The following is a 144,179-nucleotide window of genomic DNA, read 5'->3' on the forward strand; positions in this document are numbered from 1 at the left end:
GAAAAGCGGATTCATACCAGTTTTCCTATTGTCAACTTCCCATTCTTGTGAAGTGACATACCCCCTGTCACACAGTATGGATTGGTGTGTGTGTGTGTGTGTGTGTCTCAAATTTATGAAACTTCTATTATTACGATTTCCGTTTTCTCACAGAATTTCGGGAATATATGATTGCTGCTGATAGGGAAGCCACTAAACCAAAGGTTATCATTTCAAAAGAAATCCCTTGTACTTTCCCTTTTCATTTATTCTTGTCACTGAATACTTCCAAACATCTGGTTCTAACTTGTTATGAGCACAGGCTGGACGCCACTAGTGGAACAGGAACACCCTTCCAAGACTTGTCTGTTTTTTTCGTGTTGCTCAATCTTTATTCGTCATTATTGTCTATACAACTTTTAGTTTGTCTTTTCGTCTTATGTAAACATAAGATGTGTGAGTGCCAATGAGACAACTCTCCATCCAAGTAACAATTTGTAAAAGTAAACCATTATAGGTCAAAGTACGGTCTTCAACACGGGAGCCTTGGTTCAGACCGATCAGCAAGCTATAAAGGGCCCCAATTAAAGACTAGTGTAAAACAATTCAAACGGGAAAACCAACGGCCTATAAAAAAGAAGATGTGGTATGATTGCCAATGAGACAGCTATCCACAAAAGACCAAAATGACACAAACATTAACAACTATAGGTCACCGTACGGCCTTCAACAATGAGCAAAGCCCATACCACATAGTCAGCTATAAAAGGCACCGATAAGACAAAGTAAAACAATTCAAACGAGAAAACTAACGGCCATATTTATGTAACAAAAAATGAAAGAAAAACAAATATGTAACACATAAACAAACGACAACCACTGAATTACAGGCTCCTGATTCATACAAGAAAAGAGAAAAGAGAAACAATGTTCTCTAAGTACAACTTGATTGTTTTTCTAGGACTTTTTTTTATTGTCCCCCAAGTATCTTCTTTTCCGTAGTTCTATATATCTCCAGCACACTGTTTAAACAGTTTGATTTGGTTAAAAACCATGAATGATTCTGGTAAAAATAGAAAATTTATGGACAATCTTTTCCCTAGAAAGAGTTTAAACACAGCCGAATATGTATTGTTTCCAGTTTTCAAATCTTGTCGGTGAAGTTTGACTTTCATATTACTTTTAAATTATATTTTTATGATATATTTTTAGAAAATAACTGGCATTAAAATCAAGGATTATACTGTGAAAATCACTTAAGGATATAGATAATCTCATCATACTGATAAAAATAAATGATAATGAAAAAAATCATCCTGAAACATGATTGTATAAAAATCTTCGTTTAGAATATGATTGAGAATGGAAATGTGGAATGTGTCAAAGAGACAACAAACCGACCATATATAGAGCAGACAACAGCCGAAGGCCACCAATGGGTCTTCAATGCAGCTAGAAACTCCCGCACCCGGAGGAGTCCTTCAGATGGCCCCTTAACAATTATGTATATATACTAGTTCAGTATAATGACCGTCATACTAAAGTCCAAATTATACACAAAAAAACTTAAATTAAAAAGTATACAAGACTAACAAAGGCCTGGGGAACCTGACTTGGGACAGGCGCAAAAATGCAGCAGGGTTAAACATGTTTTTGATATCTCAACCCTCCCCCTATACCTCTAGCCAATTAATGTATTTAAAAAAAGTTCATGACCGTCTCAGCCATAGTTGATCGATTTATAGAAACGAACTATTTGATAAAAACTGCAATATTCCTGAATTGGTATAGACTGTTTTAAGAAAAAAAAAATTGGGTTCAACCAGGTATTATGGCTAACCAAAACTCCCGCTTATCATGCGGGTGATGTCACAGTCACGTTAAAAAAAATACAAAAAGTGAGACCAGTTACACTAAGTTTTATAATAAAAAAAAACCAACAACAGCCCAACATACTCCAACTGGTACAGAAATTTCGTCGTATTTCAAAGATGTGAATTTCGGAAAATATTGATAGTTTTAATTTTCGGCAAAGCCACAATAAACTAGTACTGAAATTTCTTTACAATGTGTCTTTCGAAATTAAACAATAGGATAACAGATTGCGTTTGGTAAATTATTTCTTGATATTTCAAAATTATATACTGAAATATTGAATAATTAATATTCCAAAGTGAAAATTTAACTCCCAAATGTGGAGAAATTACGTAGTATATCAAAGTATGAAAAAAAAATTAACACTCGGATCACAAAGGCTACTTGAGCCAGTTCTAGAAAATTATTCTCTCATCATATTGTAGTTTTTATTGACAAATCGTTATTATTGACGTAAATCTCCAGATTTAATCTTTAACGAAAGTGTATTTGTTTAGATTTTCTAAAGTTTTTAATAATCGATCAACAAAGGAAAATCGAATAGGTCGGTTCCGCATCTGGCCAATAGCACGCCCCGACCTCTTTTCCCAGTCGCCTTTGCAAGCTCCTCATTTACTGATTAATACATTTACATATGTACATATTTGAATTATCTTAAGCAAAGCAATATAGATGAAGGATTATATGGTTAAAATATTATTTAATATTCGAGGGAATATATGTGTTAATAAAATGTAGGCCAAAAAGAATGGAGTACCAGTAAGGAAGGATAAAAATTCATTACACACTTGGTGTAAAATCGATCTTCGGGATAGATCGCACAGTTTTGTGATCTATATTTTTGTAAAAATGGCCGACTTGGAGGCTGTGTTGGCTGATGTCAGCTATCTCATGGCGATGGAGAAGTCTAAATCAACTCCAGCCGCCAGAGCAAGCAAGAAAATCATCCTTCCTGATCCAAGGTACGTAGCGGAGCAAACGGGCACCTGCTCGGGTTCTGTTAAAACCCAGTTTGACACCATGTAATTTATCGTCTGCTTTATTGATGATAAAATGATATGATAATATTTATTGTCTTAATATTTTTCAGTGTGAAGAGTGTTATGAATAAACATTTGACGAAAATGGGTGAAATAAAGTTTGACAAAATATTTGGACAAAAATTAGGTGAGTTACAAGTGTGTTTGCGGAAGTGATGCGGCGGCTGCGCGCAACATCAGATACATCTACATAATCTTTCTCCTGATTATCCATCAATACACTGATAATGTGTACACAAGTCCAGATAAATATAATTGTCAGTGTAATAGGATTATAACTGAATGCTTCACTAATTAACAATCAATTATGAATTAACAAGAGTGCAATAAACAAAAATTCTGATATAAATTGTTTCAACAAATATTTATACATGTATAATAAAATTTTAATTTGAAAATTAAGAGTTTCCATATTGATCTGCCTAAATATTTCCATCTGAGAGTAAACACCTGTAAAAATACAAAATGAAAGTAATATATTTACTCTGAAACAATGGATGTTTGATGCAATTAACAGAATATAATCACAAGTTATTTATTAAATTATCATAAGATATTCTAATAACTTTTTTATAATCTCATAATATTTAGGCCTATACATGTATGATCATGTATTTATGATCAAGGAACATACAATTTCTTGTTATAATGTACATGTGCAAATGTAAACAATCTCACTATAATGAAATCACATTAAGTTATTAATTTTTCAGGTAATTTGATATTAAAATATGAATTAGTTATCAATGGTAGAACTCGCTAGTTCTTGTTTTATTTTTAATTTTATTTAGAAGCTTTGTTATGAATTCAGAATCAAATTGAAAAAAACAATACACTGTTCAATTTTATTTTATAATCCTAAGAAAATTTTGTTGTTAAATCAAATTCAATCTAAATAATTCTTAAGGCTAGTCTAATCTATCTTGTTAATATACATGTACATGTAAATCATATGGGACTGCTAATTTTTATTTCTATGAGGAACATTTATACTTTCCTAGACGAGCGTGAAAAGCTTTTACAGGATGTCAGGACTTGTCCTTTTATATGCTTGAGTTCAGGATTTACACTTATCAGTCCTTTATTTTTAAGGGAATTCAGTTTACAGCCATCAGCGTTAATTTTTCTGGAAAAAGGGGACGATACACCTCTGACCCCATGCCCCTCTCTTTCTATCCACACATTTTATGAATATTTTCTGTAAAATTACTTTATGTATTTTTAGTACATACATAAATGTACAATAACTACATGGAAGGCTCATAGTACATATACATATTGATTCTTTCATCCCAAAATTTGAAAAAAGAAATCCTGGATCCTGAATTGGTCAATCCCCAGCTTATAAACACCTGATCCTGACGTCCCGAAATAGGTCCTGCCCTCCCTCTATATACATGTACATGTAGGATAGCTTTAATTTGTACATATCAACTTTCATTTAAATTAAAGACACTAGCCACTAGGTGCAGGACACGTACAAATGTACTTGGTCTTTTAAGCCAAATTAAAAAAAAAAAATGAAAAATACTGAAAAAGTGATTTTTTTAATCATTCTTTACTAACTAGTTCAATAATTTCTAAATAAATGTCAAAAGTAGGCTTACATTGTTTTTTTTCTTGTTTTTTTGCAAAGTCACTGTCAGTTTGGTTTCAATTACAATGAATTAATTATGTGTTAAAATATCCCTTTGGTATCTTTATAATGTATATAAAAAGTTACATTAAATTTTCTAAATAATTAAAATAATTTAATCTACATGTACATGTACATGTATTGTATATTTGCCTTTATATTACATGTAACATGATGAAAAATGATGAAATTGAAGAAGTATTCTCTACAGTTGTTACTTGTATTGTAGTCTTTATATGTAGTTTATATATATATTTTTTTACATGTTTAAGATTTTTATATATATATTTTTTTACATGTTTAAGATAAATTAAGATAAATGATAAATGGTGTACATATTCCCTACATGTATATCATATAGAATTGAGAACGGAAATAGGTAATATATGTCAAAGAGACAACAACCCAACCAACGAGAAAACGTTTATTCATATACATTTTGTATATGTGCTTGACTCTAGTTAACTAATTTGGCATTTAAAACTCCAAAGTAAAATTGATGCATGATGAAATTTAATTATCCAATGATTTCTATATATATGACTTAAGAAAACTATTTATGGACAATATTAAAAGCTGTTCACAGAATTTTATTGTTAGTTGTCATGGAGATAGATATGTCAAAGATTTATTGGAAATATTTTCAGAACTTTATGGAACTTTTATGTATAGTTAGTTTCCTCATACATTGTATACATAGTAAAATAGTACTAAAATTAAGTAAACCATCATTGCCATTAGCAAACTAAAATAGTGTCTGGTTATATGTACAATGTAAGTAAATACCTGACTACCAGAAATCTATGCATGCACACAGTATTTGGAAAACTAGAGAACTGAAATGGGGAATGTTTCAAAGAGACAACAACCTGACCCAAGAGCAGAAAAAAACTGTTTATATTTATTCTATATACATAGCACTAAGTTAAATGCCTAATGCACTGTATAGACTGAACAAAGTAGCATACTTAGTGCACAACACCAACAAAATAACATGCTCAATGCACAACACAACACATACAAAGTATCATGCTCAATGCACATCAGTCTAACAAAATAACATGCCCAATGCACAATATAACACATTCAAAATAACATGCTCAATGCACAACACAACACATACAAAGTATCATGCTCAATGCACATCAGTCTAAAAAAATAACATGCCCAATGCACAACATAACACATACAGAATAACATGCTCAATGCACAACACAACACATACAAAGTATCATGCTCAATGCACATCAGTCTAACAAAATAACATGCCCAATGCACAACATAACACGTACAGAATAACATGCTCAATGCACAACACAACACATACAAAGTATCATGCTCAATGCACATCAGTCTAACAAAATAACATGCCCAATGCACAACATAACACATACAGAATAACATGCTCACTGCACAACACAACACATACAAAGTATCATGCTCAATGCACATCAGTCTAACAAAATAACATGCCCAATGCACAACATAACACATACAGAATAAAATGCGCAATGCACAACACAACACATATAAAGTATCATGCTTAATGCACATCAGTCTAACAAAATAATATTCCCAATGCACAACATAACACATACAGAATAACATGCTCAATGCACATTACAACACATACAAAGTATCATGCTCAATGCACATCAGTCTAACAAAATAACATGCCCAATGCACAACATAACACATACAGAATAAAATGCTCAATGCACAACACAACACATACAAAGTTTCATGCTTAATGCACATCAGTCTAACAAAATAACATTCCCAATGCACAACATAACACATACAGAATAACATGCTCAATGGCAACACAGCAGAAACAAAGAAACATCTTCAATGCAAAAGATAACACATACAGAAAAAAAATGCTAAATGCTCAATAAACACAATCAAAGTAACATGTTCAATACACAATATAACATATACAGAAGAACATGCCCAAAGCACAACATAACACTATCAACATAACATGTTCAATACACAACATAGCACATACAGAAGAACATGCTGAAAGCGGAACATAACACAATCAACGTAACATGTTCAATACACAACATAACACAATCAAAGTTTCATGTTCAATGCACAACATGACACATACAGAAGAACATGCTCAAAGCACAACATAACATACAGAAGAACATACTCAAAGCACAACACAACACAATCAAAGTAACATGTTCAATACACAACATAACACATACAGAAGAACATGCCCAAAGCACAACATAACACAATCAAAGTAATGTGTTCAATGCACAATATACCACATCAGAAGAACATCCTCAAAGCACAACACAACACTATCAAAATAATATGTTCAATACACAACATAACACATGCAGAAAAACATGTTCAAAGCACAACATAACACAAACAAAGTAATATGTTCAATACACAACATAACACAATCAAAGTAACATGTTCAAAGCACAACATACCACACTAGAAGAACATCCTCAAAGCACAACACAATACAATCAAAGTAATATGTTCAATATATACAACATAACACATACAGAAAAACATGTTCAAAGCACAACATAACACGAACAAAGTAATATGTTCAATACATTACATAACACATACAGAAGAACATGCTCAAGGCACAACATAACACTAGCAAAGTAACGTGTTCAATGCACAACGTAACTTCAAAGTCACACATACAGAAGAAATGCTAAAATCAAAACATAACACAATCAAAGTAAGTGTTCAATGCACAACATTACACTTACAGAAGAGCATATTCAAAGCACAACATAACACAATGAAAGTAATGTGTTCAATGCACAAAGAAACATATACAGAAGAACATGCTCAAAGCACAACATAACAAAATTTAAGTATTAAATGTGTTTTTTGCACAACATAACACACACAGAAGAACATAATGCAAAGCACAAAATAACACACACAGAAGAACATATGCAAAGCACAAAATAACACATGCAGAATAACATACTTAATGCACTACACAACACAAACAAAATACAATGCTAAATGCTAAACATAGCACATACAGAATAAACTGCTCAATACACAACACAACACAATCAAAGAAACATGCTCAATGTGAAACATTACACATACACAATAAAATGCTGAATGCACAACATTACACAATCAACATGCTGAATGCACTCATCAAACAAATTCACATACTCAATGCACAACTCAAGCAAAGTAAAATACTCAATGCACACAAAGGACAAGGTAACATGCTCAATGCACATCATAACACAAATATACTACAATGCTCAATACAAAGCATAACACAAACACACTACAATGCTCAATACAAAGCATAACAAAAACACACTACAATGCTCAATACAAAGCATAACACAAACACACTACAATGCTCAATACAAAGCATAACAAAAACACACTACAATGCTCAATACAAAGCATAACACAAACACACTACAATGCTCAATACAAATCATAACACAACCACACTACAATGCTCAATACAAAGCATAACGTAGCATGCACACAGTTATATATTCAATGCACAGCAGACAAAGTTACATGCTCAATCCATAACATGAAGAAATTTCACAGAATATTTGTTAAAGTCATTATATTATATCATATAATTCTAAGTTTGTTTTAAACTCTAATGATGCATTTAAACATGCTGATCATAAACAAAGTTCAGATCGATGGCCTGATAATAATATTTTAATCTTTTATGTACATAGGGGCCAGCTAAAGCACGCCTCTGGGTGTGGGATTTTTTCACTGTAATGAAGACCCATTGGTGGGCTCCGGCTCTTTGGTTGGGTTACCAGGCTCTCTTTGACACATTCTCCATTTCTATTCACAAATGTTTACTGTAATGACAACTAGCATTGAATCTGTATTAAACTAAACAATCTCTAAGTTATTAATCTGTATCTTTTTCAGGATTTTTATTATTTAAGGAATATTGTGAACAAATCTGTGATGAATCTGTCCCTCAGTTAAAGTTTTATGAAGAGGTAAGTACATGATTGAAGACGCTACACTAAAAAATATGTCTATATATCATCCAGGTTGAAATCCTTATACATAACTATGGGCAATTAGTAATGAAGTCTTTAATGCTGTGTGTCTATAAGAATTTGCTTGCACCAATTTTGAAAATCCAGAGTTTTCTTTCAAACAAACTGGAAACATGGTTATTGGTATTGAGGACAGTCTTTAAACATGTGCTGTTGAAAAAAGTAGTCTCTTATCTATGCTGTTGAAGAAATAGTCTCTAATCTATGCTGTTGAAGAAATAGTCTCTAATCTAGGCAGTTGAAGAAATAAACATTTGTAATGTTGGTCAAATAAAAAATTTAGGACGAACAGTAAATCCAAATTTATTTCCATCTCTTTGAGTTCTTATCCTATCAGTAAATGTCATCAAAAGAACTTGTTTCTTTATATAAGGTACCTGTATGTATTTTATTTTGACTTTTGTAATCTGTTTTCTGTTTTAAATTGTACATTAATTATTAAAATCCGACCTGTAATCCAGTTAAGCATCACTTTGTGCTGAAGTCCCACTCAGATGGAACAGAGATAGGGTGATTGAGATGGTTAGATAATACACCCACAACCATTATAAATACCATGTAAATGTCATATAACTCTAGGGGACAGGTTGAAATGGTTTTCATATTTTTTTAACCCAGTATATGATACATGTATAAATTCCATTTGCTCTATACATGTCTCTGTAATATGATCGAGACAGAATGTTTGGAAAGCTAAAAAAATAAGATGTTAGACTACAGGGTGTAAGGGTGATATTTAACAACCTAAATACACTCATGGGTAGTCTATATAATATATATATATACGAGTCTAAATTGAAAACTACATTCAAACCTATGATTGCGTTGGATAAAAACCACAATTTTTATATGTGTGCATGTAAAACAAATTTTGTTGTAGAAGGGTCTAAAAACAGCACAAACAACATTTTCCAAAAGACCAAAAAAGTGAAAAAGTATATTTTAAAAAAACGCATTTGACTAACAGGTTGAACAACTGATGTTCTTTAACCCTGCTGACTGCCATTGTATATATATATATATATATATAGCTAGGTTGTTAAACATCCTAGTGGTAAATTTAAGAAAGCTACATGTAAATAAATAGTGAAATGACTCAAACAGAACAGTCAAAACATTTGAAGTACATGTACAACTTTGCCTGAAGGGAGTCTAGAGCGATTACATAATTTTATTGGACTAGAAACTTATAGACGTTGATCTATAATTCTTTGGGTGCAAGAGTTGGTACCTTTGTTTTCCCAATATTCTCCTTCATTCAAATTTGATGGGTCTTAATAAAATTCAAGTATTTTTGAGTCAAATTATAAGATTAAAGGATCTGGTAGATGCTTTGGTTATTTGGTTATTTTCTGCTATTCATCCCACATCTCATTTGATATACATTAAAATATGCTGAAGATTTCTTTAAAATGCTTTTAAAACTTTAAATTTTCTTTAGTAAATTTAAGCATTTCCATCATTTGCTCATTTTAGTCTTAATGGTCTTTTTCTACATTTGCATGAAAACATTAATTTTAATCAGATATATTTTCAAAGGGAAAAATAGCCATTTAAATGATGAGACATTAGATTGAAGTTGTAACTGCATTCTTTTGGTCAAATTATAAAGAAGGACACAATACAAAAACACATCTTTTTGGCAATTTGAGAATCTTCTTTTTCTAAATATCCACAAACAAAACATATTTGATAAGGACTGCTAGAGTACAAAAACCTATATTGTATTAAGGCCACTATCTGAGGCCATTATTAGCTTATTTTTGAGCTATACATATGCTTTAACAATTGGGTAAAAAAAAAGTAGAGAATAGGGGCTGATTTCGTTATTTTTCATAATGTGAAAAACTTCTAGTGTAATATACAAGAAAGTAGCTAGAAAATATTTTTTTGGTTCTGAAGTTGACATGATGTAGACCTTCAGAAACATATTTACAGCACTTGTAATAAAAGTTTTATATTGTAAGCTAAGTGCAACTGTGTTTAAAGCTTGTATACAAGGCAGTGGCTATTCCACTTTGTAACTTTCGGGCTTGGCATACATGTAGATGTATATGGAGTTAGGCTCAATTTCTCTTCCATTCTCAAAAAATTTATCCCCCACCCTCTTTTTGTGTGAATAATTTAGAGTGGCATCCAATTTTGAACATGTTTGAAACTACAGCAATAATGGAACTTTGTTTTAATGACCCAGGAGCCTGCAACTTATTAATCATCAAATGGCTCATGAAATAGTAGGTTTTATACCACTCAACCTGAACAATCTCTACTTATTGTAATGTTGGGCAGGTGAAAATAATTCTACTTTCATCTTGATAATCTCTCTAATCACTGGAATTCTGTTACATTCTTATGTGTTGTTTTGTAGGAGTATTGAATTTTATATTATTAGTAGTGCAAATTAACATGATTAAGCTTGTTTAAGTGGAAAACAGGAAAAAATTATAAAAGCTACATGGAGGTTTTCTTTTTATGCAGAAATTTGTAATTGAGCATTATCAATTGGGTTTGTTCCATTATTAAAGAGAAACAAAAACAAACATATTTATATGAGGGGGGATAGGACCTTTATTGGGACTCCGGGATCGGACGTTTTTAAGCTCAGGATTTCGGAATTGACCCTTTCTTGATCCGGGAATTATTTTTTTCAAATTTCGTGACGTTGGGATTTACTTTATTTAAATTCGGGACCTCAGGATTTCTTGTTTTTAAGCCCGGGATTTCGGAATCAGGACCCCCTCCTATCCCCCCTCATATATGTTCTGTCTTGTTAATGTATTTTTTTGTACTTTGAAGTTTATGTGGGTCTCAGGCTTGTTTTAATTACTTCTTTTCCCTTAGGTCATCTATTTAAAGGGATCAAAATTTCATTATTTATTAGACTCTCAATTTGTGCTGCTAACTGATCATCCAAACCCCCTTCTCAAGTATTTCTTAGAGGGATATACATGAATGCTGTTCAATATTATATATTCACTATTTTAGGAATTTTTAGGTACTATTAACTTAATTTTCTTAAATCAACTTCCCTTTGAAACTGAACGATAAGTAATAGTAACAATGGAATAATTAACATATGATTGATCTCAAGAACAATATAATCAGCCTTTGAATTTCTAGGTTAAAGATAACGATAAGGTACATGTGATATCAGTGGCGGATCCAGGGGGGGGGTTCCGGGGTTGGAACCCCCCCCTTTTTTTTGGTCGATCAATGCATTTGAACGGGAGCATATAGTTGGAACCCCCCTTTACTCTGAGTTGGGAACCCCCCCATTTAAAAATGGCTGGATCCACGCCTGGATATATATATATATATCTATTTAAATCCTTTACTGAGGCCTCAGAGCTCTCTACCTCAGAATTATGTGTAGGAGGAATACTAATAATACATTATCACATTTTTAAATGTCAAATTGATAATAGGTTTCAACAGATGGTGTATTATATGTAGTACATTGTAACCCTTGTTGATATATGATAAATCACAAAGTCTATACAATTTTATTAAGTTTCATTTAAAGGAATTTACATTATGAGCTACTCAATGATTTATTTTTACATTGTGTTTGATATTATTTTATCTTTACAAGATGTTTTTGCGAATTCATAACAAATACGTTTTTGTACATTTCCTGTTTTTGTTTTTGTGATGTTTTTGTTACTTTGATATATTACTAAATATGTACATATGTATGCATACGTGTACATTGTGTTTTACATTTTAAAATGTACTAAGAGCATGCAGTGTATTATATATAAGGAATAAATTTAATTTATGCAGAATTATTAAGTCTCTTATGTTGCCTCAGAGTGCTCTAATGATTTTTCCCTGGTTGTCTTGAAGAAAATATGCTGGTCCTCACTAGCATTTCCATTGCAAAATTGTATTGGTCGTTTTCAATTTTTGGTGGTCAAAACCTTATGGCTGCCACTTCTTGAAAACATACGGAATAAATTTTTATTTTAATTGAAAAAAAATGTTTTAAATTTGTACCTGAGTACCTTTCCCAACTTGCATGCATTTACTGGTTGGTCATTGTTTGAAGTTTTGAGATAAAAATTATAAGAAAAGAGGAGCAATACTGCATAAAAAAAATTTGAGACCTAAAATTACTAAAGTTGGAATGAGACATGTTTTAGGTCCGTTTCTGTCGTGTAACTCATAACATTAAACATATCTAAATATCCATGGCTTCCATTCTTTTTGTGTGCATGTCAAGCAGCTTTTAAAAAATGTAATAGGAGTTGGTAAATATCTTTGTGTTCATTCATGGACAACTGTAACCAAAGAGCAAGTTCATGACAAGATCTGGGTAAAATAATACAGACCAATTACCATTGTCCTAGATACTAATAGCTGTTGTAGGCGTTATATTGTCTTCTCATTTAGTTTCTGTATACATGTATTTGCATATTGTCAAAGTGGAATATGATTTAGAAACCATGCTGATTCAGTATTTAGATTTCTTTCATGTATATTAAAAATAGTCATGATGTTGAGATCTATTCATTAATAGTAGATTTTATGTGGGATTGATAAAATTGAATATAGCTCTACTAAATGTATAGATTAGTTGCTGTTTGCTTCCAACATAGATCTTGGACATTGGTCTACATTGACTAGATTTAAATGTATATACACAGTTATTTAAAGGAAAGGGGCATTTTAAGAAAAAAAATAGTTTGTTTGTTAAAAAAGTCTGTATCATACATTGTCATAAGTATTATTAATTCAGTACAGCCTAATATTGGACCTTGTTGGACAAGTTGAAGGTTACGATTTCTGCACATGCTTAGAGTGTCAAAAGAGACAATAATGGTGTTAAACACCAAACATTAATACATGTAGTAGATAACCTTTGAACCTGTATCTGATAAAATATAGGGTATTAGTCATTAAAACAGCAAACCCATGTCAAAAAGACATCAGAGTAGATCATCATTGATGGAAACAATAGACAACTGTCAATTCTTCAGAATCATGTATATATATGCCAATCTCAAAATAGTCCTGTGCTCTTAAATTTGAAGGAAAAAAAACCACAACAGTATCAATCAATGAGTGAGTTGCTGCAAAGATTGAGCTGTCTGCCATCTGATCAGATAATTTAAAATAAAAGCTTCTAGCCATGCTTTTTATAGAAGGTTCTACTTCAGAGTAAAGCATTGCAGTGATTATTTACATATTTTATAAAAGCAAGTGTATCTATCATACATCAGCTACATTTAGGTTTCTAAGCAACACAAATCAGAGACCTAGCCATACAATTCCACCCATACTTAGATGCCCATCTATTTTACATCACTATGGACACCTCTGAACTTTTACCAAGATAAATATTTATTCATAGCCAAGTCCGATAAGGAAATGGCTGTATAATTGACACACGAGTACAAACTAAAGCTCTCTTTTTATGCAAATAGAAACTAATCTCAAAACTATATTTTATTTGGTCATTAAATAGACATTCTATAGGCAGGCACTTGCTTTTCTTTTACCCATAGAAGATCCATATTTACATAAAAGATATGGCAGTAAAGCATCAAGGGCAGCCTCTCTGAATCACTGCACTCTGCTGCAACGGAAAAATCAATTCCTGATGCATAAAATTGTCAGTGGATAATTCTGTTTTTATCCAAATTTGTACAGACAGTGAAGAAAATGGATTTTACAAACAATGCTTGTGATTGCTATCTTAATAATCGATTCAATACAGATCTTATTACTGTAATAAAACACTAGATGTTTTTTGTCTGGTTTTAAGTTAAAGGATTTGACTTTTATGACTATTTTGTGTTCTCAGAACATCCATTTCTTGCCAAAACCTCACTCACACCTGTATTAATGTTGCAGTTTAAATTAATGCAGTGTTATTTTTCACATATTTGAAATATTTGTTACAGACAGAATCAAACAATTAATATCAATCAAACACAATTAGTTGTATCTGCTAGTTTGAAATGTTTGTTCAATTGTAATTTGGATAATGGCATGTGTTAAAATCAGGATGTTAGCAGTATTTTCTACTTGTATAATGTACATGTATATCTTTTATAATAAGTCTTGTGCAGTCTGTTAAATTTATTTACTACTTACTGAGACTGAGCTATTTACACAAATGATTTAGAACTTGCATTCTGGATAGATGCTCAGCTTCTATTGAAAGTCATATGTTTAGATGATTTTCTGGGGGTCCTAATAATGCTATTTTTTTTATAAGATTGTTGCTAAATTTTCTATTGTATTTTACAAATCTATGTACTTAAAAAAAAATACCACATGGTCATGAGTTTATCAAACCGTTTATGAGGTCTTCTGTGGATGTGTTTCTGATTGATACTTTTTTGGGGGAGAAAATGTTTTTTTTAATTACTAAGTATTAGTTTTAAATTTGCTTTAAACTTCTCCCTGTAAATTGGTGCTATGTGTCTATTGTATTATTTTAGTTTGTTTTTGTGCTAATGGCCCCATGTTGATATTGTTGTACACATTCTTGACAGCAAAAATGCCATTTATTGATTAGGTTGATGAAAATATTTATACCTAGTTGTAAATGTGTTAATTGAAATTATCAAAAATAATAATATTTGTGTTTACAAATATTTAGGCAAAACTCCAAGAAAAAGTGCTTGACTGTTTGTAGCATGTAGACTCTTGAAGGCCACATGATTGGTTATGTGTAGTTGTTTACGTCTTGTCCTTTAGTATTTGATTGATTGTCTATCTCATTAGTTTCTACCACATCTCTTCACTTTTAAAGTCCTGAAAGAGAACATTTTAAATTGAGCACTGAAGTTAAATCTAATATGTACAGTACATGTACAAGATAGGATTTGCCTCTGAGTTGGGGGACAGCATTCGGACAACATGAAATATAAAAAAAACACTTTAAATGTCAAAAAGATATACAATACCATGACAAAAAATAAAAGATCTTTTCATTAAAACAATAGAATTTAGAAAAATGAAGACTGATTCTAGCAGTTCTCATGTGATCTGATAAAGATGAGCAAGTTTTACAACTTTCTGAGTTGAGATTATCAAAGATCTGACAACATATATATATAGATATATGTATGTATGCTAGATTAATTGACAAAACATTGCAACAACTTTGGCTTTATAAATATTTTGATATGAGCGTCACCGATGAGTCTTATGTTGAAGAAACACTTGTCTGGCGTACTAAATTATAACTATTTACACCACTGGGTAGATGCCACTGTCCCAGAGGGTATCACCAGCTCCGCAGTCAACGCTTCGGTGTTGACATGAATATCAATAATGTGGTCATTATTATAAATTTCCTGTTTACAAAACTTTGAATTTATCGAAAAAAAAATAAGGAATTTCTTATCCCAGGCATAGATTACCTTAGCCGTATTTGGCACAACTTTTTGGAATTTTGGGTCCTCTAAATGCTCTTCAACTTGTAGTCCAAATAATTATGACGTCTTGAAAGGCTATTATAATTTTTTCTTTGACAACTTACGTCGATGTTAGGCGTCAAATAAAAAAATTATAATAGCCTTTCAAGACGTCATAATTATTTGGACTATTCAACTTTGTGTTTGTTTGGCTTTATGAATATTTTGATATGAGTGTCACTGATGAGTCTTATGTAGACGAAACGCATGTCTGACGTACTAAACCATAATCCTGGTACCTTTGATAACAATATACTGTAAACAACCAATGATGAAGTTCATAAATTGAAATTTTGAGAAGGCTCATTGATGTATGACTGGATTATGCAGCAATTATGAGAAACTCATCAGTCAACCTTTGATCAGTACTACAAGAAGATAAAAAAAAACACTATTTTCTTAAACCTTAGATTAACTTTAAGTGCAGTGTATTACACTCAGTATCTAAATGCACATATTTTGGTATTATGCTACTTAAATAGATTCTCAGACTTGTTTGTATAAACTTTGTATCTACCAAGTTCAAATCTTTCTGTTTGGTGTTCATGAGTGGGATTATCCCTCCCTTGATCTTAATGATGGTTTTCTAATCAAAATTTATAATTGAAATATTTATCAGGTTTTACTGGACCAATTAAAAAGTGACTCTTTTTGTACTTAAGGTTGATGTGTTTACAGTATTTACTCATGTCCATGATGTATATATGTGTTTACTCTCATTGTTGAAGAACATGCAGTTAACACAAGTTGCTTTTGGAACTTTGGCTTCTGAATGACCTAATACCTTTTAGTTTTACAGTGAGTGTTAGCCAACCAATATTCATAACTTTTGTGAGTAGATGTGTTTGTATACAAAGCAACGAATAATTGGTTAGAAGGGGATAAATGCTTAATAAAATATCTGGGGGAATAAGTTGTTTTACAGTATTTTATGTGTTTTATTTTTCATTCATTACTTGTTTATTTAAGAGCTTACATAATACCATAACGCTTCCACTTCTTGGACAGCTAGTCTGTAATTACTCTTATTTGTCTGGACTTGGGTGAAATTACGTTAACGAAGACAATGATGTATTTTGTTACTTCCGATTATTGATTTAGTCTGCAATTGTTTAAAGTTAAAAGAATTGAGCACTTGCTTAAATGTACTTTTATTCATTACTGTTATTACAGCAGATTTCAGTCAGTATGTAGCTAATGGTAATATCTTTGGTTAGCTTACTTGTTAGCTGAACCGTGAAGTCATTGTTAGGTAAGGTATACTACCCTCCTTTTAAAGTAGCTTAGTCCTATAGAGAGAGAGATTTTTTTATCTGTTGGGCTAGTCTACTATTAAAGGAGGGAAGTTTACCTTACCTGACAATGACTTCACGGTTCAGCTAACAAGCAAGCTAACCAAAGATATTACCATTAGCTACATACTGACTGAAATGTGCTGTAATGTAAGGAAATAGTAAATAATTGTTAATGACAAAACTGGTTCCTAGTCTACATTTGGTTATACTTTAATTATTAGGTCTTTTCTGGTTTGTTGGCTCTTCAAAATCGGTTAAGGTTTTTGTCTTTTCTTATAATTTTTTGCTTTGGGATTACTGTGAAGACATTAATTATCGAAATTGTACCATTAATGTTATATTAGAAAAATAAAGAGAAATGGTTCACAACTGTAGTCCACATGTTTCTTATATTTTTGGTCTATGCTGTAGAAAAATATGTAAATTTACATGATATTGACATAGAAAAAAAAATTCTGCTCAAATAGAATTCCTAAGTTGTGAAACCTAACATGACAAAAAATCTGTAACATTTAAGCCTCAGTCATTTCCATTAATAGGTGAAATTGTCTTATCCAACATGTCCTTTAGGAATATTGCTCAGGCATTAACTATAACCTGATATCTCAATTTTGCTGATGTTTCAATTTTTCCAGTCTTCATCATCATTTAGATTTTGTTTTTGTCTGTCATGACAATAATTATATCTTATCATGTTCCTACATGTATAGAAATAATGAGGGGATAATCATTAAAGAAAATCATTTTGTAATCAGAATCCAATAAGATCATTCTTTTATTTGACCTTCCAACTTCAATAAAACCTTGGATAGATACAGTTTCTAGATGCTGAGATCTTTGTAAGTGATAGCTAATCGATCTTCTTATACATCAAGTGAGGGGAAGGCTGGAGAAATATTACAAAAGCATAGGAAAAAAATCCATTATGGATCGTAGTCTTATGTAGACTGTTGTCGTTACTAGTGAGTAAATGTCAAAGTTGACGAATTATGTCAAGTTGATAATCTGGGGCTATTCGAGCATTATATTTCCCCAAGAGCACGTATAGTTGAGTAATTCTGTCAAGTTGATAATCTAGGGCTATTTTGACATTATATTTCCCCAGGAGCACCAGTAATATTGGTAAAAACAAAATGATGAAAATGTAGTTGCAATTTGCTTTCAGATAGCATTAAGTTCAAAGTTCTAAGTTAACTAATAGCTTTATTGTAAATGTTTAGAGAATAACTTCCATTTTACCATTCTGTAAGAAATTCATTTAATGTATGATGAAATTTCTGTATATATATGAATCTATTATTAAACGTGATAATTACTTTAAATACTCGTTACTCTTACTCAAACTTATATACAAGTGTTCACTTTTTTGTGTAAACATTAAAAACAACACAATAAATTTCATGCATCCAAAGCTTTTTGGATTAACCTTTATTAGAAACTCTCAAAGCCAAAGATGTATAAGAAATAAAACAGTTGAAGAACTAAATGACCGAAAAAGACCTAAAATTCACTGGTCCATTTAATTTTAAAATAAAGAAAAGTTTTTGTACAATTGAATTGAAATCAATAATGCTTTGGATGAAACAATGATTTTTTCTTAGTTCCACCTGGGCAATATTGGCTTCAACACTTGTATGTTTTAAATCAGTTATTCATGACATCAAAGTCTGTGTGATCACCAGTAAGGAAATTGGTTAGTTCTTATATGATTTCAATTGGAAAATTAATTTCAAAAGAGTTTTTTTTAGTGTGTCAGTACTTAACATTTGGTGCTTAAAGGTAAAAAAAATAGTGATTCAGTTAAGAAGTATTTTCCCCTCGGGGCCCCTTGGGTTTTTAAAGCTGAATTTGCTAGGAATGACTTAAGATCTTTCTTCAAGTAAGGTTCTAGGGTGCAACATTCACTTTTTGAGTCTCAGACATCAACTGATGGCATAAATTTGTACAAGAAATTTCAAATGAGAGATTTTAGTGTGTCGAACCTTAAAGATTTGGTGTTACCTGTATAAGTTAATTTCTACAGGAAGTTATAATCAAACCTCAAAAGGTTCTTAGTTTAGATGAGAGCTAATCAGCAATAAGTTCGATTGGTGTTCCAGACTATATGGATACCAGATTGAAGGGAAGGAAATTTGAAAAAGCCTTTATAGGGTCTAGGGACATAAACACCATAATTGTTATAGCTATAGATTCCATCACTGCATTTAACATGATGCAATTATTTCTTCCCTTGAGATGGTCAATTGTTAAGTAGATTTTATTGTTGGCTGTGTACTTTTAGTGGAAAATATTATTTCTCATCTGCCCATAACAAGTTGTGGTAATTGTTTAGCAATTGATGATCATTGATATAAGGCTTAGAAAGATGGATGAACCAGAATCAGGGTGCAAGAAAATTGAATTCAATGGACTACTCCAGGGGAAAATATTAAGCCCTGTAATGTGTATCTGCTGGCCACTCAAAGAACTAAGCTTGTTGTTCTGGACTTTCATCCCGAAAAACGTGATATTCTTTTAGGATGCATGGGACATTTCAATAACTCACTTTTCAAAATCTCACTTAAACCTAATTTAAAATAGGGATGGTTAATTCTAAGCAGAGTAAATTTTAAAGAGGAATAAAAGCCACTTAGACACACAGATTTATTGAATTTTGAGTATAGAAATTATCACCTGCTTACAGGTTAAGATTTATAGTCACTTCTGTTCCATAAATATATGCTTATAGGATTATACAGATGATTTTGTAAGACATAAGTTATTGTTTTGATTGCTGTGGAGAACTCATATACAGTTTGCATGGTTAACAAGGGTTATAATTAACAAATAATTACTCCACCTGTTTTTGTTTTTAAAGGATCAAAGTTGCAGAATTCATACATACAGATAATTTAAATAGTAATTTATTATTTTTTCATAAACAATTTTTGAAGAGAGATGAAATGTTATGTATTTTTTACTATTTTCAAGTAAAGTTTTCAATAAAATATATATAAATTGAAAGTTATGAAGCTTGTTACATCCTGGTCTTTTGGTCTATGGTGAATTATAAGCTATCTTTTATAAGCTTCCTTTAAAACATCTCCTTAATTTATATATAGACACTAATTTGTTTCTCTCTTGACTTTGATAGATAAGGTTATTTGATGTTCCCAATGGTCCTTTTACTGGAGATAGAGTATCATAATTTCAAACCCAAACACTCCACAATTAATATTAATATGATATGTTCAGAAATTTTCTCAATTACATTTGTTAGAGTATAGAATATCAAACAAATTGTATCTATTTAATAAATGTATAAATCTAATATAAAGATAAACTGGCTTGCTTGCTTGGTTATGTGCATCTGAATAAGAGTTAATTGTGTCAAAATCTCTTAAAAATCTTATCAGTAAAAGTGATGAAAATTCTTTAAGAATTTAGGCACTCTGTTACTTTATATCAGCAGTTTAAGTGCTTTGAGATTAATTGTTTCAGTAACTGAGAGTTCTTTGATATAGTATTGTTTATTTATGTTTTGTTGAGCTGATGTTTTTGTTATCATTTATTTACCCTTTTCTTATAAAGTTAAGAGTTTGACATTTGGTCTAGATTAATTGACCTTTGGCAATCCTAGTCATCTGCCACAACAGAAACAATAACAGTTATAGTAAGCACGGTTTGTAGTACCTTGTACCCACAACCTCAGAGTCTACCAGCTAAAAATTATCAAAATTTTAGGACAAAGGGCACAGGGCAATGGTGAGAGCCCCCTAATTGCTCAATCTTTCTTATATTATGCAGATATTTAGTCAATAGGTAGATACACACGTTACTAAAAGGAATTTGGATAGACTTCCTGTCTTTAATGTTTACGGAGCGCCCAAAGTGCCAGTTGGATATTTAAAATAGATGGTGAAAAGCTACCTGAGACCGCTTAAATGAGGGTGAGACCCCCCTGGTTTTTTAATGGCTGTAATGTAAATGAGCTTTTCTCATTGTTAAAGGCCAAACTGTGACCTATAGTGGATAATTTTGGAGTTATTTGGTCTCTTTTTGGAGAGTTGTCTCATGAAAAATCTAACCTTGTCTTCAATTTATATTTGATTATTGTTGAAGGCCATACTGTGACCTATAGCTGTTAGTGTCTGTGTTATTTTGTCTCTTGTGGAGAGTTGTCTCATTGGCAATCATACCACATCTTTGTTTTTATGTAACACATTGTATAGTCATCTTTCTCAGTAATTTCTCATGTTGTTTTGACTACATGTAATGATGTATGATGACCTTCTCTGAAACCAATGAAAACATAGTTCAAACTTAATGATAACAATGATGTAGGAAATAATAGCCTCTTTATTTGTTTTCAAGGATTTGTATATGATGTTTCAAAGTTTGTAGAGTTCAACCTATATTAACCCTGAATCCTATCATAATTTAAGGTAAATATTGTTTTTCATGATTGCAAGTGACCATGAAAGCTGCAGGGAATCTGAAGATGCACCATCAGTATTGTTTATTTGATAAGGGTCACCACCATATCTACTCATTCATTAAATTATGATTGATTGAAATATTTGATAAAATTATCCAGTGAGAAAACTAAGCATGTCTTAATGGGATCTGACAGTACACGATGCATGTCTATATCTACTTGAAGGTATAAGTGCTTGTCAGAAATAGAACATATGAGACACAGTGCTCAGGCACAGTGGTATACTTTCACATGGGGTAAGAATGTAGGAAGGGGGTCAATGGTTTCTCAAGTAGTCAACATAAACATCTTCATCTCTTATATTGATTACATCAAACACCATTCAGCTTCATCTTACATTTAGAGAGGCTCTCAAAAGGAGTAGGTTTTATTTTACCTTGGCCACTAATTTTCTTTTTAAGAGTTGTAAGAAGGAATAGGAAAAAGAGACCTTTAATTTTTGCTTTTTCTCCATTTCACTTAGTTCCCCTTTATGGGTTCATACTTGATATAAATCTTCTAAATTTATAAGTCCCTAATTCTTGAGATATCAGCCCAAATACCTAAGGACAGTTCATTGAAATTTTATCCCCTAGAAAAAAAAAGTTGTCAACAAAAATGACATTTTTCAATCAATGATAACTAATACCTGTCCAAACCTGGTGAGGCAAAGCATAGAAATTTTGGGCCCATTATGAGGTCTAAAATAATTTGGAACACAATGAAAGCCTGAAACGTTTCCTATTCTTTATTTGTTATTGACATCAAACATTGCATTCTGTTACTTAGTATTGTAACAAGCCCCTGTGTGAAACCTTCAGTATTACGTAGTACTATGGCACCTGTACAGAAGAGAATCAAATGGTATCATAATCACATTCCAATTTACCCTAATAGATTGTTAATATGTCCACATTACTTAATGTTGAAATATATATCAGCTTTAATAATCATATACAATATATAACTTCTCATTGCTTGACATTTATATACAACCAAGTATTAACACCTGAATGGTAATGGAATATATTGATATTTAAACATACTTTGCGGGATGGTGAAAGGGAAAAACGTTTTGATATTTTTATGGGAGTTAGAGGTGATCTGTGAATTAGTTTGAAAGAATTTCCTACTTAAAAACCTGTTAAACTGTTTCAGGGACAAAAAATAATATGATAAGACAAGAATATCTGCTTACTTTTAGTTTTATGATTGTTCATCGAAAGTAAATCATTGTCTGATTTTTGTTTTTATTTATAAATCAGTCTGACATTATAAGCTTGATATAGGAACCAGGTTGATGTTCTTTTTCTGTGTTTTTTCACCATAGGCCCTTAATTATCATGTCTCGAAATAAATTTTATCTCTACCTTAATGTGAAGGTACTTGTATTTTTTGCTAGTCATATAAGGGCATAAGAAAATAGGCTAGAATTAAGAAGTGTAGCAAAGAGATAAATATAACGATTTCTTAAAATCTCTTAGTTGTTGTTTCTGGTTATTGACAGAGTTCCATACTTGACGACTTACCTGATTTACTTATAAAAAGTGAAAATGAGTAAATAGGGCAAGTCTTAAACAACATTATTTGCTTTCACATAAAAAACTATAACCATTATTCAAACTATCTACCTTATTTCATGAAAGAAAGTGTTAAAGGTTTCACATAGAGTTTTACCTTGTAAAAAATGTTAACCCCTGATATTATTAAATTTGTAAAGTGCGTAAAACTGAGTTTTCCTATTTCATCCTGTAAGATGATTGAACTGAGTTGATACTTAAAAGAAATAGAAATTTGATAGACAGATAAATTGATCTTTGGATGATTTAGGCAGCTGTAGAAACAGTGTTATAGTTTGATGCTTTAAGACAGATTGCTGTTGTTGGATTCAAACAGAGCCAGTAGTTATTTTTTATTGAAGTCAGTTGATAAGGAAAGACAGGAGGCCTTTGACAGAATTGATTTCATGAATGGGTGATTGAACATAGGAAAAGTCAAAGCATCTAACATATATTTGAGATTTTGTTGTTGATAGTAATTCATTGATTACGTCTGTTTAATTGACACACAAGGCTTTAAGACTATGGGATTTATACATGTATGTTTATATTGTTTAGACACCTTTCTAAGTTGCAATTTTTTATTTCATTTTGACCTTGAGATGTCCTTTGGAGTTTTGTGTGTTTAGGTTGCTTCACATTTAGATATTCCAACTTGTCCTTTAATTAAGTACTGACTGTTCAACAAGGTATAGCTTGTATGTGCAGACTGGTGCAATCCACTGGCCCGTAGCCAGGAATTGCCAAGGGGGGGGGGGGGGGGGGGGGGGGGGGGTTGTTGGACTCTCAAACTCAACTTAAACAGTCACAATTCGAACAGAACATTGACTTTAACAGTGCTTATTTGTTTTCAAGGGAGGGGTGGTAAGTACGAACCCCCTGCCTACGAGTATCAATTTATTCTCTATCCATGAAAATAGGTATTGACAAAATGAAACAAATCTGCAGTTATAAATTCTGTCAATTTTTTTTCTCTTGGAGTTTGACAGTTTCAAATACATGAAATATAGGATTGAAAGATAACATGTCTGCAAGATAACATCTCACAGAAAAACTTATATATTATTGAGAATGTTTGTCATATAGATAATCTGAAAATCATTTTCCATTTGTGATTCTCTTGGGATACGATTATATCTCTGCTCTGTTAATTGTTAAATTTTCAATATTTAAAATATTTAGCAAGTGTTGCATTATAAAAATAAAAAATTAACTATTATTTTACACTAGATGCAATGATAGAATCTATATAAGATAAAATGACTTTCATTCACGTCATTTGGTCTCTGGTGGGCTGTTGTATCATTGGCAATCAGATCACATCTTATATTTATAAAGTACAGGCCTGTACTTGGAACATGAAAGCACTAGTTAAAAACTCATTGAAGGTCCTGCAGTTTACCTAAGTCGTGTAACCATGACTACAGTATGCTGTTTCCATTCATCAATTGAATCATCAAATTGTATGAATGAATTAAATATAATCGATCATTAAATAAACAAACAGTTTTTTTTTAATAGATTTCCACATTTATTAAAAGGCAGAAAATTACATTTTTTTAAAGAAAAAACTCTCACAAAAACATTGCAGTGTTCCTCTATTGGTTATTGTTTATTCCAGGATAAGATTTTCAACTCTTATATATATATTTTTTATACGACCGCAAATTTTGAAAAAATTTTCGTCGTATATTGCTATCACGTTGGCGTCGTCGTCGTCGTCGTCGTCGTCGGCGTCGGCGTCGTCGTCGTCGTCGTCGTCGTCGTCCGAATACTTTTAGTTTTCGCACTCTAACTTTAGTAAAAGTGAATAGAAAACTATGAAATTTTAACACAAGGTTTATGACCATAAAAGGAAGGCTGGTATTGATTTTGGGAGTTTTGGTCCCAACATTTTAGGAATTAGGGGCCAAAAAGGGCCCAAATAAGCATTTTCTTGGTTTTCGCACTATAACTTTAGTTTAAGTTAATAGAAATCTATGAAATTTTGACACAAGGTTTATGACCACAAAAGAAAGGTTGGGATTGATTTTGGGAGTTTTGGTTTCAACAGTTTAGGAATTAGGGGCCAAAAAAGGGCCCAAATAAGCATTATTCTTGGTTTTCGCACAATAACTTTAGTTAAAGTGAATAGAAATCAATGAAATTTAAACACAATGTTTATGACCACAAAAGGAAGGTTGGTATTGATTTTGGGAGTTTCTGTCCCAACAGTTTAGGAATTAGGGGCCAAAAAGGGACCCAAATAAGCATTTTTCTTGGTTTTCGAACCATAGCGTTAGTATAAGTAAATAGAAATCTATGAAATTTAAACATAAGGTTTATGACTATAAAAGGAAGGTTGGTATTGATTTTGGGAGTTTTGGTCCCAACAGTTAAGGAAAAAGGGGCCCAAAGGGTCCAAAATTAAACTTTGTTTGATTTCATCAAAATTGAATAATTGGGGTTCTTTAATATGCCGAATCTAACTGTGTATGTAGATTCTTAATTTTTGGTCCCGTTTTCAAATTGGTCTACATTAAGGTCCAAAGGGTCCAAAATTAAACTTAGTTTGATTTTAACAAAAATTGAAACCTTGGGGTTCTTTGATATGCTGAATCTAAATATGTACTTAGATTTTTGATTATTGGCCCAGTTTTCAAGTTGGCCCAAATCGAGGTCCAAAATTAAACATTGTTTGATTTCATCAAAAATTGAATAATTGGGGTTCTTTGATATGCCAAATCTAACTGTGTATGTAGATTCTTAATTTTTGGCCCAGTTTTAAAATTGGTCTAAATTAAAGTGCAAAGGGTCCAAAATTAAACTAAGTTTGATTTTAACAAAAATTAAATTCTTGGGCCTCTTTGATATGCTGAATCTAAACATGTACTTAGATTTTTGATTATGGGCCCAGTTTTCAAGTTGGTCCAAATCAGGATCTAAAATTATTATATTAAGTAGTGTGCAATAGCAAGTCATTTCAATTGCACAGTATTGTGCAATGGCAAGAAATATCTAATTTCACAATATTGTGAAATAGCAATTTTTTTTTTAATTAAGAGTTATCTTTCTTTGTCCAGTATAGTAAGAAAGAAATATCTGCAAGAATTTTTTTTAATTGGAGTTATCTTTCTTTGTCCAGAATCAACTTAAATCTTTGTTATATACAATATACAATGTATATTCACTTTTTACTACCAACTGGTAAATTTAAATAATCTTTACCATTCAGTGATAACAAGCAGTTTTTTTTACATCGTAATATTTTATGATGTATTTAAATGAGTAGTAATTGTTGCAAACTCCATTAGAATATTTTAATTGAAATTAGTTTTGGAATAAGGGAAAGGGGGATGTGAATAAAAAATTGGGTTCAATTTTTCTCATTTGAAATTTCATAAATAAAAAGAAAATTTCTTCAAACATTTTTTTGAGAGGATTAATATTCAACAGCATAGTGAATTGCTCTAAGAGAAAACAAAAATTTTAAGTTCATTTGAATACATTCATTCTGTGTCAGAAACCTATGCTGTGTCAACTATTTAATCACAATCCAAATTTAGAGTGGAATCCAGCTTGAATGTTGTGTCCATACTTGCCCCAACCGTTCAGGGTTCAACCTCTGCGGTCGTATAAAGCTACGCCCTGCGGAGCATCTGGTTTTGAATTCTAACTGTTATGATTTTTAAAAATAAGAATACCATTTACAACTGTTTAAAAAAAAATTGTAACACTATTTTGACAAGTGTACTTCATGCAAAAGGTTTGAAAAAATTTATTTTAATTGGAAAAATAATTAGCAATTATATTTGTAAATATGAATAATTGATAGAAATATGTTACAGTTAATTATTATCCAATGATTTACATGTACAATAATTATCGTTTGGTTAATATTTAACGACTTACATAATTTGAAATCGACATATTCATTATGCAATTTTCAACAATGTCATATACAAAGTGGGTTGATTTTGGAATGATACAGTCTAAAAATGTCCAAGGACAATTTCTTCCTAAGTTTTTGTCTTAAAATTTTACTTTCAGTTATATAAATTAACTTTATTTTAAAATTAAATCATTGAAATCTGTGGTTTTGAAAGTTTATGTGAAGTTAAAGTCTGTGACGATTGCATTTTTTTTATGCAGTCATAATATTCATGATGAAATGTTTTGTTTGCCCCTGCTTGTGGCTACTAAAGGACCTGCAGCTGCCTGCTAAAATATCTTCCCAATCAAGCAACAAAGTTCAGAATTTTTATGTTGAGAAATCTAAAAAAAAAAAAATATGTTACTGTTTATAATACATTATGAATAAATCCAAAATTAACATCCAGCTGTTTGACAATTTTTCTGTCTTACTCTAGTTCAAATGATTGTGTTATAGAATAGAATGATTTTGTTGTTGAGGTTATGGGTACAGTTTGTATTTGAATGTAAGGAGTCAATGGTTGACAGATGTGACACATGATATATCCATAGCGATATTGAACTGACACCATGACTGTGTTAACTAAATAATCTCAATTATCAATTGATATGTAAGGCATGCCCAAGTTTCATATGTAGGTCAATATATGCTGGTCCATATAAGTGCGTCTTTTCTTGAGTTATTGGTTAAACTTACTGGAATATCTGCTAGTGTCGGCTGGATTTTCTTATGTTTTTCTTATACCATGTAGGAGGTGGTCAAAACCAGAATAATATTCAAAAAACAGAAGGGCTTTTGAAAAAGCATTATATTTAGTACATTAAAACATGTATATTAAAGAAGTCAATTACAAAACGGATAACAATTTGACAATGTTTAGCTTACATGAAATGTCCAATTCGAATTTTGTTTCAATTATTTTTTTTATGTCAAAATTGTGTCCTTAATATATGAAGAGTTTGCTCATATGGCTACATGTAATATAATGTACGTTAAAACTGAAGTGAATAAATATATATATATCTTTAGACTGGTCTGCAGTAGTAATATTTTAGCTACATTTCATTTCTAGTGTCGCACAATTAAGTATGTCGAGGATATTATAAATTAAATTTAGTTTGTTTATATAAAACAGGAAAGGATTTTTGTTTTAATGTACTTTAATTTTAACTTGTGGCATTTCATAGCTAAAGAGGTTTTTTTTCTTTCAAATACTTGAGTTGAACAAGTTGAGTGATTGTGGTTTATGGAAAATTGTTTGTTCATTATTGAGATTTGAATTTGTGGATTTAGATGTTTAAAAAGGAACACAGTGGTTAAAATGAATAGTAAAACTGGCATATATATCTTATTTTATTTCATGCAATTATATAAAGTCAATACCATTGCAATAATGAACATTAAGCTTCCTCTAAGGTGACATTTTTATTTACAACTATGTTTAACCAGAGACATATATATACATATGTCTCTGGTTTAACTCACTGTATTGCAAAAACCTTAATTGGTAGCTGAAACTCTTTAAGCTGAAATTTGTACGTAACTGATCATAAAATTGAGAATGGAAATTAAATGGGGAATGTGTCAAAGAGACAACAACCTGACCATAGAAAAAACAACATGCATGACTAACGGAAAGACAAGGACTTTAAAATTTACCTTGGAGAACTATAGTTTTATAAATTTTCTTGTGCATTAATAGATCTTTAGTTTGACCAAAAGTTAATTCAAAGACATGAATAAGAGTTCTGTCACCATTTTATACACATACAGGTAATTTTGTCATTGTATTGATATTGACAAGGAAATGGACAAATTGCTTTTGATCTGTTTTTAGCTAATGGAAGTATAATCAATAGAAGGAAGTATATCTTAAGGCAATGTTCAAGCTGGAACTCGCTTTCGGCTCGGAAACTTGTAAATTTTTTAGTTCTAGTAGATTAGCGGAAGTTATTACTTTAAAATTTAGAAAAATGCCATTTCAATAGTTCCTGGCTTTAAGTACCAGACTGCTATTATATTTTCCACCAAAGTAATATGGTTAGGAAAACAGTGCAATGTGAATTAAGGATCTTCATTTGGTTGATAAATGTATAGTATATATCCTGTCATTGGGGAATTCCTCTTTCCACACAGATCTACTGTATTTTTATAACTTTATGTCCAGAGTGCTTTTCTGAACATCAAAGCCGAATATTTGAAAGCAAGTGGTCATGTTCATTTTAACCAAATATTCGTTGTTGAAGACTGATTGTTGACCTGTGTAAACTTTAAAATGTTGCCAAACCTGCATTCCATATGTGGATACAGCAGGAGGGGCCGCACCCCCCTTTTTGTAGGAAAACCATTTCTCAAGCTGTTATATAGGGAATCACTGAAGCATTACTTGAGCAGGCCCCCTTAGGTTAGTCAGTGCCCACCCCTCTTAAAAAGTTCTGGAATCAGCCATGTGCATTGAAGATGACCAAAGTGATGTATATTTAATCTTCAAAACTTACTTTTAATCTCAACAGATGGTAAAGGCATTTGTCTATTGCTTGTGATGGTATGTTTACTAACCCCTTATGTCTTTTGTGGTTTTGTGACTGTCATTGGGTTACTTAAATTTGTTCTTGCATATATGTCCGCTTAACTTGTTCTCAATTTTAACATTGTAAATTGAACTGTTTAGATAAAATGAAAAAGATTGTATCTCACTAGATACAGTAAAGGAATCTATTCTTTAAATTATAACAGTAAATAAATATGATTTTAACATGCAAACTGTTGCAATTTCCTGCAATCTGTTGTTTTAATGGTGAAAAAAAGATGTATCTTTGCATAATGCAGGTAGTTAAAAAATAAAATTTTAAAATAAAATGTGGGGAAGTTGAAACATAACCATACTTTAACATTACAGGTTGTTGTATAAAGTCATGGATAAGTATGGTATATCTTCCTTAATATGTCATTTATGACATGTTTAATGCACTGTTATATCCAGGAAGATTAATTATTGAATTTTTTCACTGTAAAATGTATTTTTTCCTTTCATATGCAATTGATTTAAAGATCGTTTGTGTCCTCTTTGGTTATTCAGGTATAAATCCTGCATTCTAAGAGTATGAGAAATATGTACTTTTAAGTTTGCATAACTTATCTACAAATTAATAATTGATAAAACAGTGTTCCATATTAAGGTTAGAGCATGATGGGATGTTTGCCATTGATGGTCATGGAGAGTAGGTTATATCAATATGTGTATTAAATTCAAAATAGGAATCACGATCTTTTGAATTAAATAAGTTGTACTATTTCTTATCTTAGGTTTATTTAATAGCTTCTTAGATGTAGTTTTTAGGTCTTTTATTTCTAGTAATGATGAAAAAGAGCCATGCTCCAGTTTTAAAAGAAGAATTAAAAAGATATGGTTACACATTTAACTGCAGGCTTTAAAGTTTTATCAGTTCCAATGTTTCAATATACTCATAATACTATATATATCTTAATATTGAAGATATGGTTAATGCGTACATTTCTGAAGCTTCCTGAAATTTATTTTAGCTCTTAGCCTCTAATTTTGGTGAATTGTTGGTTTTCTCCGAGCATTCAGGTTAATTTAGACATAACCACTAGCTTAAGAGAAAAATTGTTCCATAGATTATGAATAAAAAAATATATCTTAAACTTTTATAGGCAGACTTTTAAGCTGTTGGCAAAAGATAAACTATAGTTAGCAGGATAAAATTACAAAATCTGTTTTGTAGCCTGGCAATATTTACCTTTGAATTTAATCAATGCCATTGAAATAAATTGGAAAGACCTTATTTATTTTACATTTTTACCTCATTTGATTGTACTTGTTACAAATCATTGGGAAAGTAATAAGGATTTTACTGTATAAGTGGTTGTCAGCAATTGATATTGTCTCCGTACTTGTCAACATTAGTATTTTATGATGTATCACTAGGAAACGGCGCCCTGAGGAATAGAGTTTGTTAGATGCCATCTCATTGACTTCCCATTCCTGACAATGTCCGAGAGTTAAACCCTCCGATTATTGCTATTGATTATTGTGTTGACATACTGACGAGAAGCTTTTGTGCACAATTGTCATCAGAAAGATTGACTATTAAAAACTATTACGATAATGAACAGTCTTAGCGATAATGAACAGTCTTAGCGTTAATATTTCATATCATGAATCGATCTTGTCACTTCAGTTTACAACTCAAGTGTGCAAACTCTGCTGACTTAGACTGGATTGGTATGTAAATATTATCATCTATGTCAAGTTAATTTAGGAGCAGGGCGCTGATTTGAAGGAGTCCCCTAACAAGGACACCTGATAATCATGTAATTCTTTGATTTGTCGCAGAATGTTATATTGTCATTAAAAGTATCGATATCTTAAATTTATGAACCAATAGAATGAGTTATTGGTCAAAAGGGATCTAGATATTATGCTCAGATCTCTTTTAATATTCATATAAAACATCTTGCAATTTCAATTATCTAGAGACCAAAAATCCAGGCTTTAATTTACTGACTGTCATAACTTTTAAAGTACAAACAACTTAAATATATTAGAAATATTAGTGCAATATCCTCTAAACAATCTAGATTGGTCTTGACCTCTGGTTTAAATATCTGAAAGACTGATGCCTAGTAAACCAGTGCATTGTAGTACTCATAAGAGTGCAAAGTCAAGAAATAACCAAAAAAAAGTTGGTGTTGTTGTTTAACATTTACCTGTGCAGATCTGTTCATCTGAGTTGCTGCTACTGTAAAGGGGCTTTTTGGTCTTGTGATTATTTAGAGAAATAAAGTAGGTTGAAGGTTTCAAATAGATTCAAGCTTTGTTGACACTTTCTGTATGCACATGTTCCAATTCTGGAGTGTTTAAACCCAGTATTTCAGTGGATTTTGTTGGTTGCTATCATATTTACTGTCTTGTCATAAAACAAGTTTTTTTCTGCCTCTTTTGAATTATTTCACATTTTGTCATGTCAGAGGTAGAATATAGTGTGTATCAGTAACAAAGTAATGATAGAACCATTCATACTGGGAATTATAATGTCATAATGACCTGGCTTATGATAGAGGTATAATTTAATAGGTACCAGTAAATAGTGATAGTATCATCAGACTGTTACCTTCCCATGTTACCCATGTATCATACTGGTAATTAATGTAAATTGATTCAAATAGCATTAAAGCAGTGGTTTATGATCATGATTATTAATATAGTCTTAAGATTCAGTTATAGATGATTCTGAGTGTTACATAACCTATCATAGAAATTGGCATGAATATCATAAAAATCATCTTAAAGTACAGCCTTGTAAAGATACATTGAGTATCAAAAGAAATGCAACAGTTATATTAAGTTTTCAATGTTATCCAGGAATATTTCTATTGATGAACCTTTCTGGATTGCTTGCTAATCAATAAGGGAAAGAGGGATACCGTATATATTCCTTTGCAACACAAAATCTCTGCTGTATTCGATTCAAAACCCCAAAGTAAAGGAAGAGTGCTTTTATTGCTGCCCATCATGTTAAAGTCACATATTGAGCATGAACAGCATAAGTTAATCTCTAACCTAAATGAAAGTGCAAGATGACAAGATGACACCTTAGATTATATAGGAGTATCAAATTTAATCAGTTCAGTCAGTATAACTTGTCGAGCAAGTCAATAATTCATATAAACTTATTACAAATTGCAAAACAGAGAATTTCACTGCATGATTTCCTATTTAATCACAGAAAAAGATGTAATTAGAATTAATAAATATGCAACTTACAACTTTACATTTTTTTGTATAAACTTGTTTGATCAGGGTCCATTTGTATGCATTTGTGAGTAGATTTTCTCCTAGAAGCAGTAAGACAGCTCCAATGGGAATCAGTAAATGTCAAATAATGTTTAACAAATCTTCAAACAACAATAAATTATGGATGTCCATAGCAAAGTAAACTCTGAAGGCCAAAGTTGTGTTGCTTTTTTATTGACCTTTAGTATGTATATTCTAATTAATTTCATACTTCTCTACTCGGTAATAGTTTAAAGTAGGTGAAAATAAATAGTTCAAAGGGAAGTGCAGTGCATTCAATCAGTGCATTAAGGGAAATGTATCAATTTGTCAGAAGATTGATAGAAAAAACAGGCATTGTGGTGTAAATGTCAATGAGACAGAAACTGAACAACGCAAGTTAACATTTAGAAGTTACCACAACCTCTCCCTACAATGGACAAGTGCCCAGTCTTTTAATGATAGTTCAAAGACAAGTTTCTAATTTTGATTTTATGATTGAACTGATCGGGTTGTCCTGCAGCATCATGGAACGAAGCACATCATTGGACATTGCATGCCAGGGAATCTAAGATATTTGCTTTGTGATAACAAGTTTAGATATTTGCATTGTGACATCAAATTTTTTCCTGAAAAGGCAGTAATTAGAAGATCAATTGTCTTGCCCTGAGTTTATGATTGATTAGGAAACCTTAGTTATCTAACAGCACTTGAATTTCTCTGTAACCTCCTGGAGAAAGAAAAAAAGAGAAACAGAGGAAACAGGACAACTTAATAGGTGTTTAAGAACTATATTTTGTATAATTCCATATCTAAGCTAAATTAAACCTGCTTCACAAAATATTTTGTAAAACTAAGCCATACAGCATTGTCTTTTAGAGGTGTTTTTTAAAACCTCTTGAAAATAACAACTCTTGGAGAAGGAATTCCTTTTATCCTAGCATCATAGAACATCTGTTTTTAGAGAAGACTTTCTATGTAACAAAACTTAAAAGCATGTGTTTGTTGACCATTTCTTATACCCATATACAGTGTAATCTGCCTAATCCGACAACTGAATGTTCCAACATCCAGCTTAAACCCACACATTTTCATAGTCCCAAAATAGACCTGACCTTGCAGAAAAAACCTGAGTATCCGACACCCTGCTTAATCTGACATTGTTTTCTGATCCCCAAATGTATCAGATAACAGAGGTTACACTACAATGTTATATTATACTTGCATAAATGTGTGAAAGCTGTTGTTACCAATACTATGAGTGCATATGTACTGTACTTCTCAGTGATTTGTACTATGGTTGGTTTTAATTCATGCGTAATTCAAGTTGTAGACATGTTCAACAAAACATGAATGGGAGGAAACGTTGGGGAATAAAAGAACATCCATGATTGACAACATACATGATATTGAATTGAATGAAATCTTAGAGTTGTTTTGGTGTAATTATTGTAATACAGTCATTGAGTCTGAGCAAAGCAATACATATGCACTATAAGACATATAGAGGTCAAAAGTCTGCTAGAATTCACAACTACATTATTAGTGACCGTCATGATACACTTTATTGATATTTGTCCGCCATACTGGATATCACACAGGTTTCCGTAAAATTTTGACGTCATAAAACAAAATATCTGACGCCACAATGGAAAAATGATTGTGTATGATATCAAAAGTTCAAGCCACCCGGTCAGCTGGGATTTAAGCAATAAGGTGTATTGGGTTTGAATAGTTTTGTTTTAATGTTTCTTTCTCTTACTTAACCTCTGTTTAAACTATAACCCAATTGAAACCTGTTGCTTTGAGAAAAACACCATCTGAATTTTACCCAGATGAAATGATTACACATTCTTATAAAAGATTGTTAATTCTAGGAAATTTTAGAAACCACTAGGTGTTTAAGTATCATTTCTGCAGTCTGTGTATATGACCTATAATTGCACATCTATGTACTTCATTTTTTTGTCTCTGTTGGATAGTTGTTTCATTGGAATTCATACCACTTCTTACTTCATATTTACTGAAGCAATATAAAAGAAGGAAACTTATGAAATATGACTATACATGTATAAATAATTGTTAGATTAAAACGAGGAAATGCTTTAAGCCATATTTGCAATCTTGAGTAAATATAAGTTTTTAACAGTGTATAATACAACTGATTTCGTTTTTTTTCCCCTGTTTGATATACTTTGTATATATAATGCCAAAGCTAAGAGTTAAAATTGTGAGGGCATGAAAATAAATAGTTATATATTTGTTTACTTTTTATTTATTTTGGATTGTCTAACATGTGGTAATAATGAATGTTCTAGTGTAGGTTTTTTGGCTGATTCTTTTGAAAATATATTCCAGAATGAATGAGATTATAAAATAGTAAACACTGAATAAATTTATGCAGCATATAAATATATTGATGATTATTTCACTAGTTGCTTTCTATTGATATCATTATCAAGAATACAAGGGAAAGTCCACATCTGAGGCTAACACCCTCAAGGATACAATCAATACAAATAAACAGGTTGTTGCCTCTTTGACACACTCCCAGTTTCCATTCTCTTTTGTATTACTTCCTTGTCTTCACAGACTACCATACAGTAGTTATTTCTAATGATCAATGGTAAAGTATGTTACTTATTTTTTTCCTGATGAAAACTGTGTCAAGCAATTATACAAAAATTCATATTCTTTCTTTGATTGTTTCAACAATAATTTTTATCTGACAGGACAGATAATAATAATAATAATAATACTTTATTCCGAAAGCAATACAGCTTATAGGATACATATACACAATTTTACACCAATATAAGAATTTCACAAGAGATATATAGTAAATATAAATATAAGGTGTGCATGAAAGAACATATAATACATAATACATAATACAAAATACAAAATACGAGCGGAGAATGATATGATACTTAAATAAAGTGAGAACAAAAATATTATTTACTGCAATTAAATTCTAAGTTTTTCAGCAGATTTTAGAAATATACCTAAGTTATTCAATTCTTTAATATTTTTGACAGATAACAACTGGATAAGTTTGAATATAGAAGGATTTCTCCAATAATACTGTTTTATATACTTTTCTCGAATCTGACTATATTTTTTACATTCAAGTATAAAATGGTATTCATCTTCAATAGAGCTAGTATTACAATTTGTACAAAGTCTATTATTTTTATCAACATTATAATATCTACCTGTTTCTATACTTAATATATAAACAATTCATCATCACCTGTTAATGAGGCATTACTTTGTATTTCTTGCATATATATTCTCCTGTTTTAACTCCTCTGTTTGTAATAAGGTTTTTGCAGAAGGAGGCTCTTGGGATTTTATCGTTGAGCACACTTACTTTTGAGATACTATTTTTCTGCAGAAGAAGCAGAAAACTCCAACAACATTCTGAGCGCTGCAAAATTCATAGTTATGTTCTTTCTGATAATCCAGCTCAAATATAGAGTTTCTGTGCTCTTGGCCCATGGACCCTGATTGTTTATGTTATGCAAGTCAATGTTATTCAAGTCAATTTCTTTCTATGCTTATTTACAAGTTGTAAGATTTATATGCATAGGTCTGCAAGCAAATTTGTCATCAACGTAAAATTTTAATTTAACAAAAGATAAAACCAGACTTTTAGACAGAATTATTGCAACAATTATCCTGGTGTCTTTTTATTGGAAAAAGTAATCCATCAGCTGGCTCATTGAGATCTAGACATTTGAATAGATGGTTAACAATTGTCCCTTCAAACATGTCATTTGTCTGATGTCCATTGTTGGTGCATAGGGTTTGATACATTGTTCAACAGCTTGGTTCAATTCCTGCTTGAATTGCAACAAAAAACACAGGGATTGGTATTTATGATTGAAGGCCCGTTTACATACAGCAAACTGGTTCTCTATTATGTATCGCTATGAGATTAAACAAGCATTCCAGAACATCCATTGCTTTCATTTAAAGCCAGAATGTTATCAATGTCTTGTTTATAAACATTTAAATAATTGAAAGGGGTTTTCTTACTTGTAAGTGTATATCCATTGTCTGTAGGCTTTACTGAGAAAACTATTTGTGTGGTGTTACATAAACATTATATAACGGATGATGACAGTTTATGTCATTAATTGTAATAGTTATCAAAGCTGTTTATATTCTCTTAGTTGTAAACCAGGAAATTGCTTCAGTTTAAATAGTTTACTGAGCCTAATCCCTTTTAAACTATGTGCACTATTTGCAAAAATATAAGGCCTCAGGTATTGTGTACAGAAGATTTTGAGAAACCTTGAGTATAGACATGGGGAGGGGGAAACAAGTGGAGGGATGCAACTTATCATGAGATGCATGGGGAGGGAGAAAATAAGTAGAGGGATGCAAAATCATCTATAGTTAAGAAGGAATAAACAAAGAATTACAAGAATCATGAGATAACAAGAGGTTAAAATAAAGGATTATATGAGCCATGAGATAAGAAGGGATTAGAAAAGCCATCAGATTTAAAGGAATTAACAAAAGCTTGTACAAGAATCACGAGACAAGATGGGATTGATTATTATTAAAAGGAAATGCAAAAAATATGATATAAAAAGGATGCTTAAACAAAGGAACCATGAGATAAGAAGGAATAAACACTATCCAATCAATTTACAATAAAGTTTTGACAATTTACCACCAGCCCTATTGTTCAGGCCAAGAAGATTGTTGTTTAAAGCCAGTAATATATATTTGAAATGCGACATCATTTTATGAAAGACTGATTTTCATACTTGTATAAAATGGAGCAATTATTCATGATGACTGCTATATTTTCAGACTTAACATGTAAACATTTTTTAACCGAAAAATTAAGATTGAGGTCATTCAGAAGTTCTGCAGTATATTGCTAACTTAAAGGTTTTCTATTGATCAATTCACTTAGGATGAGAAGTCATGTTCAATATTGTCATGTTATTCAGACAGATTACTATCTACAGGAATGTTATGGCATTTTAAATGCCAATACTAGTGTAAATATGTAGAAAGAGAAGTGTTACTTTACTTGATTGGTCTAGGATTACTGTTGAATTGTTAAGGAAATCGTGATGTATTTGTCATAATGTTTGAGTCAAATTGGAGTACATATGTACTTGGAATTATATGTTATGTCAAACCATAATATGTTATGTCAGACCATAATGACATGGCACATCATAAGAAGTGTAACTGTTGAAAACTTGATTATAATAATTAAGGGGGAGTTTAACTTGTGCTATAATTTCTGGTATAAAAGTGAATATAAATATCCTGTAAAAATGATTTTTATTAAAATGTATGATATAATTGTGTAATTCAATGAAAATTTTTCGAAAGGGAGCAGTCTGCACCAAAATCTTTTCCAACTACTGGTACCAAGACCAATATCCCAACATTTTCTAAGGTGTCTAAACAAAGTTTGGGAAATAATTACTAGTCTTGGGCTTCAGACTATAGGTCCCATTTATGGGCATAATTTTTTCTGGTCTGTGTGTCCATCTGTCTGTTTGTTCCGCCGTCCGTTGGTTTGTTCTGTCTGTCCTGTTTCAGGTTAAAGTTTTTGGTCGAGGTAGCTTTTGATGAAGTTGAAGTCCGATTACCGGTAACTGAAACTTAGAAAACATGTTCCCTATGATATGATCCTTCTAATTTTAATGCCAAATTTGATATTTTATCCCACTTTCAGGGTCCACTGAACATAGTATATGATAGTGCAGATCAGGCATCCTTTTACTTAGGACTCATTCTTGTTGAAATTTTATTCAAGTCAAAAAGAAATTAAACAATAAATCGATAGACCAGTACTACAATTTGGGTTGACTCTTGGATGGAGTGCAGACTTCCTTTAGAGAAAGAGTGAATGGTGACAGAAACTAAGCCTTTTGCATCATACTTCCTTATGATTGACTGTCTCAAGGTTTCTTTAATGTGCATAGTCAATAGTCAATTGTCAATTGTCAGACAGTTGACTGACTAGAATATACATATAAACAAGTTACATTACAAACCACAAAACCTTAATTTCCTGTTGCTATAACATCGTAAATAAACAAGATTACCTGTATTTGCTTTTCATTTGCTATTTATAGTGCAAATAAACAATGTAACTAGTATTGCATTTTTAGCACATAATCAGACCTATTACAATAATTAATTGTTATTACTGATTAATGTATTAGTTTCTGAATTGTTTAGGAAATCGTGATGTGTTGTTTTGAGGCCAATTGACATATTGCATCATCGGTTAAAAGCAGAATTTGTATTTAACTATTGCAGCAGATGCTGTAACAAAAATAAAAAGCGTAAAAGTATAATCATCATGACTATGGTAATAAATGTTCCTGATTTAGCAGACTGCATGTAGGAATTGGAATATATTAGTGTTTTTATACATCTGTCCCACAAATTAGCTTGATGCTATGCATATTAATAGTAAATTGATGTTTTGTGCTAGAATACATGAAATTAATTGCCATAAGCAAATCCAAGCAGGTGATTGTTTTGCAATTTCACTTAGAAAAAAATCCTTAAGTTATTTAAATTTAAAGACAATTGATGAGAAAGTATTCTTTAGTAAACATCTGTATTTCAGAGCCATTTTTCAAACAAAATTGACTGGAATTGCATCATGTTTTTTCAGAGGTAATAAGGTCGCCATTTATTTCTTCAAATTGTTTCAAAATTTCCCACACCTGGTAATTATGAGGGCCCTCATGGTGTTTTTGATTATGTGATTACTTGGCCGTTTTTTTAATGATTATTTGATTTTTAAGCCAAATATTTCATGATTATTTGATTACCTAGGACTGTATTTTTAGTTTATGATTATTTGATTACTAAAGATAAGCAAATATTTAATGATTATGTGATTATATTGGCAAAAAAATGGTGATTATGTGATTACTAGGACCCCCCCCCCCATGAGGGGCCAATTATGTACTAGGCTGATTACCTGAAAAAAATAAATTGTCATATTTCATGCATATGTACATGTAGATTTTAGTGATAGTTTTTGCATATTCAGTAGTTATAATTCTACCTTGTCTTTTTATTTCAGATTAGAAAATTTGAAAAACTAGAGACAGATGAAGAAAGAATAAAATTAGGAAAAGAAATTTACGACCAATTTATAATGAAAGAACTTTTATCACAATCACATGCAAGTATTCAATATATCACTGTAATGACAACAATGCACACCCACACTGGGGATTCATTTATTTTCTTGGATGAGGATAACTTAAAGTTTTTCGTGGATATTTGAGGTCATGGATTTGCCAAAGTCTATATTTTATACAAGCCTTGATAAAATGTGTACTTCATTGACTCTTTGAATTTATATGTAAAGTAGACCCATGAAATCCATCAAAATTGGTACCCCATGAATAATACTGAATCCACAGCTATCAAACATTTTCTTTAGCCTATGGTACTGTGGTCAGCAATGCATTCAAGGTTCTCATGAAGATTAGTACATTTTTTTGGCCAGATGAGTCTTTGTGGAAAAGTGAAGGAAAGTTGAAATTGTCACACCTGCCCAACCCCTCATGGGATATAAAACAGTGTACATGTACCTCAAACAATTAAGATGTTTTGTTAATACATGCATGTACTCCTAAGGAAAAGTATCTATTTGAGTAATCATTGCACTTTTTTTTGTACTTTCCACTGGCACTTTTCATATTATTTGATTTTATTCATAAAGAATGTGGATTGTGTTTCACTGATGCATTTGGAAAAAAAAAGGCAAAGAAACAGCCTATTGCTGTGCTTCATCTTCAAAGTTATAGTTAGACCTTCAAATTTCACTTCACTGCAAGTTCACAACCTAATACCACTGCATTTTTAGCAATTAGGAGAATTAATTGCTAGATGTCGATCATTTGGGTTGAAATTGCAAGAAAAAAATAAAAAGATTATGACTGTTAATATGGAATAGAAGAACAAAGGATATATAAGTTTCCATCCATGACACAATATTGGTTCATGCATAGCAAAAACACATATAAGCAATGAAACAATGCTTTTATAGCTGTTCTTCATCTCAAAGTCACTGTGAGGCCTTCAACACTGAGCAATAAAAACTCTTACCACTGTGCAAGTTTAAGACCTCCCCTAGTACCCGCTTGATTGGAATTCTTTGCGAAAGAATGCAGATAGACTTTGTAAGATGTTACACCACAAAATCAAGCCTGGTAAAAAAGAACATACTGGGAAGCTATACATATTTACAACAAAATTGTTCCTTAGAATGCATAGGCTTCTCCATTTAAATAAATGTTTTCAATAAATGTATGTACCAAAATAATGATTAAGTCCAGATCAAGAAAATAACACAGATAACATTGAAAGAAATAATGTAAAAATGTTGTGCATCATCATAAAAGCTTAGAGCTATGTAAACAATTTGGTGAAAACAGTGCTATCAATTGTTGTAATTCTATACTCCTGATGAGCTAGACCTTTAAGATCCCTGCATACTTCTATTACAAGATTTAGACATTTATGTAACATGATAATCCCCCTGGAGGTTGGAATTTACTTTACAATGGTTTATAGCTATATTTTGGTTTCTCAGTCAATTATGCAGACTAAGTTGTGCAACATACAGCCATTAGTAGTTCTGACAGGAAATTTGTTGCATAAATAAAAGCAAATTTCAAAGACAAAAGGAGAAAAAGGTCAAACATTTATAAACAAATCGACTTTATTGTACAAGTATCAGTAGAAGGCATCATTTCCTCCCTGAGTTACTGGATTTGGTAAAAAAATTCTGTATGATTTGGAATGGATGTTCATTACTTTTATGGATACTATTTAATGTCCAGTGGCATTTATTCCAGATCTCAGAATGCAATTTCTAATTATATTGTAAAACTTACTCCGTCACATTATTCACATTTAACAAAAATGCACACACTGAAATGTCTCACCTGCTTTACTTATCATTGAATTAAAATTTATATTGAATCAATGTTGAATGTCTATAATAGAAAGGTACCACAGAAACTTAATATTATCAATGTTTTGAAAATGATGTCACCATCAGCAATGGTTAGTTTTATCATGCCAGACAGACATGAAGACCTTATAATTATTCCATGCATGAAATATAGTGGTCTTATTGTTAATAGTACCTGAGAAACAGATCATTACATTGACTAATAAATCATGAAAATGAGGTCACGGTCAAATGAAACCTACCAGACAGACATACACACCTTTCTATCAATCCAGGCACCAAATTTGGCAGTCCTATTGATAATATCAACCTGAGAAATGGACAAAACTAAAAATTGCTAAAAGAACATAAAATTGAGGTCAAGATCAGAAGAATCCTGCCAGTCAGACATGTACACTTTACAATTGTTCCTGCAAGCACCAAATACAGTTGACCTTATGCTTATATATAGTATTTAAGATACAGAATTGACCATTTATTTAAGACTTACAGTATCTTGCAATATGATAGAACAGATTATAAAAAAACCCAGATATTTTTGTATAATAAATTTCTCAATAAATTTGAATTTAAAAGTAATTGCAGGGATCAATCAGACATAGGTATAAGTAATTTAGAACAAAAACAAAGAAGAATTTACAAATTGTTTCTAGGTCCAAATGTTTTAATGCATCAGAGATATAATCTTAAACTTCTATTTTCAGACATATACAAAAGAAGCTGTAGATTCTGTAAAAGAAGCCTTAACATTAGCACAAAGAAATAAAACTCTAAATCCACACATTTTTGAAGTAAGTATATTATGTGATTATGTTATTGATCTGTAGTAAAACAACGTGTAAATGTCATTTGTGACAAAACTAAGTCTTTTAATCTTGATTGTGCCGACAGCACAAAGATACTTTATTTGGTTTTTTCTATCAACTCTAGTAAAAAGTTTCAGCACATTATTTGATATACTTAAACATAAAAATAAGATATGGTATGATTGCCAAGAGACAACTTTCCACAAGAGACCAAATGATTTCGAAAATAACAACTATAGGTCATCGTACAGCCTTCGAAAATGAACAAAACCCATACCACATAGTCAGCTATAAAAAAAAACAGTTTAACAGTTCATTAACAATTGCAGTATGTAGTCATTGTCTACGTGGAGAAAAACAGCTGATTTATTTTCCTAAAAAACACTTTTGTCTGACCTCAAATCCAGGGTAACAATTTAGTTTCCAAATGTCAAGGAAAAGACATTTGAATAAATTGCTGTAGAAATCCGCAGTCCAATTGTGATTGTGCAAGTTAATGTAAATACATTTGGATTTTAAAAGGTCATTGGATGTCATATTAATCTCAGACTAATAAATATGAACAGATGCAATAAGATTGCTAATGATCAGTTAGAATTTTATAAAAGGTACATGGAAAATTTTATATTTTTATAATTTTATACATGGTGTCTGATGTTTCTGAGTGCAGTCAATTTGGAAAAATATATATTGCAACATGAATTAGGGACATGCAGGCTGCCAAATAAACTTTTCATTTAGAAATGGATCACTATTTAAAATTGATACTTATGTTAAAGAGTTGGATAATTTATCAAAAATTTACCTAGATTAGTAACATTAACTCAGGTCTTACATTTTAAATTATTTTAATTCAGTTTTGGCAACATTATATAAGTGAACATTCCTTTAAATAAATCTTAGCCTTGAATTTTGAAAAATTGAAAAGAATGTAACTTTGAAAATATCAAGTAAAAGTTTTAAAACTTACAATGTTTAAAAAAAAAAATAATAATGCAAATTTTGTAGTTAAAATTTTATGATGTTTACCTCATTAAGTTTTAGTGTTGACAATATGTATAACACACAGTTTGTTATTTGACCTTACAACTTGGGGAACACATTTGCTTTATGTTTCTTATTATCATTAATTCTGTCACTACAAGAAAATAACACCAGCACAACATAATATGTTCAACTTATAAAAAAATATTGTTTTTACCGGAATTTAATTTAATTCAGTATATCCTACCTTAGCTGAGAGCTTAGCTGTGGTTTAGCATGTCACTAGCTCTTTGTACTACTAGGGCTGTGTTTAAGAACCGGGTTTGGCTTTAAAGCCCTCTCATGGTCAGCTTTTTAGCTCACCTGGCCTAAAAGGCCATGTGAGCTTTTCTCATCACTTGGCGTCCGTTGTCGTCGTCGTCTGTCGTCGTTAACAATTTTTCAAACATCTTCTCCTCTGAAACTACTGAATGGATTTGAATGAAACTTAACATGATTGTTCCTTAGTATATCCTGCACAAAATTTGCGCTTCGATTTTTGATCCGTCAAAAAACATGGGCGCCGTTACTTAAAATAGAACATAGGGGTCAAATGCAGTTTTTGGCTTATATCCCAAAAACGAAAGCATTTAGAGCAAATCTGACATGGAGTAAAAATGTTCATTAGGTCAAGATCTATCAGCCCTGAAATTTTCAGATGAATCAAACAAACCATTGTTGGGTTGCTGCCACTTGATTGGTAATTTTAAGGAAATTTTGCAGTTTTTGTTCATTATCTTGAATATTATTATAGATAAAGATAAACTGTAAACAGCAAAAAAGATCAGCAAAGTAAGATCTACAAATAAGTCAATATGACCAAAATTGTCAATTGACCCCTTAAGGGGTTATTGTCCTTTAATGACAATTTTTCACAATTTGTTCATCATATTTGCTAACTTTAAAAAATCTTCTCCTCTGAAACTACTGAATGGATTTGGTTAAAACTTAGCATGATTGTTCCTTAGATTATCCTGCACAAAGTGTGTGCTTTGATTTTTGATCCGTCAAAAAACATGGCCGCCGTTACTTAAAATAGAACATAGGGGTCAAATGCAGTTTTTGGCTTATATCTCAAAATTGAAAGCATTAAGAGCAAATCTGTCATGAGGTAAAAATGTTCATTAGGTCAAGATCTATCAGCCCTGAAATTTTCAGATGAATCAAACTAACCATTGTTGGGTTGCTGCCACTTAATTGGTAATTTTAAGGAAATTTTGCAGTTTTTGGTCATTATCTTGAATATTATTATAGATAAAGATAAACTGTAAACAGCAAAAAAGATCAGCATAGTAAGATCTACAAATAAGTTTAATGACCAAAATTGTCAATTGACCCCTTAAGGGGTTATTGTCCTTTAATGACAATTTTTCACAATTTGTTCATCATATTTGCTAACTTTTAAAAATCTTCTCCTCTGAAACTACTGAATGGATTTGGTTAAAACTTAGCATGGTTGTTCCTTAGATTATCCTGCACAAAGTGTGTGCTTTGATTTTTGATCCGTCAAAAAACATGGCCGCCGTTACTTAAAATAGAACATAGGGGTCAAATGCAGTTTTTGGCTTATATCTCAAAAACAAAAGCATTAAGAGCAAATCTGACATGGAGTAAAAATGTTCATTAGGTCAATATCTATCAGCCCTGAAATTTTCAGATGAATCAAACATCCAATTGTTGGGTTGCTGCCACTTAATTGGTAATTTTAAGGAAATTTTGCAGTTTTTGTTCATTATCTTGAATATTATTATAGATAAAGATAAACTGTAAACAGCAAAAATGATCAGCAAAGTAAGATCTACAAATAAGTCAATTTGACCAAAATTGTCAATTGACCTCTTTAGGAGTTATTGCCCTTTAAAGACTTTTTTCACAATTTGTTCATCATGTTGACTTACTTTAAAAAATCTTCTCTTTTGAAACTGCTGTATCAATTTCAGCCAAACTTAGGCTAAATGAGTTTCAGAGTTTCAGAGTATCTAGTATAAATTTTATATTTCATTTCCTTGTATGTCAAGAAACATAGCTCCTATGGCTAAAATAGAACATAGGAGAAAATGATTTTTTTTTTTACTTTTGAAGAAAATAGGACGATTCAAAGAACATTTAAATAAATTGAAAAGCCAAAATAATCATTGATGAGAGATTAAACCAAAAAAATTCAGGTGAGCGATTCAGGCTCTTGAGAGCCTCTTGTTATCTTTATTGCTGTGTTGCAGTTTTGCTTTTGACAATAAATTGGGTTACTGTCTACAACATATATTCTATGCAGGAATACATGATATGGGTCACATCCAATTCAGTATCACCAGATCAGGTGAGGGCTCAATAGTTTACCATGTCGCTAGCTGTAGCACTACTACAAGCGTGGTTTAACGTGACTCGGGGCTTTAGCGCTTTTGCACAAAAGGCACCTTTCCTTTATTGCTGTGCTGCAGTTTTGCCTTTGACAATAAATTTGGTTACTGTCTACAACATTTATTCTATGCAGGAATAATTGATATGGGTCACATCCAATCTTTATATTCTGAGTTCTATGGTTTACCATGTTACGTTGTACTATTACAGGAGTTTCAAACTACTACAACTGGCTATAAAGCTTTTACACTGAAGGTACTTTGTCTTTATCACTACAATGGATTTTTACTTTTGACAAAAAATATAACGCTAGAGTTTCAGGTCGCTCAGTAATATAGACTTCTTTTAAACATTGTGTAAAAATGCCACTATGGGAATTCCATACAAAATATGATATTTTTATTGATTTTTATTTGAGTAAAACATTACAACCCGTTCAATTACGAGTGATACAATAATTTCCCAAGTTGCAAGAATGATAATTAGTTTTAGTTCATTGTTAGAATTAAATTCTGCGCGAATATAGCACCTCGTTTAAGTATTTAGAGAATAATCGATTAGAAATATCCAGTTGAATCCTGTTATATAAGTATTGTCATACTGGTGGAAATTACAGGTAATTAAATTGTCAATATAACAGGTAATTAAGCGTTGATTACTTGTTACCAGCGTGCTTTCAGAGTGGAATTATTATGATGAGCTGAAGGATTATTTTAATATTCGCTTTCGTCATTATGCTGCAAAAGAACATTAGTCCTTGAGCAAATTATACTTGCATGTAAATGATTGATTATGAAATTTCATTACGGAACAAAGTCATGCAACCAGTTTGAAAATCTAATTTTCCAGTTTTAAGTAAGTGAGTGAGTGATTTAAGTTTGTGCACGCAATCTTGATGAGGCTGATGATAACATCCAAGTAAAAGTTCATCAAGCAACTCCCTCAACCAAGAAAAATGTCATTAAGCAACTGAATATTCCAAGAAAAGGTCTTCAAGCAACTCCCTCATTCAAGAAATAGGTACCAAGAAATGGGTCATCAAGATTAACTCTAATTAAAAAAGGGACATCAAGCAACTACCTCATCCACAAAAAGGATCATCAAGCAACTCCCTCATCCACAAAAAGGGACATCAAGTGACTCTCCCTCCAAGAAATAGATCATCAAATGACTCTTATCCAAAAAAAAAAAAGATCATCCAGTGACGTACTCCCTCATCCAAGAAAAAGGATCATCCAGTGAAGTACTCCCTCATCCACAAAAAGGATCATCAAGCAACTCCCTCATGCACAAAAAGGGACATCAAGTGACTCTCCCTCCAAGAAATAGATCATCAAATGACTCTTATCCAAAAAAAAAAAAGATCATCCAGTGACATACTCCCTCATCCAAGAAAAAGGATCATCCAGTGACGTACTCCCTCATCCAAGAAAAAGGATCATCCAGTGACGTAGTCCCTCATCCAAGAAAAAGGATCATCCAGTGACGTACTCCCTCATCCAAGAAAAAGGATCATCCAGTGACGTACTCCCTCATCCAAGAAAAAGGATCATCCAGTGACTCCTTCATCCAAGAAAAGGGTCATCAAGCAACTCTTTTAAGGGAGCTCACTTCTCAGTTTCAAAGTAATTAACTTTTAAAAACACTTGTTTATATTGATGAAGAATTAATGAAGGAATCCAAAAAGCAAAACAAATATATAGGTAACCGTGCTTGTTTTCGAGATATGAGCCATTGAAATTTTGGCAGGAAAATCTCTCTCTTGACTTTTCACATCTTTATCATTGACAAGTTTAAGTTCTCAAAAACTGTTAAAAAGTAATTAAAATTTTATAAGACTTTTACAGATGGCTTATCATTATACATGTTAAAGAATTTCAAAAAGAAAAATAGGGGTCACCGGGCAAATTTTTTCAAGGCATTTAAATGGATAAAACCAGAGGATTCCGAAAATCTGACAAAAACTCCAAAACATGACAAGCCAGCTTCCTTAAGAGAAAAGGTCATCAAGCAACTCCCTCATCCAAGAAAGGGTTAAAAAGTGACTCCTCCTCCAAGAAAAGGTCATCATGTGATTCTCTCTGCCAAGACTGAAGTGATGGGTCATCGAGCTTCTCTCTAATCCAAAAAAAAGGGTCATCAAGGTACTCCATCATCTAAGAAAAAGGGACATCAACCTTGAAAAGGGTTACATAATGATCAACCTGATGAATTCTTAAAAAAAATAGTTGTATCTATACTTTGATATCTTTTTTTGTATGCAGCCTTTCAAAAAAAACCACTAATCTCAATGAAATGTACAATTGCACATAAAAAAAATCTGGAATTTTAGTAAAAAGTTTATGTCATTGATGATTTCAAATAGAATAGAAAAATTGATTGTCATCCATAGCCTTCTGAGTTCCTGAATTGTGTTACACCCTTCTCTGACAATGTGCTTAACCTCTGTCCATTGGTCAGCCCATCCACCCACACTTTTAATTAGACATATATATAAGAAGATGTTGAATGAGTCCCATGAGGCAACTCTCCATCCAATCCATTTAATGTTTATTATTAACATATAATTTTGAATATAAATAAAAGGACATTTCGGGTAGATGTCACTAAAAGTGTAACTCAACTACACAAAAACAACAACATTTTGACTGTACCTAAACTAATTCAATTTTCTAAAAGAAATCCTTGAAACTATCTTGTGTTCTATTTTATTTGTGTTTGAATACCCTCAGATGAACTGTTAAGCCCACAGTTAATAAAGAATTTGAATGTTCTAGTACCCTTTTCATTTATGGAGAATTACCTTACAGCTATATCAAGTAATGCTAAATATATAATGGTAATTTGGTCAATGTCTAGACGGGGAAATTTATGGCTAGGAAGAAAATAGATTAGCTGTTCTGGTAACTATTGAAAAAAAGTTACGAATCTCTTGGGTACTATACATTGTTCTGTGAGGATATTCTTTCTCATGATTAGTATTTTGATTTGTTCTCACTTGCGGAAAGATTTATTACTACGCTTCTTGTAATCGAATAGTTTAAATTTGTCTTAAATTTTTATGATGAATGATTTCTTATTCCTTATAGGTTGTTGTTAGTAACCTGAGTGGTTGCTTCAATAAAAGTGTAGTGTTCTAGGAAGAAGAGATAATGTTATTGTATTTTTTGTGTATTTGTATCATAAAAAAAAGTTTAGTAAATAATAAGAGTAGTAAATAGGTTACAACTTTTATAGTTTTAGATTTTTTTTATATCTTTATTTTTTTATATCTATAAGTTATATAACTTCAGGTAGATAAGATCAGGGTCACATTGACTATGAAAACAGGGTAAAGTGTCCTCTTCTAACTATCTTTTGAGCCTTAAATCTTTGTCAGCTATTACAACGTTTTGGCAGAACTTTTCAGCATATTGAATTAGAATTGTCTTCAAAAAAGCATTACCCAACACAAAAAGTGTCTTCTGCATCAATTGATATAGGAAGATGTGGTATGAGAGTAAATGACACAACTCTCAATCCAAGTAATAAGTTAGACAAGTAAATCATTATAGGTCAAGGTACGTCCTTCAACACGGAGCTCACTACGAATAGCAAGCTATAAAGAGCCCCCAAAATTACTAGTGTAAAACCATTCAAACGGGAAAACCAATGATCTCATCTATATAAAAACACTTATAAACCACTTACAACTTATACAGACACAAACCACTGAACATCAGATTCCTGACTTAGGACAGGTGCAAACAAATGCAGAGGGATTAAACATTTAAATTGTACCAAACCTTCTCCCTTTCAAATCTATTAAGATCCCAGTTTGACTTGATAACCTATGGTGCCTATGTTTTATGTTTATGTTGTGCTGATCCCCTGAACTGTATGTTTTGACATGTTTTCATGCAGCTTTGAAACTCTTCTATTGTTGTATAGTTTGAGGGACTAAAAGTTATTATATTTGGGATTTATTCAAACAGTTTGTTGATTTCCTGTTTATTGTAAAATTTCCTTATAATTTATGCCCAACAGAAGGTATTAATTTTTTTTTATCATTTAACAAAAGTAGCTGTGCTACATGGAAAACCTTGGTACATGTATTCTAATTTGTATTTTGGAAGAAAAATACAGGTACAGCTGTCTTAAATTAACCTTTTCAAAACAGGACACATCACTATAGGAAAAACCATGCATTGGAAAGTAATTGTCAACATAACGTTGAAGAAATAATTACAGAAGTTAGAATACTGTATGCATGATTTTTCCTCTGGTATCGTAATTAATACAATAATACAATAATTATGGAAGCAGGAAGTAAACGACAACAAACGTTTTATATGTAAAATATAGGACATTCATGTAATTGTAAACAAGCTGTGATATTGGTAATTATTTCCATAACACATAATAAGGCTTTCATGACATACTTATATAAACACAGATGTATGTAATGTCTGTACTCAGCAACATCTAGATGCAACTATTTAGTCATGTGTTTTTAAATTTTGTTTGTCCCATGACTTTGTGCATTTCATTTATGATATAAGTTTAACTGACCAGGAGTCAGTTTCACAAAAAAAACTTAAAACTGAGATTGATCCTAAGTATACTGAATTGTTCATGATTTGCGATCAATCTTATTTGTAAGTTTTTTTGTGAAACCGACTCCATACTATTGGGATAGTTGAACTTCCAGGCAAGCTTTTAATTAAAGTGGTGCATTTAGATGGTAGAATTTTATAATTAATGAGTTAAATACCAGTCCCTGTTTCTTCAGTAGCAAACTCAGAAATTCAAATATTCTGTATGCCCTTGTCAATAAAAAAAACAAAAATCTTTGTTAGATGAGTACAGGACAACTGGCCATTTAAATGTGCAGGCATCAAAAAATGTTTCAGATGTATGAAGAAATAGCTTGAATGTGTTCAAGAAATTTTTTAGGTTTCACTGGATCTATTTCAGTTTGCTGCTCATTAATTTTATACCAATTCTTCTTTTCTTTTCTTTTCAGCCATATATAGAAGAAATTTGCAATACATTGAGAGGCCATATATTTGATAAATTTCTATTAAGGTAAGTTTAATAGAAGGTAAATAGTCTAAATAGAACCTTCCCTAAACAGGAAAACTATCTAAAGGGACTCTGTCCTATGGAACAATATTTAATGAGGCAACCTGTCTAAATGGGCCCTTTTCTAAAAGAAACCTGTCTACATTGAACTTTTTCTAAACTGGAAACCTCTGTACAACTGGTAACCTGAATTTAAAAGAAAAGCTTGAAAATGTCACTTCATGATAATAAAGTGGAGACATACTCCAATAGATATCTATACATTTGTATCTGCAAAATTAATTGGCGAGGTTGCTGCCTTGCAGACATTTTAAATCACATTTGTTGATTCATTTTTCCAGCTTTGATAGTAAAGCTCTGAAGTAGATTTTATACCCAACAACAGATACCAGAAATGTATTTCCGTAGAAACAGATAAACAATCACTGAACTCGATTTAATGACCTTATTTCCCTAGAGTCTGAAATACTATGATATCGTCAGACAATTACAGAAAACTACTCAAATAATTGTTTTTCAGTATGTCAAATTTTGATCGATATCAATGTGAAATAAATATTAAATAATTGTTATCAGTAAGATTGTGCCTGTCCTTCTCAATATAGAATAAACGTAGGTTGTCTAGGAATATAAAAGATATTGGTAGGAGGCTTAGAAACCGATCAAAATGTGGGGCATTGTAATGTGAAGATATTATAGTGCCAAATAAATCTGATGAATAAAAGTGATATCAAATAAATTAAGGGAAGACTTACTACAAGTTTAGTTCTTTGAAGTGTTTTTTTGCTAATTTGTTCCTCTAGTTCATCTACAACCTTCAACAAAAGTTTTTATATATTGACTTCTGTTATGTAACAAATGCATGAGTTCTCTCCAAAGAAGTCAGTGTACAATGGTTATCTGTAGACTGCATGTAAAGATTTCTATGTAAAAACTAAAATATTCATAAATAGAGTTTAATTAAACCAAGTTTAAAATTGTGAACTAAAAAAAATTTCTTCCCTTTTTCTACAAATTAAACTATTTAGAAGGATATATGTATTACAGATGAAAATTGTGAATTTCAGACACAAACTGGTAAAATTGTAATCCTTGTTTACCTTATTAAATTGGCAGAACTCTTGTTAATAGAACAGAAAAGGCTTCAAATGTTCATTAATGTTTAAATAGACAATACAAGTATACATAAATAATATTTTTAGCAGAAAATAAGTCCATGTAAGTGAATTTTTAAGTAAATAGTATAGCAGTCTGGACCTGCCAACTTTTGATTTATGGAGGATTTCTTCTGAGATTTTATTTGATAATAAAGGCTGAAACATGACTTAAATTGTCCCCCATGACTATATATTCTTTCCAGTTTTCATTTTCAGAATACATCAACTCCTCTGCATCTAGATAAGTAAACTGCATCGCAAGACTTGATAAGAAATATAAATTATTCCAGATGGTTAATTTTTCTACTCAAAATAATTAAATATTGATCAACTCTCCGATTTAATTCATCTACCAGAGATTCTAAAGTGAATTATAGTCATGTGATTTGACAATGGTTGACGGTTATGTAACATGTTCGAGGGTCATATTGAAAGTTATAATTTGATTTGTAAACAGAATCATTTTATGGATTTTGTAACAGAAATTTTAATATAAAATTGTTTTGGTCCCATGCATTTATTCACTTTTCACTATAATGTTTGTAGAAATTGAAACCAGTAATTTTGCATGAAGGAAGTGTAGAAACTATCACTACGTAATTTAGTGATCTCTTTCAGAATTTAATTTTGAACTTTAATATTTGATTCATGGTATTTATGCATTTTCCTAGCTAATCTCTACAAAGTCTATTTTCTCTGCTCCTGATCAATGTATTCAAAGAATTCTTTTTATAGTGTCGTTCTTGTAAATATTTTCGTCATGAGCTCTTAAATGTTATAGGTTAGAATAGATAATGGATGCAATATGATTCAAAGAGACAACAACCTAAACCAAAATGTAGAAACTACTGGTTGTCCAAAACCACCAATGGGTCTTTCGAGATAATCCTGCATCAAAAAACAGTGTTTGTTTTTTAAAAGACACATAATTTATAAAAATCAAACATTTTATATTTACACATTTATGAGGAGTTTGCTCAGCTACATCAAATCCCTAGAAACACAGACAAAAACAGGGGTTGATTCCTTACATTAGACAGTAAAAGATTGTTGGACCTCTTTATTCTGAACAAAGTTAAATGGCTGTTACTTTATGGGAATATTAATATAATTTATTGCATGTTGACATAATTTCTGAATAAATGTCCTCATCAGAAAGAAAAACTAGAACAAGAACAATCAATCATCCCTTGTTAAGTAACATATTGTCGCTGGATCAAGTTTCATTGAATGTTGAAGAAATTGTCAATGGTCTATGATAGATGGGACATCTGTTGGGTAAAACGCAATTAATAGGTGACCTCGAACTCACTTTCTCAACAGATCTTAATAAAACTTGGAAAGTAATTTCCTTTTAAAAAAAAGGATAGAAATATTTAAGAAAAAAATTGATCAGATTTTGTTAACTGCTGGTTCATTTTAAAGTTTTGCAATTTTAATGCCTCCTCATAATTAACGCTTATGCCTATATCGATTTAGTTCTTCCATAAATATTCCATAAAATGACGGTTAAGGATTTTGACATCCATTACTATGAGATGGCCCTGTAACATACATCTGGAAATTTATGACATCATAGTTTAACGCAATCATGAATCTTATGTAAAATCAAGGAAGATACTTTTGAAAAGTTGACATTTTGAAAAAAAAAGTTATTTTTCATAATATTTTTCAAATCAAACAGAAGGTCAGCTGTCTTGAAAAGGTTTGTTATACTTTTCTGTCAGTTAATGATTTGACAGAGATTATGAATTGCATGTTAATTAGATTCAAATACAATTGAGTGCTTTCAACTTTGAAATACTTATTTATAATTGACTTCTCAATACTCTTACACATTTTGTATTTCTACTATAATATAGCATTCAGTTTTATTAAATTTAAACATATTTATTTATAGTGGATTGGAAAACAAGTTATTGCAACTTATATTAATCCCTCTCCAGTTTGTGGGTGCGACTGCATTAGCCTACTCTTTTTCCAAATGTACAAGGTTGTTTGTTATATGCAAAAGATATAGCTCTCTCAACACGGGTCAGCCATTTATCCTCCCCTACTGACAGACTATCATTGTTTCTCAAGACCATTGAATTCTTGCAAATGGTGTTGAGGGGGGGCAGAAAAATTCAGTCCCTGAAATTCAGTTCCTTTACTATTTTGTATGGTGCTTATTGTGTAGCAGTGTAAAGCTCCAGTTTTGATTTATTTTACAATGTTGAATATCTTGGGATGATTTTGGAAAGTTTGAAAAAGTTTGCTTTTTATCGCAATTAGTAGGATTAATACACTTTTCTTTTGCAGTACATATATTGTACTATGCATTCCTAGTTGATGTAGATCCCACTTTTTACACCCCTGCCATAGGTGACAGGGGCATTAAGTGTTACCTTGACTGTATTTTCTTCCATCTTTCCATCTGTTTGCCTTTCTTTTTGTACCCATATTGTTTCCATGCTCTAACTGAAGTTTTCCTCATGCACTTTTTTTGCCCCACCTACAATAGTAGAGGGGCATTATGTTTTCTGGTCTGTGCGTCCATTCGTCGGTCTGTCTGTTCGTTCGTCTGTCCGTCTGTCTGTCCATTCGTTCGTCTGTCTGTCTGTCCCGCTTCAGGTTAAATTTTTTAGTCAAGGTAGTTTTAGATGAAGTTGAAGTGCAATCAACTTGAAACTGAGTACACATGTTCCCTATGATATTATCTTTCTAATTTAAATGCCTAATTTTATTTTTTATCCAATTTCACGGTCCATTAAACATGGAAAATGATAGTTCGAGTGGGGCATTTGTGTACTTTGGACACATTCTTGTTATGAAACTCATACACCATGCTCAGAGAACCACAACACACACACAAAAGTTGAATTATGCAGTGAATTGCATACCATTTTAGTGTTATACCTCTTTATATAATTACAACTTGAACTTGGTAAATTAGAAAAATTGAGGGGGACCTTCGTGTACTCAGACTCATTCTTCTTTTATTAGTCAAAATGACTCAGGTTGTATATTGAAAGTTAATCATGTCTAAATTATTTTAAGCAGTATATCTTGAGATGCACTTGGTTCTGTAGAACACATTTAGTCTCGGAGTGCTAGGTACTGTATGATAAAAGAACTATAGGGTTAAATATGTCCAATTAAAAAATAATTGTTGTAACACATGCTGAATTTCTCTGTGAATATCCTCCACATGATACCCCCTCCCCTGAAAAAAACAAAAAACAACAACATAAAAACCAATTAAACAAAAATGAGGAATTTAAAAACAGTTTGGACGGTCATTTTTCTATCTGATTTTTCTTGGCAATGAATAATTTTATATCACTATTGAAGTATACGTTTTCACTACAAATTAGCTTATTGGAAATATTGATCACTTATTTGATGAGATAGTTTTCACATTTGTTTCCCCATGATTGATTTTAGTTTTACTGGTTTGTTGAGAAAACAGCAGATAAAACCCAGAATATATCTTAAGTATTGATTCTGTAATGTGATTTATATTTTTCACATTGTTTTATCAAATTAATCAACTTGAACAGACTATTAGTATTGAATACTTTTTGTGTGTCTGCTTTCCGTAATGAAATATGTTCTCCGTTTTTCAAGTAGTGAACTTTTATACTGCTGAACATGTTTATGTTTCAAGCGTGTTGCATGAAATTTTTCCTAGCTCAGCATCAAAGAAACTGGGGCTTATAATGTTTTCATTTATTATCCGTGTTAATACCTAAACTAATGCATAAGGTTATGTAATGGATTTGTTTTAATCGTGACTAACAGTCATCATATTTATGGCGTGTAGTTTGAAAATTCATCTTAGAATCGGTTCCTTGGGCTTGTTTTAGTGTATTAGATAACAATTATAAATCAAATATGAAAATTAGGCGATATAGTATGACTGCCATTGAGCCAAGTATCTGTAGGATATTTGATAAAGATGAAAACAATTACAGGGCACCGTCAGTCCTTCAATTATGAGCAAACCCAATACCATTTAGTGAGCTATAAAAAGCCCCAGTATAACAAAATGTAAATTAATTAAAATTGGAAACTGTAAAGACATGTTATAATACAACAATGAACTGAAACACAAATATGGCAGAGAGAAACCTATAAACAATAAACAGAATACACATATGGCAGAAAACAGTTTACCAATATACCACAGAATAACTCGTTCCTGGCTTGTAACCTAAAGAATGTAGTAGGGTTTCAAAGGTTTGCCAGCATTTGACCCTCCCCTCAACTAGGACAGTTTTGTAACAACGCAACATCAGAACAAACTAAAATTCAGTTTATAAAGCCTCGACTCGTTACTCAGTATTCAGCACAAATAAGTAAATTAAAAGAAGACAAAGACACAAATAGAAATTACCAATCTAAAATGCCTGGCAGCTAATAAAATCTAGTTCAAAGCCCAATTTCAACTAATGAATAAAACATGTTTTTCCAGACAAATATGGTATTTGTCCATAAGCTGTTATTTGTAATTTAAACAGCTGTAAATTTTTCCATCAAGACACAATTTCTTTAAAACTGAAGAGACTGATTGGTTGCAATTATTCAGGTCTTTTTCTTTCTTGTTTTTTTCCTCTGATCATCTGGAAAAAAAATGCATTATAACTTATTTATGGTATTGTCACGCATTGATCTTATTTTTTAACAAAATTTGATATTCAATTGTCATGGTAGTTTATCAGTGTGTCAGTAAGTGCAAGAACCAAGCCTTCCTGTTTCTTCTTAATGCATGAGCAGTGCTGCTTAACGATGAATGATTATTTTTTTATTTTCCATAAGATGAACACCTAGATCATGTTAAGACACAGAATAATGGGATATTTCCAGGCTTTTATCTAAATATAATTTTATATTGTCTTTGATGTTAGCTGACTGTGGTACCATTAGCCAAGTGGTTTATGGTCAAAACGAACAAACATGATCATGTAAACTAAAAATCACTGAGATAACATTGATGAATTTTGATCTTTAATGGCCTCTATAGATATTTCAGTACTCTCTGGATTATGATAATGGTTTGGAGAGAAAAATTATTATGTACTGGAAATGAGTTAATACTGAAGATTACTCAAGTGATAAATTAAGACAGAAATCCACAAGTTATGGATGATCAACACATTGAGTACATGTAGACTATAGCCCCAACAGCATAAATCGTTCATTAGTTATTTGGTTTTTATGCAGCATACCAGAGCACTAGTTAAGATTTTGAAAAGTGTGATTTTGAAAACTGAAATTTTCTGAATAAAAGATACCTTTGTTCAGGTAACATACCAATTGATTTTTACAAAGCAATTGATCTTATTTTAACTCTTGAAGCTGCTTGTGATAACTTTTGAAGTTAAACTTAGAACTCACCATGAACTTCAGAATACAAATGTTGCATTAAACCTTCCATCAAATAAATTTTAAAAATGAAAAAAAGATTGGCTTTAAAAGCTAAGTATGTAACTTTGATTCTTTGTCAAGCTATTGGTCCTGACATCAATAAAAGTAAGATCCCAGAAAAGACATAAAATATGTCAAGACCAATCACAAATGGTTAGAATCAATGCAGACATGAAAACCTTGTTAACAAATTATTTACTTCACTTACAGAAATGTGTTTGAAGTCTAAGTAAAAAATACTGAAATAACAGTTGCAATAAGGTAGTCATCAATTTGTTAACAAGAAAATAACCCAAGCGTTGACTATTTAATATAAGGATGGAATTCGATAAAGATGATGTATAAGGAATGCTGTGTTTAAGGTATAGCTATAATGACCTTATCAGGAAGTTCTTCTTTTGAATCACACTCGTCGAATTTATTTCCATCTGTGTTAATATTCTTTATTTTTGTCTTGCGTGAAATTTTGTGCATTCTCTTGGAAAAAATGATTGAAAAGATTACATAAGGTGCTGTAAACTGGGGATAGGAAATATAACTTAAATTAGTGGTTGATTATTGCTTGGAAAAGGGTGGATGCTGTAGTTTAGAGCTTTAAAATTTAACTAGGCCCATAAACATTTTTGTTAAGGGAATTTTGCCTGAAACTGCTTGGGTCTGAGTGTTAAAGTGTTACTGACTGCCAAAAAAAAAAATATGTTCAGAAGTCTTAATTATGCAAAACAAATCTTAGTTTTATGAAATGTTAGGAAGATAAGACTTTTATTTATTCTTTATGTCAGTGTAACGTACATACCACAAAATATGTTCCCTATTGGAATTTTGAAAACAAGGACAAAATGGTCCCACAAAAAAAGAAATGAAATTATACTACATGTATCAGAAATACAAAGTTCAATTCATTCTATTCATTTGTGATTAGTGTAGAGACAATATGTTAAACAAAGGGCAGAGAGTGGGAGTTTTTTGTTTACTTTTCTTTCCCTTTCAATTTCTCTTTCACTTTTTTTTTTCCTTTTTCTTGTTTTATTTGATTTTTAAATGATATTATTTATTTTAACACCTTCCATTTCTTTGACATCATTTTCAATCTTCAAGTCATTTTTGAACTTGAATAAAGATGGAATTAGAAATTCAAGTGTCCACATAATATAGTGTTTTAGTTCATTCCTGTGGCTATTTTTATATTGCTACTTCAGTTATCAGAAATGTTTATTTTTAGCCAGCCTTCTGATGAAAAAACATGAGTATTTAAAAAAAAAAAACTTTTTAAATGATAAACATGATAGTCTGGGAAGATTTTCAAAAATAACAATGTAACGATCACGAACAATCTTAATGTATAGACCATATTTTTATTTCTCACATTTCAACAGGGAAATTTGCCAGCGTTTTTGAGATAAAGCCTCATTTGAACTTTAAAAAAAACACCACAATAATTTAAATAGTATCTTCAACTGTCACCCCCTAAAAAAGAAGCATGTCAGCCACTTCTAGGAGCCAAATCATCACACGAAAAAATGGCGCGAAAAATTCTACCCTAAAAAATGGTGCCGTGCACAAAAAACCCCATGGCCATTTTCAAAAGTTGGCAGGTATGTAAATTGTTTGATAAAACAGTATATAAAGTTTATAAACATGGATATTTAAATTTGATAGGATATTCCGTCTTTTCATTTTAATACCAGCTGGAGATAACAAGAAGTTATATTAAATTTAATCAATGGAGAAATGGAAATAAAATAAACATAAATTAAACATCACAAAATTTAATTTAATATTCACTACTTTTATTAATGATGATATTCACCTGAATTCAACCCTATAAACTGATACCTAGAGAATATCATGTCTTTTTGCATGTCGCACCGGCATCAACCTGAGGAGAAAAGATAATAATCCCAATAGCTCTGCTAGAGGGATTGTATTGTTTGAGGAGTTGTACAGCATGTGATATGGAAAAATCTGCTTCATATAAACTTTATTTTAAACTTCAAGTAGATTTTTTTCATGAGACAAGATGTGCCATAATGCAGATCGGGAGTTTGATGAAACCTCTGATTAAAACATGATTTATATCAATGACATATGACGTCATACAGGATAGGGATTTGATAAAGCATTAAAAATGAGATTGATATCGATATCATTAGTTTACAGACCGCTGATACAGCACACTTCCCATTGATTTTATTATTAAGAAAATACAATTTACTTGTATTTACTACTAAGTATATGTTAAAAAGTATACTATACATTTGAGGGGTCCACTGTATTTATTATTAGGAGAACTGTACATGTGAGGGATCCACACTTTATATTTCATTGGCTTTTGTTTTGTTTCAAGAGATCATTGGCGGATCCAGGGGAGGGGGGGCCCTTTTAATGTGGGAGAATTTTGATTGCTTATATAGGGGTTCTGGATCTGCCACTGGAGATCGCGTTCTTACAGTAAGAAAACATATATGTGTGTCAAACAACAGGGAGGCTTTGGGTACATGAAACTTGGTTCAATTGAGCAAAGATTCAGTATAGACAGAATTTACTGTTTCTGTTGTGGCTGCGCAAAAAATGAATAGTTTGATCATGTATTTAAGTATAAATTTATTATTTTTGCTTTGGTATTAGTTTCTCTCACTGAAGTATATCCCAATTCTGAAATTGATTTATATGTCTGAGTTTGAAATAATTTCTGTTCCTAATACAATTCATGATAGTATACATTTACATCTACTGTTATCATGGTCAGTGACAATGTAAATATGAAAGTTAGAGGAGAGATATTTGACAACCTGATGGTCATCACAAGTCAAAAGTCTCTTAGAAGCTGGCAAAAGATACCAAAGGGACATTCAAACTCATTAGTCGAAACAAATTAACAATGCCATGGCAAAAAAGAAAATTGACAGACACAGAAATCAGATGTCACATAACATTATTTGATACAGACAGCTATTCTATTTATAAGGCTTCACATTCCAAATAATGTATTTTATACATAGATATTATTGATAGATAGTCGTCTCTGGCAATCACATCACATTTCTCTTGTGTATATATATTTTAAACAAAAAAATAGATAAGAACAAACCAAAAATCCCAACAGACAAAATGAAAACAAAATTAAGTACCGATTCCAACAAGATATTATACATATATGTCTCGTTTGACTCAAGTGTTTTAGAACTAATGTCCTGAGTACTCCTGACTGTGTAGGGCAAATAATAATGATTTAAAAGACAATATTTGTATTTCTGATTGTCTAACTTGGAAAAGAACAAAATTGGTAGGGAGGATGAAATGTCCAGATATATTGACATATCTTCATGCAGACTATATTACCTTAAGAGGTAGTAAGATAAAAATCAATCTTGAGTTTCCGTCTATTATTAAACTTGAAATAGTGCCACATTTAAAAATTATCTGCATAAACATACATGTAATATTTGCTGCTGAAATGTTAGCAGTCACCTAAAAATCAACCTGAAAGAACAGGTATCTTCATTAAACAATTGAGTTTTTGATACAGTTGTCTGATTGTGTTGCTCACTCATTTATCGCTACTACAAAATTTTCATTAATTTTTTTAACATTAATGAATTGTATTTTTTCTTTCTACTTTCAGCGACAAATATACAAGGTTTTGTCAATGGAAAAATTTAGAATTAAACATTCAGGTATGTACAGTCAAATATAAAGAAGTTTTTTTTTAAAGTTTAGAAATTGTTAACCTGTTACAGCCACTATATGAAGTTTGTCTGTATGGAGCGTTCCATTTGGGGAAGGAGGTATATGTTAAAATCAGTCTTGTTGTCCATGTAAACCTTTCTTTGTTGTTAATCATTTTTTGTAAAATTTTTGCACATTCTAAAACTAAAACTTGCAAAATAAGGTCAATTAAGTTTTGCTCTTTTTTTGTTTGATGATTTAATTTATGAGTGCTTTTTTTCTTTTTTTTTCTTATTTCTGTTTATTCTTTTTTATGCTCAATGTGTTTTTAATTAATTGTTATTTTTTATTTGCATTCAAACACGTATGACCATGAACACGATCTTCATATAAAGAAATAGGTATTTTGTTTTTAATATAAAAAGAAAGCTGTGTTAGTAGTTTACTGTAAAAATAAGAATAGGGAACAAATCTGAAAGTTGTTGACATTGATTTTTGAAGATTATTTTTTCTCAGACATTAATGGTTTTAATGAATCAAATAGAAAATAACTGGAAAAAAGTGGGGAAACCATACATAGTTTATCCTTGAGCAAGGCAGAAAGTTATGTCTAGAATATCAATTATTTTTTGACAAAAAAGGTGATGATCAAATTTTTGAAAGTTAAGTGTCTAGAAATTGATTGTTGTTTGCTTTATGTCTTGTGGCAATATGTTTTTGCAAATGATGGGTCAATCGAGATATTTACATTGAGTAAGTCACATGGCATGTCAAATGACGGGTCGATCGAAATATTTACATTGATTAAGTCACATGGCATGTCAAATGACGGGTCGATCGAGATATTTACATTGAGTAAGTCACATGGCATGTCAATGTCACTCACTTTTACATGGTTTATTCCAAAGAATAGAATAGACTTTCAAGGTTGTCAAATTGCCGGATTGGATTGGATTGGATTTTCAAATGTATTTAATACATGCTTTGAATTGTTTAACATTGTCTTATTGGGGCCTTTTATAGCTGACTATGCAGTATGGGCTTTGCTCATTGTTGAAGGCTGAACGGTGACCTATAGTTGTTAATGTCTGTCATTTTGGTCTTTTGTGGATAGTTGTCTCATTGGCAATCATACCATATCTTCTTTTTTATACTTAGTACTAGTACCTTTCTCATTTAATCCTCTTTGAGTATGCTTATGGTTGAAAGTTTGATAAATGATTGATTTTTGCTCAATCAGGCTCACATGGGCTACATTTACAAGATAGATAATTTACCCTCTAAATTTAAGGAAAGACTTATCACATACTGTTTATTCCTTATAATTATTCCATAGGTAAAGTTTAAAGCCTTAATATATGCAGATAATAAAAATTAGTCAAAGCCACAAAATCAAATATCCTTAAAGATACATTTTTCTCCCAAATCAAGGAAAATTGATACATATAGATATAGGAAGATTTTGTGTGAGACAATTCTCCATCCAAATAACAATTTAAAAGATTAAACCATTATAGTTCAATGTACGGCCTTCAACACGAAGCCTTGGCTCACCGAACAAGAAGCTATAAAGGGCCCTAAAATTACTAGTGTAAAACCATCAAACAGGAAAACCAACGGTCTAATCTATATAAAAAAAGGAGAAACATGTATAAATTACATTTAAACAAACGACAACAGCTGTACATCAGATTCCTGACTTAGGACAGGTGAAAACATTTGCAGCGGGATTAAACGTTTTAATGGTACCAAACCTTCTCATTTTTTCCTGATAAATGTATATATAGATCTATGCAAATAAATGAATCCACAGCTAGTTAACTCATAGTTTGAAGCAATATAACTAGATTCAAACAGAACACATTTTTATTATAACTTTTTTCTTCTCAATAAAAGATGGATACATTTTGTATTTCTGTCAACCAATATGCTAATCAAATATCGTGGAGACATTAATTTATAAAAAAATATAAAGGACCTGACAGCATTTATATGGGTTAATTTGGATTAAAAAATTGACAGTTAATTTTCCTAAAGGAAGTATCAGAGAACTAAATAAGTGCAAAAACACTTTCTTCATGATAAACAATATATTAGTTTCCTGTGAAATAAGAAGTGTTATAGCAAATGCGTCAAGATTTCTTATTAAGATTTAGCTTTCTCATTCGCATCAATATTTTATTTGTTGGTATACAAAGGTGGGAAACTAACACTAACTGAGACAATAGTTAATAGACAATGCAGTCATACTTAACATCGGCAGAAAGTCGTGTCTAGAAAAGCAATCTTTCAGACTTTGCCATGAAGTGCAGATTGATTTTTCTCAAGATATTGAATTAAAGTAGAGTCAAGACTAAACACGTGGATGGTAAAAGATTTAAGATCAATTCTTAGTCTTGCATAATCCAATTCTTTTTCACATAAACCATAAAAAGAGGATTCTTAAGAGACAAAAAAAGTTTATAGTCACGAATCAACAGAATTTTAAGTGGATCACTTAACCTAATTTTTGTTTGCATGCAAGAGATTAGTTTGAACTTTGATTTATTATTTTTGTTTGATGTTTTTTATTATTTTAGCCAAAAGTAAGTATAAGGACTACACTGGATGAGTTTATACGTATTGGAATCAGACGCATAATCTTATCCATGGGAAAATCTACACACAAATCCTTTTGCAATATCTGTTGTTGCCTTATATTGAATTTTAAATGCCTTCTTTATTTTCCGTCTTTGACATCATATATAATCAATAGTTAAAACTTATATGATAAGCTTGTGAATTTTACAAGTCTGTAAATACTTTTATCAAATTGTAGCAATATATAGCATGAACAGATATATCTATTTACAACCACTTTTTCTTGGAAATTTTTGCATTTAATTCTGCTAAATGCTTAGCTGATTTTCAGTGGACAGCCAACCTGAATCATTTAAGAATATGAGTAAAAAGAGTTGCATATAGCATTGATTGATTTTTGCTTATTTAATGTCCAGTGGCAAATATCTGATTAGTATGGATGTGTATTCATCAATGAGATGGTACCACATGCAATGCCTCCTAAGTACAGCCTGGTATTATCAACTGATTTATTTGGCAATTGGTTACTTTAAATATGACAGACTCAAAATATACATTTCACCTTACTTTTTATAGAAAAAATATAACATGAAAGAACACTCCAATTGTTCAGGGGATACATTTTACTTCAAAGGATAAAAAAGGTCCTGGACCATTTGTTTCTTAAAGTTAAAATTCAAAGATACTTTAGAAATTGACAGGTCCTATGTAAAGCCTCAGTTTGCAGAACAGAAAGTCCTTGATATTTGTAATTCAAAAATGAAAATTCCCCTCCCAAAACAGCATGTCTTAGTCCTCAGACCTGCTCTAATTGTAATCTCTGTTTGTGATTGAAGAGTCTGATATGATTGATGTGCAACATTCTTGGTAAACCAATGATATTGATAAGGTAAAGCTTAAATAATTCAGGTTGGTTGTGAGGTGTTTGGTTTAAGCACTGACATTTTCTGCATATTTAATATTCTTAAGTTATATTAATTATTAAACAGATGAGGTATGAACAGGATTTCTCTAATGTAAGTGATTTTTTTTGTGGTAGTTACACCAAAATTATAAATTATAGGAATAGAATATTTTTACGATTCACTACTTATACCATTGTTAGTGCACAACATCTATTGAGACAGAGTTGTCTCCCATATACTTGGAGATAACAGAACCACTTAGAACATCAGATAATATGTAAAAATGCAGTTTGGTAGTTGTGAATATACTTAGATTGAAACGAAACATGGCAACTTGACATCAAGTTATTGTCTAAAGAAATATTGTAAATAAAAATTAGAAGACACTGAGACAACATTCTACCAAAACATAGAATAAAGAAAGCATGGCAAAGAAAAATGAAATTCACAACACTGTTGTAATGAATTTGCACTCCTTGATAAATGATCAAATTGGTGAACTTTTTTTAAACAGTCTATATTCACTAAGACATCAAGTTCAGACTTGGAGACTTAATCACATACCCGTAGCCAGGGGGGGTTCGGGGGGTTCGGACGAACCCCCCCTTGAAAACAAATAAGCACTGTTAAAGTCAATGTTCTGTTCGAATTGTGACTGTTAAAGTCCAGTTTGAGAGTCAAACGAACCCCCCTTTGGAAATTCCTGGCTACGGGCCTGAATCAGAAATCTTTAAAATAACTATTAGCAATTCACTGTAGACTATCACAACAAATGTAAATAGTGTTATTTTCTATAAATCAAAAATGTTTCCTTTAGTATTTATTAAAATCTTGTATTGCTTATAAATAGTTTTTTTCTTCCTTTATATGCTTTCTCTTTGAACAGTAATAACTGAACTGCATGTGCAAATTGTAAAGGGTTGCACTCTCTGAAGCAAAAATAAATTGCTTTTTGACTTTCTGAAAACTGTTTCTGATATTTTGAAATTTTTAAGTGATCAATGAGATATTCCTTACTATATAATACTGTACACAGGCAAAATTTGCTCACATGAATTTCACATGAAAAATTTCAAGTGAGATTCACTTCAATCGAGCTTATACATGAAACTCACGTGAAATTTTTCATGTGAATTTGACGTGAATTGAGATTCACATAAATCTGATGTGAAATTTTTCACATGAAATTCACAAGAACTGATTTCATGTGAATTTCACGTATAAGCTCTTTTTAGGTGATTTTCATGTGAATTTCTAGTGAGATTCACATGAATTTAAATTCATGTGAAATTGATGTGAGTGAAATTTGCCTGTGTAGCTATATTGGTTTGTTTCTGTGAAGAAAAAAAACATAATTTTAGCATAAATTGAAAGTAAAAAGCTTCTTTTGTTCTAAATGAATGTAATGGTTATATTGATGTATCATTATTTCTCTCAAATTGGATATTAAATATTAATGTATCCATTACTGTTAGGTCATCAAATATTTACCATCATACTAATGATGGCCTAATCTCAGAGATCTCTTTGTCTCCATGCGTCATTAATCCATGTATGTCATATGTATACTGACACACTTTCAAACTGCAACAATCAATATCTAACCAGTTTGAAAATACAATTTTTTCTGATTGTTAAAGTCCTGGAGCTGTGTTTTTTTAAATCATAATACAGATTCTCTTTAGACCTTTGATAATATGTATACTTTTGCCTTAAGAGTCCATGTATTTCAGTTTAAATTAGTATTTGAAGAATAGGTCTACTAGATATTATTTTGTAGATATGCTTTTACAACTTGAAATTTTTCACATTGTTAATCTTCTGTTTATGTAAAAGTCATAAAGATAGATCACTTATAGTTAGTATATATATGCAGTCACACATATCAATGTAATAAGATGTACAATATATAACACAGTCCATCAAATATAAAGTACTTTTAATATAGCTTTTTAAAAAGCAGGTTACATATCTATGGTTATATTCACACAATAAGTTGATTCCTTAGATAGTTAAAATTAAAATTGAGAATGGAAATGGGGAATGTGTCAAAGAGACAACAACCTGACCATATAAAAAAAACCAATAATAACAGCAGAAGGTCACCAACAGGTCTTAAATGTAGTGAGAAATTCCCGCACCGGGAGGCGTCTGATGTTTTCTTATGTTCCATTCTATATCCCTGCTATTGCAGGTACTCCAGTAATTAAATAGTGTAAGTTCAATGTATCCGTCTATGTCAAAGACATGTAGATAATTGTCACAGACATTCAGATCAGTCTAGGCTAAAGCCTCAATTTCTCCATTAGTTTTCTTCAGAAAAATTAATTTGTAAGGGGAGACAATTTAATTATTTTGAACATATCAGTTTCTCTCATCTAATATGTTGTGTCTGCGAGATGAAACTGATGGTCATTTAGACGAATATCTATTCAAATGATTGATTGATTGTTGGTGCTTTAGCACTCTAGATTCATTTTTATTCAGACCCTGAGATGGTTATTTTGCAGATTTTCTAAATTAAACCATGTTTAATTAAAACTTTAATTCGCTTTATAGAGAATGAGTATTTATATTTTTTTATTTTCACAAGTGCAAGTACCCAGGAACTGGTTGAACTAATTGTGTGTGTTCCTACTGACATAATTAGATTTTCTTAACTGAAAAATTTTCATTTTATAATTATACAGTGAAATCAATAAAGTTACATTAGTATAGAATAGAACATGTGGTACTGAAGGCTGGCTAATTTAAATGTTAGAAATACATCCTGTTGCTTCTGCCATATATAGAGTTAGCAATAATCGTAAAATGTCATGAACCTTTGGGAAAAGAAGCATACTTTATGGATCGGCAATTTATATTGATTAATTTCTGTTTTGTTTTATAACAATTCTTTTATCGGATTTATGCTAATTAAGTAAAAAAAAATATTTGCATTTTATGCCAATAGTTTCTTTGACATACACTTTCCAAGTCATGCCAGAGCATGTTTTTTTTTCTATAACCTTGATATTTATATCTTTTTTTGTTTATTTTTCTTTTCCATTAAATTTTTATAGTACAATTTTTAGTAGTGATAAATACCCTAAAGGGACATTACTCTGATGACATTAAGTTTAAAAAAATAGAAAATCTGAAGATGCTATGCACCAAAATTTGCTTGGTTCTACAATTTTAAAGAAGAATGAATGATAAATCTGCCAGAGAATTGTTTGCTAACAGTTTATTAATACACACTCCCTATATTCATTTAAGTGTTTTCATGGTAAAAAAAAAATCCTTTTTACAGTTAAAAACCTTACAAAATGTCCTGGTTTTTTTAGACATGCACTTTTTCTTGTGAATTTTACATGTACCATACCTATATATGATTAACAGGGTATTGTTCAGATATATTTGACATGGTGCATGATGTGGAATCTGAAATTCAGAAAATGCTTATTACAATAAAGAATGCATTCCAATGGACATTTATTAAAATTTTGACAGCTTAATAGTTAAAATAATATCTTTACTGCTATAATGGGGAGCAAGGGGCAAAGGGGCTGGAGTAGGCACTTAAAAGGGTTGCTGTAAAAGGGCGCAGAGAGCATGGTGTCAGTATAATAATTTTTTTTAGCAGGAACTGATAAGTGGAGTATTTGGGAGAGGATCCAGCTATCCACACCTCTAAACAAAGGTGGCAGTCTTATAACTTTGTTTTGTACACATTGTAAGTAGTAGCAAATGTTTAAAACAAGTTAAATTCTTCTTTTATAGTTAACCATGAACGACTTTAGTGTACATAGAATTATAGGAAGAGGTGGTTTTGGCGAGGTATATGGATGTCGGAAAGCAGATACAGGGAAAATGTGAGTAAATACATAGAGAAGCCTCTTTCCCACCCTGTAATACCCACAACATAGCTTCTACTCTGTAAACACTTGATCTATGGTTAGTGGCAAATGTTTCATAGATATAAGAAGCTATGGTATGATCGCCAATGAGATGTGACTCTCCATCCAAGTCACAACTTGTGGATAGTTGTCTCATTGGCAATCATACCACATCTTCTTTTTTACATTGTAATAGTTAACCATTATAGGTCAAAGTACGGTCTTCAACACGGAACCTTGTATCACACCAAACAGCAAGCTATAAAGGGTCTCAAAAATGACTACCAGTAATGTAAAACCATTCAAACCAAACGGTCTAATCTATATAAATCATGCATGTTCAGGACAAGAGTGAGATTCAACATGGGCACAATACCATTACTTCTTTGCCTCCCTGCCATCACTTGATGGCTCTGCAACTATGCATCAATGTTTGATATACAAGAGAAATACCAGATACAGTAATTAAATTAGAATACATATATAAAGCAGGGTGGAATGTAAACAACAAAACAAACTAACACAAAGCTAAATAGCTGGTTGACAATGCCAATTGAAATATTGTGAAGGAAAATGAGAAAAATAAATTGGACTGTACAGTATTTTCTTTACAGAATTATAAACGTGTCATTATTTAAATGTTTTTTGCTTGAAATGCAGTCACAAATATTTCATGCATTTTGAGAACAAACAATTTCATTATAATTATGGTTTCTTTTGATAGGTATGCAATGAAATGCTTGGATAAGAAGCGTATTAAAATGAAGCAAGGAGAAACATTAGCATTAAATGAAAGAATAATGTTATCTCTAGTCAGTACAGGGGTATGTATCAAATCTTCAAACTAGTTCGTCTCCCTTGAACGTGAGAAAATGTTATTCTCTTATTCTTTTGGCCTGATATCTATTCTATATCTATATCTTGCATGAATAGATATTTTCGGTATCACACTGCATGGAGTGTGTTATGAAAATCTCAGTTAATTTGATTGGCTTAGCCAGCACAATCAGAAGATATTACAGCTTTTCCATTGGCTATTCTTTGGGTCATTGGTGACTTCCAAAGGTTAAGACAATGCACATTTGTTCTTGGCAACAGAAATTCATGTGATTACTGCAATAATATAAACCCAACTTTTCACCTGACAAATTTCTTTTTGTAAACTGTTATTACATTCTATAGTGTACAAAAAGTATGAATATGTCTGATGTTGAAGTTTGTCACTAAAAAAGGACATATGAACATGATGAAGTCAAACTGGAATGTGCAAAAGACTAGATCAAGAATTTGTGGAATTTTTAATTTAACACAATGAGAGTGTTATTTTTATTGCTAATAATTCTAATTGATATCAAGTGATATCCCATTCTCACTGGTAATGAAACCTTTAATTATCAAGTGTTGTTGCTACAGATTTCTACTACAACTAAAGTAACATGTTTGATTGCAGTAAGATGAATTATGAAATGATATGATTGACCTATAGAAGCTCTTCAAAGGCAGTACTTGTATTCCTATGTGCCAATGTAATTCTCTTGGTAAACATGTTTTACATGTGGATTTCTTCATGTACCCAGTATATGAAAATTTGTGACAAACAGACAAATCTCATGCAACTTTTACCTATTTCGTTTTTTTTTTTGAAAAAATAGTATTTTAACAGGTGGACTGAGGTGCAAATTTATGGTTTACGCCCAAGTGCGATGGTTTATATAGAAATAGAACTCGGAGGTGCATATATATTGATCCAGGGGTGTGGGTTTTGTTTTTTGTGGAAGGAAAGATATGTGTTAAAAGCATTAAAACAGCATATCTATCGAAAAAGCAAGAAAAATATCATACTTCTTGAACTTTAACCATTGTCTAAAGTAAAAGATGAACTAAAAATGTTGGTTCTATTCAGATTGTCATAGTATAGACATATATCCTTGATTTATTAGTTTTCTTCTTGCCCTACATAACACTGTAAAGGTGATTTAACATCTAACTGACTTTATACAGACATTCATAAGTATGCAGAAACAACTTCCATTGAAATGTTACCATATATGTGAAGTACTTTTATTATGAAATATTATGTTTTCGAACATTAATGACATTTTGATGCATTGCAATTAACCAAGTTTGTCTGTATAACTATTGAAATGGATTCTCTGTCTATCATGATATTTGAGTCTCTTGGGAAACTTGTTCAAAAACTATTAAATGCAATCATACCAGCATCAATATGAGTTTTCAATCTATGTAAGTGGTGTTTATATCGTGGGTAGATATTATACTTATATATTATTCATCAAATCAAAACAAACTACACTTTGATGCAGTAGCAAAGCCAAACATTTTATATATTGGTACCAGAGAGTTTTGAACTTTTGACATTTGAAACACATCGTCTGACCAATTATCTTAATTTCTTTCAGCATGTATATAAATGCTTTTTACTAATTTCAGTTTTTTAAACACTGCATCATTGTGGGCAGGTTTTACAGATTTTTCTAAATACACTTTGACATTTTAGTTCAGTACTAGCATATTTACTTTTCTGTTTTATTGAGATCTCTCAATTTCATTTTGGATTCCAACATTTTGTTCCTTTTTGGCCGTTTTGTTATGATCTAATCTTCCTGTTGTTTGGCAGCACAGATACAAGATATTAGAGATACAGTATTGTGGATTCATTTATTTTCGTGGGTACCAATTTTCATGGATTAAGGAAAACTTTTTGTGGTTTTGCCAAAGTCTGCATACCATTCCATGGGAAATTTGTCATTCGTTGAACATTTAATTTCGTTGTTTACCTGTACCCACGAAATCCACAAAAATTGGTATTCAACGAATAATAATGAATCCACAGTAAGGCAAAAGTAACTTCAAAAAATGATTTAACAAATAATCACAACCTACAACAAGACAAACCACTTATCAGCAGGTGTCCTGTTGTATCAGTTAGTTTAAATGAGTGTATTAAGAGAGCTCACTTGTAACAAATCCCTCTGGTACCCTGAAGTTATCATTTAATGGAGCTTACTGTTAAGTATGCACACTTCATTTTTAATAAAACCATTCCAGAGAACCTGAGTCTACCCCTTGTTTTTGGTTTGGTTGTTGTTGACCAGTCTTTATTTTGCTGTGTAACTTTAATTAAGTTTTTTTTTACGTCTTAATAATTATCGGTTTTTCTTTAAATTATTGTTTTCACTTGCTCCCCCCCCCCCCCCCCCCCCCCCCATCTTACTTTATACCTGATTGACCTTTAAATGTCAGCTTATTTCAATTGTTGTTAGTTTGCTTTCTCACAAGCTTTTACTTTTATGTTAAAAACAGTTTATTTTTTACACCAGATAAATAATAAGTCTGTCATCCTATTATCACTACAGTTTTCTTCTAAGAAGATTATTATTATTGATCATAATTTAACCATTCATGAAGTATGTTTTCCTGAGAATAAAAATAAGATAGTTTGGGGAACCAGAGTCAAGAAAAATGATCCAGTCAGATAGATATGTGTTGATATCAGGCAAGCAGGTTTTTAGGGGTAATAACAAGACAAGTTAAAAAAAAAAGTTTCATTTGACTTTGCTGATAAAAAAAACAAAAAATGAACAGAAAACAAAAAATACTAAAGAATGCAACAGAAAAAGAAAAGTTCAAACAAAAATGTTCCTTAAATACTTTAAAAAAAAAAACACTTAAAAAATAATATTCAGAAATGTGTTTTTCACTTTTCATATTTGATTGAACACCTAAGATCACCCCCCCCCCCCCCCCCCCCCAGACTTGACCACTACTCAGTCTTTATATAAATTTAGTGGGGAAAAAAGGGTGATAATGAGGAAAATGATAAATATAACTGGTGCATTAGACCTTGTGGAATCATGTTTTATTGCAGAATTATAACTGTCTAAGCAAATTGAGGTTACTCTGCATACATTTTCTATGGTTTGAGAGGACAGGACATCTAGGTTTCAGACATTTTTTTTAATGGAGGTCATTGGTCATGAGGGAGACATATACCACATGTTTTTTCGAAAAGATCAGTTAGATTTTACTAGTCATTGATTATTTGCAGTAAATCAAATTCCCATCTATGATTGGCTGTTTTAAAGCCTAATCAAATAAGAATATTTTCTTGAAGTGTCTAAGTACAGTAGTTTATCCTATAAAATGTTCTCTCTAATTGGTCTGGGCTTATTCTTGTAACAATAAATTCTTTCTGGAGTTTTGATTAAGCAATTGACATGTGACTATATAGAATTGTAGAAAATAAATATATCCTGTTCTTTTTTTAATGTCCTTGATCTTTCAAGGTTGACATAGACTTTTAGTTAACCTTTTATTTCTATAAAGAAGCTGTTGGGAATATAACTGAAGGACAGCCATTCAACAACACAATAAAACAAGAACAGGTGTTTTGGAATAACTAGATGGTTTTTACCAAAAGACGATTTTTCAACACAAAGCTAAAAATACAGATTGGGCAATTTAGTGTAAACACTTTTCAATAACACATATCTGTTAATAAAGTGTACATGGTGACATTAATGTATTATTTTTTTCTATTTGTATGCTTCATTTAGTAGCTGTCTTATAATATTATATCAACCTTCTCCTTTTTAGCTCACCTGGCCCGAAGGGCCAAGTGAGCTTTTCTCATCACTTGGCGTCCGGCGTCCGTCGTCGTCCGTCGTCCTGCGTCCGTCGTCGTTAACTTTTACAAAAATCTTCTCCTCTGAAACTGCTGGGCCAAATTAATCCAAACTTGGCCATAATCATCATTGGGGTATCTAGTTTAAAAATTGTGTCCGGTGACCCCGCCAACCAACCAAGATGGCCGCCACGGCTAAAAATAGAACATAGGGGTAAAATGCAGTTTTTGGCTTATAACTCAAAAACCAAAGCATTTAGAGCAAATCTGACATGGGGTAAAAATGTTCATCAGGTCAAGATCTAACTGCCCTGAAATTTTCAGATGAATCGGACAACCTGTTGTTGGGTTGCTGCCCCTGAATTGGTAATTTTAGGGAAATTTTGCTGTTTTTTGTTTCTATCTTGAATATTATTATAGATAGAGATAAACTGTAAACAGCAATAATGTTCAGCAAAGTAAAATCTACAAATAAGTCAACATAACCAAAATGTTCAGTTGACCACTTTAGGAGTTATTGTCCTTTATAGTCAATTTTTAACCATTTTTCGTAAATCTTGGTAATCTTTTACAAAAATCTTCTCCTCTGAAACTACCAGGCCAAATTTAAACAAACTTGGCCACAATCATCATTGGGGTATCTAGTTTAAAAATTGTGTGGCGTGACCCGGCCAACCAACAAAGATGGCCGCCATGGCTAAAAATAGAACATAGGGGTAAAATGCAGTTTTTTGCTTATAACTCAAAAACCAAAGCATTTAGAGCAAATCTAACAGGGAGTAAAATTGTTAATCAGGTCAAGATCTATTTGCCATGAAATTTTCAGATGGATTGGACAAACTGCTGTTAGGTTGCTGCCCCTGAATTAGTCATTTTAAGGAAATTTTGCCGTTTTTTGTTATTATCTTGAATATTATTATAGATAGAGATAAACTGTAAAGGGAAACAATGTACAGCAAAGTAACACCTAAAAATAAGTCAACATGACCTAAATGGTCAATTGACCCCATAAGGAGTTATTGCCCTTTATAGTCAATTTTTAACAATTTTCATAAAATTTGTAAATTTTAACTAACATTTTCCACTGAAGCTCTTAGGCCAAGTTCAATATAGATAGAATGATTGTAAGCAGCAATAATGTTCAGTAAAGTAAGATATACAAACACATCACCATCACCAAAACACAATTTTGTCATGAATTCAAATGCGTCCTTTGTTTAATATTCACATAGACCAAGGTGAGCGACACAGGCTCTTTGGAGCCTCTAGTTTTCTTATAATATTATATTCCACTTCTCCTTTTATTCATAGCAGAAGAATCATAGAGAATCATAGTATCACATAACCCATACTTTTGCAGCATTTTGTGCCTGTCCCAAATCAGGAGCCAATTGCCTTTGTTATTCTTGTAGGTTTTTTTTAATTTAGTTTATTTATATGTTTTGGAGTTCGGTGTGACTTTGATTTTCATGGCACATTTTGTTTAGGGGCCAGGTGCTTGTTGTTCTTGCTGTTATGAAACTCATAGGTGACCTAGGTCTGTTTTCTGCTCTTTGGTTGGGTTGTTGTCATTTTTACACATTCCCTATTTCCATTCACATTCCTTGAAATCCAATCAACTTCACAGTTAATACACATGTTCCTTATGAATTTTATGATCTTTCTAATTTAAATGCCAAATTAGATTTTTGACCCTAATATCACCGTCTACTGAGCATAGAAAACAATAGTGTGAGTGGGGCATCTATGTACTTGGGACACATCATTGTTATAAGTGTAATTTTACAAAAAAAATGCCCTGTCAACAACCAATCAGACTAAAATTTAGTATGAAGACAGGACAGTTTATTAAATGTTGCTTATTAATTAGAAAAAACAAGTGAATAAATTTATCAGTTTTCATGAGCTGTAATGACAGAGTGTCATCCCTGCTAAGGCTTCCCTTTATACAGTTGAAAAAATCAATAAGTTTAATGTGGAGACAACTCTGTCAAAGTAGAAATCTGACTGGAAGGCTATTTACGTCAATCATATATGAATAATACATTAAATATATGTGGGAACCAATTTAAGAATTTTTATTTTTATTTTGTAAGATTTGAAAGTCTTAGAATTAGAATTGATTGTTCAGTGAGACATTCTATAAGTTCCTGAGTTTCTATTCATCACAGCTTACATCTGATTAAATAAAGTATATTAAATGCTAAGCTAAATAGAAAATGCACCAAAAGTACCTAATGTAATGAAATTTATAAAAAATGATTAAGTAATCAATACAAAAAGAAAGATTTGAGTTATCCTAGAAACTGTCCTTGAATTGAGCTGATGCTTTTCATGTTTTTATATAAGGATAAACTAACAAAGTCATTGATTTATATCCAAATGTGTAGCATTTCAACAGTATCAGAATCTTTCTACAGTGATTTCAGACGAGAAATAATTGAAAACATTCATCAATTGAGAAAACTAATCTCCATGGGGACCTCGCTGATTTCTCAGCGGTGAAATGTTTCAAGCTTCTGTCAGAAAGAAATAAACGATAATTCTTTTTGTTATTTACTTTTGAAAATTGATAAAATTGTTAACTTGTTGCTTACCATTCAGTGGCAGATATTTCATGCAGATTTAGGAAGATCTAAATAATGGATGAACACAGAGGGATACAGGAGAAAATTAGCTGCAACTTAGAAAAGACTGGAATATTTCTGATGTGGTTAGAAGTGTAGCCTTTAAAATATATGTAAGAAGACGTGGTATGAGTGCCACTGAAACAACTCTCGGTCCAAGTCACATTTTGTAAAAGTAAACCATTATAGATCAAATTACTGTCTTCAACACAGCCTTGGCTCACACCCAACAGAAAGCTATAAAGGGCTTTAAAAATGACTAGTGTAATACCATTCAAACAGGAAAACCAATGGTCTAATATATACACACACAAAAAACGAGAACCACCTATGAACCACATCAACAAATGACAACCACTGAATATTAGGTTCCTTTTGAACACCATATAACAGTTGTTGCTAAATATAAAAAATAAAGAGATGTGCTATAATTGCCAATGAAACAACCTTCCATTAGAGTTCAAATGAAGTCGATGTAAGCAATTACAGGACACCATACGTCCTTCAATAATGAGAAAAACCCATACAGTTTAGTCAGCTTCTAAAAGCCTGGAAATGACAAATGTAAAAGCAATTTAAATGAGAAATCTAATGAAATGATTCATATAAAAACCTGTAAACGAAAAACAAATATGATTTATTGCAACAAATTGCATTTGATTTCAATCTCCATCATTTGTGTGTTGATTTAAACTACACTGGCATACTCCCTCTAGGCATGTGTATTGCTTTATGAACCTTTAGGAGAACACATGATAGAATAGGATGACAAGTTTTAATAGTTTGGATCCACAAAGAGAAGATAACTGTATACATATATACACCTTATATCTAGCTATCACTATGGCAAAAACTGTGGTAAACGATTGCGAAATGCTAACTTTATATTGTTTTTGCATTATATATAAATCCATCAGTTTAATGAACTTTGTCTTGAAGCTTCGTCATCCCTTTATAGTTTTCCATTAAAATAGTTATTTATGGAAACCTTTTAGACTTTAGTGCCATAAACGGTTGAATTTATAGTATGTATTTCTATTTTTGTTAAAAAGATTTATATGTATAATTCCTGATAATGGTGATTACAAGAATTTCGCAATATATTTTTTGGGGGAAAATGGCGTTTCTTGGATTAGTATTGTTTATGATGATAATGTCTGATAGTATTGACTCATTATATCATTTCCTAAAACAAATGGGAGTTTTGGCAAGCATGGGGAATACATCAAATATTTCTTTGTTGACATTTGGAGTTTCCTCTGACATGCAATAATTGATTTAGTAAAACAAGTATCAGTAATATTGCAAATATTTCATGTCAAAAAGATGCTTTTGTTTGTTTTCTCATCGTCTTATTTACAAAAACACTTAGGTGATTTAGATTTTATGACTGTAGATGTAAACGAAATATTCCAGTAATTGATCATAATCGTTTATATTCTATAAAATTATTATGGTGGCTATCAGGGAAAGATTTATTCTAGTGTGATAAATATAGATCAATATTTCTATTTACACAAAGGAAAAGCTTATACATTTGCCCATTTAGATATAATCACCATTTCCCAGATTTGATTACTTCCTTTAGTAATTTCATGATTTCATTTATGGGAATGAGGGGAAAATGGATAACGGTACAGTAGGACAAAGACCCTATAGTAAATTTAAATTTGCTCAGAGCTAATTTGTGATTTCTAAATCTGGCAATTGTCATCTCATAACAGTCATTGCTTACATAGTTTCCAGCAGAGGGGGTGGCATGAACTTTTATATATAAAAAGATTCATTATTTTGGAAGTTTGAAAGTCCAGGGTGCCTCTTATAACTAAGTTTCTTTCTGTCATGATATGTCCATTGTTTATCACCTCATTTTCATGGTTGAGCAACTGCTAAACAATGGGACTTGGTTTTTTTTGTCACATGAATTTCTTAGTTATTTTTGGTTTGGATAAATATATTGGATTCCCGACCTTGACCTCTATTCATGGATAAGTGATAAAGGTTAAATTTTATTCTATGCTGTCTGTCTGCAACCAGATGTAGCCCTCTTCTACAAAATGTATGTTTGGAAAAAAAGTTTCTAAATTGTTAAATGATGTTTTATTTGGTAAGGTTTTTTGTTATTGTTTTTTTTTCAGTTCACACATAGATTGCAGAACATGCATTTCAAACACATTGCAAACGTTTATTTACTTTTTAAACTACTAAGGTAATGCTGGAGTTTGTTGTTGGTTATCAAAATAGAAAACGTTTGATTAATACACATTAGTAATTGATTGACAGATTATTACGTATAAGTAATCGATTCACAAAAACAATCATGTTGTATTTGTATTCTACGATTTCATCAATTTTTCTATGTTTACACATCACAAACTTAATTTTCCTTAATTCGATTTTTATTGCCAATTGAATGTACAATTCATTATTTGTACATGCTGACCAAATATATTTATCAATCATTTCTTTTCATGACTTATTTGGGCTTTTTTCTGCTGTGATTGGTCGGTTTGTTGTTTCTTTGACATATTCCCCTTCTCCATTCTCAGTTTTATATATACACCAGTATTTTGATAACTATTAATTTTGCATAGGTTATCTTGAATAGCCTCCACTCTGGAAATTTAAATTTTAAATGGAACTGATGATTTCTAAGCTATCTTGATGCTGGAAACTTTCTTTATAAAATATGATTAAAAGCAAATTTTGCTACAGCAAAATGAAAAATGATTATAATTTGATTTTAAAAAAGAAAGATAATTTCACATTTTAACCTTATTTGAAAATTCCCATGACATAATATTTTCATTCAGTACATATATGAAACAGCAATTGATATTACATGTAGCGTGTACTGGTACCAACTGTTTCTATCTTTGTTGTTACCAGTCTAAACTGAAACTTTTGTCAACATTATGCTTTTAAATAATTAAACACATCAGCGCATGGGAATTAAATGAGAATGTTCTAAGCAATGATTAAAACAATTGATGCAGCAGTAATCAAATGTAAACAAAACAAAAAGCATGAAATAATCCTCGGAATAAGGATTTTCAGTATAAATAGAGATAATTAAATCTGAAGCTATTTTCCCAATGGAGATAAAGAATTGGACTAAATTTAGTAGTTTGACGTCAAAGTAACACATGTACCAGCGTTATAAATCCTAAATTGAGCTTAACATATCATGTTTGAGATATAAAATGTTATAATTGTCATTTTTTTCAAGGACCTTTTCTGACCTCATGATCAATAAAGATATATAACAGTTGTAAGCTAATTAGTGGACAATATTGGCTATGTAAAGTAACAGCCTATCAATATTCATTGAATCGTTTAGTTTGACTATTTTGGAGCTTTATGCAACATGAGTTTGAAGTTTATGCAACTGGTGTTTAGATTGGGTATTAAAGTGCTTACAGGATCTTTCCAACATTTCAATAGAAAAGGTGGATAGCTTATTTTAAGGATGCCTTATAAAGACTGGTTGACAAGAAATAAGACCATGTTTTTTTTGTCATTTTATTGTCAGTTCCTTTTTGACTGCATTTATTAAAGTTGTATCTTTGGTATCTCTTACCTTCAGATGCTTTATAGCTAGGCTATTGCACCCTTAAAATTCAACATTCCTCTGTAGTACTGAATATAAATTAGGCTATTTTTTGTAAACATTAGTATATTTTGTGTTGATAGCAGATCTGATGTTCTCTGTTTAATTTCTTGTCTACAAAACTTTTGTTTCATATGCCTGTCTGTTGTCCATAATTGAAAGAACCTCTGTCCTCGGTTCAATACCACTCATATATGCATCAATATGTGAAATGTTCCGTTATGCTTCAATTTGTCTTAAAATGTCTACCGCTAAAAGTAGAGACACATAAAAATTTCAAATATTAAGCAAAACATTGAAAGGTAAACTGTAATGCCATCGTAGATGTGTTATATTTTACAAAACCAGAAGTTTTGGAGATGCTGTATCCATAAAATCATTCAAAATTGGTGTCTTGAACATTTCCATTGCTTGGCCTTCATTCTCAGGAAATTAATCTCAAAACAAATTAGATTCTATCACCATAAATAGCAGCTTAGTCATTTTTTTTAGAATAAAGTTTTATTAATATGTATACCTTTGAACAATATCTGGTAACTGGTAAATCTGACAAAATGATGAATCGTATTGTCACCAGTAAAATCCATCTTAACCATGATTGATTTTATCATGCCACAGAGGAAAACATTCCATTGGCGTAGTATCGATAATGGCAATTTAGAAAAAAGTAAATTGAGGAAACCTTTCAAGACAGAAAAGCACCTCCACAGGGACCTTTAAAAGAGAATCTTGCCTTTTATATTACTCATCTTATAATTAGACTTTGTTGGTAGAATGAGATTTAACATTGCTCCAGTCACCTAGAGAAAAAAGAACCAATATTTGTAGAAGAAATGTTTGTATTCAGTCTTTTCAATGGTTTTTGTAACTGTGGATGATCACTCTTTAAAAAATTTAAAAATTATGAGCAAATAAAATAAACAAAACCAAAATGAAATATTGATATTTTTGTTACTTTATCTAACATATGAAGGACTCAGATTTCTTTTAAATTTGAGTTCTACTGTGGGTATGGTTATGTGATTTTGTATTCTACATTGGCTAGAGGTAATGGGGAAGGGTTGAGATCTCACAAAACTTGTTTAACCCTGCCACATTGTGTCTGTCTCCAATGATTAATTGTAAAAGTCCAGCTGAAGTCTGATGGCAATAAATTGGTATTTTGACCCCTGATAAGTGAACCTGGTGTCCTAATACACCCTCCACATATGTCTGTGTGTCCCATTGTAGTAAAACCTATGAATTCTGAACTTTAATCTAAAGGTGCCCTCTCTCATAACCTCATTTATTTGGTCCTGAAAGTGACCATTGTATACATCTTTGACTGTATGTGCCTAGGTCAAAATGGACAGGGAATTGACATGGGTCAAAAATCAAGTTCAATGTGTTTTCTTTGCATACTTGGACAACAATATCCAAAAACAACTTTTAAGAAAAAAACAATGCTGCTGTCATTTATACTGTAATTGACTGATTTTAGAACATAGTGGCCTTATCATGTGTTACCATAGCAACTAATTATTGTCAAGATCATATCCTGAGGAAATACTTAATTTTTTTTTTTTTCATTTTTATTAGACTTGATGTTTGAATATCATCCCTGAAAGCAGCTTTGTAAATTCATTTTAGTCAAGCATTAGAATATAGACATGTTCCTGAAAATGAATGAAAATAAAAGTGAAATAACCTTATTTGGTATTTCTAGGATTTTATAAATTGAAATTGTTACATCATGGGAAACTTCATTAGATTGTCTTAATTATCTAGAAAATTGCTGAGGCAATGTCAATGTCATCTTGACAAGTTTTAAACACATAATTAAAGAAATTTTAAAAGGAAAATACAGATTGTGTGCATGTCATTTATTCTGAAGTTGAATGAAATGAAAGGATGAATGAGAACAAGTTTTGTCCTCCATTTCATAAATTTTTAACCCACTTTTTATGTAATTGCTACAAATACATTTTGATATTTTGGTTTGAACTGGCTGAATATCAAACTGTAATAAATAGCAATAATAGTATACTGCTTAAAGCCTTTTCAATAGTCATTATTGGTTTAACTGAAAGATATCTGGGTAACAATAGAAAAGTGAGGTAAACACATCAACTATAGGGGGAAACAACATGTAACAACAAAAACACTTAACTGCTACAATAAAAAAACCACTGCCATACATAGAAAGGGACTATTTGATAACAACTGCCATATTCCTGATTAGGTATATGACATTTTAAGGAAAATTGTGGGCTGAACATGGTTTATGGCTAGCAAAACTTCCCATTTATATGTAAATAAATAAATTTGGTGTTTTTACTGTCTTATGATTGGTTAAAATTATTAGTTTTATTTTCAATGTTGTCAATTTTGATGGAGACACGCCCACTCTGACGTTGTGTATTCATACGCCAACATGTGTGTACGTTGTTATTGTTTATATTAATAATATAAAAAATTCTTGGAGCCTTATTTTTGATAGAAATTTATTTATAATGAATGGCAATAATTTATTTTTATTTTATTGAACCATAAAACTAATTTTTGACTCTTCGCATTTTACATAATCCGCTTCGCGGATTATTCATTGTGAAGAGTCAAAAATTAGTTTTATGGTTCAATAAATTCAAAATAGATACTAGCCATTCATTAAATGTTAAAAATACTGCTGATATGACGAAAATTTTGAGACATTAATACAGTACAAATTAATTCCCAAACTATCAGAAGACCTGATGATTGAGATTTTTCTCTCTGAAAGAAACAACGAAACTCTTATTGTATAAGTTTGATTGCTTATTAATTGTAAATTATATTTGTTTACTTTATACATAGTTGCATATCACATGTTTTATATACTAATTAATTTATTTTTATTTTTTTCTTCTATTTCTCAGCAAGAAGGCAGCCCATTCATTGTGTGTATGACTTACGCTTTTCAAACTCCAGAAAAATTATGTTTCATCTTGGACTTAATGAATGGAGGGGATCTACACTATCATCTGTCTCAGCACGGAGTGTTCTCAGAGAGGGAAGTCAGGTTTTATGCAGCAGAAGTTATTCTGGGATTAGAACACATGCATAATAGATATGTTGTCTATAGAGATTTAAAGGTAATTTATAGTCGAAAAAAAAATTATGAAGGGTTTATTTTCACTAGGGTCTCAGTGGACGAGTGAGTTAAATACTGCACAAGGCAGGTATACACTTGACTCCAATCTTAATTGACTTGGATTGTCAGTTTCTTTCCATGCACTTAGGCTTCCTCCACCATTGAAATCTGACCACCACGAAAAAGTACAGTACAATAGTGTCACGCTAAAAACCAAATAAATCAATCAATATTTTCACCAATTTTGCAAGTAGCGTAAAAATGCAAAAATTGGCAGTTTAATCTTGATTTTTAAGGAGAAGAAAAGAAAATCTTGAAACTGTTTGGCATTTGAAGTTGCAAAATATATACCAATGCAAAAGTAAACCACTAAACAGTATTTTTACTTCTGGAAGATTTTTAATCGGATTGTTGTGACAAAAATGTCGGTTATTGATTTGGGGATGCGCGGCGGCGGGCGGGCGGCAATCAAATGTTGTCAGCGCATTAACTCATGAACTGTTCAACCAAAGCTTTTAAAATTTTAATATTTTGTTACTGACAACTAAATGAAGGTCAAGTTCAATAATAGCGATTTTGACTTTTACTGTTCAGGAGTTATGGTTCTTGAAAGATTGAAAAATGGCGTTTCCAGTCGTGTCCGTGCATTTACGAATGAACCGTTCTACCAAAGCTTCCCATATTTTAATATGTTGTTACTGGTGACAAAATGGAGGTCAAGTTTAATAATGACAATTTTGACTTTTACCGTTCAGGAGTTATGTTCTTGAAAGATTGAAAAATTGTGTTTTCAGTCGTGTCCGTGCATTTTCTCATGAACCATTCAACCAAAGCTTTTCAAATTCTAATATGTTGTTACTGATGACAAAATAGACATCAAGTTCAATAATGATGATTTTGACTTCAACCGTTCAGTAGTTATGGTTCTTGAAAGATCGTAAAATGGCGTTTCCAGTCATGTCCGTGCATTTACGCATGAACTGTTCTACCAAAGCTTCCCAAATTTCAACATGTTGTTACTGATGGCTAAATGGAGGTCAAGTTCAATAATGATGATTTTGACTTTTACCGTTCAGGAGTTAAGGTTCTTGAAAGATTGAAAAATGGTGTTTCCAGTCGTGTCCGTGCATTTACGCATGAACTGTTCTGCCAAAGCTTCCCATATTTTAATATGTTGTTACTGGTGACAAAATGGAGGTCAAGTTTAATAATGACAGTTTTGACTTTTACCTTTCAGGAGTTATGTTCTTGAAAGATTGAAAAATGGTGTTTCCAGTCGTGTCCGTGCATTTTCTCATGAACCATTCAACCAAAGCTTTTCTAATTTTAATATGTTATTACTCATGACAAAATAGAGGTCAAGTTCAATAATGATGATTTTGACCTTTACCGTTCAGGAGTTATGGTTCTTGAAAGATCGTAAAATGGTGTTTCCATTCACGTTGTTGCATTTACTCACGAACCATTCAAACTTAGCTTTTCAAATTTTAATATGTTGATACTGATGACAAAATAGAGGTCAAATTTGATATTGACGATTTTCACTTTCACCAATCATGAGTAATGGTTCTTGTGATATTGCCAGGACACAAATAAATGCTAATAAATCCGGTTTGCTGTCGTTGCGACAGCCTCTTGTTATATACTGTGTTATTTTGAATCGTGAACCAAATTTAACTTTAATTAAAAATCAGCACATCTTGTCATTTTGAAACAATCCAGACGATTTACTGGTGATTTTCCCAATGAGAGGTGTTATACCCCTCATGAATTCCTATACTACATAAACTCAATATCCCTTAAAAGATGCTCAGTCATCATGTGCTTAAAATCTCCCAGATAATGATACAGAATACATACTTATTTGTTTGTTTAAAGAAATGACAGTGTGCCAAAGCACATGCTTTAATAAAATCTTAATGGCTCACCCAGTAAAATTGTCCATACAAAATTTGGTATTGCATTGTTCTGTAAGGAATATGCACAAATTGACCACAGTTGGCTTAAATGAATAACAAAATTTCATTAATAATTAAATTTCCAATAAAATGTAATTACTGTATTGAGTACCAATTTTTATGGATTTCATGGTAAATAATTTCAATACTTATATGTTTCATAGGATTCCGTTATTTTGATTGGCAGATTGGCAGTCATGTGGTCTTTTGATTGGTTGGTTTATTTCCCAATTCATTGAAAGGTGAAAGATACCAAAAGGATTTTATTCAAACTTGAAAGTCTGAAACAAACTTACCTAAGTACCATGTCGAAAAAGGAAAAATGTCAAAAAAACAAACAACAGTATAGAAAGCACAACATGAAAACCAAACCAACTAAAAGAGGGGTGTTTTAACCCATTCAGAGAAATTGTTTTCTTGACAATCCAATTACTAACTGTCCTTTATTTTTCATTTTTGTTGGACTTATTTATGCCCCACCTAGGGATAGAAAATGATCATGTGAGTGGGGCATCTGTGTACTTCTGGAAGAGTTTGTCATGTTAGATCAATACATATGTGTTTAAATATCCTGGATAGTCAATAGTTTACCATTTTGTATGTGATTACTCAAGCTTAGTTCCATCCTTTCATATCAATAAATTCATTGCTGTATCCCATTTCTTAAGGTCATTCTTAGTTTGGAAACTGAAACCTTCCATTCATTTAACATTGAATTATGAGTCATAACTACTAGATATGACGAAAGTATAATCACATGTTGATTGATACTTTTATTACATGTGGCTATATCTCTGAGAGAAATAAAAATAGCATGATTATAGTCAATTATATCTTGTTACTTTGAATAAATCTTTGGATTAAATGTAATTACCACACAGGTAAAATAGATAAGGTTATTTCCAGGTGAAAAACAGTTTTCCAAGATTCCAAAGTGAGGCTATCGACTCTTCAGCACTTGAACAAATTCTGTTTTTTCTCCTAGCCAATTAGGACTCTAAACTACTAAAAAATGGTTTATCTTGGAATTTTATTTACGTAAACTGTTTTTCCAACCATGTGAAGCTTTGGAACTTCATAATGAAAATTGATTAAATATATGAATCAAAGAGAAAAGTAGCTACTTTTTTCCCTGGGCTGATAAATGGCATGATAAAAAGTAAGGTTTCACCTACAAAAAGCATGTTTGACCAAAACATCTGGAACAATTGTGTATTGATTTCTGTATCTTTTGGAAGTGCATGAGTATTTAAATCTATTCCTCTGGCAACAAAATCAAAAAGCTACAAATAAATATGTACAAGTAATTGCTTGCAGAAATAGCTTGCCAATGTGATAAACTTGTGAATCCATTTGGAATATATACCAGAGAAAAAAACAAGTGGATTACATGAACTTATATGGCCAATATGAAAATAAAAAGATGTAGTATGATTGGTCAATAAGACAACTCTCCACCAAAAAACAAAAGATATAGAAGTTAACAACTGCAGGTCATTGTACAGTCTTCAACAATGGACAAAACTGGGTTGGTAGACAGGTTAGGCTTATCCTGCCATGCATGCATCACCCACTCTATGAGTCCTGATTCAAAATTATTTTTCCCAGGAAAAGTAAAATTCGCAAACTTACAAAATTGTTCACTTTGAGAAATTTGTGTTAACTAGATTTTCAAGTCAAATTATGGTATTAAATATAGATAAAAGGCTGTGATAAGATTGCAAATGAGAAAACTTTTTAAAGAGTTGCACCAAATGACCTAGTATTTAGCAATTATAGGTCAATGTATGGCTTTCAATAAGCAAAACCCATGCAAGCTGTAAAAGGCAGGACAGGACAATCAAACTAGAAATCTGATGTCATGATTTATGTATAAAAACAAGTTTAATTTATAATTTTTATATTATTTGTTAAAAATGTGGATTAAATTGTGTTGTATTTTATTTTTCAGCCTGCTAATATATTACTAGATGAAAATGGTCATGTACGAATATCAGATTTAGGTCTGGCTTGTGATTTTTCCAAGAAAAAACCTCATGCAAGTGTGTAAGTAAAATTTACTCCATTGACAAAAAGTATCTACCATACTATTGAGTGTGATGCCCAAATTCAGTGGCATATTATTTGATCTCCAAAAGAGGAGGGTGTATAGTTACACCTCTATCTGGCCATATGTTCATCTATCACATTTTTATGGAACTACGATTAAGCTTCCGGACATATGTAAATATTCTTTATGTAAACACGCTTAACCATGTGACGTGATATCACGCTCATCCCTTGTAAACAGAACAAGATTGTGGTATTGTGATAATATGCGTAGTTTGTCTAGCTCAGAATTAACACCTTTGAGAACGACATTTGATAAATATAACAATGTTGACTATTTTAGTATTTGTGACGACTTTTTAAGTATTTGTGACGTTAGTTTGTTTACAAAATAAAGTATTCCTATTTCCATTCATGTTATATTTATGTTAACTGAGAAACCTGTGAGCATTATTAATTTATGTATGATGGTTATATAAAATTTATTGTTACAGTGTTAATAATTCACGTGTCCACTTATTTTCTTCCTAGTTGTCATTTCTTTTAAAATTTTTTGTCTGGAGCTATTTTAAACATCAATTTTGTTCAAGTAAAAACATATATTTATGAAGAAATAATTCCTTCATGTCATGATCTATATAAAAAAGAAGATGTGGTATGATTGCCAATGAGACAACTCTCCACAAGAGACCAAATGACACAGAAATTAACAACCATAGGTCACCCTACGCCGTTCAATAATTAGGAAAGCACATACCTGGTTTATGCTCATTTTAACATGGGTAGGCATTATACTTGTCAATATTATAATTTACACTGAGCGTCAGCATTTCATGAAATTGTTAATCACACAAGACAAACCAAAAACTTTATAATCAGAACGTTAGGCTTTTTCAATATGAAGGGTATTTAGAGGTAAGAGAAAATGTATTGTTTCTAACTAAGAAGTAAAAGAAAATGTATTGTTTCTAACTAAGAAGTAAGAGAAAATGTATTGTTTCTAACTAAGAAGTTAGAGAAAATGTATTGTTTCTAACTAAATAAATGGCTAAAGTGTGAGAAATGTTTTAATACATGAGAAGTTTGTACTGTTTATTTCTATGAATAGCTTTAGTAACCAATATAATGTTTGTTTACATTACAGAGGTACACATGGATACATGGCTCCAGAAGTTTTATCCAAAGGTACACCATACGATTCCAGTGCTGATTGGTTCTCCTTTGGCTGTATGCTGTATAAATTATTAAAAGGGTAGGTGAATCTTACAAATCCAGTGGGGGGGGGGGGGTGTCTGGATGACCCAGGCCCCCCTCTTTTGTGGGAAAAATTTGGTTGATTATATCACTGAAGCATGACTGTAGCAGACCCCCTAAAAAAGTTCTGGATTGGCCACTGTCATAACAGACAATGTTTCGAAGTGTTGACATTTTGTTTCAGTAGAATTATTAAAAATCATTATCAGTATTCGAAAATAATTCTTTTACTGTTCATGTTTAAATTCACTGCTAATAAAGGCAACAGCAGTATACCTCTGATCAAAAGACATAAATCGATTTAGCGAAAAACAATCTTAGTTTACAAACTAAAACCAAGGAAACACAACGGAACAACAGAAACAATGTAATGCAACAAAGACAAACGCCAACATACATAGAAATGACCTGTAGATAACAACTGCCATACTCCCTAAACAATACACTACGCCAACATGCATAGAAATGACCTGTAGATAACAACTGCCATACTCCCTTGACAATACATTTTGAAGTTATTTATTATATATATATATAAAGATCATCCATTTCACTTTGGGCCATGTGGTCATTTATGGAGCTCTTTGAAAAAGACCAACAATTCTTTAAACTGCCATAGAGTCTCCTGTGTCATTCACTATTTGTCCAATACCTCTTCAAGAATGGGATATTTTACAGCATTTTTTTTACTTTGAGGACATTTATACCATTTAACTTAATTTTTTTTTACTCTGCATATTAGAGAGTTCTCTGATACTAATACATGTATTACTTACAAACTCAAAACATAAGTAAAGTTGCATTTAGGGGTTCTTTACAGTCTCATACAAAACATGGGCAACTCTGATCAACACTATACTTCTTAAGCTTCCTAAAATTAGAATAAATATTGATGTTACATGGTTAATGCCTTGACTGCAACGTGTTGTGGAAACAAGATTAAAGTGCACTGTTCACTTTTGAAAAAAACATTCGACAAAACATATATCTTTGTCAAAAAGGAATTATCTAGGTTACATAATAGCCTTCTGTTTACTACTGGTTTGTTTATTTTATTAAGCATATTCAGGAAATTCAGGTAATGGAATCAAGGCAGTATTAGGAATCATAAAGTTCAGCTGACATAATTCTCGAAAATTTGCAGACTTGACTGCAAAATAAGGAAGTTAACAAATAAATAGTCCCAGTTGTAAAAACATTGACACAGATACATGATTTATGGAAAGATTGGGACATTTTATAGAACTTCATCAATATTGAGATTAAGTTCTGTAAATTTAATAGCTAGATTCTCTTTTGACATCCAAACCTTGACTTCCGAGATGGTGAATTAATCGGTTTAAAATTATGTAACAAAAGCATTCAATTGTATTGGAACCATTGTTTTGATTGGGTTTTTATCTTTCTGATATTTTAATTGGATTTTCTGGCAACATGAGTTTAATAGAATACTTTATACACCATTAGTAAGCTTAATGTGATCGATTGTGTTGGATTTTGATATTATCATTCTAGATTATGTTTCCAAGTTTGCAATCAATACAAATTGTTATAAAAAATTTAAAAGTCTCATTCTAGTTATCTATGAGGATTTTCTTATAGTTATTGGTACATTACATTCTTTTCAAAAGCATCCTCTACCATATTAGAAATTAAAGCAAAGTAAGAGAATATCTAGAGCATAACCACACTCTTATATTATAAGCTAGTCGTCCTAAACATGCATGAAACATTTGCCACTGGACATTAAGAATTTCATTCGTTTGGCATACTCTGATTTACTTCACTGAACTTGTATATATTTTAATTTAGAGGCCCAACTCATTGTGCATTTAGAACCCCATTGGTGGCCCTAGGCTGTTTTCTGCACTTTGGTCGGGTTGTCTCTTTGACATATTTCCCATTTCCATTCTCAATTTTATGTTTAAATATATATTGTTTGAAAGATCACAGTGTTTGTCAATTCCTTTAACAATAAAAAGGAGTGGGTTGTTTATCCTAATCTTTCAATGTGATTTATACTTTTGGTATTAAGGTTTTTGTTTGTGTCCACTTTAAAATTTAAGTAATATAAAACTAAAAAAACAAATAGATTAGGTTGATTTCACGAAAAACAATAGTTTTGACATCATAGAAAAGACACTTTAAGTTGTTTCTTGAAAAGAACATGTATAAACATTTTGGTATTGAAATTTCATACGAACAGCTTATTGTTGACGTTTGGTAAAGTTTCCTACCCACACTTGGTTTTGACTTTAAGATAAGCATTTAATCTATCTGTCACTTATTTTAACACAAAACATAGGACTTTGAAATCAGGTATAATTTTTTTTTACCAAAAAGGCCTTTAACACCTCTATTTTCCATGTTTCTTTCATGTTTAACTTTTCAAAGAATATCTTCTTAAATGGGAGATAACTCTTACACACAGTTTTTGTAAATAGACTCCAAGTATACCAAGATATACATATATTAATTAAAAACCTAGTAATTAGTGCTTAACCTACACTTATACTTACTTAAACATGATGAAAAAATAATAGGTTAAACAAAAATTGCTGATATAAATGGACAAAAAACATCACAAATATCATATTTGATATTTCTTTTCAGGAATCTGTATCATGATTTTCTATAATTACATATAAAAAGATATGAGGAACATTTCTTTTGTCTCTGTCATAGAAAAATGACTACCTAACTTTGACTTCTACTACAAATCCATTCAGATTGCAATTTGGCTTATGGTGTTTCTGGATGTTTGCATATATTGCTTTGAAATCATAAACCATTGTAAAAGCACAAACTTAGCCATGTATACGTTTTAAGCATCATTTTTGAATTAGATATTTTTTCTTTTATAGACACAGTCCATTTAGGCAACATCGGACCAAAGACAAACATGAAATAGACAGAATGACCATGACAATGGTAAGATTATCAATACTAAAACTTATTAAAAGAAAAACAAAAGATATAGAGTATCTGTCCATGACAAAAAATTAGTACTTGAACAGCAAAAACACACTGAATGCAAAGGAAAATACATATATTGCTGTTCTTCATCTCAAAGACACGGTGACAAAAGCAAAGAAACAGTTCTTTTATTGCTTTTCATCATCTCAAAACCACAGTGAGGCCTTAAATTCAAAGCAAAAAAATCTCAACTCACTACAAGTTGAAGGCTTCTAGCACCTGCTTGAGGGGAATTCTTTGCAAAAATAGTTTGGAAAGACTTTGTAACAGTCATTTTGTTGAGCACCACTGACAGAGAAGTTCTTACCATGTACCCATTTAAATTATCACTTCCAATAGGGCAAAATACTTTTAAATTAATTTGTATCATTCAATAAGAAACATGATTCAGATAGTGCCTCCCATCTTAAACAATAAGTAAGATATCAAGGGCTGCTCCTTTGTTAGTAGGTACTAACATTTGTACACAACTATCCATCAACAACAAAAAAAGCAAAAATATTTCAAAAGAAAGAGGGCTGCAAAAAGAAATTGCATGAATACTTTATTCTCATAAAAAAATTGTTACAGAGAGTAGGTAAAGTTTTCTCTTTCCTGAACTTGGACAAAATAGTTTTCTTTCAGTACCATAAATTGAAGTTTTAAGTTCAGCCTATTGTTTAGTGTGAACTGAACTGAATTTTATGTTCTATTATTTTCAGAATGTTGAGTTACCAGATTCCATGTCTTCAGAAATGAAAACATTATTAGAAGCTTTATTATGTAGAAATGTGGAAGATCGAGTTGGCTGCATGGGCAGAGGGTATGTATAGCAATATGAAGAATTTTGATGAATTATAGAGGAAGAAGCAAGGGATTTGCTACATTTTACAAAAAAGTTATAGAAATGACAGTTTTCTCAGATGCAGTAATAAGGAGGAATTCAACAACTGAATTTTACTATTAAATTGTTTGAAAAAATTTAACTTTCACACTCAACATTGGTTAAGTATTTTCATTTTATCCATTTACCAGAAAATTTGTGGGATTAGAAGATAAGAGGAAAAAAAGTTTTCCAAAAGACACTTTATTGTAAACTACAAATTTTTAATGATAAATTGGCTCATAATTAGTAGATTGATACAATTGATGCCAAATTCAATAAATGTATCAAATGTGATAATTGAACAAGCTTTTTGCAATGAATTTTCCTTTTTTAGAGAAAAAAAACGCCAAAAACCAAACTTCTCAAGTACACTTATCATTCAGCATGCATTAAGATACTAAACAATTTTATCAAGATTTTCTCTCTCTATTTTTCAGAGCTATTGAAGTTAAAGAACATCCATTTTTCCGTGGCATAGATTGGACTCAGGTTTATTTACAAAAATATCAGCCCCCATTGATACCTCCCAGGGGAGAAGTTAATGCAGCCGATGCTTTTGATATTGGTTCATTTGACGAAGAAGATACCAAGGGCATAAAGGTAAACACATGTGTGATTAATGATGTTAAAACCTCATATTCTAATTTTCTTAACTACCTTGGTTGATTCCATCTATAGTTAACGTTGCTGTCAATTAAAAGTGTACCCAGGTTTTTGATAAACATCTTTCAACTATCTTAATTACATTCATTGATATGATTTTTTTTTCATGTAGCAGAAATAGGTTTTATAGAATGTTTCAAAGTCTTATATATGGGGTCGTAAATTAAGCTTTCCAATTTAGATCCTAAATTACTTGGTATTTATACACACAAGTACCACAAGTTCAATATTTACAAACTGCAGTCAACTCTTTGAATAAGTTTGTATAATGCATGTATACCAGACCTTAAACTATCATCTGACATAAAATATGTATCCCTTGAAAGTAGTAAGGGTTAATAGAAACCCTTCTTTGTCAGTTAACAATTTAGTTATAATTTATATTTTCCAGTTAACTGAGGCAGATCAGGATTTGTACCGAAATTTTCCATTGTTGGTATCAGAACGATGGCAACAGGAAGTAGCTGAGACTGTTTTTGATGCAATTAACGCTGATACCGATAAACTAGAATTAAAACGTAAACAAAAACCAGGGTCAGATTCTTCTTACTACCAGCAAGATGGTAAGATAATTCTATGTAATCCATTAGATTTTGTTTGTTTGTTTGTTGATGTGTAATTTTCAGCCAAATTACCTAGACAGAACCAACTATCCTCAGTAGGAAAACTGGTAATTTGGTAATCCTTGACAATTAAGATAAGAGGAGAACACACCTCATCACAAGCAGAGTTGGAATTCACAACAGTAGAGTTGACAGGCTAGTTTCCACTGTATAGGAACTACGTTGACATCTACAGGTGTAATACCACCATTGATTTTCCCCTATTAGTCTTTGTTAAATTTGCACTTTTCAAAAAATTGTGCAGAATTTTTCTTTGTTTCAAATAAAGAAATACTTGGCATGAGTACAGTTTTATCCTGTCCAGTTCTATAGAAAAAGTTTCACATAACATTTCATTGCATATAAGAAAATAACCATCATTGGAAGTTAACCAATCAAATTTCTCCCCATGTAACCTCAAGATTACAAAATTTTCTATAGAAATCACAAATAAAAAATAATGGTGTTTTGAAATACCCAAGACATATGTTTATGACACAGAAGTAGTTTTACTGCAATAAAATGTAGGATTAATTACCTACAACGGTCAAAATCAAGGGAATATTTTTTTAGACCTACTTTCGTATGCAACCGGATGTGACGTACCATGATTTGGTGGTATTACACCTACATAGGACAGTGCTTCATATACCACAAACATAAAAAACCGAACACACAATAGTCTCAAGTGGAGTGTCAACATGATTCAATAACATGGTATCACAAAAAAACAATCAGTTTTAATCATAATTTCACCACTTATCTATGATGCTTAAAATCAGATGTTTGAAAATAAAAGTATCTAAAAATGAAATCTTAAATCTTAAAACTTAAAAAGTAATTTTAGTTAATGAGTTTGAAACCATTTATTATGAGCATCACTATGTATTTGGAGTATAAACTTAACTGATAACAAAATAATTGATAAAATTTAGAATGGATATGGGCATTATGGGGAATGTGTCAAAGAGCAGAAGACAGCCAAGGACACCTATGAGTCTTCAACACTGCGAGAAAATCCTAAAATTTAACTTCCTATTTAAACAACTGAAAATTTATGGAGCATTAAGAATTTATTTCAGGACGTTGTTATAATAGATGATTATTTATATATTTCAGGACCAACAGACTGTATAGTGGAAGGTGAAGTACTGAAATTAGGTGGACCATTTCTTCAAGCCTGGCAGAAGAAACATTTAAAGCTGTATCCAAACCGTTTAGAATTTTATCATAAAAATAGAGATGGACAGATAGTCTATGGTAAAGGTGTAGAGGTAATAATGATATTAGATTGTTATACCCCCACCCTACTTTCTCCAGAAGAGTATATACTGTTTCTATGCATTATGTCAAAATACCCTCAACACTAACAAGTTCAGAAAAGTTGTGTAAAGATTTAAGTCTATCAAAGATTTGCAGTCAACACCAAACTTGAGAAAGACACATTTAACCACTGGTAATAGTATGAAAATAAACAAGTCTTAAGATGGATTTCTGGGCTCTTGTTCATAAAACTTAACTCAGTATAACAGAGAACAAAATCTGTATTTTGATTTGTTGATTTCTGAGTCTTAGTATGACCAAAATGCTCAAATTTTTTATGACCACAAAGCCTGAACTTTTATAGGAATGTGTTCTTGTTATATACTATGCTGCTTTTTCTTTATATAATATATGTTCATTCTATAACCATATACTATTTCATATACTTTCAGCTTGTTTCAATGTTAGATATCAAAGACATATATCCAGATTTCCAAAAGTTTAACAAGACTGAAAATTGTATTGTGATAGTCCTGAAAACTGACACCAAACTAATTATAACATCACCAGTAAGTACATTGTAACTCTTTAAGTCCTGAAAACTCATACCAGGGGGGAGAGGGGGGGGGGGGGGGGGGGGTTACTGACTATCCTATTGGGTATAACTGTGCTGACAGCACTTAAAAAATCATACCCTGTTCTAACCAGAAAATATTAAAAAAACATACCCTGTCCAAAAATAAATTTTGAAAAACATACCCTGATCTAGACTCCCTCAGAAAATGTACACCCTGTTCTAGACCCTATAAAATAGATGCTGTTCTAGACCATGTTTCTAGAGTGTTTCTTAAACAGTTAAATAAGCGATCTTGTTCTAGACAAATACTTTGTTTTGCAGCACTCATACCAATCAAAATATAGGAAGAAACCTCATGGGTCATGATAACAATTTGGGAGAAATCAAACTAATGGCCAAACGAATAAAATGTGGTAGTTATACATAAAACAATAATGGGCTGAAAATCGATTATATATATAAGGAAAGAAGTTTTAATGTCCATCTTCATCTTGACAGTGAGTTTAAGGTCATCAGCAATAAGTTGAAGAGTTCTTGTATGTTATTTCTCGAATTTGTTTGCTGAATAGGGTTAAAAAAAAAATTGAGAATGGAAATGGGAATGTGTCAAAGCGACAACCACCTGACTAAAGAGCAGAAAAAGCCCTGGCCACCAATAGGTCTTCAACACAACAAGAAAATCCCATACCGGGAGGTGGGCTTCAGCTGGCTCCTAAACAAAAAGTGCATACAAATTTTATTGCTGTCTGTAAAATGGATCAAAGATACTTAAATATTTAAATTAATCAACTGACCTTTGACAGGAAATTGACATCATCTATTATCAAATACCTATTGAATGTTTCTCATGGTCAAAAGGTTATCTGAATCTTCTTGTGTATATTTTCACCAACGTATTTATCTTTTAACAGGATAAGGTGCTAATCACTCAGTGGAAGGATGAAATCATTAATGGACATAAAACTTCTCTACAAATTATGTCAAATATGACCAGCAAAGGTTTCAAGATTTACGGTGCTTTAACAAACAGTCCAAGCACCGAAAATTTTAAACCTCCATTGGAACATCGTAACAGTAATGGAAGCTAGACCACTGTTCTCTTTAGTAGTGTTATCTAGAAAGAATATTTGGATACGAGTTTACATTGAGCGAGTTCTAGAAACATTCTTCATATCTCACATGCAACTTAATACTACGTGAGACATGGCGTACACACAGCGCCATTTATCATGTAATGTTTCTTCAAGTAGATCTCATGGTGCCAAGGATTCTTATTTTAACCTTTAATTAAACAGCCTGTGAGCAAGCATTGAAGTGATCCAGATGGATTACAAACTGTGGATTTATAGATGGCGCCACAGGTTGTGTGTAATACACCAAAGTTGTTGTCTCAATGTGGATGTGGATTTGTAGTGATAGCGTGTCAGAGATTTTATACGAACAGGTGGATTTTATTTTAGTTTATGACTGTGATCTGTTTGTTTTGTTTTCTATTAGCAAAATAACCGTAGCTCTTTTTCAAAGTAAAAAGTTACGACTAAAATTTGATTGTAAGTTAAACTGATATAGTTATGACTTACTAGCATTTTTTTGTAAGATTTATGTGACAAGAGCCGCTGAATTTTTTTTCATATAGCTGTAAGTGTTTGCTACCTCGATGTATATCACATGATATGGGACGACACAAAGTCTGCTCGTTATAAATATAACATTGTTACATCATCATTTATTCCTTTTCAACAGTTCTCTGTATAAATGTGGTTTTCGTAATGGAATCTCCTGTGAAAAGATATTTCATTGGTTAACGGATGTCAATGAACTATTGTAATAACAATGGGTACAAACAGAGCTAACTGAATATTTATGCTAAATTAATTGATATAATAAATATATTTATTTCTATAATATAAGATAAAAAATCTCAGGATGGGAAAATATTTGACCTGAGTGTTACCTGATGTGCAAAATTTGGTGATATGATAATAATATTTTCAATTTTCTGTATGTGATACCAACCAGATTTTATGACAAGTTTTTTTTATTGTTTAGAAAAAACACAATATTTCGTATTAAAGACATGACCATAAACTGAGCAAAAAACGTGAACATTTTTGCAATTAATTTATGAATATCTTTTTTGTTACTATTTTGAATCTCAATGAAAAGATTAATATTTTTATTTACATGTTATAGTGCTTCATAATGACTGTTTGGCATAAATTATAAATATAGCTTAGACCTTTTGATTCTTAAGCCCTTCAAACATTCTGTTCAAAGTGTACACATCAATGATATTTTTTTTAAAGTTTATATCTTAGGGGCTGCAGTATTATCGAGCTTTCTACAAATTCCAATGATAAATAGAGCACAGATTGTATTATATAGGAAGAAACAAAATCATATATTTAGTGATATGCATTATATCATAAATGAAAATTATTTCATAATCTGTTAGAATTAAAAAATAATTATATGACTGGTCTACCTACTATTAAAAGGTCTGAGACACTGATATTTTGTATAGCTTTAGTTTGTTAGACAGAAAATTAGTCTACAATTTCTATTAAGATCTCTCTTAATGATGATTTGTATTTTTGGATGTAGGTTTAATGGGTTTTGTTTGGGGTTGTTTTTCTCGAGAGGGGTGATGAGAACTAGCTTAGCATTGAGAAACAAAAACTGATTTTTCTTAAATTATTGATATATCTTTATTCCTTCTTGTTAAATATTTAAATACAAAGATGACATTTTTTTATAATTTTCAATTTTGAAATATACAAATTCATTTCACCCCTTGTTTAAAGTCATTCTTAAGAGGAAACTTTCCCCCCATATTTGATCTTTCAAGGGCATTATCAAATAACAATTACAATGAAATTATTATCAAAATACAAAAAGAATAATAATGGGTTTCAATGTATATTTAAATATTTTCTTTAGTAATTCAGTAATAATGTAAAAAATTATAAATCCACAGTCATTTCCTAAATTTTCATGTACATGTATTGGCTATTTTCTTACTCTAGGAACAGACAAAATAGGAGCCATATTAAATGAAAATTATATATGAAACTTATCATCTTGGAAATACTAGTTGATTGCTCAGTATTTTCATAACAACTAATATTATGGTCGCATAATGATGGGCAAAGTGCAATAAATAACAACCTCACTTATATAGTGCTTAATATTAGCTTGTGGCATGATGTCTTGTCTGTGCTGGCAATATAGATTATAGTTAGCTTGTGGCAACAAGTCCACTAACACTCTCTGTTCTATGTATGTGTGCAAAATATCATCTATAGATTATATAATGTAGGATTATGTGAAAATTAAATATAGCTCTGACTCACAACAGTGCAAAAGCAATGTAGAATTTATCTTTGTGGTTAAAATATAATGTTTATAATCTTGTTAAGGTGGTACCCAACACTTTCCCTAAAATAAATTTGGCTCGTTTAATTTTCATAAAATTATGACAAAGTATTTCACTCTGACCCTTTAACAAAAAATTCAAAAATTTTGAACCAACCGTTTGGTCAGAAAAAATACACTGGTTATATAGCAATTTGACAAACACCAGTTTTGATCATTGAGAAGCTTATTATTCCCTTTACAACACAACATTATTAAAACGTAAAGCTGACTTTACAGAGTTATCGCCCTGTAGTGTTTGGTACCACCTTAACATTAAAAATTCAACACCTATTCATCTAGTCTCTGCGCTCTTAAAATCTGTGCAGATGGTTTACTTTTATAACTTGGATGGAGAGTTGTCTCATTGGCATTCATACCACATCTTCTTATATCTAGATGATTTCATAATCATTATTATGTAGAGTAAATTAAGACATAGTGTTTGAAAAATGCTTAGTTTGTATTGTCATTATAAATATTAAATATAGATTTGAATTATAGATACTCTGAATTAATTGTAGCAATTATCAATGTGTATGGTTAAAAAGTTGACAGAAGTGTGGAATTTATGAATGTTAAACCTAGAAATCTTTATATGGAAATATGTGTAATTTAAACATTTGAGTTTGGAATGAGGCAATATAAACTCAGTCACATTTTTAACATCATTCAAACTTCCCTTTAATTTTTAATCTACTAAAATGATTTTTTTTTATAGAATAATGATGAAAAGGGGTGATAATCTAGTCCAAGATGAAATTTTAATTATTATGTAGAAATGTGAATCTAGGATTTTTTGTGATAGCATTGTTTACATTACTTTCCAATGGTGTTTTTAAATCTCTTTTTATGCTGGCTAATACTAGATCTGTATGACATTCTAAAATATTCATATAATTGTGACAATGCTTTGCTTGTTTAACGAAAGAACATAATATATTGATGTAGCTATTATTCATTTTATTCTTGAAGAGAATTTAAGATAGTTTATAATTTCACAAAGTATTTCGAAAATATTAACATCTGTACCATTATAAATACTTTTGTTAAAATTCTTAAGGAAAAAAACAGTACTAGAAAATTTAATAAGGTAGAAGTTATGTCCCTTGAGATAAAAAAACAGATACAGTCCACCTTCAAATAGTTTTGAAAAATGCTCTGTTTTAAGTTATATTCCAAATACTTCTTGAATTTAGTGCTAAATATATGCATATTATTACACTTGGCTCTTCTATTTATGTGTAAACCCACATCTATCAAGAGCTGGCTAAGGGAGATAACAATTAAAAAAAATCATAGTTTGTAGTTAATATTTTTAACAGTAATCAGCTGGTTCTTAGTAATAGATTGAGATTTTTTCAGCTATCATACTACATTTACATTTGTCCTCTATTTATAGATTTTTAAAGATGTGAATTTAGGAAATCTGCTTTATAAAATATATAGATGCCCTCAGGTTAAACTCAGTTTGTAGCATTCATAGAAAATACTTTCTTTGGATGTCAGAGTATGAAATTTTTCAGGTATTTTGATCTTCCTTCTTTTAAATCAATAAGGACAATCTTTTGTTACACCCATTATGACTATAAAAAAGGAAGAGGGTACCTTAGGATTGATTTATTTTTGGAAAGAAATAATGATAGATTTTAACACTCATAGATAAAGATCCAATATATAAAAAAGATGAAAGAATTTATCTTTGTTCTATAGTCAAAAATTTTATTTTTCAGAAATTTATTCTTGAATTTATTTTTTACAAAACTTAAAATAGAACAACAATTGATGCCTTGAAGTTTCAAGTATAATTCTGCAAATATACATGTATCTGTACAACTTTGACAATCTAATTTGTAAAGAACCTTTCTAACCTTTGCAATCTTATAAAAGGTACATGTATATACATGTCTTGTCTTTATAAATTATTACTTAAATAAGGATTATACTGTCAAAAGACAATCTTAAAATCTGGGTCAAAATGTCAAAAGACAAAAGGCTATCAAATATTGGTCAATCTTGTATCTGGATTTTATGTCAGAAAACAAAAAGACTATCTTATATTGGGTCATTATTTTGGATGTATAATGATTAAAGACTGTTATATTTAGTTCATAACTTCAAAAGACTAATTTATGCTTTGTTTATATTTTTGAATGACTTGTTTTATTTTTGCCTCATAATTTCAACAGAATATCTTACATTGAATCATATTGTCAAATGACATTCAAATCATTGTCAAAATTAACATAATGTTGAAATACATCGATAAAATCTCAGTTTAAAAGTGATCTCTTTTACTAACAATTTTTCAAGATACAATGTTACCACAGATAAAAGCCATGCTTTCATAACTCTCATCTTTTCAAATGTAGATTATTGCTGCTCAGTTTTTTTAAAGATAAATCGCAGAACTCTCAGTCGCATTCAACTTAATGAATCTTCATATGTGGAAATTTTAAATTCTGTTATTTACATCTTATAAACTTATATGGTGATGATGATTAGCCACATAATAGTGTATTATAAAAGTGAACATGAAAATTGTGCTGTCAGAATATTAGCAATCGTTCCACATTTTGTTGAATGTTACTTTATTGAACTCAAAATAACTGATGAATGTTGACGATATGTTTTTTTTCGGATGTATTTATGTTATTAAGTTATTGCTTTTTTCTACATTCATTTAATTTATAGGGTAACAATGCTTGTTTCACATTCGTGTGTATCATAAAAAAAATGCATAACATGAACTGTACATGTATATGTTTTTTTACACATAACTCTTCAATGGTGTAGATTTTTTTAACTTATCATATTGTGTACTATTAAAGCATAATAGATAATGTCAGAAATTATGTTGTTGAAATCTGTGGTTGTAATTATATATTGAATGAGATAAAATATTATATTTAAGGGGGTACATTACATATAAGGGAGATAACTCTTGAAGAGTCAACAGAACGTTTTAAAGAATTCTGAAGATCGTTTAAACAGACTAACATTTTCAATTGCAGATCTCATCTTATGGTTTGGCTATGAATTATTTTGATGAAACGTTGTGGCTCCATTTTGATAAAAATTTGTAATATAAAAGAAGTTTTGGTATTTATAAATTCAAAAATATTTGATAGATTTAACAAAACTATGTGCTAAGTGTACCCCCTTAAAGTAGTATATAGATTTCTTAACAACAGATCAGATATTGCATTGTGTGAAATTGTTTGTTTCATATCTAACTTTGTTTAGAATTCACTGATCTCTTTTAGTGAAAGTATGTCTCTTGGTAAGGAGTGTGAATGAAAGGGCACATTTCAAAACATATTTAATTGAAATGGTATGAATTGTGGACTCATCTCAAAACAATTTCAATAATGAACATCAATGAATATCCCAATTAGTACAGTTTGAGAATTATCTTTGACTTTTATCTAATGTTTATTCATAAATTATCACATGACTTCATTTAACTTATGATCTCCTTGGCTAACTTATGAAAAGTATATACCGGTTATCAGATATGGTCTATACTATATATTATCTTCATTTGTCAGCCATTTTTTAACATCATAGATGTTCCCATTAAATTTTGATGGCATATCAAAGAGAAATGTTGTAGATTCTTGAAAAGCCATTACCGTAAATATATAGGTCAGACATACATATATGGGTCAAACATTAATATATGGGTCAGACATATATGTATGTGTTTGACAATATATTACATTATCATATGTAGTGTCTAATATTTAATATATTTTCTTTTATTGCCATAACTTTTACTTCCTAAATACTTGAAAAATGGCATTATTGATAATTTAAAAATATTCTGTGAGATTTGCCCAATGCTGTGACTTTAAGATGAAGAACAACAACAATAGTACTGCATGTACTCATTTGCTTTGGGTTTTCTTGAAGTGTATGTAGGATATATGTTTCATGAACCAGTACACAATATCCCAAATAAAATATTGAAGATATTTCCAAGATATCTTGTGTAAGCCGGCAACATTGAAAATGTTATGTTTGTAGAATGTTAGAATTTTATTTATTATCTGAATTTGTGACAGTTCTTAGTAATGTTTAGGATGTTATTGTGTTGACAACTGTACCCAATCATGGTTGGTTCACAGCAAATTAGTTTCATTTTGATTTTTGTCATATTTAACTTCAAACTTGTCAATTTCCTAACAGCTATGAATTTGATTGCCATTTTTACTTTCAGATTTGCTGAATTGCTTTAATTAAACCATATCATTATCAGTGATTAGAATTTGGCTGGTCCAAGTTTTTTTACTTAAAATGTGAATTTTTATGTAAATGTATATATTTATTTACAGATGAATCATTCATGCTCTAGTATTTTGTGGTTATCCCTTTGAATACTGGAGCATTGAATCATTTATGCTCCAGTAATTTACTGTGGTTATCTCCCTTTGAATACTGGAGCATTGAATCATTTATGCTCCAGTAATTTACTGTGGTTATTTCCCTTTTGATACTGGAGCATTGAGAAACAGTTCAACGTTTTTTGAAATCCATATGTTATAAAATTTCTTGTAAGTTTTTGAATAGATTTTAATATACATCCTGATCTATTGTTCAATAGCATTCGATTTTCATTGTAGTTCAGTGTATAATTTTCATGCATTGTTTAAACTATTTAGATGTCATTAGATAACATGTATTTTCTTGAGGTTAAATAGAAGAATTACAGTTTTACTTGAGACATACCAGTGTATGTGAGACCATAGCTCACCATATCTCATGAGATCTCGCACAACGAGATTGAGGCTCATACTTGACTTCACTCTTTGTCTTATGTCTCAATCGTTAATTAAACCAGTTTATATGTATGAAAAGAACATGCCACTGTAATGAATAAAAACACATAAAAACTTGATTTTCTTCTTGTTCTCTTTTTAATGCAAAATGGGAGGGAAAATGAATATAGATTTTGATACAAATTTAATGGATCATTGAGAAAACATGAACAAACAAGGACAGTGACAGCCATGGATAAGTCGGAGACCAATTTTGATAGTATTCAAAATTGGACAAATTCAAGAAACAAGTTGCTTAAAACAAAGAAACATACAACCAAAACTAGATTATCAACATTAACAATATGAAATAAACTGATTGGAAACAATACAGTCTTGGATAAATCTAAAATGTAAACTGTTTCATTATAGAGGAATTGCCAAATTTGGTGAACATATGTTTTATCTGTATTTCTTTCTATATATGGAAGAAATTCACATAAAATTGTGTATATCTGAATGAATGAATATAGATTTTAAAAGGACCAGTAGAAGTAAATCGGTTAATCCTACAACGATTAATCCATGCCAGATTTGTATTACTCATCACAGACAAACTATGGTTCTAACTGCCTCATGCAAAATCCATCTTACCATTCTCTTTGGTTCTTTTGCTTCTTACTTTTTCATGTATTTAATTTCCCCTGGCTTTTAAATGTTTAGATAGGTCAAGCTAGAAAAGTACTATGGGAACAGGAAATTAATAGAGTGTTATTTTTATTTTCTAGCACAGAGGCAATACTACTGCTAGTCCCAGAAGTTCAATAGCCAGTATTTAGGTACTGACATGATTAGCTTGATACCTTTCTTAAATTCTCTGTAGTTAAATTTAAAATTATCAAGAAACTAAGACTCTCAACTCCATCAGGCAGAGTTGAATTTAGATTGATTTAGGCTATTCTTCTTGTATCCTATTTGTTCATATCCATGTTCCAGTTCTTATACAGCATTTGATTTCAAATTTAAGGGTTGACGCCTTTCTGATGAAGGTAGATGTCAAAAATTTGCTTTGGATGCATTAAATTATTTGATAATCATTTAGGATCATGTGTGTTAATTTGTATGCCCCCGCCGTGGGGCAGGGGGCATTATTAGTTATCTTGGTGTAATCAGGGGTGTACAGAATTTTACACCGTTGTTGAAAATTCATACACCCTGAGGCGCAGCCGAATGGGTGTATGAATTTTCAACAACGGTGTAAAATTCCGTACACCCCTGATTACACCAAGATAACAAATTTATTTCTTATGAACAATTCCTTTACTCATTTTGAAACCAGGATGTAAAATGGTAAAAATGGTTATGAAAAATTTCCAGCGTAATAGTTTTTCAATGTCCATGCTGCTGCACTTGTCAAATACTTTTTAGCTCACCTGGCCCGAAGGGCCAAGTGAGCTATTCCCATCACTTTGCGTCCGGCGTCCGTCGTCGTCGTCGTCGTCCGTCGTCCGTCGTCGTCCGTCGTCGTCCGTCGTCGTTAACTTTTACAAAAATCTTCTCCTCTGAAACTACTGGGCCAAATCAAACCAAACTTGGCCACAATCATCATTGGGGTATCTAGTTTAAAAAATGTGTGGCGTGACCCGGTCAACCAACCAAGATGGCCGCCACGGCTAAAAATAGAACATAGGGGTAAAATGCAGTTTTTGGCTTATAACTCAGAAACCAAAGCAATTAGAGCAAATCTGACATGGGGTAAAAATGTTTATCAGGTCAAGATCTATCTGCCCTGAAATTTTCAGATGAATCAGTCAATCGGTTGTTGGGTTGCTGCCCCTGAATTGGTAATTTTGAGGAAATTTTGCTGTTTTTGGTTATTATCTTGAATATTATTATAGATAGAGATAAACTGTAAACAGCAATAATGTTCAGCAAAGTAAGATCTACAAATAAGTCAACATGACCAAAATGGTCAGTTGACCCGTTTAGGAGTTATTGCCCTTTATAGTCAATTTTTAACCATTTTTCGTAAATTAAAGTAATCTTTTACAAAAATCTTCTCCTCTGAAACTACTGGGCCAAATTAATTCAAACTTGGCCACAATCATCTTTGGGGTATCTAGTTTAAAAAATGTGTGGCGTGACCTGGTCAACCAACCAAGATGGCCGCCACCGCTAAAAATAGAACATAGGGGTAAAATGCAGTTTTTGGCTTATAACTCAAAAACCAAAGCATTTTGAGGAAATCTGACATGGGATAAAAATGTTTATCAGGTCAAGATCTATCTGCCCTGAAATTGTCAGATGAATCGGTCAATCGGTTGTTGGGTTGCTGCCCCTGAATTGGTAATTTTGAGGAAATTTTGCTGTTTTTGGTTATTATCTTGAATATTATTATAGATAGAGATAAATTGTAAACAGCAATAATGTTCAGCAAAGTAAGATCTACAAATAAGTCAACATGACCAAAATGGTCAGTTGACCCCTTTAGGAGTTATTGCCCTTTATAGTCAATCTTTAACCATTTTTCATAAATCTAAGTAATCTTTTACAAAATCTCCACTGAAACTACTAGGCCACAATCATCTTTGGGGTATCTAGTTTGAAAAATGTGTCCGATGACCTGGCCATTCAACCAAGATGGCCGCCACGGCTAAAAATAGAACATAGGGGTAAAATGCAGTTTTTGGCTTATAACTATGAAACCAAAGCATCTAGAGCAAATCTGACAAGAAGTTAAATTGTTAATCAAGTCAATATCTATCTGCCCTGAATTTTTCAGATGAATTGGACAACTGGTTGTTGGGTTGCTGCCCTCCAATTGGTAATTTTTAAAGAAGTTTTGCCGTTTTTGGTTATCTTGAATACTATTATAGATAGCGATAAACTGTAAACAGCAATAATGTTCAGCAAAGTAAGATCTACAAATAAGTCAACATGACCTAAATGGTCAATTGACCCCTTAAGGAGTTATTGCCCTTTATAGTCAATTTTTAACAATTTTCATTAATTTGGTAAATTTATGTAAATTTTTACCAAATATAGTCTTCTGTTACTAATGGGCAAAGTTCATTATAGATATAATTGTAAGAAGCAAAATCGTTCAGTAAAGTAAGAACTTCAAACACATCACCATCACCAAAATACAATTTTGTCATGAATCCATTTGTGTCCTTTGTTTAATATGCACATAGACCAAGGTGAGCGACACAGGCTCTTTAGAGCCTCTAGTTTACTTTATTTTTGGAAAAATTCAGAAAATTTTTGTGTTCTTCTGAGTTGACAAAAAAAAAAATTCTAAAAAATTTATTATTTATTTTCTTAATTTTTTAATTTTTTCTTTATTTTGGCAAAATTATATATTTTTTTTTTTTTTTTTGGCAAAATTTCATATTTTTAATTTTTTTTTTTTGGCAAAATTTCATTTTATTTTCAAATTTAGCAAAATTTTATTTATCCCCGGGTGAACCAGGGTGGGGTGTTTTTTACACCGGGATAGTCAACCATCAGATTGCAGTATTTTTGCTGCATAAGAAATAATAAGTTTTACCCTTTTCCCTCAGAAGGTATGTCCCAAAATTTGTTTCCATTCTCTAACTTTAGTTAGACTCAACCAAATATTATGAAACTGATACACAATGCTAATTACCACAAAACACAGATCAAGATTGAATTTTGGTGGCATCACTAGAGTTATGCCCTTTGAAAATTGGAAAAATTGCAAACATTTTAGTTTCCATTCTGTAACTAAAGTTAAACTCAATCAAATGTTATGAAAATTATACACACTGCTTATTACCACAAAATACAGATCAAGTTCTAAATGTCACTTCAACCATTATTGAGTTATGCCCATTTAATAAATCAAAAATTGCAAAATTTTTAGTTTCTGTGCTCCAACCAAACATTATGAAACTTAGACACAATACTAAATACCACAAAACTCAGATCAAGTACAAATTTGGGTAGCGTCACTTTCATTGTTCTTGAGTTATGTCCCTTTATAATGTTGTATGAAAGCAGGGGCATTGTCTGTGTCCATTGAGACACATTCTCCACTTATTTTTAGCTCACCTGGACCGAAGGGCCAAGTGAGCTTTTCTCATCACTTGGCGTCCGTCGTCTGTCGTCGTTAACTTTTACAAAAATCTTCTCCTCTGAAACTACTTGGCCAAATTTAACCAAACTTGGCCACAATCATCATTGGGGTATCTTGTTTAAAACATGTGTCCGACGACCTGGCCAACCATCCAAGATGGCCACCATGGCTAAAAATAGAACATAGGGGTAAAATGCAGTTTTTGGCTTATAGCGCAAAAACCAAAGCATTTAGAGCAAATCTGACATGGGTAAAATTGTTATTCAGGTCAAGATCTATCTGCCCTGAAATTTTCAGATGAATTGGACAACCCGTTGTTAGGTTGCTGCCCCTGAATTGGTAATTTTAAGGAAATTTTGCTGTTTTTGGTTAATATCTTGAATATTATTATAGATAGAGATAAACTGTAAACAGCAATATTGTTCAGCTGAGTAAGATTTACAAATAAGTCAACATGACAAAAATGGTCAATTGACCTTCTAAGGAGTTATTGCCCTTCATAGTCTAATTTTAACAATTTTCATAAAATTTGTAAATTTTCACCATCATTTTTCACTGAAACTAACTAGACCAAGTTCATTATAGATACAGATAATTGTAAGCAGCAAGAATGTTTAGTAAAGTTAGATCTACAAACACATCACTATCACCAAAACACAATTTTGTCATGAATCCATCTGTGTCCTTTGTTTAATATTCACATAGACCAAGGTGAGCGACACAGGCTCTTTAGAGCCTCTAGTTTTGTTATTAATTTCTGCCATTGTTATTGGCTTGTATACAATGCTCAGCAAGGTAATCAAAATGATGTATGATGATTAAATAATCTCACACAAGAAACCTGTAGTTTTAGGTGAAATGGTATGTCTTCAATGATGTATTGCCCCTGAATCACAATTAAAATCAATTATTTTTATTCATGCTTAATGTCTTCAACCTATAAGGGATATGCAGAAATGTGGTCCAGCAGATTGATATTTTTTGGTACAGACATTTCCATGAAACGGTGGATCAAACCTGGTTTTACAGCAAGCTTAATCTCTCACTTTTATGACAGCCAAAAAGAATTTCATTTTATAGACAAACATGTAAAATATCAAGTTTAAGGAAGGGAAAATTCACACTTTGTAAAAAGAACCAGTGAGTCTGAATCAAACTAAAAATTATCTGAACTTGACATAATTTTACATATATAAAAAACATTTATTTAGATACAGTTGTCATGGGAACAAACTGTGCTCCTCTTCTTGCTGCCTTGTTCCTTTATTCTTGTGAGACAAACTATAGAACTATTATAATACTTCTAAGGAAGACTTTTAGAGAAAATCTAAAAGGAACAAAATGTCCAAAATGGTGAGCTCTACCAGTTGTGCACATACGCCAAAACTTTCAGACAAATTCTTATAGGAGCTTTTGCCCAAAAATGACAAATTTAATATTTTTGTTTCCTTTTTGCATTTAATTATGAAAACTATAAAGGAAGAGAGAAACTTTAAATTGCTAAAATGATCAGCAAGACAAGTTCTACAAATAATCAAATTTTCAGAATCGTCAGCCTACAAATTATAATAGAAAGATAAAAACTTAGGTAAGCAAACATAACCAGCAAGATCAGATCTACACGTAAAGATTTGGTCGAAATCGTACGACGACTCCTTATTGGAGTTGTTGAAGTTATTGTCCTTTAATGACGCCGGATTTAAAAAAAAAAAATTCCCGTTTTACCTTGTATGTTTCAAATTATGATAGATAGATAGTTAGTTAGACACATTAAATCACAAAAAAATATCAACAAGGCAAGATCTGATAAAAAAATTACTTTTGCCGATAGTTATTAAACTATTTCTCTTTTTAGGAGTTATTGCCCTCAAATGATGATGTCAGTTACCTCTTAATTTGAGTTAACATGGAACGGATCTACATGAAAATGGAGTTCATTAAATACTAGAAAAATAAATAGCAGCTGTTTTTTGTTTTGACATTTGGAAATACTACTGATCACTATTTTAACCATTCAATGGTGAGGTTCCAGATTGATAACTGCATCGATGTTGTGCACTCAATGTTATCAAAATTGGTAATAATCAAAGTATATGTTGTCATCTAATTATTAAATTGCAATATATTCTTGTTAAATGTGACCAAAGGAATTGTGTCAATTTAATTTTTGTAAATGAATCATCTGAATTTTGTAATTGTCTAGATCTACCAGGGACTTTAGTATAGAAAGTCTCTGTGTCTACCAAAGAACCGTTGCTAAAACCAGTCCGATTTTTTGGGAAATTGATGAACAAAAATAGTTTTTTATCAGTACAATACGTACAGTGTGCGTGTTATAGAACTAGTACATAGTGACTGAAAATGCGATACAATAATACAACGCATACTGCATGTTGAGAGATGAACAATAAATGGGGATACAGTTCATGGAGCATGGGTCGCGACTGTGCTTACAACAATTATCGACGTCATAGACATCGCCGATGACAACGTTATCGTCAAAGATTCGATGATACACTGAAGCAGGATAAATTTTATACTATACAAAATTTTATTCTGTTTAGCTTGTTTACGAAGATTCAGTCTATGGTATGTATTTTTTATTTCGCATTTTTAAGTGTACAATAAAAGTCAGGGTACACGCTAAAAATCATAAGACACGGGTCCACACTGTATAATACATTACACTGCCAACAATGTTGAAACATTGCGGAGAACAAACTATACGATGTGCAGAGGTTTACTTATTATTGAAGGCTATACGTTTGCCTATAATTGTTTGCATCCACGTCACAAGAACTCTTGTGTTTGATTGGCAATAATTCTACATCTCCTTATTTTTCACTATGGCTGGTTAGATTGTTTTATTCTTATTTTTTACTATGGCTGGTTAGATTGTTTTATTCCTTATTTTTCACTATGGCTGGTTAGATTGTTTTATTCTTATTTTTTACTATGGCTGGTTAAATTGTTTTATTCCTTATTTTTCACTATGGCTGGTTAGATTGTTTTATTCTTTATTTTTCACTATGGCCGATTAGATTGTTTTATTCTTTATTTTTCACTATGGCTGGTTAGATTGTTTTATTCTTATTTTTCACTATGGCTGGTTAGATAGTTTTATTCCTTATTTTTCACTATGGCTGGTTAGATTGTTTTATTCTTATTTTTTACTATGACTGGTTAGATTGTTTTATTCCTTATTTTTCACTATGGCTGGTTAGATTGTTTTATTCTTATTTTTTACTATTGCTGGTTAAATTGTTTTATTCCTTATTTTTCACTATGGCTGGTTAGATTGTTTTATTCTTTATTTTTCAATATGGCTGGTTAGATTGTTTTATTCTTTATTTTTCACTTTGGCTGGTTAGTTTGTTTTATTCTTTATTTTTCAACTCTCCTCCTGTTTTCATCTCTATCAGGAAAACTAGTTTAAAAGGTTTTAGTATAGACGTCTCATTAATCAATATATCTCGAACACTCTTTAACTTTTAAAAGTTTTAAGCAAACATTTTTTTTCTTTATAGACTAAACATGGAGAGGTCACAGAAAGAGGAAGAGAGAGAACAAAAGGCTATTTCACAGTTCTGCGTTGCCGTTATAAAGGAAGCAGTATTCGAGTATACTCTTGAAAAAAAGGAAAATGTAGAGACCGCCATACAAATTGCTGAGGCACAGGAAAAAGCTTTAAAAGAGGAACTCGGTATGTTAACACAAAAATACGACAGAAAAGATAGCCCTTTATGTCGGCAATAATCTCCACAGTGCTTATGTTTGAAATGTTTGAAATTTTAATGTTACTCGACTTAAAATAGAATTTCCTGTTCTATTCTATTCTTTGTTTTTTTGACTCTACAAGACTAATATCGATAGATCGTTTAATGTTGAAATTGCATAATGCAATGCTACAAACATCTTTAAAAAATACCAACTCCTTATACTTCATAATTAGAATTCCAGAATGCTTTGACAAATAGCCTATATTCTAGTGCCTTTAGTCCAATCCCTTTGTTCAAATGTGCATTTCATATTTAAACAATAAAATATTTTGAAATGAATTGATATATTCTAGTGAAGTATTTTTTATGCTTCCGCCGTATTTTTTATGCCACCGCCTTGTCCGTCTGTAGGTTCGTACGTACGTACGTCCCAAAGTTAGTTTCTGTTAGACTCTAACTTTAGTTTGCCTAAACCAAATGTTATTAAACTTATACAGAATGCTTAAAAACACTAAATACAGATCAGATTTGAATTTTAGTGGCGTCACTTTTACCGTTCTACAGTTATGCCCCTTTACAAATGAAAAATTGCTTATTTTTTTGTTTCCTATCTCCAAATTAAGTTTGCTTCAACCAAATTTTATGAAACTTATTCACAACGCTTATTATTTCAATAATCAGATCAAATTTGAATTTTGGTGCCGTCACTTTTTCTGTTCTAGAGTTATGCCCTTTACATATTGAAAAATTGTTGACAAATTTCAAAAATATCAATCAAGTATATTTTTTTTTAAATTGGGGTTATCTACCTTTGTCCATGATGGTAGTTGATTCAACTATGATCAATGCTTTTTAAAATCTTCTTTAAGTATTGGAGTTATCTTTCTTTGTTCAAAATAGTAGTTATATCAGCTAAAACCAATGCTTTATACAATGCAATATTCAATTTTACTACCAACTGATAAACGAGAGCAATCTTAACCATTCAGTGCTTACAAGCAAATGCTTATTATCAATAAACTCAATTTAAGTTCAAAATTTTGCAGCTTCACTTTTACAGTTCTTGGGTTATGTCCTTTTATAACGTTATATGCTAGCGGGGGCATCATCTGTGTCCGTATGGACACATTCCCCATTTTTTGTTGTAGTTTCCTTTGACCAGCGAAGGTAAACGATACATTCCTAAATTACAATATATAATTTTTTATTTCCTTTGACTGTAATATATATTATTTCTAGATGAATTAGAAGGAATGAACAGATTTGAAAGTGGAGACGCAGTAGAAAGTTATAAGTGTATTGATAAAGAAGGGAGACAAAGAAGAGACACCGTAGAAGATTATAAGTGTAATGATAAAGAAGGGAGACAAAGTGGAGACGCCGTAGAAGGTTATAAGTGTAATGATAAAGAAGGGAGACAAAGTAGAGACACCGTAGAAGGTTATAAGTGTGATGATAAAGAAGGGAGACAAAGTGGAGACACCATAGAAGGTTTTAAGTGTATTGATAAAGAAGGGAGACAAAGTGGAGACACCGCAGAAGGTTTTAAGTGTAATGATAAAGAAGGGAGACAAAGTGGAGACACCATAGAAGATTATAAGTGTAATGATAAAGAAGGGAGACAAAATGGAGACACCGCAGAAGGTTATAAGTGTATTGATAAAGAAGGGAGACAAAGTGGAGACGCCGCAGAAGATTATAAGTGTGATGATAAAGAAGGGAGACAAAGTGGAGACGCCGTAGAAGGTTACAAGTGTAATGGTAAAGAAAGGAGACAAAGTGGAGACGCCGCAGAAGGTTATAAGTGTAATGATAAAGAAGGGAGACAAAGTGGAGACACCGCAACTGATAATCAGTGTAACGATAAAGAAGGGAGACAACCTGAGGAAAAGTCGAGTTTCTCCTTGGAGGATGAAAAAGATGCAGAGGGTGATCTAGAGGGAGCTAAACACGAGAAAGCGCTTATACCTACAGGTACATTAGTTCTAGATGTAGCACTGATTTATTTTTACTCTGCTAGTAAAAGAAGTATCAAATCAATACTAAAATAAAAATACGCGTCTGATACAGTGTGTTTTAAAATTCCATTAAAAGTTCCGAAAGCAAAGTCCGCTTATGCTTTTCACGTCAGATCACATATATAGGATTACACGAGACCTTGTACTTAATAAAAATGTTCTATAGAGCGTGATTCACGTTTGAAATATGTGCTACTGGACGTAATAACGAAAAAATATGTCAATGAAAAAAGATAAGAGACTCAACATGTTCTGTATGCGTTCTATACCTGTACTTTGTTTTATTTTTTTCAGGAAAAGTTATCACAAAGATTCACGAGCAGAAAATAGCAGACAATCCATTTAAGGATGCCGTCGGCTATAAGGTAACAATAGAAACGCAGGAAAATTAAAGTGTGATAGAATTGCATAAAACATTTACAAATAAAATATAAAATTATAATCATTACACCATAGCATACTTTCGAATCAATATAAATAGTCAAGGAATTTTCTTATATATTTGCATCCTCAAAGTTTCTTAACTTATAAAAAAAATGCTAATGCAGATCAATTGAATTTCCTAATAAATTGGGAACTTTCTATAGCAGAAATTATCGTTAATAATAATACTTTTACCATAAAAAATCGTTCCATTCAACGTACTAAATATCTTAATTTTTATTTGTAGAAACCAGGCAAGAAGTCTGTACTAGATTTGATATATACAGAGCAAAATGATAAAGACCAGAAAAAGAAGAAAAGAGAAATTAACAAGGAAGTGAAAAAGAATGAGAGAAAAGCTAGGAAAGAAGAAAGAAAGGTTAAGAAGCATTTTAAAAAAGTAGCCAAGAAGACTAAAAAATACACAAGAGAGGTTAAAATACAGTGGGAAAAGGAATTAAAAAGGAGGGAAAAGATGGAAGACAAACAGAAGAGGACATTAGAAAAAGGTAGTTATAAGAATTGTTTTGTTTTCTATTTCTTCCATGCATTTCACAGTTTATACACTTATTTATGGTTTATTCATTTACCTGTCAATAATCCGGGTTCTCTACACAATGTGTCTAAATGTATCTAAATGTGTTTGATATTAGCATTGATTGATTGTTGGTTGCTTAAAGTCCAGTGGCAAATATTTCATGCATATTAAGGACGACAAAAAAAAGTATTTATTCTGATCAACATTCTGTATTTTTCCATTTACAGAAACAAAAAAAGTCAAAGGTGAAATAAAGAAAATCATCAAAACCCCAAATACTGACAGGGAAAAACAAGATAAAAAGAAAAACAAATCAAAGAAAGAGCCAAAGAAAACAGAAGAGAAAAAAAGGTCCAATGATAAGAAGACAAAAAAGAGACAAGAAAAAGAATTAAAAATGGAAGTGATTGATGTTAAAAGGAGAGAAACACAAACAGATATCGATGACAAGGTCGAATCAAACAATGCAGAAAAACAGAAAACATTTGGATCAAACATTTTTGCTTTCTTCCGATCTTTATCGTGCATCAAAAGACAGACAACAGATGTTTAATTATAGACTGTCAGTTACCTTTTAATAAATATTGATATATAACTATCTTTTTTTTTTGTCTATTGTATTATTTTTTTTGAAATAAGAATAGTATTCGAACATCTAGAAAAATGTTACACATTTGTATTCAAGGGGTTCGCACGACCCTCCCTCCTTTGAAAACTAAATATATAGCACTGTAAAAATAACTGAACTCCGTGAAAAATTCAATCGGAAAGTCCCTTATCACATGGCATTATAAAATGACAAAACACATCAAACGAATGGACAACAACTGTCATATTCCTGACTTGGTACAAGCATTTTCAAATGTAGGCAATGGTGGATTGAACCTGGTTTTATAGCGCTAAACCTCTCACTTTTACAACAGTCTCATCAAATTCCGTTAATTTACAGTTCGTTATGTGAACAAAACAGACATAAAAGTCAACGTTCTGCATGTTTTAATTGTAATTGTTTTAATTGAGTTGAGTTCACAGATCCATGCACCCCTCCCCCCTTTTTTGAAATTTTTCTGGCTACAGGCATGTACAACATTTATAGCTTACGTTAACAGATGGAACAAGACATGATGTTTTGAAAAGAAACATAGACTTTTTTTAACAATAATTACATGATGGTTAAATCATGTCTAAGCATGGTATAAAGAAATAATGCATAAAACCATTGTATTTTGCCGACTTTGAACACAACATTGTAGATTATGAACAGATTTATTTTAACGATGATTAAGGCTTTTGGAATAGACGCATTTAAGAACCAAAGAGTAGAATTTTATTTTTTTAGTTTATGATATAAAAGTCAAAGTTGAATTTAAGGTTTTTTTTGGAAGAAGTGTTCCTTATCCTTTTGAACTGCCTTCGTCTGTGCTCATTGATCTTAATATCAATCGACTCAGGTACTTGGGGACAAGATAACTTTGTTTTAGTCCTCCCCTTTTCTCTCCAAAATCCTTTTTTTCGGTGGGATAATAAAAATAGTTTATTGCTGCTGATGGTTACATGAAACTAGAAATCGATAGACAATGGTAAGTATGTTCTATTTAAATGATATACACAAAGAAAAACGCTAAAATAATTGAAATTAAAAGACAACATAAAAAACATAACGGATTTTTGAAAAAGAAGATGGGCAAAAAATTTCTTGTTCCCCTGTTCCTACTGTTTTCAAAACTTTAAACTGATTCTGAATTTGAAAACAAACCCAAACTTTATACAACAACCACACTCCCCCTTTCCTCAAATGTGTGTTTTGGGTCCCCCTACAAGCGCTCCTCCCAAAAAAAACCAACAAAAAACATAAATAAAAACACGGTGCGGCAATTCCAACTTTTTCTGTGTTAGTTGTCTTTTAATTTTATTTATCCTTTTCGTCAGTGTGGTCGAATGTCTACAGCATTAGAACTTCCCAATCAATAGATATTACATAATTGAAAATTAATTATTTTATTCATGTTGATTTTATTCAATTTAACTTGTATTATTCCAGTATTGATGACTGTGATAGGCATTTAATGGATGTCATCGTAGTTGTGAACTAAGCAGCTTTTCTATTTACTCAATGGGGTTCTAAACAAACAAACGGCCACTGAATGCGTCCTTAGAAACTGTCAAAACGAGGCTCGAAAAATACAGGTGGTAAAATTAAGAAGGGAAATATGATATTTAGTTTTGTGTTCATAAAGTAGATTCTAACTATTAAGATGTGTTAGTGAAAACAATACAGTTTAATTTTCATAATTAAGGTAGGTTGCGTGATTTTGTAATATTATGTGTATTAATTGTAATTTAAAGTCACCTGGGCAGTGATTTAACACGGTGTTGAAATAAACAGGACACACGATAAACGCTCTACATAATTATCAGATAACTTGTTTTAATAATTTAAAATGAATATTTCAATGTATAGATATTGATTTTCTATCAGTTGTGTATTTGCTATTTTTGAAATGTCAATTTAAAGTTTTTACTTAGTATTATATACCTCATACACACACGGAAGTTTAGAGTGTGTACTTCAAACGATTTTGATATGCCTTTATGGATTTCTTATATACCATATACAAGTTAAATCTTTTTTTAAAGTCATAAGTATTTATAAATTTTAACAAATCAAAGATGCTCCTCTATAAATTCATATATTACACTAAAGGTTTCACGCCTGGATTGGAAAGTAATATTTTAAAATTCTTTTAACGTTTTGTGTATGTAGTGGATTTTAATTTTCAATTTGAATCTTGTTTGTAAAACCAAAATAAAGTTTAAATACCATAGATTTAAAAGAATTACTACACAAAGAAATAAGATTTACGTATTCCCCTGACTTATGCAATAAATATAAATTTCAGTGTAAACAAGTGTACGGGTGTGTTCGAGTAAACAAGTTATAACCTAGGTTTCCCCAAATATATCTACTTTTATCATATACTATTTTACTATTATTGTTATCATATAAATATATAGAATCTGAAAATTAAGCAAAACACATCAACAAAGTTTTACCACTGGCACTTGTCTCTGAAAACAATTATCCATAGTATACACATTCATGTTACATGATATAGCCCCGCGGTATCTTTTTCAGAAACAAGTGCATTTTAGCAAGGAGGTCATATAACCTCCTTGATTTTAGCAATGATCTCTCACTAAAAAAAATCAATGGTCAGGGACTTAGATACAACTAAATGGCTTATGCGTATTTGTTCATTCCTATCTTATATTTACTGGTTGTGTTTTAAGTACAGTTTTGTAAAATTAATTAAATATCGTAACTGAAAAAAAAATCCAATAGTACACCTAAGAAACCTGATTAAGAATAACAGAGTCAGGCAACCCGAAATCTCTCTTTGTTTATTTTCTATACGGGGACACACTTCTTTTTTAATTTCAAGACTTAATTATGCAACATTTTGTCTTGAAATGGATTTGAATGGATTTGTTTATTCAGAAATTATACAAGGCAAATTACATGGATTGTTATTTTCCTGTGGATATATTCACGTTCTGATACGAATGGATTAAAAGGATTTATTTTTTTCAGTCAAATTGTAACGTATTTATTTAAAAAAAAAACTAACAAAAGCACTAATTAACCGTAAAAACGTTTAATTAGTTATTAATTAAATTCCATTCATAATTAGTCATTTGATTTAACTTATCTATATCTAGAATGAATGCATATTTATTTATTGGTCTAATACTTCCTATTTACTAGTAGTTGTTTAATGATACATAACGTATACAATGTATAAATGGGTCTGTCGTTCTGGTTCTGCGTACCTTTTACGACAACTAATTTCAGAAGACAGCAAAATTTCAACATTATGAAAAAAAAAATGTTTATGCTTCTGGTTAAAACCATGGTCCCGCGTGGAAAAATTCTGTCTGCAAGTTCAGGAACCCGTGCAACAACTTTTTGCCCATTCATGACCATTGATGAGCCAAAGATGTAGCATGGCAAAATGTATGTCCTTATCCCACGTGATCAGCATTCCAGTGGTAGTCCAAACTCTAACTCCTCCGTGTCAGTCGACACACTTTGCTGGACGTTCTTTGTTTTATCATCCATTTAATCACACGCCTTATATACATATGAAATATTCGCCACTGGATGATAATCAAACAACAATATAATACAGTCAATCATACGTTTACTTACTTTAACGAGGAACAAGGTACAGATACTTTGTTGATGACTTCAAAAAAAAATCTGTTGTTCTGTAATTCAGATGTCATCTTTCCATTATCTGTTACTCATGGTATGCCTTTCAGGAGGCATTAAAAATGATAAATTTTGAAAATAATCATGGGTCACCTAAACGCAAACTGAAATTCGAAATAACACTTGAAGGAGTGTGTTCGAATAAACAAGTCATAACCTTGGTTTCCAAGAAATCACAACCTTTTTATTATTACCATTAAACACTATGTCTTTCTAAAATGGTTCGCTTTAAGAAAATTCCTGTACCAAGTCGAGAAATTGATGATTGATACCCATTCGTTTAATATGTTTGAGATTTTAAATTTGGCTTAGGATGAGGGACTTTGTGTATGGAATTCAAGTTTATCAGAGGTCGGTATTTATGATATTTTACTTTTTAAATCATATTTATTGTTCATTGTATCTATGAATTGAACTTATTTGATTTAGGCTAATCATAATGATATTTTAGAATTTCGACTTTTTACTACATAAAACAAACTATCTTACAATACAACACATAAGTCACGTTGATATAATAAGTCTGTCCATCCGTCAGTTAGATGGCCTGTCAATCAATCAAAATGTTATTGAAAACTCGGCAATTTTCGATATAGACCTATAATCTATTGTTTCGGTTTTAACTTTATCAGTTTGAATAAGTGTTAAAGTATGCACGTGCAGGTGACAAAGTACCGTGCATGCTGATTAACGCTGCATGCTACATTGCATCAGAAGTCAAAGTAAACTTTGTTTCATTTCCTAATATAGAATATTAAGTATACTTAAGATGGTCTTATCAGGCTATACGTTATCAGATATTTTTGACACAATACTTGAAGTTAAATTTGTCTATCGATTGTTTTATCTTGTCAAAGTAAATATTATATGTAGGGCCTGTAAGTGTCTTTATCACGGAATATTGTAGTGTTGTTTCCTACCTTATTTAACTATTTATTTTCCCGTTGGGAATGAGTTATTAATGCGATTTTCTTTGCTGATTTTTTTTTATGAAATTGTCACCTTTTTACACTTAAAAAACATACTTATAAGTTACAATCAATGCAGAAAAGTAATAGAAATGAAAAAAAGGTCTTTATGATTGTCTCTTTCCTTCTTTAATAATTTAGTTTACCCGTTTGTAGGCACGTTTTGTGTTATTACTGTCATCGCGTCTCTATTTTTTGATAGAATTGTCACCTCAACTGAAAACTTCTTTATAAAAATACCTTAAAGGAATAAGAACTATTAATTTAAAATGAAACATTTAAAAGGTCACATGAACAGCAATATTTTGATTAGCGCAAGTTGACAATATCAAATGAAACGACATTTTCCGAATTGACGGGTGCAACATGTGGAGCAGGATTTGATTACCCTTCAGAAGCACCTGACAACACAGCAAAATTTTGGTGGGGTTCGTGTTGCTCAGTCTTTAGTTTAAAATTTCTAATTTGTGTTCAGTGTACTCTTGCTGTTTGGCCAGTCTTATTCGTTTAAGCCATGACGTTGTTAGTTTATTTTCGACTTATTCGTTTAATGGCGTTGTTAGTTTATTTTCGACTTATTATTGAAATGTCTCTTTATAGTATCTTTTGCTTCTCTTTATTTGCCTAAATCTGTTGCTTACAATACCACCTTTTATTTTCTTCAGGAATCTGAATGATTCCAGGGCAAACTATGAACTTTGCAACAACGACACAAAATTAGGATCTTTTCATATTTTTTATTTCAACAATTAATAAATTGATTAATGACAGTTTATCGTCCATCTGCAAATAGTTCATGTATTCTTAGGGCGATACATTCTATTAGAATGTGGCTTTGTCTTTATACATCCTCCAGCTAATGGAACGAACCTTGCGAGGAATAACACCACTCAGGGGGGAACAGAATACTTTATTTTCTTTGGACCTGGGCTACTCTCGAAGTTAGTTCCGAATTGGCCATAGAAATCTGTTCACCTTACGAATTTGATGACCGTTTAAGACGAAGTTTGAAAGAAACTTTAACGGCGTTCCATAATCATCACGAGTACTTAACTTTTCTTTTTAATAATCCAATTAGTTTCGTTGATCAGATAGGTTTCAACCACGTGTCGCGGTAAGTGTTTGCCTCGCTTCCGGGTTAAGAAACTTAGCACTTTGAATAAAATTATCTTATTTATGGATACCAATTTTAACAAGTTTTAATACTTATAAATGTAACTAATGTCTATCAATATGAGCAATGTTGACGAGTTTCTTCCTGAATAAGACGGCAAAATTGTTTTCAAATCGATTTGCTATTTTAACCAATATTTATTTCAAAATAAATACCATAATTGCAAAATTATTTATGGAATATGATATTGAAAGTTTTTATGAAGGAATAAAAACCACGTTTACTTTTACGATACATCTGCACTAGAAATGATTCTAATTGAAGACCTCTATATTTTCTTTGGTGTGGGTATACGAGGATAATATCACTTAGACTTCTCCATATTTAATTGAGATAAGAAATATGTTCTACAAGAAATGCAGGTCAAAGTGCTGACGCAGAATGAGACAATATATTCTTGTTGCACCATCTTGAAAAGTGGACTTCAGTTCTATTTCCCATTTAATATGAGGCAATCACTCATAAAATTGAACTAGTATGGCGATGAGTCGTTTGAATTCGTTTTCATGTTCGAAGGTTAGATATACTAAGGACAAAATTGCGCAATTATCCAATGAAGATTAAAAATAATTACAAAAATGTTGAGAAGTAGAGATCATATCTCCGGAGAAAATGTGCCTGTTGCTTAGCACATTGAAATTACTAAAAAGCAATTTAAAAGAATAAAAGATATAAAAACAAATGTGTTGACAAAATGGTGGCATGGTTTATTTAATAGGCCTTGGTGAAAATTGTTAATTAAACGGTTACGTTTTGTATTGAAGAAACATTTATTAGAACTTTTTGAAGAATTGGCCTGAAAATTTACAATAAACTCTATCAATTCAGCAAAATAAGAGCAAACACTAAGATCTTTGAAAATTAACAATTGGTATCTTTGTGTACGAGATTAAATGACTTTAATAATTCAAAAATAACAGAACATGGAATTAATTTCTGGAGAATGTGTTGACAGACCGGATAATGAATCAACTTTGTCTGATAAGAAAGTTAGGTGAGTTATAAATTACATATTAAAGCTATATAGTATTGTGAATAAAAGAAAAATATAGAATACTCGCTCACAAGGCAGTAACCAAACGAAACAAATAGCCGACAGAATTTCTGGAGGTTAACATAATAATGTTTGATTGCAGAATCAGTGAAATTATTTAATATTTCTCGTATCACGTGAGTGACAGCTTAATCTCGTTCGAAACAAATAAAAAAAATAAGATGAAAAACAAATTATATTCAGCATTGTCTTTTATCCTGTTTTAAGAAGTATCCATTTATTTCTACTGTAAATGTTTCAGACGTTTTTCACGCTTCTATCAGCCAACCGTTTCGTCAAATTTTGCTGTATTCTTTTTCGTTATTTTTTTTGTTTCTGAAGTATTTGTAAAGTTATTTTTATACTTTTTATGAAGTTGTGGTTATGTTATTTAAATGCTTTATTATTGCTTTGTCAGTAATTAGAATTGCAGTGAGATTATCTTTTAATTTCGACATACTAGTACATGAATGTAATTTGCAAGATCGTAAAAGAAAAATAAACCTTTTTAAGGTTGGCCTATTAAGTCCGTAGAATTTCTGAAATGTATACCTTGGTCTCTGAAATCTATCTTTTGAAGAAGATAAGTTTTGAATTTACTTTGAACGTATTTGGTAAACTTAAATCTTGTCAGTATTACAAACACAAATCAACAAAAACCAAAACCAATGCTTTGAATAATATACCACACACTGAAATTTATCATGAAATAGTATGTGCCAAAATCAACATATGTCAAAAGTTCGATGTAAAGTCTCAATGAACAAAATATCCCTGATATGAAAACATTCATTCATATAAAGCCTTTCAACGTGATATATGACCAACTCATATTAGAAATTAATATTTCATATAAACAGCGAATAAATATTATTCAACAAGTAGTCATATGGTCATAAATCCACTTATGAATCAAATATCCCGGCGATTTTAGAGAGTTTTATTTCAATACAGAGGATTAGGGACATAAATCCTATTTGCATGATCTCTTTAAAAAAGTTATAAAATACAAAGCGTGTTAGATTTTGGATTATAGGCATTAAAATCTATTACAAGGGAATAGTTTGACTTTGGTGATGTCATTGTTTATATTCTTGATAAGAAATGTTTTTATTGACTACCAATTCATGATTTTGCAGCGTGTAAATGCCTATATATTCCCTGTCCCATTTCAACGGAACTTCGTAAGAGGGTTGAGTTTGCTTTGCCTTTATTTATTCATTTTTTTGGTAGGGGTGTCGTAAATGTTAGATTCCTGATAGTTTCTGTGTCGAAAGCAATAATTCCCACCTCACCACAGAATCAACATCTGATCTCGTTGTAGCATGTTTATATAGGGTGCACGCATGCGAAAAGACGAGAAATTGGTGTTTGCTTTTTCCCGCTAATAACATGGCATATAGCAGTAAAATGGTTGACTAATAAGGTGTCTTGGTAAGGAACAAGTAAAAAAAACATCTTGTTGACTAAAACGTTGTCAACATAGAGTTGCACGTTAAAATTCGGACCCAGTTTGTCCGTTCAGGAAAAAACAGGGTGGCACATAATCATATTAATATACAATGTAATATTTGTCACTGAACGCGACAACAAAATTCCGTCAGACAGGCAAGTTACCTTATATATATTTGAGTTGGTTTTTTTTTCGGTCATCGCATTCAACTAAGTTATCATGCAATTTAATTGATATTGAAACGACTAAGATGCACTATATTTGCATCTTGAAAAAAATAATTACTCATCAATGGTACTTGAATAAAATTGTAGCCAATCCGAAAGCACCAAAAGTTGAACTAGAAATAATACGAAAACATTCGCGAAGATATATTATACATTCTCTAACGAACAAAGTTTCTACCAAATCTTAAATGGAAAAATTTATATGATTTGAATTTCAATAGCAAACGATCTAATTGTGTAGTAAACGTGTTTTTTTTGTTTTTTGTTTTTGTTTATCTTAATCTTAATTCCTTTTATTCAAATCCTACCATTCTGTAAATGCTTGCGTGAGAAGGGTCTATAAATCAAAACAAATCATAGAAAAATGTTCTCAAATCATTACTTATACATAACTATACAACTGTGTAATGAACGCACAGTTTAAGATTTCCGTGTGTGTCATACGGAAAAATAAGTTTAAATTTGGACAAGAGAGTGTTTAAAGACCAGTTTAATGATAAAATAAAGATATAAGAGAGTGTTTATAAAGTACATTTTATTGATAACAAATACATTTTTCTAATATTGGAGTCACAATCCTGACAAAAAAGGGGGATAGGTGGTGTGATCAAATGACAGTAATTACATTACTGAAACAAAGTATTTACTTCGCAGTTATTCGCATACTATCGATGTCATATCGTTATCTTTTGTTTTTATTAATTTTAAATTCGATCGAACTCAACAGGTGAACCCCCTTAAAATCAAATAAGCACTGTTACGGTCGACGTTCTGTTCGAATTGTAATTGTTAAAGTTGAGTATGATTGTATCCCAAAAGTCCATGTCCATGCATGTAGCCCCCCCCCCCCATTTCCCCCCTTGAAAATTCCTGGCTACGGGTCTGTATTGTATTGGGTATTGTGAGCATGTATAATATTTTATAATGTTATCCTGCTCCAAATTGTTTACACAAGAAGGCTTTGACACCTTGCCATGTTCTACAAATAGAATAAGTTTAAACTTGACCCCCCTTTTTATGAATTAAACTTGTGTTATATGAAAACTCCATGGTATGACTTTCTCGTCCATTTGAAAATAATCAATTCAGTTTATCAATACAGCAATTAGTAATTTTGCAAGACCATCAACAATATGTAATTACAATAAAAATAAATTGTCAGTAATTAAGTGGTGTCTCTCCCCTAACAATACACACCATTAAAGGTAGCCTGACATCACAATAGGACGGCCTTTCTTATCAATAATGTCACTAATTGCTAGAGCATAATAAATCTAAACTTCTCTTTGTATCTAAGGTCGAGATTCCCTATCGAAATCGATTATTCTTTTATATCAACGGAAATTGTATTGACTGGTTTCTAAGTTGATGTTTTCCCTGAATGGAGATAGGAAATATTTTTTTTTTATCTGAAGTGGACTTCAGTTTACTAGCACTATAATACTTTATGGTAAGATGGTCTGTTTTTCTGTTTTTTATTGGTTTGACTCACGCTTTTGCGATTAGAATTGTCAGTTTTATTGATCCTGAAAGGATAGTGTATCCAAACGTTCTTCTTTCTTGCTTACTTGTCAGATGCAGATATAGAGATAAGCAGGAGACCCAGCCCCCTTTAGTCGCTTCATAAATAGTATTTTACCAGCATCCCTTCAAATATTGGCTTGCCAAGTACCCCCTTTTCAAAATCCTGGATCCGAACCTGATTTGCCACATTTAGATGTTCATTGGTGGGTTGGTTACTGTCTTCAAGACAATTAATCAAATGTCCACTGACTGTCTTCTGTTTCTTTTTGCATATATAGTCTATCAGAGTTTGTGTAAATTTATTTGATTTAATGTCTTTAGAAATGCACATGTCTTTGATTTAAATTGTTTGATGATAGTATACTATATATATATGTACTTCAATGATATGAATATAATTATGCAGGTTTATTTTTGAATGGATATTACGGTCTTGGAATACACATGTAAACAGAGTTATGTAAATGTTGCACTTGTCTTCCACTTTTTTTCGAAATCTAAACCCTTCATAATAAAATTCAGCCTTTTCTTCGGATGCAACCTTCAAAACTTGATGATTATATGAGCCTAACATCTGCTGTATTTGCATTCAATTATAGATGCCATTTTTAAAGAAAGCATAAAGAATGGGTTCGTGTCGTGTATATACATTAATAGTTAGTTATAAAAACTAGACGGATAATAAATAAATATTAAAAGCATAAAATGAGACGTATGAGTTAATGTTTAAATGGGTAAATATTGAACTAGAAAACAAATACTTTTCACCTCGGAGACTTCTTCATCTCTTTTAAGAAGCATTTAAATATTTATTGCGGGGGTTTTAGATGCATATATGTTTAAAACTATTCTTGAAGCTTTTAAAGTCCTTTCAACATAACGAAAACGAAATGTAAATTTTATGTAAATTGTATTCACGAATAAGAAGTGATGTATATATGTATAAGAAAAAACTTATTAAAGATTTTCTAGTGGAATGAACACTTAATAACTTTTTCGAAAATAAGTCTCGTTAGTTATCATTTCTGATGTTTAAAATTTAGAAATACTAAATCAAAACTTCACTTAATATCAGATGTTATCTATCATACAATATACCATTTCATAATCTTAGATGATATCTATCATACAATATACCATTTCAACATCGTAGATTCTGGAAACGTGGGTTTGTTTCACAATTGACAAACTATTGAAAGATTAAAATGGAACGGTTATATGTTATAGACCTTTATTTCTAGCAGAAATTGTAACAGGGTTGCATTCAATATCGTAGCGGCAACATAGGGCTGTACGTAGATTTATTAATATTGAACGTGTAGCTAGCCTAGGTGCTACATAGATATTGTTAGCAGCCGTAGGCTAGCTTCTCGTTCAGCAGACACAAATCTACGTAGCTGCTACGTAATTGAACGCAATCCAGAATAATTTTTTCGTGACATCGATTGTTTCGTAAAAACGATCATTTATCGAATGTTCCGACTTTCCGATGACATTCGAAATCGTATTTCAATGAAACGTAGCTCCGTTTCTTGCTTATGATAATAGTCGGTTTGAGAGAGAGACATAATACTTCACATGTATCTGTCGGAGCGCACCAAATTCTGAATGCATGAATATTTTCTAAAGTATAATTAAACAATATGGATATATTTGCCAATACGTATTGACAAATTTGATAACTACTCTTACTTAAATTTGAATTTACACTTCATGTAAGACAAACAAATAAATAAGTATCAAACGCATGGCCTATTTGCTTGCCTGTCATAAAAAGAAAAAAAGAGAAAACATATATCTGACTTTAATCATAAGCATTGAAAAATACGTGACAACGGCTTCAATCAATATCTTGGATTAAATTTGAATTAATGTGCAATATAGAAAGATCAGTTTACACAGATTTCCTGCACAAACTATTCTATTAAAATATACGCATGGCTATAATAAATGGATATTGAATTTTATAGTTATATAACTCGGTACTTTCAGTTCATTTAATGCAATAAATTCAAATGCCATTTTGTAGTGGGGTTATTGAATTACAGCAAAACAAATCCTACAAAATATAACAGACAACTTATCTGTTCTAAGTTTTACTATACTATAATATACATGTATATATTATGTAATCATAATCCCATGTATTAATATGGCGATTATCGCTGATGATCGATCGTGAATGGTGATAATCGAATATGTTTTCAATAATCGGAAGTTGATGAATTAAGATAAAATGTTAGGGAAGTGAACTTATAATAACTGTTTATGCACAGTCACTTCATGGCTGGAGAACATAGTTCTAGTCGTTCTAAAATCAAAGTGATACAGACATTTGTTTTTCATTTTGCTTGAAGAAGATCAGATGTTTTTTTAACATTATTGTATAAAAGATGACTTGTATATAATAAATTGCGCTCGTTCCGGTTGACTTTTTTGTCTGGAAATTATGGCCCTTGGACAGAAAATTTCACGAATGTGCATTCTCCCAAGTTATAACTTTTATATATAGTTTGACTTGTCATGCAAGCAACATCATTTACGAGTTGGCTTCTATATTTGCTAGAAAAACTCAAAAAAGATACGAGGGTTATATGCTGTGATATGTCATAGGCCCTACATAACTCTTATCAGTGGCGCTCATTTAAAAAAAGCTGTGAAACCAAATCTATTCTGTAGAATTGTATCAATGCAAATTTGAGCGTTTATAAATCATATCAAATAATATATGGTATTCAGAAGAGATGTTTATTTTAGTTTCTTTATTTCAATTGTCAATCGAGCGGTTCGTGAGGAGATGACTTTGCAGAAAAGCAAACTCTTCTCTTTACAAATGATATAAAAATATTGATGTTGACTGCTATAATACAGTGTCATATTTAATTTCCCTATTCAATGATTTTTTTACAGATGGCATTTAAATTGAAAAATAATATACTCAACATATGTGCAGTGGTTGTCAAAACATTAGAATAGAAAATTTATGTCATTGTTCATAATAAAAACACAGACTTGCTGTAGTATTATATTCTCACGTTCAAAATTAATCAATTGGTGTGTTAAATTAATAATTCAGCGTTTTCTTACAAATTATAGGTTGTTTAAATACACCGTATACAAAGAGGAAACTATATCTTGGCGATAAAGGGTCGAATTTGTAATAAACTAGTATCGGTATATTGGTTTTAAAACTTCCAAAAATGTTTTAAATAAACTGAAAAGAGTTTGACAGTAACAATAAAGCAACCCTAAGTTATCTCATCTGACAAATCTTCATTTGGATAAAGTTGCTTCAGTAGTATTTTGTTTCCAGACGCTTATATTAACAAGTTACGCGTGGCTGTGGAATGCGAATAATTGATTATCATTTTGAATGGTCAAAAGAGAATGACTTAATAACATACAAAAAACCTGAACCATTTACCTGCTTGTGGTTTGGAAACAACGTCTTTAAAATAAAGTTTGACTTCTATGATACCTATATTTTGCACGATGACATATAAATGTCTCCCTGTATCCAAAACTATGGCACACAAAACTAAAACGAAGAAAATTCAAACAAAGATTTCATATGTACGAAACGACTTGCCAAAACATATGATAGGCTGATGCCTTTTTTTTTATAAATATTTTGAATGTTACTTTCTTTTTTCCATTCATTATTTAGAGAAAGAGTATCATGAAGAGACTATTTCAAATGTTTATTTATAGACATTCTTTTTAAAAGAAAATCATCACCCGATAAGCTTTATTCTAGTGACAGCATAACACATCGAACACCCAATTAAGGGTATACACAAAATAACAGAAATACTCTTGCATGTTTAAAAAGTATCATAAATAGGTAAAAAAGAGTTAAATTACAGGTATAAGAAATAAGTCCTTTCCTGCGAGTACTGCAGCTGATAATGATTAGAATAGTACATAATGTACAGGGGCGGATACAGCCATTTTAAAAAGGGGGGTTCCCAACCCAGGACAAAAGGGGGGTTCCAACTATATGTCCCATTCAAATGAATTGATCGGCAAAAAAAGGGGGTTCCAACCCCCGAAACCCCTTGGTTCCGCCAATGATGTAATACATGATACACAATTAACACATTTTACCCAAAAATATTTTAGGGCCATCCTTTTTTTTTGTCTTTTACTTATTTTCTTATGTACTCAAAAGGTTAAATATAACAAGACAAGACAAGGCACTATTTTATTTGAGTCTGACCTGTTATAAAACATTTACTTACTATTACAACTTACTATAAAACAAGAGCCACTCTAAAAATAGTTATGAGATACTATGCTGAAACCTTATGTGACGTTGACGTTCACCGTTCTATGTATAATTAGGGTTGTAAAGGAAACATTTAAAGACATGATAATTGGACGAAACTAATTATTACAGTAAATTCACATGAAAATTAAAGTATTATTGAAAACGATTTTTTCATAAAATCTTTCAACAATGCCGACAGGCGAGACAATTATCTTGTCTCTTATCTTTTGATATTGGTAAGGACATCATATTCAATCAAGAATCTGTACAAGCAAGATCTTTATATAGACACATGCGAGCTATGATTATTGTATAGGTCTGTAAAGGTACATGTATCTACCTGAAACGCAGCAGCTTGCAAGACTCCGCTGCTAAGACTTCTTTAACAGATTGGCGACGGAATAGGAGATCTAGCAAATTCAGCCCTTTTTATTTTCCCAACCGAACAATAACACTTTCACCCTTTGTTATTTTACAGGTTTGTTTTACCAGACATCATGAAAGAGCAGACGTACGGCTGGTATCCATCCGCCAAGGATGTCTATGTTGATAGGCGGATGGGTGTTCCAAATGAATACCGTGAGTATTGGCATCTTTTTCTTAAGATAGATAACACCGAATGATTATAACAATTATGTTGCCTAAAGTTTAAAAAAAACATTTCTTGGTTTTATTTTCTAAGCAATGCAGAATAATTAATTATACTTTAATTAAGAGGATCGTTCAATATTTTGATGTCATATTGAATTGATCGAAGGGAGATTGTCAGTTTTTCTCATTACATTTCGTCTCGTATCCATTGTTCAAATGTGGTCTCTCAAAACACGTTTTCTCTGGAACAATTGGACCAATTTATACCATATGTAGTTCTAATCAGCGTTATATGCATATGCAATGTTTGTTTTGAAAGTATGCAATATGTACAACCTAAAATCAATGCATGGTGAGCACATTCTATGTAAAAAAATATCCAATAGTTTGTAGAATCGGTAAATGATTTACTCTTGCAGGATCGACAACTCTAATGCTAGAGAGTTTATCCCCGATAATATCACCAGTCGGTACATTCACACTCAAATATGGTCAGGATTCGGGTAAATGTTGGAACCTTTTCGACATTTTGGCATTTTGCATCAACACAGAAACACATATGTCCAAATGTAAATCTTGAGCAGTAAATGATATAAGAAATGTTTGCTTATATTATTATTGTTTCAAAATATTTTCATGTGTATACACTTTTGTTTTTAGCACGGTCTCCTTCTATGTTGTCAGGTACTGCGTTAACAAATAACATGCTTTTTGTGTTCCTCTAATCACGTGACCACAGAGAGTGACCAATCAAAAGTGTGGTAATTTTACATGCAAGAAACACGACATTGCTATCACCATCCTGAATTAAAAACTAACATTGCCAATATTTCAATATTTCAAAGGAAAATAGAAAATATTAACAAGTAGATGTTTTAAGAGGGAAAAACATTTTCTAATTTAGTTTTAACTTATTTTCACAATCTGTTTGCAATAAAACACTAAATATAACCGGTAAATATTTGATTAGTATTTAAAATAACCTCAAAAATGTACAACATAACCATGTTTTTACCTACTTTTATTATTGCTTTTACACTTTTTGAATGTAATTAACGTTCTTGCTTTTGTGTCGTGATTTGCTTGATGCTTTACCCATGATTTCTTTTGTATTTTGTCAAGACGTTTTTAATATACCAAATATTTTGCTTGGTGTTTTTGCTTTGCTTGTCATTGTCATAATTAAAAAATGTAGATGCATTTCCCTCCAAAAATGTATAATATAACTCTTTCTTTTAATATTTTAGAACTTGAAGCCATGTACAAGTATCAAAACAGTAACTACTATACAGCACCAAAACCACCTTCACCACGGCCACCGAAAGGCTTCCGTCCATCACCAACTCCTAGCAAACGTCCAATGTCTAGTGTCTCGAGTCACCATTCTAGAGCAGGGAGTAAACAGTCAGCATCCTTGCAAATACGAGCCAAAAGTGCACCGATATATGACTTCAAACCCGTACCTAAATTACAAATACCTACCCCATTTCAATGTTGGTCAACTAAAGTAGCGGAAACTTCTTATGGTGTGCCAATACCGACAGAGTTGGAGCCAAGGACACCAACTCCATCATCAGCGTTTCAACCAGAGAATGGTGTAACAATCATACCGACATCAGAATATCAGGAAATATCAGAGAGGGAAAGCTTCGACACTAAACGAGAAAGGGTGAAGAGTGCTGTTATACCTAGACAGAAACCTACACCTCCCCCACGACCAATCAAATCTGCTGGTTCAAACAGATACCAGACGCCAACAGACGACATACGTCAGTTACGACCAAGGAATCCGACACCAAAGTCATGTGTACCTGACTACGCAGATACCGTATCCCGAGTGGCAACACCTGATCAATATGAAAGAGACAGAGAAAAATATGGCTGGAGAGCTGAAGTTCATGGCGATCCACTCAAAATAAAGTGAGTATTATTTTTGCAAAAAACAGCTACTGAATAAGATAAATATGACTTTAAGAAACAACTCTATTTATTCATACCTGCTTGCATATTTAATCAAGCAGTTTTGGAATAATCATCTCCTAAATGAAATCTTAACAGTCAATTAATGTCAAGAAGAAACAAAGTGTAGAAATATTTATAATGTGCTCGGTAAAAAAAGCGAAAGAAGAATACCAATGCATATATTCTCCAAATATAACAAAACATTTGTTCAGCCAATTCTTCGCTAATTGTGGGTATCCCTTTCAATGGAGTTGTACATTATGTATCGCAGTAATATTGCAAAGCTCGTGTAAATTCTGGATAAAAGATTTAAATTCAACTATTATATAAAGATATGCATAAGACTAAACACATAAGAAATCGCCATATTGTATGGGAACTTTGTTTTAGAAAAATAAGTAAAGTGTAAGTAGATATGATACTTTTAACTATTTAGCTATGGATTTAGACCCAGGTTTCTGGCAAATATGTGTCCTCTAGTGGTAAGAGAATAGATTAGATGATTTTTGGTGAAATGTGTTGATGTAAATTCATATATGGTATTACATGTGTATTTGTAAATATAATTATGGTATGCACTTCATTAAGGTCAGTACAGTCAAGGTCGTTAAACACTTCCATATATATAAGGTCAGTTAAACAATAGATGGCACATTATATGCGTGGGAAGTTGTATATTATTTATATTTTAATTTGTATGATTGATTTGATTGTATTGAATCGCATCTGGCACAATTATTGTTTTATAATTAAAACAAATATGTTCATAATTGAATATGCCGTGTTAATGGTTTTATACCTTACTTAGCTTGTCGACTGTATCATTGAAGTTGATCCCTACTTCCCCTTTCTTCATTTTCAATGATCTCATAGTCAAACAGATGAAACACTGATATCAAACTATTACCGTTGTCATATAGTCATTCTTTCCCCAGGCCAGTTTTTCCCCATGGGAAATTTTGGATTATTGCAGTTCTTCCCTCGCGGAAATATCGCAATACGTATACATATAGTCACATTTCCCATGCAAATCTCTCCCCCATTTGATAGATTTCATTATTATTATTATATAAGTCTGAAAATTAAATCCAACGGAGTTAGAATTAGATTTTTATGGTGACAAATATTTATTCTCAATTTACATTTAAATTACACAATTGTTTGCCAGTTTGTCTCTGTCTAGGTTATATGCTACTTAACGAGTATAATTATTATTAAGGTTTATCATCAAAAGCTGAAAAATATCAAAATTGTATATAGTTATGCATTGTTGCTTAAAGCACAATAGGGACAAATAAATACATCGTCTTTTAAAATTGACTATATTGCTTATGCTTTTTAGGAAAGTGATGAAGAGACTGCCGTACTATGTACAATGTGAAGATCCCGTCATACCGCCAAATCCTCCTAAGGCTTATATGGAAAATATGGAGACTTTCTTCTATAATACCATACCACGTAGACCAATGGCATATACAATACACAAAGAATGGGTATCTGAAGTCATCCATGCGAAACGTATGGAACTTCAAAAACGAGAAGGACTTAAACATAGATGGAAGAATTTCGCTTTTGTATATTAGGGATATTAGGATATATCAATTAATATAAACAAATTGTAGCAATATATTTTCCATTTTTCGAAGTTTCGACATTGACAAGATGTTATTGTACATGCATTTAGGCTGGGAAAAGTGTTGCTCCTTAGATAATGTTAATTTACTTTAGTGTGATCAGAGCTTTTTGGATAATTATGAACAGTTTTTTTTTCGTTGAAAGCCTCCTATTGAGGTGTAATATTTTGTTCAGCAAATTTTTATTCTTCATTTTGAATTTTGCCCCAAGGCACAACAAAGTTTCAATAAATAAAGGCAACAGTAGTATACCGCTGTTAAAAACTAAGATTGATGGTAATTTTTTTTTAGTGCTGTTGAATGCATTTGTATTTTTTCAATGCCGAGATGTTGAAATTCTTTCCTCAAGAAATCACAATCACAAGCTTTCTGAAAAAAAATACAGTTATTATTTTGCTCGAAAATGAGTATAAGACTTTAAATTACTTTTTTTTGTACTGGAATTAGTGCTGTTCAGAAACTGCCCAAAGGTTCTAAGATGTTTATCTAAATCAATGTTTTGAAATATTCTGTGATATTTTTATTTGTACAAATGTAAATAAGAGCTTATATTTTTAACTGTGTATATGTATTAAGTGCTGTTATGTGATAGTTATGAATACAGTTTTAGTGTGTTCCTAGTGAAATGAGTGTCAGATGGACATCGTGTCCATTATCCAGCACAAAGTACTAAATGATACAATGGTCAAATTAGATTACACTTGTGTATATATGTTATATGTTGTTGCATTTAAAATAACCATTTCCTATTCGTCGATTTTTGAAAGTTATTTTGATAGCTTCTGCAAAGTCATTGTAATCACAAAATAATGTTTAATCTCTGCAAAACTTTGATCCCAAATATTTTGAATATCTTTTCTTCTACATGATACTGAATTTTACAATCTGCGTATAGTAAGTTTGTCAATTAAAACTTTTGCATGAGTGTAAATTTATCTATATTGAGATCTAAATATCTGGTTAAAACACTGCAATTCACAATTTGTTTTTTCCCCCTAAGATTAATATCAACACATTTATGGATTTTTTTCAGTGCGATCTTTATTGTGGATCAAACGCTTACACATTTCTCGATCTAAAAAGCATATCATGATTCCTTTTTATGGATTATTTTCAATGTCAACTTTGTATAAATTTTATCTTTTATAGGTATGAATCTTTATCCTTAGTTCAAAATTACTAGAAAAGCGAACTACCATATTGGAAACAAAATTTCATTGTTCATACAGCAAGTTTAACTCCATCAACATTTTTTTTTAAAGAAAGACGCTATCTCAGAAATCAGAATATCATGAAAAAATAACATATGTATATGTTTAATATTGCAGCACTATTGCACTCTCTTCTACCTCCCTTTCATCTATACTCAACCATCTATTTCTCATTTTAATAATCATGATATGACTGTGTAAGGGAAATAACTCTATCTAAATTGAAGACATACTTTTTATATACATGTAAATGTACTAATTTAGATAAAACATGTAGAAAACATTTCCGAATGACAATATTTGTCAAGATATAAAATACTTAGATAAGTTACATTTAAGTTGAATAATCTATTAGTACATGGAATGATAAACTTGACAATGCCATGAAAGAAAAAAAAACAAAGTATATTATGTATAATTTATAGATATGATTATGTTTAAAATAATTTAGAATAAACCAACTGTTGATATTGTTTTTGTTTTTAAATCTTCTTTTTTTCACTTGAGGTAAACCAGTCAACTATATTTTCTGAAATAAAACAGAAGTGAAATGTTTAAGTGATGTATAATAAAACTGTACATATTCTAAAAAAAAAGATAAAAAACAAATTACTCATATCTAGAGTCTTAATTATCAATTTAGGAATACATATTTCGAGAAATAACTGATGTATGACCACACAAGTACTCGAATAAACACATAGTTGAACTTAGAGGTAAATGTATTCACCTAAGTGTCTTTTGAACATGGATGAAAAAGAACGAACTTTAATGAGGGTTAAGAAGTCAGAGACAAACAAGATTCCACCAAATAGAGCAGCAAACTGAATCTAGGGGAACTTTACACATTAGTCTCTCAAAGAAATCATGGGTATCTGTGCTACATAAGACCACGGAAGACAATATTTGTCGTTATTATCTATACTACAAAATGCCATTTAAGACAGCAGACGTTATGATAATCTGTGCTTCTAAATACAGTGAAAGACAAGAGAAGTCATAATTATCTGTGCTACTGAAGACAATTTACGTCATGCTTATTTGTGCTACAAAAGGCCATCTAAGACAATAGACATCATGATTCTCTTTGCTACACTAGACATTGAATGACGACAGGCGTTATCGTTATATGTACTTTACACCAATGAAATAACATATACTAATTAACAGCTAAGAATATTAAAGCACACCACACGTGCAAAATGTTAAATGATGCGCCAAAGCATTTCCTATTCCACGAGTGTAAATTGTCGAATTGATAAGGAGTGCCTAACATAAGAATTTTGTTCTTACAAAAATTAGAAAAAGTTAAATAACAAAAATACCGAACTTCCAGGAAAATTCAAACCGCAAAGTCTTGAAACGACAAAATCAAAAGCTCAAACTCACCAAACGAACAGAAATTTACTGTCACATTCCTGACTTGGTACAGACATTACATTAAGTAGAAAATGGTGGATAAACCTCTCATTTGTATGTTAGTCACATCGAATTCCATTATATTGACAACAACTTGTGAGCAATACAAATAGACATACAAGGTAAATATGTCTAAACTTTATTTTATAAGCAGTCAACATAGTTATAATCTTAATCACTATGAAAACATAATAATAGGTGAACAAAGAAAAATCAAATAGCATAAAGACTCTCTATAGACAAAACAAGTAAGTAAAAGAAAAACATGACAACATTAAACGTCAACAATGTATTTCTCTGTCTTGGTGTTTTTGCATTTATCTGTACTGTAATCCCGTCATGCAATATTGACATTTCAGCGGTTTATTTGACATTGCCATAAAGCGCAGAGGTTTGGCTAGCCATTAAACTAGGCTCAACCCACAAATTTGTCTTAAATGTACTGTAATAGATCAGGCATATGGCAGTTGTTATATAACTGTTCGTTTCTGTGTATGTTACATTGTCGATTGTTTTTGTTGCACTTCAGTGTTCTATTGTTTCTCTCAATCGATTTATGACTTTTGAACAGCGGTATACTACTGTTGTCAACTTTAATATGCAATGTTTGCAATACAGAAAGCATGGAATAGACATTAGACAAACAATTTTCTGAAGGAGACCATAAAATAAGCTAAAGAATCACAAAGCTTCATTAGAACATAATTTAATGTAAACTTACATAATTCGACCCTCAATACCCTCCTCGCATTGAGAAAAAGTAAAATATACAGTCTTCTATTTATTCGAGCATCTTTAATGAGTTGAGACAGCACGAGCTACTGAGTGTGTCATACCCGAAATTACGAATTTGTACCACTATGTCGCTGTCACTGTTGGTCTGCCTTTCGTCCTGAGGGTATAAACAGCCAAGCACTTAGATCAACTATATGGTAATTTAAAAAAACAATGTGGTATACTAAAGTAAGAATAATTTGAAATAATAAAGATTTTCGTATACCAGGCATAGATTACCATAGCCGTATTTGGCACAACTTGAAAAACATCCGTTAACTACGCGCGTTTGATGATAAAATATATACAAGTATTTTTATACTGGTATCTTTGGTAAAGTTTTTTTATCCATTAATAGAAAACAAAATACAGTAAAACCTGACTAAACCGAACCCTTTCGGGACACAAGATGTTGTTCGGTTTTGGCACGTATTCGGTTTCATCAGGTTCACAATGCATAAAATGTGATATGATTGGTCGTCAAGTTTGGATTAGACAGGTTTCCGGTTTATTCAGGGTTCGGTTTAATCAGGTTTCACTGTATACTTTATATTATAAATAACATCAATAGAATTCGTCTTGCAAAAGACGGGAAAACTATTTAATAAATGAATAATTTATAATACACGTAACAATTCATTTATCACTTAAGTGCTTTCTATAACTATAAAAAAAAATGCCGAAATGTTTTGAATAAATTTTGATTCGATTTCGTTTTTAAATGATCAGAATAACAGTTTTGAATACAGTATTGAAGACCATATTTTCGGTGATGGGAAAGAAATTTGAAAGGTCTGAAATAGTGATTTGATTGATTCCGTACAAGTTTTTTTCTTTAGAATACTGTATCTTTTCATTTTCCTCTTTCTCATTATTTTCGTAAAAATGTCTTGTATTTTGTAATTTTTTTCTGTTTTGCTTGGTGATATCAAAAAGTGTTTCAATTACCATTATTTAATGGAAACGCTTTGGATTTCAAATATTTTGGCCACGAGCATCACTGAAGAGACATGTATTGTCGAAATGCGCATCTGGTGCAAGAAAATTGACTTAATGCAGAAATTTTAATGAAGGCTGTGCAACGTTCAAGATGTTATGAAACAGACCCAAAATATTCATGTACGTTGTGTAAAATCATATAATCTGACTGAGTTAAACATTTGTGAAAGAATCAATACAATTGATTTGATAAGAATTTTTAGTTTGTTCTTCTGTTGTGCTGTTTCACCACTGTCCCATTATAGGAGGGATGGGTTAAGAGCTCACGAACATGCTCAACCCCGACACATTCTATATTTGCCTGTTGTAGGTGTTTCCTGTCTGTTATATTGTTCTATCATACATTGTTATTATCGTTTAAACAATTTTACGTTGTGTCAATTGTTTTTTTCAGAGAAGACTATATGGTATTAATTTTAGTCGTTGTTGAAGGTCGTTCGGTAACCTACTTTTGCACGTCTTTTGGAAACAATGGGATAGTTGTCTCATTGCCAATCATACAACATCTCTTTTTTTATAACTACGAATGTCAGCCACATACTTATTTATCCATATTTTTGTAAATTACAGTATACCAAATAAAAGTCAGAAACGGTAAGTTGAAAAAGATATTCAAAGAGAGGGCGGAAGACACAAAAGTAATATTTTAAAGAAGATACCAGAGGGACAGTCAAACTCATATATCGAAAATAATGAAATTGAGAATGGAAATGGGGAATGTGTCAAAGAAACAACAACCAGAACATAGAAAAACAACAGCAGAAGGTCACGAAACTGACAACACCAAAAAATAGTCTCATTGAAAATCATGCCACATCTTCTTCATATTTATGGCAAGAAAATCGTATTGATTGTCGGACTGTGGTTTTCCTTTAACGATAACAATTTCCTATATATGCCATAATGGTTATTGATAAAATTGGCACTGCTGTTGTTGGAGTAAAACCTTTTTTTATATTCAAAATCCGGGATTAAAATCCAATCATAATGTGGTGTTGAAACTAGGAATGCACAAATAACTTTATAACTATGGAAATAAGGGGATGAACTGTAATTGCTAACGAGACAACTATTCAGCTACCTAAACAACAATAGGTTACTATGTTTTTGCAGTTGTTGATATAAACATTCCAAGTAATAATCCCCATAATAACTACTGTTAGCCGAGATCTAAACAGACATCATGTCAATGTTAATAGGATTCCGTATTGATGGTCGTTCTTTGATAGTTTCCGTTTATTTAGTTTTTTTCTAAACTCCTCATGTCCGATTTAGAGCTTAACATTATGTGGATGTTTTGTCTGGTGTTGAAGACCGTATGATAACCCTGAATAACTTTTTTAGTTGTTGTTTGCGTCTTAAGCCGACGTAGATCTCATATCTCTATACATTCATTTACCGGTAGTTGGAATATGGCGTGGTATTGGATTCAATATTTCACATGTAATATATTTAAATGCAAAAATTATCAATGATGAAAGTTTCAAGCAAAACATAAAAGGTGAGAGATATTTGAATATCTTCTTAGTTTATAATTTTACAATCTGCTTAAAGTAAGTTTGTCAATCTGGTTAAAGATACAACTTTTGAAGTGTTAATCTACAAATTCCAAAAAAAAATGTTATTTATAGAATTATACATGTTTCTCTTGTAGCATAGACAATATCTACACTGCCAGTAACATTTTTTTATATTCTTTGTAAGATTCATACAAACACATTTATGGATTATTTTTAATATGATCTAAGTAAAAAGCATATCGTGATTTAAAGTTTTCCGTTTTTAGGACTATTTTGATTGTCAATCTCGTACAAATTTTATCTTTTATAGGGATGATATTTTTATCATTACTTATCATAAGTTCAAAATTACTACTAAAGTAACTACGATACTGAAAACAAAATGTAATGGTTTATACAGCAAGTTTAACTTGCTCAAATTGTTTTTAAAGAAAGACACAACCGAAATCTGAATATCATGAAACAGATACATTTGTTTTGTTTAATGTTGCAGCACATTTGCACTCTCGTCTACCTCTCTTTCATCTCTACTCAAACATCAATTTCTCATTTTAATAATAATGATATGCCCTTGTAAGGGAAATAACCCTACTTTAAATCGAAATATTTTGAATAAGAAAATTTGTCAAGATACAAAATACTTACATAAGTTACATTGAAGTTGTATAAAATATTTATACATAGTTATGATAAACTTAACAATGGCATGAAAGAAAAACAAAGTATATTATGTATAGTTTATATAATTTATAGATATGATTATGTTTAAGATGATTTAGATAAACCAACTGTTGATATTGTTTTCGTTTTTATTTATTTTTTTTATTCTAAAACCAATCATCCATATTTTTTTTAATTAAACCTGTAGTGAAATATTTAATTGATGCATAATCAAACATTTTACAGTTAAAAAAAAATATAAAAAAACAATTGACTCACGGGGAGAGTCTTAAAAATTAAGGAATACATATTTCGATTAATAACTGATGTTTGACCGCAGATGTACACGGATAAGTTGAAATAAGAAGTAAAGGTATTCCCACAAGTGTCTTTTGAACAATGTTAAAACAGTTTGATGAGGGGTTTTCAAGAAGTCAAGACAAACAAGATTCCACAAAAACTAAATCTAGGGGAATTTTACATATAAATCTCTCAAAGAAATCATGTGTATCTGTGCTACAAAAGACCACGGAAGCTATAATATGTCATAAATATCTGTGCAACAAAATTCCATTAAAGACACCAGACATCATGATAATCCGTTCTTCTAAATACAGTGAAAGACAACATAGGACAAAATTATCAGTGCTAAACAAGACCACGAAAGCCAACAGACGTAATACTTATCTGTAATACACAAGACAGAGAAAGTATTTCCTGTTCCACAATTGTTAACTGTCGTATTAATGTCACACATCAAATATTGTGTCTTCATAAAATGGAAAAAGTTAAATAACAAAAGTTCCAGGAAAATTCAAGGCGGGAAATTCTCAAATGACCAAGTCTAAGGATCAAACACCAAACGAATTTAAAACAATTTTCATAGTCCTGACTTGGTGCTAGCATTACCTAAAGTAAAAAATAATGGATTGAACCTAGTTTTATTGCTAAGTAAACCTCTAATTTATATGTCACTACATAGAATTGCAATATATTACCAACAGCTTTTGAGCAAAACAAACAGACATAAAGGCTAAATATATGGACTGCGTTGGATAGAAATCGACCATATGCAAGTGCATGTAGACAGATACATACATATGACATTGCTCGATTTTGGAATTATTAAGATATAAAAGATGCATGTTGGTCCGGTTTAAAGGGTTGTCTTCTTATGAAAACCTACTTTTGGAACAATTACAGACTTTTTTTGTTTGGATTGTTTTACATTGTCTTACCGGTGCCTTAATAGCTGACTATGCGGTATAGGCTTTGCTCATGGTTGAAGGCCGAATGATTACCTATAGTTGTTAATGTCTGTGTCATTTTGGTCTCTTATAGACAGTTGTCTCATTGGCAATCATACCACATCTTCTTTTTTTTATATTTCCATAGAAATTATTTGAACCCAAAATAGGTTAATAGAGGCATTGATTTTCGTTTGAATAAGGTAGATATCTATCCGACGCAGTTCATATCTAAGTTTCATGTATCAGCAGTCATTATTGTTATTATCAAAATCACCATACAAACAAACAAATAGGTAAACAAGGAACAAAATGGCAAAAGGCACTCTATAGACAGAACAAGTAAAAATGAAAAACTTAACTTCATTGATATTCTACAAAGACCAACCATTCAATCAAAGTTTCTGTATGTATGTACTTCTCTGTCGTTGTGTTCTAGCATTCATTTGTACTGTATTCCCGACATGTATTGTTTTCATTTTAGCGGTTGATTTGACATTGCCTTAAAGGGCGGAGTTTTGGCTAGACATTACACCAGACTCAACCCACATTTATTCTTAAATGTCCGGTAATAGGTCAGGAATATGGCAGTTATTATCTAATAGTTCGTTTCTATGTATGTTTCATTGTCGTTTGTTTTGTTCCTCTTCAGTATTCTATTGTTTCCTTGTTTTCTTCTTGTTGTTCATTTGATTCCCGCGGTTTTAGAGTGTAACCTGAATTTATTTTTCTCAGTCGATTTATGACTTTTGAACAGCGGTATAATACTGTTGCCTTTATTTCTGTTAAACTCCTAAGGATTTTCGTATACCAGGCATAGATTACTTTAGCTCTATTTGGCATAACTTTGTGAAATTTTGGGTCTTCAACGCTATTCAACTTTATGCGTATTTTGCTTTCTAACCATTTTGATCTTATCGTCACTGATGAGTCTTATGTAGACGAAACACGTGTCTTGCAATTAAATTATAAGCCTGGTACCTTTGATGATTTTTTGACTAATTGAAAATTCACAGAATGGGTGATACAAACATAACAGGAGACGCTTAACTTATCGACATTACAATTCGCTGTCTTTTTGGAGTACATACGATTTTCTCAATTTTGTTTGATCTTCTTACTGATTTGCGAGATTTGAATAACATCCGTAAACTACTTTTGTCTTAATCTATTTGTCTCTGGTATCATATCAAACCTTTCTGACATATTCATACCTCTTCATAACACAATAAATCTCATTGTCTGCCATCATAATTATTGTGTAAGGGAAACAATTCGCAAGCAATATTTACATATTGAGTCAATGTTAATTGCATTACTATCAAAATATGGAGCTGATGTATGATTGCCAATCAGTCAACTATCCACCAAAGTTCAAATAAAGTGGAAGTAATCAATTATATGCAACCGAATGGCCTTCAACAAAGAGAAAATCCCATATCGTCTGCTGTAAAAGGCTCCAACTATAGAAAGGGACAAACAGTATTTTTCCAAAGATAGAAAACATGTTATGATAAAAAAAAAACTAATAGCAGACAGCTCTCTATCAAGGAAAAATCAATAACTGTAAAATATAATGGCATATACCACAAGCATGATGACACATTCTACAGCATCCACACAGTCCTTCTAAACTATTCGAAACAATGAGGGATTTCTTTCCCAATAAACTTATACTTAGTTTGTCATTTTAATCGGTTACTGTTGGTCTTCAATGATCTTCCACTTCTTATCTATTTACTAAATTTACTCTTTTGATATTAGTGTCAATGCAGAGTGTAATGAAGCTAAAACGCACGTCTTGTGCTAAATATATACAAGGATCATTTGTGCAATTTAGAGTTTAGTATGGTGTTCATTATCACTGAACTAGTATATATATTTGTTTAGGAGCCAGCTGAAGGACGCCTCCGGGTGGTGGAATTTCTCGCTGTATTGAAGACCTATTGGTGACTTTCTGCTTTTGTCTGTTATTTGGTCGGGTTGTTGTCTCTTTGATAAATTCCCCATTTCCATTCTCAATTTCATTAATATTATAAATATCATCAATATAATTCATCTTGCAAAAGACGGAGAAAACATTCAACAAACAGATATAACCTAACACAAACTTAACAAAAGACAAATCAACACGAATCCTACCAAAACAAAGATGATCTCAAGTGCTCCGGAGGATATTCCCATTATGCTCAAGCTTTTGAAAAATTTCTATCAGATTTTTTTCATCAAACAATCTGATTTTCACAATATGTAGGTTATATATACACATCTGTTCCATGATAGGGGAAATCACAACAATGTTTATTTCAAGCACAACTGGTTTTTTGTTCATCACTAAGGCTGCATAATACATTCGGCTTCCATAAATTCTGGTTTCAAACGCACCTAATAACTAGAGGCTCTAAAGAACCTATGTCGCTCACCTTGGGCTATGTGAATATTAAACAAAGGACGCAGATGGATTAATGACAAAATTGTGTTTTAGTGGTGGTGATGTGTTTGTACATCTTACTTTACTGAACATTCTTGCTGCTTACAATTATCTCTATCTATAATGAACTTGGCCCAGTAGTTTCAGAGGAGAAGATTTTTGCAAAAGATTACAAAGATTTACGAAAAATGGTTAAAAATTAAATATAAAGGACAATTACCCCTAAAGAGGTCAATTGACCATTTCGATCATGTTCATTTATTTGTAAATCTTTCTTTGCTGAACATTATTGCTGTTTACAGTTTATCTCTATCTATAATAATATTCAAGATAATAACCAAAAAGAGCAAAATTTCCTTAAAATTACCCATTCAGGGGCAGCAACCCAACAACGGGTGGTCTGATTCATCTGAAAATTTCAGGGCATATAGATCTTCACCTGATAAACAATTTTACCCTGTCAAATTTGCTCTAAATGCTTTATAAGCCAAAAACTGCATTGTTCCCCTATGTTCTATTTTTAGCCGTGGCGGCTATATTGGTTGGTTGGCCGGGTCACGCCACACATTTTTGAAACTAGAAGACGACGACGACGACGACGACGACGGACGACGACGGACGACGGACGCCAAGTGATGAGAAAAGCTCACTTAGCCTTTGGGACAGGTGAGCTAAAATGGTTCTTATTCGAGAAAATTGATGTCTAGTTGGTTATCTATGGTCATTCTTAAATGCAATTAGAACGTTCATAACGTAAA

The 144,179-nt window shown here is 31.4% G+C and overlaps 3 protein-coding genes across 8 annotated transcripts; all 3 read left to right on the plus strand.

The window, feature by feature from the left end:
- The first annotated feature begins 2,426 nt into the window (after window positions 1-2,426).
- LOC134680999 (G protein-coupled receptor kinase 3-like) lies at window positions 2,427-103,394 on the plus strand. Its single transcript, XM_063540332.1, has 19 exons — window positions 2,427-2,816; window positions 2,945-3,021; window positions 8,458-8,531; window positions 40,129-40,230; window positions 42,738-42,824; window positions 51,226-51,287; window positions 61,476-61,527; window positions 68,767-68,858; window positions 69,607-69,706; window positions 82,659-82,874; window positions 86,783-86,877; window positions 88,025-88,132; window positions 90,999-91,065; window positions 91,812-91,912; window positions 92,413-92,575; window positions 93,030-93,201; window positions 94,360-94,514; window positions 94,956-95,072; window positions 95,992-103,394. Exons 1-19 carry the CDS (start codon window positions 2,704-2,706, stop codon window positions 96,166-96,168), a joined length of 2,130 nt encoding a protein of 709 aa, XP_063396402.1. The 5' UTR covers window positions 2,427-2,703; the 3' UTR covers window positions 96,169-103,394.
- A 6,437-nt stretch (window positions 103,395-109,831) lies between these two features.
- Window positions 109,832-114,604, plus strand: LOC134727699 (DNA ligase 1-like). Its single transcript, XM_063592080.1, has 6 exons — window positions 109,832-109,942; window positions 110,881-111,056; window positions 112,312-113,046; window positions 113,385-113,455; window positions 113,761-114,022; window positions 114,279-114,604. The coding sequence occupies exons 2-6, from the start codon at window positions 110,888-110,890 to the stop codon at window positions 114,602-114,604; spliced, it is 1,563 nt and encodes a 520-aa protein (XP_063448150.1). The 5' UTR covers window positions 109,832-109,942; window positions 110,881-110,887.
- A 1,581-nt stretch (window positions 114,605-116,185) lies between these two features.
- On the plus strand, window positions 116,186-134,844 carry LOC134681000 (putative uncharacterized protein DDB_G0290521). 6 transcript variants are annotated; one of them, XM_063540335.1, is made up of 5 exons: window positions 116,186-116,348; window positions 129,452-129,552; window positions 130,225-130,248; window positions 130,812-131,484; window positions 132,869-134,844. In XM_063540335.1, the coding sequence occupies exons 2-5, from the start codon at window positions 129,471-129,473 to the stop codon at window positions 133,107-133,109; spliced, it is 1,020 nt and encodes a 339-aa protein (XP_063396405.1). In that variant the 5' UTR covers window positions 116,186-116,348; window positions 129,452-129,470; the 3' UTR covers window positions 133,110-134,844. The 6 variants fall into 6 exon arrangements, with proteins under 6 accessions (XP_063396405.1, XP_063396407.1, XP_063396403.1 ...); XM_063540333.1 differs by lacking the exon at window positions 116,186-116,348 and adding an exon at window positions 121,252-121,460; XM_063540336.1 differs by lacking the exon at window positions 116,186-116,348 and adding an exon at window positions 124,612-124,629.
- Window positions 134,845-144,179: the final 9,335 nt, after the last annotated feature.

The sequence above is a fragment of the Mytilus trossulus genome, chromosome 8 (genome assembly GCF_036588685.1).
Source record: "Mytilus trossulus isolate FHL-02 chromosome 8, PNRI_Mtr1.1.1.hap1, whole genome shotgun sequence".
NCBI lineage: Eukaryota > Metazoa > Mollusca > Bivalvia > Mytilida > Mytilidae > Mytilus > Mytilus trossulus.

What these genes read in the sequence shown, in the direction of transcription:
- LOC134680999 (XM_063540332.1), top strand. Translation starts at nt 2,704, where the DNA reads ATGGCCGACTTGGAGGCTGTGTTGGCTGATGTCAGCTATCTCATGGCG. An exon ending in ATTTAGAATTAAACATTCAG is followed by an intron (nt 61,528 to 68,766) that starts GTATGTACAGTC and finishes CTTCTTTTATAG; the next exon opens with TTAACCATGAACGACTTTAG. An exon ending in TATCTCTAGTCAGTACAGGG is followed by an intron (nt 69,707 to 82,658) that starts GTATGTATCAAA and finishes TCTATTTCTCAG; the next exon opens with CAAGAAGGCAGCCCATTCAT.
- LOC134727699 (XM_063592080.1), top strand. Translation starts at nt 110,888, where the DNA reads ATGGAGAGGTCACAGAAAGAGGAAGAGAGAGAACAAAAGGCTATTTCA. An exon ending in GAAAGCGCTTATACCTACAG is followed by an intron (nt 113,047 to 113,384) that starts GTACATTAGTTC and finishes TATTTTTTTCAG; the next exon opens with GAAAAGTTATCACAAAGATT. An exon ending in AGGATGCCGTCGGCTATAAG is followed by an intron (nt 113,456 to 113,760) that starts GTAACAATAGAA and finishes TTTTATTTGTAG; the next exon opens with AAACCAGGCAAGAAGTCTGT.
- LOC134681000 (XM_063540333.1), top strand. Translation starts at nt 121,390, where the DNA reads ATGGAATTAATTTCTGGAGAATGTGTTGACAGACCGGATAATGAATCA. An exon ending in TTGTCTGATAAGAAAGTTAG is followed by an intron (nt 121,461 to 129,451) that starts GTGAGTTATAAA and finishes GTTATTTTACAG; the next exon opens with GTTTGTTTTACCAGACATCA. An exon ending in GGCGATCCACTCAAAATAAA is followed by an intron (nt 131,485 to 132,868) that starts GTGAGTATTATT and finishes TATGCTTTTTAG; the next exon opens with GAAAGTGATGAAGAGACTGC.